At 47.4% G+C, this 116,887-nt stretch overlaps 1 protein-coding gene and 1 long non-coding RNA gene across 3 annotated transcripts; one reads left to right on the top strand and one right to left on the bottom strand.

Annotated features, from left to right (window-relative positions):
• Window positions 1,067-116,555, top strand: LOC110255813. Of its 2 annotated transcripts, XR_002336673.1 has the most exons (4): window positions 1,067-1,263; window positions 14,501-14,723; window positions 39,794-39,922; window positions 116,420-116,555. It is a non-coding gene; the product is annotated as an uncharacterized LOC110255813 (long non-coding RNA). The 2 variants fall into 2 exon arrangements; XR_002336674.1 differs by lacking the exon at window positions 14,501-14,723.
• SIAH3 (siah E3 ubiquitin protein ligase family member 3) lies at window positions 48,180-109,876 on the bottom strand. Its single transcript, XM_021065603.1, is given in 3 exon segments — window positions 48,180-49,002; window positions 49,005-49,074; window positions 108,706-109,876. Coding segments are annotated over 3 exon segments (804 nt in total). The 5' UTR covers window positions 108,841-109,876; the 3' UTR covers window positions 48,180-48,403.

Raw genomic sequence — 116,887 nt, 5'->3', positions numbered from 1 at the left:
TGAGTCCTACACCACAGCCACAGCAACACTGGATCTGAGCTGCATCTGTGACTTACGCTGCCAGTTGCAGCAGCGCTAGATCCTCAACCACTATAACCCACTCAGCGAGACCAGGGATCAAACCCACATTGTCATGGACACGGCGTCAGGTTCTTAACCCAAAAAACCCCACTGAACCCCAGCGGGAACTCTAGGATTAGGAAGATTCTTTTTTTTTTTTTTTTTTTTGGTCTTTTAGGGCCACACCTGCAGTATATGGAGGTTCCCAGGCCAGGGGTCTAATTGGAGCTGCAGCTGCAGCTGCCGGCCTACACCACAGCCTACACTACACACAGGATCCAAGCTGCGTCTGTGACCTACACACAGCTCGTGGCAATTCTGGATCCTTAACCCACTGAGCAAGGTCAGGGGTTGAACCCATGTCCTCATGGATCGTAGTCGGGTTCGTTAACCACGGAGCCACGATGGGAACTCCAGGATTGGGAAGATTCTTAATCACACTCCAGTTTAAAGTGTCCGAGAGGTCCTGCAGTGAAGAAACCTGTTTATCTTTGGTGAACCCAGAATTACCCAATACTGTCCGATCTTGAAATCTCTTTTTCTGTGGCCCTGCTGAGCACCCAGTCTGGGGAGAGGGGCTCTGTACTCTCCCGACCCTAGGCTCAGCTCCCTGCCCCCAGGCGCCCTCTGCTTATGGTCCATACTTCCCAGCTGGACGTAAGAGCTGGGGTAGACACGCTCTCTGGAGGGAGGCATAGAGGCTCAAGATTTGGTGTCCGGGCTTCGAGTCCCAGTTCAGAGTCGGCATTCTTTAGGAGCAAGTGGTGGAAAGGTACCCAGAGCTTACGATTGGACCTTGGGGTCTTAGAAAAATGCTGATGTCTGGGCTCCATTCTCAGATGTTCTGGTTTAATTGATGTTGGGGACGACTAGACATTGGGAGGGTTAAAAGGCCTCAGGTGGTACCAATATGCAGCACAATTGAGGCATCACATGACACGGTGAGTTAAGCCAACTGATTCTCAATAATGCTCCCCCCACTAGCTGTGGGTATGAGCAAGTAGACACAGGTGAGGGGAACCAGCAGTGACAGACACGCGCTTGAGACGGGAATGGCTTCAGCCTCATCCATCGTTCACACTGGCTTGATTTCTGGGCTTTGAGCAAATTCCAGAAGGTGAGCCACAGGCAGCAGCCCACGCTTGCAGAGCTCTTTGCTCATCACTTTGCACTTGATGTGACTTCCGCCTCGACACCTGTAAGGTAGGCGTTATCCTTCCTTCTACAGCTCTGGAAACAAACGTATTCAGTGATTTGCCTTTAAATTAGCCAGTGAGGAAGAGCCAAACTGGACGTCAACACAGACCTAATGATGCTGGATCTGAAACTGCTATTTGAGCACATTGCCAAGTACACCTGGTCTTCAAAAGTGAAGTTTAAAAACGGTGTTGGTGCCTGTTTTCCAGATTTAGGAACTTGAGCCTTATCCAAAATAGCATCAGAAATTCCAAATGTGGGAGAACAATTGAAAGTATTTTCTCTCTTTGGGGGTGACAGCACATCTAATCTGTACATAAGAGCGGGAGGTGACTGATGGGCACTGGGAGGCTGAGTAATTCTCCTACTGCCACCAAACTCTGATAAATAGGAAGTTGTTGCTAATGGGTCTCGGGCTCTTTGCATTTTTTTCCTCCTGAATTTGGTAAATGCGTCATGCCGAGCATCATGAAGTACCTTAAGTCAATGTACTAACCCCAGGGGGGGAAGATTTTTCATGTGTTTTTTTGTTTGTTTTCATTTTATGACTGCACCATCGACATATGGAAGTTCCCAGGCTAGGGGTCGAATCGGAGCTACAGTTGCTGGGCTATGCCACAGCCACAGCAATGCCAGATCCAGGCTGCATCTGCGACCTATACCACAACTCAGGGCAATGCCTCATCTTTAAGCCACTGAGAGAGGCCAGGGGTCAAACCTGCCTCCTCATGGACACTGTTCGGTTCTTAGCATGCTAAGCCACCACGGGAACTCCTCATTTTTGGTTTTTGACGAAACCAAATTGATTTCTGCAATTCTAGACAACTGGAAGACAAAAGGCACTCTCTTGCCAGGTTTGGGTTACAAATATTTAACTTGGATTCAGCTACCTAACAGCAGTTGGATGCTTTCTTGCAAGCTGAGGGAGCTCGGAGGACTTAATACTATTTAACACTGTCAACTTTCTCTGTCATGCAGAATCTAAATGGGTGAAAAATTAGCAAGACGAACCATAAAATGTCATTTTTATGGAGTAGGGGAGATTTACTGAAAAACAGTATTTCATTGTGTAATGCAGTCTGTCAAAGATTAGCAAACAGTGGCAGTCAGCCTCTTGGAGAATAGAATGAAATTTCATTCTTTGCGGAGGGCTTCCTTTAAGCATCTCTGCTCCTTTTTTCAGCTCTTTCTGTGTCTGCCCCCTGGTCCAAGCTAAAGCTCTTCTCTAAGGGCCAAGGCTGTTTTCTCTTTACAGGTCAGCTCTTGGCTTGCCTTTAGAGAGCTAAATATTTTATCCTGTCCTAGCCTCTCCCACGTGGCCCTTGGCTTGGCTGGCTGGCAGGCACTCTTGGTTGCTGGAGTCAACTGTAATCTTCCACTAAACGGCTGGGATCTTGGCCATAGGCTTCTGCAGTGCCTGTAAATTGAGGGTCAGGTCAAAGAGTAAAGTAGAACATTCCTGTTGTGGCTCAGCGGTAACGAACATAACTAGTAGCCATGAGGATGCGGTTGCAACCACTGGCCTCACACAGTGTAGGTTAAGGATCCGGCCTTGCCGTGAGCTGTGGTGTAGGTCACAGACACAGCTCGGAGTTGGCATTGCTGTGGCTGTGGTGTAGGCCGGCAGCTGTAGCTCCAATGCGACCCCTTGCTTGGGAACCTCCATATGTCGCAGGTATGGCCCTAAAAAGAAGAAAAAAATACAACTAATTTTTCCAAGAGGAAAATCATCTAAAAGACAGTCATCCTGAGTTTAGCAGAGTGTCAACAATAGGAACCAGAATCAAAACAATTCTGGAGAAAATCCGGTAGGCTTTTGTAGGCTCAGATTCTATTCTTGAACGCTTCCTTTTCGAAGGACTTTTCATAAAATGGAATGGCCTGCACCTGTCTGTCAGGAACACTTGCGGGAGGCCAGGGTCAGGCTGAGCTGCATGAGAAGCAGCTGGGAGCTGGGTGCGTTGGGTCCGAGTGTCTGATGGAGGGAGATGGAGGTCCTTATCAATAACCATCATTATATTGGCCTCGGAGCTGACTTTTTTGAGAGCTCGTCTGGAGGTTCTAGCAGGGGAGCACAGCTATTCCTATACCCTTGACCGAAGAACGGTCCTCCTCTAGTGGGGATGGTTGTTCTCTTCAAAGGAGCGTGCAGCTTTGGGACAGTCACACATGGAACATTGAGGGAGGGAGAATGTGGAACCTGCCTAGCCGGCAGATCAGCTGAATCAACCCTGGAGATTGAGGGGGGGACAGATGTCGCAGCCAGGTCACCCTCACATCCATGAGTTACATTTCTGATTCATCAGAAGTTCCCATTGTGGCACAGCGGAAACAAATCTGACTAGGAACCATGAGGTTGTGGGTTTGATCCCTGGCCTTGCTCAGTGGGTAAGGATCTGGCATTGCTGTGGCTGTGGTGTAGGCCGGTGGCAACAGCTCCAATTCGACCCCTAGCCTGGGAATCCATATGCCACAGGTGCAGCCCTAAAAAGACAAAAAAAAAAAAAAAAAAAAAAAATTCTGATTCATCAGATGAGAAATAGCTTCTCACAGGAGAAACCAGGTCAATTTTAGAATATTCTGGATGTACCAAGAGCAGCTGCTGGAAACTGACTTCTTTCCACTCATAATTTTGAGCCCCTGGGGTATTTGCTGCAGACAGAATATGTGTGTGTGGAGCTGCCCACTGCCCTTCTCATTTGCATGCAAGTCTTCTCCAGCTTGAGCTCTTATCGGTTTCTCTGGGTAAGCAATTCTTTCCAGATTCCTTACCCCCTTTGTTCACTCAAACAATGGCCTTTGTCACCAAGAATGAAGTTAGGAGCAGGTGACAGATTATTTTTAATGCTGTCAAGACAAGCAGCTGTTTCATTTATGACATTTTCTCTCTCTAAGCCTGCCTTTATTCTTTGTAGCTGGAATGATTCAGAGCCTGCATCAGAAATCCTTGCACTACAGGAACACTGAGTCCTAAACTCTTTTCAGAAATTGGTCAGTTGTCACTCAGGAACACTGCGAGGGATGGAATGGTACTTCCTGGTTGTTGGTTACTTTTCATGGACCTGTGGTTGCTTTCGTGGACCTGTGGTTGGGTTGTCCTTGAATTTTCTCTTTCCATCATTCATTCAGCCAATCACCAGGTCCCGTTGGTGTTATCTCCTAAATAGCCCCCACACCCTACTTCTCTCTGTTCCCATGGGAGTATCTCCAGCCCTGGCCGCCATGATGATTGCTCCAACTCCAAGTTTATCTTCCTATCGCCAGGTTCCTTTCAGCCCATTCTCCATGTGGCAACCAGACTGATTTTTTTCTTAGAGATGTGAATGTTACATGATTTCCTATTCAGAATTCATTGCCAGCTTTCCATGGCCTTTAGGGGACCATACAACTTTACTCTGGGTCTCTGGCTTAAGTGTGGATGCTACTTTAGATTCTTCTGAATGTTCTGAATTCAGTTAACACATCACTGTTTCTCAGGGTCCCCAGTGGGCTCCTTCAGAATTCAACATAACTGCACCAAGGGTCCGCCTCATCTCTTGAAGGTTATATCCAGAGAAAGAGGTTCCTTCTTCTGGGAAGAGCAGGCAGAGCTCCAGGGAAGATGACCTGGGAGTAGTGAGTGGGAGTGGAGGGCCCTGTGTTGCCAGGTGCTTGGAATGAATCTTCCTCGGTCATCACTGGACCACTGGGTGGCAAAGCCCAATAACCTCTCACCTTGCTCCTTGTCTTTAGGGAAGATTATCTGCTCTAAAGAGCAATCCACCGACAGCAGGGACTTCAGAGTATGGGTATCTGTTTGTATCTGTTTCAGCTCCCTCATTTACTGTGTGACTTTGGGCAAGCCACTTAATCTTTCTGTGCCATGGTTTCTTCTTCTAGAGAAAACAACAGCACCTACTATGTCAGTTAACTCTTGTTGCCCCATAAACCTATTCCAAACATAGCAGCTTTATTTTGTTAGGCTGGCATCAGCTGGTGTGGTTCTGGTTGCAGCTGGGCCCACTCCTGCATCTGTGGTTGGCTGGCAGGTTGCTAGGTGGCTCTGCTTCCACTGGTTGGCTGACTGTCAGTTAAGGCTCTTTGGCTCTCCTCCATGTAGTCTCTCATCCTCCAGCAAGTTTATTCCAAGCATCGTCTCACAGCAGAGGCCCGAGAGACAAAGCAGGAGTGTGCACGACCTCTTGAAATCTAGGCTTGGAACTGGTTCATCCTTATTTCTACTGACTATGTTCTATAGGAGAAAGCAAGCCACTAGGCCAGCCCAGATTCAAAGCCTGGAAAATGCCTTTCATTGCCTAATGGGAGGACGTACTGCAGACATGGATACAGGGAAGTATTTGATTGGGACCACCAGGGCCCTTCATCCACCATACTGCCTTAGAGGTTGTTGTGCAAATCAGGTGAGATAATACATGGAAAGTACTTAGAACAGAGACTAGTGCATTGTAAGTACCCGATACATTTTACCCATTATTATCAGAATAATCATTTTTTGGTGTATCTTTAAAAATATATATGGAAATTAGGAGTTCCCATCTTGGCACAGTGGAAATGAATCTGACTAGGAACCATGAGGTTGCGGGTTCAATCCCTGGCCTTGCTCAGTGGGTTAAGGATCTGGCATTGCCATGAGCTGTGGTGTAGGTTGCAGACGTGGCTCGGATCTGACGTTGCTGTGGCTCTGGTGTAGGCTTGCAGCAACAGCTCTGATTAGGCCCCTAGCCTGGGAACTTCCATATGCCACAGGAGCAGCCCTAAAAAGACAAAAAAAAGACAAAAAAGAAAAAAAGAAAAGGAAAGAAAGAAATTAGTGCAATTCATAGAAAACCACATCAAAAATTTTTGAGGATTTTCCAATTTATTTAGCTGAAATAACTTTTTTGTGGTCCTGGAAGTGCTCTCTAAAGTCAGCAGCTGACAAACTATTGACTTTGGAATGGATAAGCAATAGATCCTGCTGCATAGCACTGGGGACTATGTCTGGTCACTTGTGATGGAGCCTGAGAATGTGAGAAAAAAGAATGTGTACATGTATGTGTGACTGGGTCACCTTGCTGTGCAACAGAAAATTGGCAGAACACAGTAAACCAGCTATCATGGACAAAATAAAAATCATTATAAAAAAAGATAAAAGATAAGGTCAGCATCTGAGCTCCTCTCTATGTTCTTAAACACACATTTATTGTGATGACTGAATTAATGTATGCAAAAATGATAAATTCAAAATATAACAAACTAGTGAATATAATAAAAAAAGAAGCAGGCTTACGGATATAGAGAACAAACCAGGGGCTACCAGTGGTAGGGGGGCAATACAGGGTAGGGGGGTTAGAGGTGCAAACTATTGGGGGTGAGATAGGCTACAAGGATGTATTATTGTGCAACATGCGAATATCGCCAACATTTTGTAATAATTGTAAATGGAGAGTCACCTTTAATAACTGTATAAAAACTTTGAAAATTTACTGCAAAAGTAACTCAGTATCTGGAATGTAATAAACAGTAGGTAATGGTATCTATGATTATTATATTATGGCAGCAGGGTCAATGATTTGGAAAAGAATCTGCCTTTTATATGTCCCACTCCATCGCTAAAACAAATGCAGACTGGCTTAGCCATGATGCTAAGAAATATCATAGGTGGTCCGTGCCTGAAGCAGAAGCAGAACAAAGTGGAAATTTCCCCACATACACATAGGGAGAGAGAAAATTTAATAATCGCCCACATCTCCAATATACGGCTTCCATAGATCTATGGACCTGTCTTCATTTATTCATTGTTTGGGTAGAATTTTCAAAAGCACATCCCAGATGTCACATAAATGTTTTAGAATGTATCCCTGATAGACATTTTATTGTGTAACCACCATATTATTATTACACTTTTCCAAATTAACCATAATTCATGAGTACCATCTAATCCCCAGTCCATAATAAAAATTTCTCCCATTGTCCAATCCAAACCATATCCATACATTGTGTTTGTTTTGTAAGAAACATGTTTGTCTTATAGCAGAAGAATTTTGTGCAGTTCTTGGAGCATGCAGAACTGGCTAGTGTTATTTGGGGTCCAGCCTGCCAGGGACATGGAGCAGGCCTGAGGGACCCCGGGTAGATGTACTGAGGTGGTTTTCTAAAGTTTTTTGTGCATCTCCCAGCAAACGTCAACATTGCCGTTTGGTGTGTTTAAAGCCACCTTGATTTAGAACCACTCAGAAATGTTCTCTCTAAAGCTACGATGCAGTGAGCCCATAATTCCCCGTGGCTGGCTTTCTTAATCTCACGGTCATCTGAAAGATTTGAGACCCACGCTATCATCTTGAGACCCAAGGGTTGGGGAAGAATGGAAGCAAAGAAGCTGTTTATGCTGAGGAAAGTAGCCCCAAGTTAAAGACAATTTAATATCAGATTGTCACACAGGAAACCGTATTTCTTTAAAACAATTTTTTTCTTTTCAATGGTATCATTTTGAGAGCATTGGCTCAGGTCGACAGGACTTGGGGAAAGAAGAGAGCGTGTCAAAAGCCCTGTGTTTTCTTTGCTTGTCTGAAGTAGGAAGTCTTAAAAAAACAAACAAGCCAACCCTCTAGTTTTCTCTGTGTGGTGTGATTAATGGGGAAAGATCTTAATCTTTTGGACAAAGTAGATTTATGTATTTACACATTCATTCAATAAACAGGCTAGAAACTAGAAAGCTGGGCTAGACTAGGCTTTCTCCCTTATTTCCTCCATGTAATAAATCACTAAAAAGGCCATTTTTTTCTTCCTCCATATTTCTTGAACTTGTCCCCTTCTTTCTTTTTCTTCCTTTTTTTTTTAGGGCCACACCTGAGCCATAGGAAAGATCCCGGGCTAGGGGGCGAATCAGAGCTCCAGCTTCCAGTCTACACCACAGCCACAGCAATGTCAGATCCGAGCTGCATCTTTGACCTACACCACAGCTCACAGCAACGTCAGATCCTTAACCCACTGAGCAGAGCCGGGGACCAAACCCAAGTCCTCAAGGATACTAGTCAGATTCATTACTGCCAAGCCACAGTGGGAACTCCTTGTCCCCTTCTCTTTATCCGTGTGACCACTGACCCAGTTCTGGTCCTCACCATCCTTTGTCTAATCTGTTGTGGTCACATCCTAAGTAAACCCAATTTCTGCACTGCAGCTGGAGTGAGCCGTTTAAACTACAATTCCGACTATGTTATAACCCTCCTTCAAAGCTTTGAAATGGGTCCTTATTTCTTTTAGTGGGCCTTCCCACTGGTATGCTGGGTGGGATTACAGGTGTGCAGAAATGTTGGCTGCAAGGGTGGAAAATCGTCTGTTTTAGGAAGCCTTCCTGGAAATTCAAGATTAGACCAATGGGCCCTTTTTGTGTCTCCCCTCAGAGGCCTGGCCAGGAGTATTCTTTTACCAGATTCCTTATCATACTACCAAGAAGTCGTTTGGTTTTGTATCTGCCCCTTCTGGCAGCCTGAGATTTCCTTCAATTCAAAGTTAATCATCTAGAAGTGTTCCCGTCGTGGTGCAGCAGAAACAAATCCGACTAGGAACCATGAGGTTGTGGGTTCGATCCATGGCCTTGCTCAGTGGGTTAAGGATCCAGCAATGCCATGAGCTGTGGTGTAGGTTGCAGAAGCGGCTCGGATCCCGCGTTGCTGTGGTTGCGGCTGTGGCCGGTGGCAACAGCTCCGATGAGACCCCTAGCCTGGGAACCTCCATGTACCTCAGGTTTGGCCCTAAAAAGACAAAAAAAAAAAAAGTTAATAGTCTAGAAATCCTTACTGCCTGATACGGTGCCTGGCCCACAGCAGGTGTACACATAAAATATGCACATATATATACACACATTTATTGACATGTATAAGTGTGTATATGCATATTTTCAAGAAAAATGAAAAGCACCTTGAGAATATCCAAAACAAAGAGGAGGAACTGATCAAAATCCACGTTGTGAATGAGAAAGGCATGCCGAGGCCGTTCTGCTAATGCCTTTATGCTAATGGACTTGCGTTTATTCAGTTGCTCAATAATTTATCAAATATTTTCTAAACGCCTAACTCTGGTACAGCTTAGTTATGGGTACCGGAGTTTCACTGAGGAGCAGGGCAGACGTGGAGTTTATAGTGCAGCAGGAGAAACAAACAAAAATAGGTCGGAGTTCCCGTTGTGGCGCAGTGGTTAAGGAATCCGACTAGGAGCCATGAGGTTGCAGGTTCGATCCCTGGCCTTGCTCAGTGGGTTAAGGATCCGGCGTTGCTGTGAGCTGTGGTGTGGGTCGCAGATGCGGCTCGGATCCCAAGTTGCTGTGGCTCTGGCGTAGGCTGGCAGCTACAGCTCCAATTAGACCCCTAGCCTGGGAACCTTCCATATGCTGCGGGAGCGGCCCAAGAAATGGCAAAAAGACAAAAAAAAAAAAAAAAAAAAAAGGTCATCATGTAAACGAGATGATCTTAGGTAATGCTGAATGCTATGAAGATAGGAACACGACATGAGCTGCTGGCCTGGAAGGTGTGTGTGGTCTGACTCAGCATTGCCAGGAAAGGCCTCTCCGCTGAGACTTCTTAAATAAGACCTGCGATCTGAGGCTCTTTGTTCTATTCCCCTGTAATTAGGCAGGATGTGCGCTGATGTGTTGAGAAGGTGTAGGGGAGGGGAAGCCTTCTATTGTACTGTAGTGTCAGCCTTTGGGGCCGTGACCTTCCCAGGTGCCTCTCAGTTTCCCCCTCTTTAGGTGGACACGATGGCTAGAGGGTGAGGGACTTGCGTATTTCTTTCCCCAAGGTGGGCTGGGCTCTGATTCTGAAGCCTCATTAAGAGCAAAGCAGAGGTCCTGTCGTGGCTCAGCGGTAACGAACCCACCTAGTATCCATGAGGACGCAGGTTCCATACCTGGTCTCGCTCAGTGGGTTAAGGATCCAGCATTGCCACGAGCTTCTGCATAGGTTGCTGATGTGGCACGGATCTGGTATTGCTGTGCCTGTGGCTGTGGTGTACGCCAGCAGCTGCTGTTCTGATCAGCCCCTAGCCTGGGAACTTCTAGCCTGCTAACTTCTGTATGCAGAGGTTTCAACCCTTTAAAAAAAAAAAAGAAAAAAAGAGCATGGGAGTTCCCATTGTGGCTCACCATAATGAACCCAACTAGTATCCATGAGGATATGGGTTCCATCCCTGGCTCCCCTGAATGGGTTAAGGATTCAGCGTTGCTGTGAGCTATGGTGTAGGTCACAGATGCGGCTCGGATCTGGCATTGCTGTGGCTGTGGTGTAGGCCAGCAGCTTCAGCCCTGATTAGACCCCTAGCCTGGCAACCTCCATATGCCACACATGTAAGCCCTAAAAAGCAAAAATAAAATAAAAAAGCGAAGAGCTCCGACATATTTCAAGACAGCGATCTTTCCCTCCCCCTTGCTGGAAGCAGGAGGGGCGTTTTCTCTGATCCTCATGAGAATCTGCTGGAATTCCTGAAACTCCTGAAACTCACAAGAGTGTGAGGGGGTCCCCCAGGGCCGAGTCCCTCTCAGGGGTGTCCACGTGGAACTTCCAGCCGTTCATCAATCACAGGTCAGGTTTTCCTACCTCAGCACTCGTTCTCATGGAAGTTTCTGCTCCAGTAAGTTGTGATTCTCTGTTACCCTCTTTCTGTCTCTCCAATTCTGGGGGCAGTGTTCACCCTGTAACTTCAATTCTCTGACAGATCCAAGAAGCGCTGTTGATTTTCAGGCTGTAGAGAGTTTTTCTCGTGAGGGCGGATGGGAATGGCAGCTTCCAAGGTCCTCACGTGCTGACTGGAAACTGGAAGTGAACGGCCCCTTTGAGATGTCTGAGCTGAGATCTGAATGAAGAGGGGTGAGGAATGGGTGGGGGGCAGGGGGGAGCCAGTTCCAGGCAGGGGAATGGCACATGCAAAGGTCCTGAGGTAGGTCCAGCCTGGTGTGGAGGCCAGTGTGGCTGAGCAGAGCATCACAGCAGAAGGTGGCAGGGGCTAGATCATGGGATCTGCAAGGTCATGTGGGAAGACCGGAAGGTCTCCTTTATTTTATTTTTCTTTCTTTTTTTTTTTTTTTTTTTTTTTTTTTACTATTTCTTGGCGCTCTCGGCATATGGAGATTCCAGCTAGGGTTGATCGAGCTGCAGCCACCAGCCTACGCCACAGCTCACGCAACGCGATCTTTCCCACTGAGCGGCAGACCGAACCGCACCTCATGTTCCTGGTCAGATTCGTTAACCCTGCGCACGACGGAACTCCTATTTTTCTTTTTTTTTTTTTTTTTTCTTGGTCTCTTTAGGGCCGCACCTGAGGCATATGGAAGTTCCCAGGCTAGGGATCTATTCAGAGCTGCAGCTGCCAGCCTATACCACAGCCACAGCAATGCCAGATCTGAGCCATGTCTGTGACCTACACCACAGCTCATGGCAATGCCAGATCTATTGAGCAAGGCCAGGGATTGAACCCGCATCCTCATGGATACTAGTTGGGTTGGTTACCACTGAGCCACGACGGGAGCTCCTAGGTCTTACATCTTAAATGGAAGCTTATTTATCTTGGAGATAGGAGCAAAAAAAGATGAAATGGCACACTCCTGATTACTTCTACACATTACACACACTCCAGACAAAGAACATTTAGAGTAGAAATTGCCCACCTCATTTGCTTTTTGCGGGTGTCTCCTCACGCCGGCACGTGGCCCAAAGAAACAGAACGCAAGAGGACACGCGGCTGATGGGAATCACTCATCCCAGGAAAGGAGCTCGCACAAAGCTTGAGTCAAACCTGATTTTGGAGGAAGGCAGAGTGCATTCATTCCCAGGCTGTGCCTTTTCAGGAAGGGTGACTGGGACTGAGTTCTGGGAGGAGGAGCGCGCCCCCTCCTGCCTCCTCCAGGAAGTTGGTGAGGTGACTCCACCCAGATGGGATTCTTTAAGCAATGACATCATGGCCTCAGAATAATCTCTGTGGTGTGGACCAGGGGAATGGAGGGGGATGAAGGGGCCACACAGGAGTCACAGGGCCTGCCCCTCCCCCTTCTCCCTGCCTTTTACCGCTCAGGCCGCCTAGACAGAGACCTTTGGTCTCGGAAGTCACATCATGGACTCTGTTGAAATTGTCTTTGTGATAATTTGATTGTCTTGCTGGCAGAGGATGTTTTCCTAGCCCGGACTAGATACTCGTAAGAAAGTTAAGTGCATTTTAAAATCTGGGTTTAGACAAAGAAATAGACCAGCAATTGCCAGGAAAATCGATCCTCGTGAAGGCAAAATGCAGATCTTTCAGATGAGAGGACAGTTTCACACCCAAAGAGCAGTTTTCTGTTTCTTTCGGAATCATTTGAATAATGGCCGGGTGATGCATCTCGCTTCTCTGTTGTTGATATCCTGCAGACTGATTGAGCTTTAAATGTTCTGAGTGACAAGTCTTGTATCACCTACCTATAGAAATCATTTTGCAGTCTAATTTTAGTTCTTGTGCTCCTGAACTTGTCCAAGGGTTTCTATTCTCATGTGAATTCCATTTTTCTTTGGTCTTTTGTTGTCTTTTTAGGGCCGCACCCTTGGCATATGGAGAGGTTCCCAGGCTAGGGGTAGAATCAGAGCTGGAGCTGCCAGCCTATGCCACAGCCATAGCCGGGATCCGAGCCTCATCTGAGACCTACACCACAGCCCACGGCAACGCCAGATCCCCCAACCCACTGAGCAAGGCCAGGGTTCAAACCCGCATCCCCATGTATCCTAGTCAGGTTCTTAACCACTGAGCCATGATGGGAACTCCCCATCATTTCTTTATCCCATCAGTCCCCTTTGTTAAACCTTTCTTGGATATTTGAGGAAATGGAGACTTTCTCTCTTAAGCACACCCTGGTGCCAGAGATTTTACTCCTTATGATCCACACTCCCGATCTGGGCGGGGGGTGGTCTCAAGAACGTTGGCATAAGATTTCCCATCATGGCTCAGCAGTTAGTGAACCCGACAAGAATCCATGAGGATGCGGGTTCGATCCCTGGCTTCGATCAGTGGGTTAAGGATCCAGCGTGGTCGTGAGCTGTGTGTAGGTCACGGATGTGGTTTGGATCTCATGTGGCTGTGGCTGGTGGCTTGAAGCTCCAATTGGACCCCCCTAGCCCGGGAACCTCCATGTGCCGCAAGTACGGCCCTAAAAAGACAAAAATACCAAAAAGAAAAAAAAGAATGTTGGCATATTTACTCCTCATCTTCCTGGCATAGGCACGTGGGGTTGGTGGGAAAACATGCCGTGTGGATACCTGGGACACAGCTCTCCAAGAGCGTGTCTGCTATCTGAAGCCTCGGGGGAGCATCCTTCCTGCCCTCTTCCTGCTTCTGGTGGCTCCAGGTGCCTCTCGGCTTGTGGCTGCCTCACTCCTCCACCTCTATCTTTACCTGCTGTTCTCCTCTGTGTCTGTCTCCTCTCTAATTCTTGTAAGGACTTATTGGATGGAGGGCCATCTGGGTAGTCCAGGATGCTCTCATCCTAAGATCCTAGCTTAATTATTTATGTATACATATTTACACATACGCTTAAATATGTATATATGTGTGTATGCACATATGCACACACGTAAATACATATACATATATGTGTGTGTGTCTGTGCTTTTGCCTGCACCCACAGCTTATGGCAGTTCCTGAACCAGGGATTCACCACAGCTGTAGCAATGCAAGATCCTTAACCCACTGTGCTGGGCCAGGGATCGAACACATGCCTTGGCAGCGACCTGAGCCACTGTACACACAATGCCAGATCCTTAACCCACTGCACTACAGCAGAAACTCCCTAGCTTAATTATACTTACAAAGGCTCCTTTTCCAAATGAGGGCAGTGTCCCAGTTTCTAGGAGTCAGAACATGGATAGACATTTTGGGAGCTACCATTCCACCCCCTACATGGTCCTCTCTCTCTCTCTCTCTCTCTGTCTCTCTCTCTCTCTCCACTTGCTACCTTGGCCTGAAATCACCACCATTTAGAAATAGAACTGAAATTTAAGCTCTATATCTCTAGGGGGCTCCTATCTAAAATATCTCTGAGAAGGGCCACCTGAACTTTTAGTGCCCATGGGCACAGGATAGAGAGCAGCATCCTGGGGGAAGGGGACAATTTTCGTAAAGCAATAAAAGGCAGGAATGGTTTGATCTTGGGCTCCCAGCAGACCAAAACCATGAAAGGGCCCCCAGAGGGAAAAGTCAAAATTTGGTCATTCCTAATTTGGCATCTTATGTTGGGCTCACCTCCCAGGACACCTTAGGGAAACTGACTGCCTTCCTGTTCTCATCTCTTTGGTCCTGGATCATCATCCCAGAGTAAGGATAGCGCCTCCAGTGGAACTGAGTTAGGCTTTTGAGCATGAACAGGAGGTCGATAGCCATTTGTCCCAGCCTGAAACAAAGATCCACGAGCCGAGGGTCACATGCCTAACCAGTGGAGAAATGCACCTAACCAGTGGAGAAATGCACCCAAGGTGAGTCTTTCCCTTACCATCTTTGTTTGTTCTAATGAACTCAGTGGACTTTAGGAATATATTTCACATATAGAAACCTTTCTGTTAGAACTGAAGTTGATTTCGACAACCAGTTGACATCACAAAATCCCAAATTTGTGGAGCTCCCAGTGGTGCACTTGTTTGCTTCCCAGGAGGGACGACTTTGACCTATTTTAACTTACCGATGGCTTACATGCTCTATCGTAATGAATACATGAATGAACAGGTGAATAAATCATTTACATCAACCTTCCCTATAAGGAGTTCCTGTCTGCCCAGTGTAAGAATCAAGGCTCGCAAATAGAGCCCTGGGTAATGGAAGTCTCCTTTTAAGTCTCTTCTCATTTCTATTACTATATGGGAACCTCAGGTCTACTAATAGAACCCTCTGCGCCGTTTGCTCCAAGAGACTGCGTGAAGCAGCGTGGGTTGGCACTTTGTGTTCTGGAGCCAGACTGGGTTTAAATTGTGGTTATGCCATTCGATGTGCTACGGGATTTGGGGCTAATTGCTCGACTTCTCTAGGACTCATTTTTCTCATCTGCAAAGGCTGGGGGGCCTGTAAATAGTTGTTTCTTAAAAGGCTATTGGGAAGATGAAACAAAGCAAACTTAAAGAGCTTGAGTATTTTTTTTTTTTATTTAAGTACAGTTGATTTACAATGTTGGGCCAATTGCTGCTGTACAGACGAGTGACCCAGTCATATATCTATATATACATTCTTTTCCTTGTATCGTTTTCCATCATGTTCTATCCCAAGAGATCGGACATAGTTCTCCATGCTATACAGCAGGACCTCATTGCTTATCCATTCTAAATGGAATAGTTTGCATCTGCTCACCCTGAACTCCCCATCCATCCCCTGCCCTCCCCTCTCCCCTTTGGCAACCACAAGAGAGAGCTTGAGTCTTTAGGAAATTTTCATTGCTGTGACTGCTCTCAAGAGCAACGCTATTGGAGTTCCTGTTGTGGCTCAGTGGTTAACAAATCCGACTAGGAACCATGAGGTTGTGGGTTCGATCCCTGGCCTTGCTCAGTGGGTTAAGGATCTAGTGTTGCCATGAGCTGTGGTGTGGGTCGCAGATGCGGCTCGGATCCCGTGTTGCTGTGGCTCTGGCGTAGGCCAGTGGCTACAGCTCCGATTAGACCCCTAGCCTGGGAACCTCCATATGCCATGGGAGCAGCTCAAGAAAAGGCAAAAAGAAAAAAAAAAAAAAAAAAAGAAAAAAGAGCAACACTATTCACCCGGGAGCTGGTCAAAAATGGATGGGATGGAAGGACAGGAGGTATGGGCTGGGATCAAGAGAAGGAGATAATAGGTCTTTATTAAGGATCCAGTTCTGCCAACCTGGCTTCTCCCTCGAGCATTTACTCCATACCCCTCCAGGCTCTGACCCTGTCTTGCCTGTGATCAGCGCTCCTAGGAAACCAGCTTGACGTGAGCAGGTATTACAATGAAATTTGTCATAGAAAGACTCCTGCCAGGCTCCCCAAGCACATGGCGTGATCCGTTGGTAATTATGTGTGTTGTTTGGAGGGTGAGGCATTAAGAAATTGAAACTTTAGAGAAGTGAGGGTGAGCGTGGAGATAAACCATGACTGTAATGATTTCCAAATGCAAATGGAACGACTTTCTCTTGATCCCCAACGTTGGCAAGAAGGGAACATGGATCTTTGATCCTTTGCCAGTGTCTAGAGAAATTATGAGGTCTCCAGGATGGGATAATAGATCCTCCTCAAGACTTCTGGCTTCAGGAAATCGTTTCATCTCCATTCTCAGTGGCTTTGAGGCAGCTGTGACTAAAAGGTCCCAAGTGCTATTGAAAACAGCTCATCAGTTCAGAACAAAGCCGATTATGTAAATTGTGCATTAAGATGCAGCTCCAATTTAATTTTACTCTGTAAATAAATATCCCATTAACATCCATCTGTTGAAAGTCAGGTAAGACATTCTCCAAGACTACATGGCTAGGACCTCAGCGAATGCTCCATAAATACTGACAGGGAAGGGATTACGACATCCAGATTCACTATGTAGGATTTTATTATTATCTTTTTCTTTAAATGGCAAATCAGCTATAAAATCAATTCAAAGCAAGAAGAAGCTCTGATTGGCCAAGAGAGACACTGCATCTATTTCTGATCCTACTCTTTTGAGGGTACACGAAAGCTTTCTCTGATTGCTGTGACAGAGATCAATAATAATTACGGCTCACCAATTCTCTCCAAAAATAAAAACATTTCAGCTGATGGAGAAGTGAGCACTAAATTAGCACCAGCTCTTTCTGCTGCAGGGCACTTTTCCCAGCCAGAAACGCCCGATGTGAGCATTGTCTTTGCAGAATAGGCGCAGCTTCCTCCCAGAGTCAGGGTGGAGGAAAATCCCATCTGGACTCTGGAACCGGAACCGGAACCAGCAGTGGGATTGCGGGGAGTGAGAGAGCCTGCCTCTGGAAAGCTGCCCCATAAGTATTCTTGGCCCTCGGCTCCAGGAAAAGCTTTGTTACATTCATGGTTGCCTATTAGCATCAGGGGCTCCCGGGGGCATAATGCTTGGTTATTACCTGCCAAGATTTTGGTGGGAATGAACTGCCAATCGGCTGCCGCAAGGACAGGTAAGAACCTGTTGTGTTTCTGGCTGTGCTGCTGCTCGTGGTGATGGTGTGTGAAAGAGGTGGGGCTTGGGATTAGCCCGGGGCCAGAGAGACTGCATAGATGACCTGCTGTGGGGTACACATTCTAACCCACAGGCACTGTTTGCCAAACTGTTGGTCACTTTTATAGGAAAAGTGATATTACAGCTGCCTAGGACCATCCTTGAAGGGTATAAATCAGTGGCCCTTCAACCAAGACTGCTAGGTCCAAGTCCACCAGCATAAGTAGTGCTTTTGTGTATATTGAAAAAAAAAAAAAAAAAAAAAGAGACCCCTCTGAGCAGAAAAATTTCAAAAATTACAAAAAGGTTCCCAGCTGAAGAATCCCTGAGTTAAGGCCCATGGATTTGGAATGTCCATCTTCCCCATACTCACCTCTCTAAACTATGCCCCTTCCCCGAATATGAGGCTTGAGCATCTGCCCCATTTTTGTACTACAGGGATGGAACTGAAGCTGGTTTCTCCCCTTTTCTTCTTCCCATCTTGAAAGTAGACATGATGCTGGAGCTAAAGCAACCATCTTACAATCATGAGGCAATGTGCTAACCTGTTTAGGAAGGTGAAAGGAAAGATGGGTGGAGCCTGGGTCCTTAATGCCATTATTGAATTGTTACACTTGTCCTAGACTGGCTATCCCTGAACTTCTTAATATGTGAAAAAGAAATTTACTATTTTGAACCACTGTTAATTAAATATTCTGTTATAGCCAAAGCACCTGTAATGGAAGCAGAGAATGGGGAGATGGCAGATAAGTGAATGGTAGAGAAATCTGGATTTCTGATTAGCAAACTCATCTTTGGAAATACCACCCATGCCTCCTTTATAACAGGACTTCATTATCCCCCTTTCTTAGTGTTCACTGAAGACCGGATGTCTAAGCCCTTGGTATAGAGCCCTTTTCAGAACTTCTTCACTTTGTCCCAGGATTATTTTTCCTTGCACTATCACCATGGTCCTGATTGAATCAAGGATGCAGGCTGATTGAGGCATTATGGCAATTGTCAGCCCTAGAAGTAAAATATCAGGGAGTTCCCATTGTGGCTCAGCGAAAACAAATCTGACTAGCATCCATGAGGATGCAGATTCCACCCTTGGCCTCACTCAGTGGGTTAAAGGATCTGGTGTTGCCATGAGCTGTGGTGTAGGTCGCAGACATGGCTCAGATTTGGCATTGCTGTGGCTGTGGTGTAGACTGGCGGCTATAGCTCCTGATTTGACCCCTATCCTGGGAACCTCCATAGGCTGTGAACATGGCCCTAAAAAGAGAGGAAAAAAAGGTAAAATATCATAACTGGTCCCATGGGCAGGAATGAATAAAAACATGTCAGCATGCATGGGTGCTACATGGCCAGGCTAAAAACCCCAGGGTCAGTGATCCCTAAAAGCCAAGTTCTTTATAAGACCCATATAGCCTCGTCTGGCACTGGTGGGTCTAAAATGTCACTGGACAGAAAAAACATTTCATGTCAAGGCTCCCCTTCAAAAAGAAATAAACAGGTGTGTGTGTGGCGGGGGGGGGGGAAGGTCATTCCTGCATGTCCAGGGGTGAGTATAGGCAAGATCATGACATAGGAAACATCTGTGTCCTTTTCCTGCTATATGTCCTGCCCCACCTCCCCCCAGACTGGCTCCTTGAGTCTTCATCCTTCTTGTATCAGTTAGAATAGACTGGGTCATGCTGTGGTAAGGAATAAACCCAATTCAAGTGGCTTAGACTGATAAGAGATTTCTTTCTTGCTTATGTTGCCTGTCCTTTGGGGGTAGCTGGAGGGCTCTCTCCATATCATTGTCATTCCCACTCCAGGACCCTGGTCATCAGGAGTAACCTTACCTGGCACATTCCCAGTCACTGTAGAAGAGGAGAGAAAAGCTCTAAGGCAGTACTCTCCAATAGAACTGTGAGTGAGTACATATGCAAGTTTAAACTTTTTAGTAGCTGTATTAAAAAGGCAAAATGAGGGCAATTAAGATGAAGTTAGTTTTATGAGTTTAAATGAATTTTATTTAGCCTGATGTTGTAATTCCCACATGCGTATTTTATGCTGATAGCATATCTCAGTTTGGACCAGCCGCATTTCAAGTGCTCAGTCATTACACACGTTTGGTGGCTACCATATTGGGCAGCACAGCTCCAGGGTCTCCCTTCAACAATTACACTCTTGGTCTAGAAGTTACTAAAACATACCTTTTCTGCTTACAACTCATTGGGTAAAACTTGTCACATGGCTCCATCAAACCACAAGGAGCCAGCTAGGGCAAGCCTTCCCTACACCTTAACACAGAGAAGTGGGAATATAGGACATAAGCAGCTATGACCAGAAAGCCCTCCTCAACCACCACTGCCCTTTGCTGGGACATCCCACTGGGTGATGCCTTCTCTGGTATGAAAGTCTTCCAGGCCAGCAGTCTGTTTTGGCTGGACTTCACTTCTTGCTTAGCAAAGGATTGAAGGCAGATATGCCAAATCTTGTAGCCAAAGGCTAGAGTCTCAGGAAGCAAGAGAAGGTACTCATGGAGCAGAAGCATCTTATTCATGCTTTACATTTGCCAATGCCTTTAGCTTTTTTTCTGAGTGCCTTGCTGCTGGGACCCTGGAGCTCCCCTCCCAAACATGTATGATACCGCAGCTAGGAGACCAGGAGCAAGTTGATAGTTTTCTATACTCTGTAGAATATAAGGTGATATATGGATACCATTTTTTTAAAATACTAGAACCTCTTGAGATCTGGACCACAACTTATTATTGAATCTCTGCTACTCCATGGCTTATTATGGATGCTTAGTACATGTCTGAAAGAATGAATTTTACGTTAGCTTTCACAAAACCATTTCCTGAGCTGTTTGTATTTTTAATGGCACTATAACTGAGAGTCAGAATTGGCCCATGTGTCAGCTGTGCAGGAGTTACTGAAGAGCATTCAGGTAGTCCCTGACATGCCTCTTGGTGAGAGCCTTAAGTAGTCAGTTGGACCAAGTAGTAAGACATGTACTTTGTAAAATGTCCATAATATGTAGAAGTATATTGTTTTAAATGTAGATTTTATTGTTACTCAGGTATGGTGAGGCCAGCAGCTCAGACAAAATTGCCATTGAGAAGGTAGCTTGTTACTCACAGATCCCAAGAAGAGGGGGCATGCTGTGCCATGCAGGGCCACATGGGAAAGCACCAGGCAGGTCAGGAGCAGAAGGAGTGAGGGGGCCATGAGGGCAAGAGACTTAATTAGGATCTTTACATGAAATGCAAGGCAAGGTGAGCAGTTTAGGTTGGCTAGTTGGGATCATTTCTTTGGATTCTGGGGTGGAGGTTGTCTGGTACCTAATTGGTCCTGAGGGATTAGGTTCACTGTGTGGGGGCCCAACAGTGGAGATGATTGGAGTGTGGACTCTGGGTTGCTTTGTTTGCATTTACAAGGCACACTTATAGGCAAGTCCTTTACTGTCTCTAGGAACGGGCTAGCCCTGGGAAGGGCAGTTTCTCTAGAGTCATCAGGATCCCATGTGTCAGAGCATCAGAAATACAGAAAATAAAAAGGCATGATTAATACCTAGATAAATGACTCTGCAGAGTTGAAAGTTGCCATTTCAGTCTCTCAGGGCCTAATAGAAAACTGGAGCTTCAATGCCCTTTACTTGTAAGTGTTCAAAAGTGGTTTTTATCCCTTGTCTGGGGATTGAAGGGTGAGAATGCAAGTCCAGAAGCAAGAGACCTGAGTTGTATTTTTACATCTGAGCTACTGAAGCAGATTCCCTGGCGTACCCAAGAGGACCCTGGAGAAGAAGTGTCTGAATCTTTGGATTAAAAGCAACAGAACTGTGTACCTCTGAGAAGGGTTAATGTTACTGGATATAAATCTTAGCTCAAAAAAAAAAATTTCAGCTCAATCTATCTGACTTAAAAAAAAAAAAGTAAAGAGTTTGCCCCACTCTCCAGGGATAAAATAAGGGTTAACTAATTTTCTTCCTTCTTCTCTGTAACCCATAGAGAAGACTCACTTTTAAGTGAGAGACCAAAACTGGAGGAGTTGAGTGGGACTGAGGTTGAAGGCATGATTATCTGCCTAAACTTCCCTGCACAGGTCCAGTTGCCAGGTCCACATTCTGATGCTGTGTGATGGGTCCCTAGCACCTTGGACAGCAGCTGGAAAGCCCACAAGGGATGCTTGACCTTCTCTAGGAACTTGTGTTTCTGAGCACACTGAGCTCTGGGAGTTCCTTCAAGTGTCTTAGATGCTTTGGTGACTCAGACAGTCAGACTGAACATTACCTGAAAAATGTTGATGCACCACCATTTGGCTGTCCCTTAAACTTCCTTCCCTACAACTCTTAAGCCCACAGTCCTTTAACAAAATGGAGCATCGAGTCCAATCTGAAGTTAAAAATTAAGCCTCCATCTCAAAAGATTTGGATGTTTCAGTGTGTCCTAATATCCATAGGGACCCATGCACACTAACAGCCAGGAGAACTTTAATATGATGGTGTCCGGAGCCAAGAATAGTAGCTCCTTATGGCCAATAGCCTACAGAGAACACTGGCATTGTGAATCGTAGAACCCCCCTGGCCTGATGCACATGGACTCTTGATGGCCACACAGTGCTTACAGCGAAGCCTGATGAGGCATTGCCATCTGAATGACTGTAGCAGCATACTAGAAAATTCTTTGGGACTGAAAAAAATGTTAAAGTTGTGTTTAAAAATCTGTATTTTCACTTAAAATATTTAATGGTCTTTTATATGCTTCCTCAGATTTACTTGTCTCAGGAAAAAAAAATCTTCACTGATGACTGGGAAATATTTTTAAGCGAAAATACAGATTTTAAACATATTTTTTTCAGTCCCTAAGAATTTGCTAGTTAAAGAGTCTACCTGGAAGAAACACAATTCATGGGGCAAAACTGGCTTCATGGCCCGCCCCCCCCCAAAACCACAGGAGACCAGCAAGTGCAGTTGCTATATGTGCTGAAAGGTGGGAGAAAAAGCAGCAGTTGGCAAACAGCATTAATGCCCTCCACCTGGCTCAGTCTGAACCAACATGATGACTTCAGAAAGCCCCTAGTACCTCAGCAGAATCTGCTGAGATCTTGATAGCACAGTGAACAGGGATCGGTGCCAAGCTTTACTGAGTCTGACTTAAATGCATTAGATTAGAAAGCAGTCAATGTAGCTGCTTTGTAGTTGTTTTCTTGACTTCAGTGACTGCTCCATCCATTTTTCTCTGCTTCCCTGCATCCCTCCTCCCCCGTCTACCTGTCAGGTTCCAAAATTGTACCAGGAATGCTGTTCAGTCAGCCCGAGGCAAGGTTCCAGGGCGGATTTCATTCACAGTGATTTAAAGGGTTGAGCAAAACCAGGATTACAAAGAGTGAGGAACAGGGTGTATTTGTAAACATCTTGCGCATCATCCACTGATTAAGTGCTCACCAGAGGGAGCTCTGTGGGACTCCTTCCCTACCCCTTGTGCGATAGGGGTAGACTTAATTTCATCTGCACTATTTTTGGTGTGTGTAAGATAAGAGCTCTTCAGCACATAGAAACTTGCCATCAAGTTTGATTCTGGGTTGACCTAGAGCAGAGGAGTGAGACCTGTCACTACTTCTCACTTTGACTGATGGTGGGGAAAGGCAGGTTGCAAACCTGGTTGACTGGGGTGTCTCCACAAGGAAAAAGAGGAAAGGGAGTTGATTTTGGAGTCATTCAGACCTGGGTTCAAATTTTAGGGGGGCCACTTATTAGTCTGTGATCTTGGGCAGATCTGTTTCTTCATCTGTTGTAAAATAAAAAACCCTCAGTGTCAATTGATCTCTTTAACAGACATAGATAAGGAAAGTACTAGGCTGCCATGACCTTGTCTTTGATTCTGACATGTTAGGAACTGTGGGGTTATTACAGCAACATACCCTTAGGGTTCTGCTTAGGTCCAATCCTGGAGCCCAGGAGGCATAGGTTTACACGAACTTGTCACCCCACCCCTTCAAGAACCATAATTTAAATATTTCAACCCGTGGTTCGTATTTAGGGGGCCAAGAAATAGACCTTTCAAGGAAAGATATGTGAAAATAGTCTGGGGTAGGGTGGAGTGGGGGCTGATATTGTCAGGTTATTGAGTGTAAGCCGCCTGATTTTTGAAATTATAACACCCAAATGCATCAAATGTAGGAAAAGTCCAACCAAAGTGGTTGCTTTCATTCCTTCATTATTGATGCAGTGCTGGGTAAATAAACTCCATTGCATTTTTTCAGAAAATGGATTGAAACCATATTTCTTGTTTTCTGTTTCATTAGAGTAAAAAGTATAAAAATATGGGGTTGAAATAGAACTCATGAGTTCTGAGGAAATGAGTAAATCACTAGAAGCACAGACTAATATCAAAGCAGAGGTCCTGTTGACTGCCCCATCCCCAAATCTAATTGTGGGGAACCTGGTGGCTTTCCTGCTCCTTCTGATCTGTGGCAGTGATGATTAGGCAGGGTTATTAGAACCTGTGACCACCTGACTAAAGATAACTCAGTGAATCAAACTCCCTGGAGATATGGTCCAGGACTCTAAGCTTTAATAAGTTCCCCAAACACTGATGTTTTATGAAATCATTCCTCAACTTCTTCATCAGCAAAGAGAAGCATCTCACCTTTGAAAGCCAGAGGTGGAGTGTTCTAGAGCTTGTCCAGAGGCAGAAATCTTCCTGAAATTCAAGCAGGTGTCTACTTCTCCCAATTTTATACTCAGACCTCCAAAAAGCATCCAGACTAAGAGGTCATTTGCCAGGGATTTTCTGCCATTATTTTACATTAGTTCATTGACTTTTTGGGTGACTTTTCATAGACTTCTCCTTAAATTTTCATAGGCTTAAATGTAGATGACTCTCTCAACTATAGATGACCCTCTAATTACAGATGACTCCCTTGGCTGTGTCTTGGCACTTCTTTGTGTTTCCTCTAATGCCCAACACATAATCTGTGACCTATGGAGCCTTGAGAATTCATTGATTTGGGTGCAACGCAAGTGTCAGTTCAGCTGAGGTTAAAGCTGCCTTGAAGGAAATATCCATGTCTGATTCTTCCTGCCCCATCCCTCATGTGTCTGGAGTGGGTGCCAGGAAAATACGTGCTAACTGGTGGATTGATCTTAGACTTACTATCTTATTTTGACCAACATCTTCATATCTTTAGGAAAAGCTGCTCCCAATGGCAGTCACCTGTGAACATTCAGCCATTACTTTAGAGATGGCTGCCTCCTAGGTGGTTCCTCTGAGTTAATGCTACCACCTCGTGACTACCTATTGGGCATCTCTTGGATGTCCAGTGGACAGTAAACTCAGTTCATCCCAAACAGAGCTCCTCATCTTCTCCTCTCCATTCTGCTCCATTCCCATTCTTCCCATCGTGAGTAACGAAAACCCCATGCTTCCAGATGCTCAGGTCCAAAACTTTGGAGTCCTCTTTTATGCCACTCTTCTTCTTGTATCCCATCTCCCTTTGCAGTAAATTCTGTTCACTCAACAAAGCACATCCAGCATCTGACTATATCTCGGCACCTCCACGGATACTGCTCTGGTCCTGGCCACCATCATCTCTCTCCTGCATTTCTGTAGTGGCCTCACAAGTGGTCTCCTTGGTTCTGCCCTCGTCCCCCTCCAGTCCCTTCTCAATACAGCAGCCAGGGTAATTCTCTGAAAACTTAAGTTAGATTCTGTGACTCTGATGCTAAAAGCCTACAAATCCTTCTTTTCCCACTCCTCCTAGAATAAAAGCCAAAACCCATAATGGGGCTCTTCTCTGCCTCTGTGACCTCATTTTCAACTACTTCTGGCTCAGTCAGCCTCCTTGCTGTTGGACAGACATGCCAGGCACCGCTCCCCACCCTCACCCCCCACCCCAGGAGATGGTATGCTTTTTTCTTAATATGCTCATGAATAACCCCCCTGCTTCCTTCACCTTCTTGCTCAGATACCATTTTCCCAGTGATGCCCCAACACTCAATTTAACACTTGACCATCCCATCAGCACTGGTGTGTAATCTTAATTTTCCCATTGCATCTACTGCATTTTAGCTTAATGTACACATTGTTTAGTGCGCTTATGGGTCTTATCTTTTCCCAGCCAGAATGAAAGCTGGGCAGAGGTTTTTGTTCATTTTGGTCACTGAAGTTTTCCTAGTGCATAGATTATCTAATAAATTGGGAAGGCGGAAGGAAGGAAGAAGGGTGGGAGGAAGGGATAGAGGGAAGGAAGGAAGAAAAGAAAGGATGAAAGAAAGAAGGATTAGGAAGGAAGGCAAGAAGGAAGGAGGGAGGGAGGGAAGGAAGGAGGGAGGGAGGGAAGGAAGGAAAGAAGAAGGGAAGGAAGGAAGGAGGGGCGGAAGGAAGGAAGGCAAGAAAGAAGGATTAGGAAGGAAGAAAGGGAGGGAGGCTTCCGTTTTGTTAGAAGCTCTAAATATTAGATGGAGGTTGTTAAGCCGAAATCAATATAAGTCCACGTTGCATGGGGAAAGAGCACCAAATTACTTGTTGAGGAGGTATTTCTCACATGCCGATTGTTTCTGCTTGAGTTCTGCATGCGTGGTCTGCAGCGCCTGCTCAGATCGATTAAATGGCTTCCTGCCTAATCAACTCCCCATCAGTTACATGCCCCCTTCTCACCCGCCTGCCATATTGAACGGGGAATGGCTCCCTCTGGCTCCTTGTCAGGCTTTCAGGGCCATGGGTTTTGTGATATGAAATTCCAAGGGGGGGCGGAAGGTGACCGTACGCTCTAGAGGATCTCCTTCTTGGTGATCAAATGTCCCCACTGAGTGTCCCCTGGAAGCCAAGGCCTGTCTGGGGGATTGGATTATGTGAACCCCATGTGGACGCTTTTATCCCATCCCACCTGATCTAGGAGCCTCTGCCTGCGGTGAGGAGGTGGATCCAAAAAAGACGTGGATGGGTGGGAAGCTGTTACTGCGCATTGGCAATATCCTCGGTGTTAAGATCCAACAGCAGCACTGAGTGTTAGTGGGGGAAAGTCTGTGGCCATTGCCAGGCCCGTGATTTCCTGTAATACGGTCCTTATAGCTCTCCCACAGGTGGCATTAAAGGTGAGCTCATGCCATGGATACCTTCCAGCCATCAGTGACTCACTCTTTCAAGTGGGCTCCAAGTAGATCCATGTTGTCTTGGTTGATATTCTCATGGATTGAGTTCTCGAGTCTTCTGTGTGGTTCCAGAAGGCAGGGGCCACATGTGAAGGTGGTTCCTCTGGGTGAAAGTGATCCTGATGGTTTTACAACATGGTCACAAGTCCTTTGACACATCCCCCCATTGAGAGGTGGGGGTCTATGTCCCCTCCCTTGAATCTGGGCAGGCTCTGTGACTATAGTGTGAAGTGATGCCATGTGACTTCCAGGCTTAAGTCATTAAACGTGGAAACAGTCTGCAGCCCTGAGCCGCTGTGTAGTCTGGCTATCCTGAGACTGCCATGCTGGAGAGGCCACATGGAGATGCTCCAAAGGACGGTCCCAGCTGAACATCCTTAAGCCTTCCTGACCCAGGCACCAGATGTGAAGCCGAGAACCCCTCTTGGCGGTGGGTCCTCCAGACATCAGGGTGCCAAGAACCTTCTCCATTGTGCCCTTTCTGAATCCTGTTCTACAGAATCCTTGAGTATAATCACATGGATGTTTTATGCCACTAAGTTTCGGGGGAGTTTCACAGCAATACCTGCATAACAGAAACAACAGTATATGGGGAAAACAGCAGCTTTGGAGTCAGGAATAGTTAAGTTCAAATGCCAACTCCACGAGCTCTGTGACCTTGGACAGGGTCTAATGCAGCTTTAAAACGGGGAAACTATCACCTGTATTTCAGGTGGTTGTGAGGGTTAAATGAGGTAACATGTGTACAAGGCCAATCATGTATTAGCTTAAAAAAACTGAGTTTCCCTTTTCTTCCCTTCCCTTCCCTTCCCTTGGGGGAGTTGGAAGTGCAAGTTTATCCAGTGCATATTGTGGTCCCAGGTGGGTCATAATAAATGTGTTGAAGAAATGTCTACAGGCAGAAAGCAGAACCTGTACATGGCTTTATTGTGGGATAGGGGTATAATGAGGAGTAGTTCTAGCTCTAAGAATTAAAACTGATTTTTCAAAGTCAGATTCTGGCACTTGACTGCTGGGGATCCAATCCTGGTTCTGTTCCCTATTGGCTGTGTGACCTTAGCCAAGTTACTTAACCTCTCTGTGCCTGCATGTCTTACAAAAGGGGAGAAAAACAATCGCACCTACTTAAGAGGTTTGCTGTGACGCATACATACTATGCAAAAAGCACCCGTAACAGTGCCTAACTCATGGTAACACTGAAATGCTGCTCCTCAAAGTGTGGTCTGTGGACCAGGCACATCCGTGACAGCCATGAACTTATTAGAAATGCAGGAACCTCGAGCCCCAACCCAAACTGATCAGATCGGAGTCTGCTTTTTAACAAGGACCCGAGCTGATTCACATGCCTATTAAAACTCGAGAAGGGCGCTTTGGTAAGCTTTAGCTCTTATGATGGTATGGAGGAGAGTGGTCGTGCGTAGGGGAAACGTCTTCCTAAAAGTTGTGGACAGTGCCAGCTTGCAGGTTTCACTGGAATAAGACGACCTTGGGGATTAGGCCAAATGAAGGACGATGCCCAGGGCCTCCACACACCTGTCCAGCAGCATCTTCTCCCCTGCCCCACCCCCGCTATATGCCATCCTTCAGCCTGTCCTCTTGTCTTGCTTTCAGGCTAAGGCACACCTGCTGGGGGGGCTCCTGGCTTATTCCTGAGCCTGCTCCCTCTCTTCAGTTCAAGTGTGGCTCGTTGTCTAGTGCTCGTTCCAGGTAAAGGGAAATGGTGTCATCTGCTATATCCTCTGCCGTGAAATTTACTTTGCATTTGTCAGAGGAACCCTCTGTCACACTGTAAGTGCACCTGTAATTTTATCTCCAATCGACAACCCATGAAAATGTATTCTTTTGTGTAAAGCCTTAGACAGCTTCACAGTTAACACCCCTGCCACCCTTAGAAAAATAATGATCGTGGCCTATTGTGGACTGGGTTTTTTAGTAACACACACCTCCCTAACTACCTTGCATCGCTGTGGAGACAATTATTCGCACGGTTTTTTGGAATGAAGATAATCAGTCCCTGTAAAATTACCGCAAGCGGACATGTCATTAAAACATCATTAATGCTTTTTCTGAGTGTGTTGAATTGGATGCTTTTGAAAGCATATCATTCCATTATATTTCCGTTAATATCGTCCACTATTTTAATAGCCCTGGAATGTTTTAATACCTTTGTGTAGTGAATGTGAGAAGCAGCAATGTCGAGTGATTGAATGAGAGTAAATATCCTCTTTTGGGGGCAGTGTTTTGCACGGCTCTCGCTCACTCCTACGCTTCACTAACTCTACAGAACTCAGTGATTAAAGCAGCCTTACAGACAATGCTGGGAAAATAGGAAATCAGTGGATTTTGCATAGGGGTCCTTGGGCCCCTGTCTCATTTGACAGATAACTGTCCCCCAGGGCTGGGAATGTAGTTTCTTCAATGGCGTGGTGGTGGTTGGGGTCTTTCCCAGGAAGAGCAGGGGGGCTCCAGCCATCGAACAGCTCTCTGGACCTCGTGACCAAGTTCAGAACAGGGTGGGGACAGGGGCACCATCCACTGCAGCCCCTTCCTGCCCCATGGACTTCCCCTGCCCTCTTGCGCTCATAGCCATAGCCTCTCAAGACACTGCAGACTCCAGACCTGAAGGACATGAAGTGGGTTGGAACAAAAAGGGGAGAAAAAACAACAGCCTCCCAGAGGCACCTGTGCGCATGCTGCCTCCTCTCCCGCTGTGGTTTAACGCTTCAGTTGGGGGCAAAGAAAGCTACATGTCTTTATGTCCCCAAAAGGAGTCATTCAAATTTGCAAAGCCTCCAGCCCAGCCTGCAAGCGTCAGGTTTTCTGGACCAAACGATCACCCCCAGCACCAATGTTATTGTTTTAATATAATGAAAAATGCAGTGACATCAGGGGCTTACAATAGCCTCCATCACTCATCCTTTCAAACCCTGCAAGTGTATTTAGTAAAAGAATAGAGTAATCAGGGAGCACAAGGCAGGCTGCTCTTTTATTCAGGTTATTATGGAATCAGCAATGTTTACTTTCTTATTATAGTTTTCCAATTAGCGGGAAAGCAACGGCAATAGCCCGGCTCGGGGTCTCCTGGGAGATGCCTGAAATTTTACCATGCAACTTAAAGGCATAGAAGGAGTTATCAGGGCTGCGGACTGGTGCTAATCTTCCCTTTTCACCGAGGGATTAGGTGGAGGGTTGTGGATTTGCGGTTTTAATCAGAGAAGCTGCTGGAACTTTCATCATAGCCTCTGAATTACGCCCATGGCTCCTTCCCCGTTGATGGAACAGGTCTCTGGCTCCTTTTGTGCGCAGATCTAGGATTATAAGGGCTTTCTGGAATTGGCAGCCGTGTGGTCAGCTGTTCCCCCGCTCTGAGTCCCATGAACCTTTCTTCCATGCAGGCTCTGGACCCCTGGTCCCTTCATGAGTGTGGCTGAGGGCGAGGTACTTAGCCAGGCCCCTCCCCTGCTTCGGCAGCCCTGGCGACGCCCACCGCCTGTGCCCAGCGCCTTCCCTGGAAGGATGTGTCTACTCATCTGTAAATAGACCCTTGCCTCTTTAGAAACAAACAAACGAAAACAGTATGTGAGATACCTGGTAATAAGAATATTTTCATTTTAGAAAATGGTGACAGGGAGTTCCCACTGTGGCTCAGCAGTAACCCGACTAAGTATCCATGAGGATGTGTGTTGGATTCCTGGCCTCTCTCGGTCCTTGCCTTGAGCTATGGTGTAGGTGGCAGATGTGCCTTGGCACTGGCCTGGCTGTGGCTGTGGCTGTGGCAGCAGCTACAGCTTCAATTATACCCCTAGCCTGAGAAGGCCCTTATGCTGCAGGTGTGTCCCTAAAAAGTCAAAAAAAGAAAAAGAAAAAATGTTGACAATACAGAATATAACGTAAACCACCATATAGCCCACTCCCCCTGCAAGGCACTCATTTTTAGCTCTTTAGTGATGGTTTTCATATACACGTATTCAGTTACTTTCCTCACTGGAGATGGGGCCATGAGCTTTTGCTCATGCCATTGACAATTTTTCTACAGGGTTGTTTTACAGCAGCTGTCCAATTTTCCCCACACCACTTGCAAAAGAGACTCTTTTCTCCATTGCATGTTCTTGCCTCCTTTGTCAGAGTTTAGTTGACGGTAGGTGTGTGGTTTTATTTCTGGGCTCCAAGAGCATCTGTCTTTGAGGTCATGCTTTGCCAATAAAGTACCAAGCCTTATGCTCAGCACACAGTAAATAGTGAGTCAATGCCTGTGTGGCAGAGGCAGTAATGACCCTCCAAAATCTGTTCTCTCCTTTTTGTTTTTGTCTTTTTAGGACCGCACCCATGGCACATGGCAGTGCCCGGGCTAGGGGCTGAATGGGAGCTGGAGCTGCCAGCCTACACCACAGCCATAGCAACCCCAGATCTGAGCCACGTCTGTAACCTAAACCACAGCTCACAGGCAATGCTGGATCCTTAACCCACTGAGCGAGGTCAGGGATGGAACCCGAGTCCTCATGGATGCAAGTCAGATTCATTTCCTCTGAGCTACATCGGGAGCTCCCTGTCTCTCCCTCTCGCATTCACCATGGCTGCCATCTCCCCTGCGCCCCACCCGCTTTGAGTGTTAACAGTGGGTGCTCCTTCTCCCTCTCCTTTCCCTCTGGTGCCCTCCTCCCACACGGGGCAGAGAAGTAGGACAACTTGATGCCACATTCTTGCTTTCCCTCTAATCTAGGCTCTCAAGATGTTCCTGCCTTGCCATATATGCTGGTCCACCCGTCTTGGCTCTGACTTATACAAGAAGGATGAGGCTTGTGTGCAAGCAGAGTCAACATTGACTTTGGATCAAAGCTGGGCTGGAGGTGCAGAGCACACACCATGTCCACGTGCTCTGTGCAGAGGAGGATACAGAGGAAAAGGAGGCAGTCCTGGCTCAGGGACACCCATTAGGGGAGCGGCATGTAATCACGGAACGGTGGTTGGAGGAAGGATGAACCAGGTCCTTGAATGGGTCTAAGTAAAGTGTTCAGGGGAGTGAGGGACCTGGGGGCTGGCAGGTTTCACTGAGGGGTCACTCTTGCACGGATGCTTGCAGGAGGGATAGGCAGTTCAGATCGAGGGAACAGAATAAGCCGAGGACCAGAGGACTAAACACACCCCAGTGTCTGAAGCATAGACTGAGTGGAGGGACACAGCCTGAAAAGTGGTATCGACCCCCGGGCGAGAGCTTTGCACGCCATGCTCAAGAGTTAGACTTGCCTCTTAAGACAGTGGGGAGGTTTTTTTTTTGTCTTTTTTTTTTTTTTTGTCTTTTGTTGTTGTTGTTGCTATTTCTTGGGCCGCTCCCGCGGCATATGGAGGTTCCCAGGCTAGGGGTTGAATCAGAGCTGTAGCCACCGGCCTACGCCAGAGCCACAGCAACGCGGGATCCGAGCCGCGTCTGCAGCCTACACCACAGCTCACGGCAACGCCGGATCGTTAACCCACTGAGCAAGGGCAGGGACCGAACCCGCAACCTCATGGTTCCTAGTCGGATTCGTTAACCACTGCGCCACGACGGGAACTCCCAGTGGGGAGGTTTTGAAGGAGGACAGTGACACAGTCTGACGTGCTACGTAAGAGTCACCTTTCTTTTCTCCATTCTTTTCCTTCTTCCTTCCCCGGCCACAGGTGTGGCATGTGGAGGTTCGAATCGGAGCTACAGCTGCTGGCCTACACCATAGTCATGGCAATGCAGGATCCAAGCCACATCTGTAACCTACACCACAACTCATGGCAACACTGGATCCTTAACCCACTGAGCAAGGCCAGGGATCAAACCTGCATCCTCATGGATATTAGTCAGATTCGTTTCCAATAGCCACAATGGGAACTCCAGGTTCACCTTTCTGATCAAAGGAGGACTGGAGAGGCAAGAAGTTGGCGTGCAGTGGGGTAGGGGATGGATGCAAATTTTAGTAGCTAAGTAAGCAATTGCAACAGAGCAGTGGGCCTGGAAAGGAAAGATTAGATAAGTGTTTATCAATCCTGCTTGAAATGAAGCCTGTGAGTAATCTAACCTACTCCCATAATTACAGAAATTATACCACACTAAGTGTAGCATAAAGCAGAAACACCGGGAAGACATTTATACTCAAATAACATGCATCTCAATATGAAGTAGTCAGATATTTTCATCCGTACTAAAATCACTGTGAAGTGCCAACAGCAAATACAGCATCCTGTAAAGGGGAGCTCTTTCCATGGCGATTTGCACACCTTGAGTGCTACTGCCCTTCGTGATATGATTTTCTGAGATGCAGGACAGTTCTTGGAGGGAACCAATGTAAGGAAGAACCGAGGGGTACCAAGGGGGACCGAAAAAGCCAGAGGAGAATAAGGAAGGTGTTAAGATGCTTCTGGGTTTCTAGTCTAGGAAACCGAGAAGAGAGCGCTGCCTTGCCAGAGGTGGGGGAACCCAAGGATGGAAGGTTCCATGGGGATGTGCCTGTAGGTAGAGGAAGCCCATCTGCCTTGACTTTGGGTAAAGCTGAGTTTGAGACGCAGAGTGGCCCTCTCTGTGCGGGGCTCGGAAATTGCCCGGAAATCCATGAGCGCCCACGACACCAGTTTGGCAGAGAGTTTGAGTAAAAGAAGAGGCCCCTGAATGTGGCAAGAAAGTGGTCATTTGTGATGCGAGGGATGAAGCTAGAACACAGGTAAAGGAAGGCATTCGAGGTTAAGGGAGTCAAAGCAGCAGGTTTTAAGGGTCCACCTAAGCAAGGAGTGGGAAACTCAGATACCGTGTGTGTGTGTGTGTGTGTGTGTGTGTGTGTGTGTGTGTGTGTGTGTGTGTGTTATGGGGTGGATGGGGACAGGAGGTAGGGATAGAGAAGGTAAATTACAATTCATACAATGTGAGTTTATTAAGAACTTGGAGGAGTTCTCGTCGTGGTGCAGCGGTTAACTAATCTGACTAGGAACCATGAGGTTGCGGGTTCCAGCCCTGCCCTTGCTCAGTGGGTTAATGATCTGGCATTGCCGTGAGCTGTGGTGTAGGTTGCAGACGCGGCTCAGATCCAGCATTGCTGTGGCTCTGGCGTAGGCCGGTGGCTGCAGCTCCGATTCAACCCCTAGCCTGGGACCTCCATATGCCGCGGGAGCAGCCCAAGAAATACCAAAAAAAACAAAAAAGACAAAAAAAAAAAAAAAAAAAAAAAAAAAAAAAACACTTGGAGAATTATACCCAAGACATTTTATAGAATTTGTTGAACTAATATCAATGTCAAGGGTTTTTGTTTGTTTGTTTGTTTTTTCCTTAAGAGATTTAAAATACCTCTGGAGTTCCCGTCGTGGCGCAGTGGTTAACGAATGCGACTAGGAACCATGAGTTGTGGGTTCGATCCCTGGCCTTGCTCAGTGGGTTAAGGATCCAGCATTGCTGTGAGCTATGGTGTAGGTTGCAGACATGGCTCGGATCCCACGTTGTTGTGACTCTGGCATAGGCCGGTGGCTACAGCTCCTATTCGACCCCTAGCCTGGGAATCTCCATATGCCATGGTAGCAGCCCTAGAAAAGGCAAAAAGACGAAAAAAATTTTAAAAAAAGATTTAAAAGACGTCTGCTCCAGTGTTCCTGGTACACAACATTACTGCTTTATTACTGTCAGTTGAATCTAGGTGACCAGTCTTCTAGTAAAACAGAGGTAACCCAATTAAAGCACACACTGGCAATTTAATTATTGCTTTCTAATGACCAGGCCGAAGGATCTCCTGGAATTGGTGGAAGATTCTATTGGGCTAAGTCTCCTTGAGGAGGCAGTGAGCAGATCAGAGAGGTTTTTCCTTGTGGATAAGGACAAAGAAAAATGTGATATATATATATTTTTAAAAGGCCACCTGCCTGGTCCCAGGACAGAAACCCATGTAGGTTTTCCTCATGAGATGAGAATACATAGAGGCTGATCAGTGAGTTGATTCGAAGGCAGCACAGCCCCTCAGTCCCTCCCAGAAATTTTCATCTAATTCCATTTTACACCTGCTGGGCTTCTCACCTGGCTTTTCTCCTATTCACCCAATTGTTTACTACAACTGAATCAAGCTGACGGTTTGATGATAAACTCCGGGCGAGGCGAGTTTGCAAATCTGGTGTCTTTTCCCCCTAAAACGGTTTTCATTGATTCCGAGAGTTGTTGAAACAGCAATGGGTTTACAATCCCCAGCCGGGGACCAAGAGGCTCATTGGAGCAGGTGGGTGAGAACTCGCTCTCTCTTTGTACAGAGATGGCCTAGACGTCTTCACAGCCTCCTCTCCGGCCCCAGCTCAGGAAGCATAAATGGGTTGGGGGATGGGGCGTGGATCGAAAGGAAGTATTTTGTGCATTTCAAAGCTACCGAACAAAATAGATCCTTCAGAGTGGTTTTTGCTTTGCTGCGGCCACCTCGTCCTGGGCACAGAAGCTCCTCCTCTTCCTTAACCTGTGTCTGGAGCCTTTTTGCGTTTCCCCGTCACTAGCAGAAAATAGGATTTCTCACCTACAGATGGGGAAGAGAGAGGAGGCTAGCCAGAACATTAGGTAGAAATTACTTGTCAAGTTTGATCAATTCAGAGGAAATCCAAATCCCCTTTGAAAAGGCACAGTTGCCATTTCAAAGATCAGCAGGGGTGTCCTTATAGAGCCATTGTTTGGCTAAATTGTCTGCATATGCCACGTGTTTGCTAAATGAATGATACATTTGCATCTAAATGGTGCATAAATAATTTGATTCTGCTCCAGACTGGGTCATAAACAAGCCCCCTCCCTACTGTTGGACGTGTGAGGGAGGGGGGCAAGCGTGGACGCCTCCCTTATGGCTTGGAGCGTGCTGTTATTCGACAAGGCACAGGGGAAGGAGGACACGAATCTATTAAGGAGAAACCAGTCTCCGTTATGCGCTGAGATTGGAGCGAACTGGCAGAGAAATCGCTCACAATGTTTGGCCTCCGGCTCTCTGGGCAAAAATTTAAAAAAAAAAAAAGAAAAGAAATCAGGAATCAGCATTGCTGCCACTGTAGCAAATCTGCTTTGTGTGTTGGGGGACAGTGTGAGGCGTTAATTACCATCTGCGAGCTGCTTCTGGTGAGAGCGTTAAGTACCTGTGCCTCCCATTCAGCCCCTGAGTATTTATAGCGCACAGGTGAATGCGGGCCCCTGATCTCTGCTCCAGCTGATGCTCTGAGGTCTTTAGCTACCAGGTGGACACAGCCAGGTATTCAGATCACACAGATCTGTCCCGCCACGTCCAAGCTGATGAGTTCCAGTTTTTCATTTGGAAGGCAAGGAACTTAACGATGGCATTGCCAGTTGCCAGTTTCCATTCTGCCGTTATGTCGTGCCTGTTATGTCAAAACTGTGACTTTTTATGGCCTGCTTTCAGGAGATTTGTGACGTTCCATTCTTTTAAAGGTTCCAAAGGGATCGTATACCTTGATTTAAGAAAGCTCAATATATTAAACCCAGCTGCACATGAAAAAAATATAGGAGGATGGTTATTCACTTTGCAAAAGGATTCGCAATGGGATTCTTTAAGTTGTAAATATTATATGTGGCACTTAGCTCGTGATTTAGGTCATTGTTTCCGGAGTAGGTCTATTGGCAACATGCAGTCTATTTAAAAGATTTTGGTGCTTCTAACTTCAGGTTATTCACCCCTTGCTTCCCAGCCTGCACCAGCCTAGGGACAATCCAGACCTCAGGGGATAATCTCAGTGGCAGCTGCTTCTAATCCCTGGTTTTGTTCCTTGAGCCCTAAGCCTCATTCTTTACTATGACAGGTAGTGCAAGCTGGCTTGTGTAGTGCAGATTTCAATCCCTTTTAGTCTGCTTTCCGGAGCTAGAGAGTCTGAAATTTAAGACCTATTCTGCCCAGTTTCCCTGGCATTTAAGACTCATATGATTTAGGGATTTGATCTTCTGGCAAGCACAGTGGCAGAGATATTTGGCTCTTGTAAGGGAGGAAAAATACTTTCGCTCTAGCCTTCTGAGTTCTTGGCTGAGATCCCTGTGATAAAACACAGATTGACGAGAGAAAAACAAACTGGTAATTAACATGTACATCTCATGTATACAAGGGAGACACCCAGGAAAAACAAGTAACTCAAAGAGGTGGCTTAGAATTCAGGCTTAAATACCATCTTAATAAGGATGGGGGAGGGGGATGTAGGCCTCTTAGCAGGGGGAGGGGGAATGTTGATTTTTAGGAAAGATGAATGAGCCCTTAGAAGAAACATGGGAGGGCTGATAATTTGTGATGAAGTCTCTTTGAATGGGTGCCGACTTCTGGTCTCCTCTTTCTGTGATGGGTCCATCTTCCCTAGTTGATGAATCTCCCAGGGAGGGGATTTATGACAACCAAGCTCCTTCGGAGGAGCTGTCTCTGGGCAGGTAAGGGGAGTTCAGAGAAAGACTTTCCTTGTATTTGGTGTTTTCCGAGGGCCTAGGGCTCAAAATATTCAGTGCACCAACTCGGCCTATTTGGGGGTGGCATGTCCTGAACTCCTTCAGTCCCATTGTGGGGGGGCCTTTGCTCCTCTGAGGCAGATGTGCAGAGTTTCTGATGCTAGTATCTGGTCCCCTAGCATGAAGGTGTTGAGAAGTGGAAGTCAACAGAGCAGTATTTCTGCTGGAAGAATTCTGTGTTGTAGATGGGTATCTTCTCTGGCTGTACGACTGTACGACTCTCTGACCAACCTGTGAACTGCCGCATATATTTTCTGCTTAAATGAGCCAGTTGATTTGTCGTCCATAACTAAAAATCTTGACTGATATACTCTGCCTTTCCCATGTGTCCTGGGTCATTTACGCTCAGGGCTGGGGTGTACAGCTGTGCAGGTAGTGCACTGCACAACTCCCAAGGGCATGGTTCATGTTGACTGAACACCTTTTCCTTATGAACTGTTATGGTTCTTGTCAGTATCTAAGCTCTGCTGCTCCCACTGCTTTAGTGTGGGCCTCGCTCTGCAGCTTGGACTATAGCCACCCAAGTGCGAAGGGGGGATTTTCTAAAGAGATGACAACTCTTTCAGCACACACGACCTTCTTCAAAGGATTAAAACTCTTTCAGGCTATTGGTTCTTCTGTCCAGACATTTAGAACAAAAATTTCCAGGGGCTGGGTGTATTAATCATGTGTTATATTTCTCTATTTTATGATGTTTTGACTTCTTGGGGCCTTGAAGACCTGGGAGAGGGACAGCCCTTTCTACGTTTAGAGAGATAATTTCTTGAGAGAGCAAACAACTTGCCTGAGAGTGTGCCTTTGACATGCCCACTAAGCAATTCTGCCTCCACACCCCTACCCTCTGCTTTCGCCACTTGTCCTAAATCACCGGAGGACCAAATAAGAGGCCACTGAGATGATTCAGGTACCCAACCCTAAACCTGCTCAGTGCCTCACCCCTTCCCTCTCAGATAAAACACATTAAGTGCTTTTGCTCAGGGTGACTTCCCCTCACTCCTGCCTCCTGATCAACCCTGGGCTTCCTTGTGTGGTTGTGTGTGGCATGGTGGACCTCCTCCCATTGGGAATGATAAGTAATAAACTTCTCTTTCAAAGGCAGTTGTACCTGTGTCCATCACTTTATCATAGCTGATTAAAATAAATCCTGGGCATCTTAAAACACTGGGAAAGAAGCATTTGAGCAGCACTACAAAGTAGCATATTCTAAAGTCATTACTGCTTATGACGACCAGGATTTCCCAAGATGCAGCCCTTGTATTTTGACTGTCTTCTGTCTCAGGGAAGAATTATTTGAAGAATTCCCCGTCAGTACACGCCCCCTCATTGTGATAAGCCTGGTGTTATGGATAGGTCACTGACCATCAGACTTAAAGTCCTCTTCATTGGTTATTTCAGAGAACCTAGGAGCTATCACAGGTAAGGCCTCTCTGTGGCCTACTAGAATTTGTAGCTCTTCTAGAATTTTGGCAGAGAATACATAGATGAAAATTCTAACGGGACTCTAATTTCATTCTTATATCTGGAAGAAAACTCAAAACACCTGTATGGTTTATAGTTACTCGACCAAACCCTTTGGAATTTCGGAGTGATAGGGGGCCATAGGAATTGCCTAGTCTAGATATTTCCTCTGTTGCTCTCCTTATTATTCAGTGCTTCTTCATCCAACCCTCTTCCCATTGAATGAAGCCCTTCTGCCATTTCCAACATCTGATCAGCCCGCTGCGTCCGTGTGAAAGTTCATTGCTGTGTGTTTGAGTGCAGGCGTGACAAACTATAGCCCGTTGGACACATCCAGTCTGTTGCCTGCTTTTGTCAATAAAGTTTTATTGGGACACAGTCACATTTATTCATGTGGTGTCTAAGGCTGCTTTCACACCACAGCACAATTAAGTAGCTGCAGTAGAGGGCATATGGGCTATAAAGATGAATTTATTATCTGGCCCTTTACGGAAAGAGTGGGCCAACCTTTGTCTGAGCAGCTAGAATAGGCTGGGGTCTTGGACGTTATTTACAAGTTCCTTGGGAACAACCGCAAGTTCTTCCTCTATGAAGCTTTTATTTTATTTTATTTTGCTGTTTAGGGCCATACCTGTGGCTTGTAGAAGTTCCCAGATTAGGGGTTGAAACATTGGAGCTGCAGCTGCTGGCCTACACTGCAGCCACAGCCATGCCGCCAGATCCAAGCCACATCTGTGAGCTACACTATAGCTCAAGCAATGCTGGATCCTTAACCCCCTGAGCGAGGCGGGGCTCAAACCCGAATCCTCATGGATACTAGTTGGGTTCCTAACCCGCTAAGCCACAATGGGAACTCCCTGAAGCACTCTTTTTAATAGCACATGAAGACCTGGGACTCTTTCAACATTGCCATGGCTTTGCTCTGCCAAGTGCCCCTGAGACTCTGAGATCTAAAGCCATCCTGGCCTGGTTAGAAGTGGAAGCTAATCCGGCCTGCTGGTGCCACCCCGAGAACAGTCATCACGGATGTGGCAGTGGGGCCGAGGGAAACAACCTCATCAGCCCTGTGGCCAGAAGGAAGTGGCCCCACACTTGGGCCCCCAGATTAGGGGCAGAATTAGCAAGGGGGGCTTGCTGCATAGAGTAACCTGCACCCCCAATAACTCAAATGGCCTCTTTCCTCCTAGGTTGCAGATTTAGCAAATAAAAAATGTTCATTCTGCTAAACAGGCCTGTTCTCTACCATCTCCCTTTAGAGCCCATTTCCCAACTAAGCTTTGACCTCAGGTCTGGGTGCCTCACTAGACCGGTCCCGTGATGATGGTTTTCCTGATTCTCCTTTTTTATAGAACACCTTTCCTGGGTTGGTGAAGGAGCAGATCTGAATGTTGAAAGGATGGACCCAGACTTTCAGAAGACCTGCCTCGAGTTTTGCCAGCTGGCTCAAAGTCATTGTCTGCAGGGAGCAGGACCCTAAGGTAGGTGGTAGGCTTGCCCTTTGAATGATCTGGAAGCATTTTGATGTATGGGGGGCTTGATTTCCTGTTTGCTTGTGCTTTGTTTTTTAAATCTGTGATTGCCAGAATTATGTGTCAAGTCGGATAGAAAGATCAAGAAGTGTGTGTCTCGGTGTATTAACCAAAATTGATTTGGAACCTAGGAAGAGGCAGAAAAAGGCAAGATTCATTTACTCCCTGGATGGGTGGTAATCCATGCCCCCAACTTGGATCCTTAATAGATGCTTTCCCATCGGCCCCCTCAGAGAGGAGGGGCGGGCGTGTACAGAGTGTATCTATCTCTAGGCTAACAAGAAACTAGTTCAGTGATTTCCTCTCTCGCCCCATAGGCAGGGCTTACATGAGGCTTAGCTCTGAGCCGCAGCTGAAAGTGGCCTGATAATTCACATCCCCCATGGAGGGCCCTGAAATGCTGACCCCTGTTCAGGCATCCTGGGGAGATTTGCAGGATAAATAAATGCCTTCCTGGGGATTTGCGAGGTAACTCCCCACCAGGGCTGGGGACAGAGATTTCAATATGAATTATCATCCCAGCCTGGGGGGATTTATAAGATGAGCCCCTCCTGTGCTCATGGGGAAGATTAATACAGTCTGCGCCAGGCTGCCTGGATGGTCACTGTGTGACACTCGGCACTGGGGACCCTCCCATGCTGGCTTCCGTGGGGCCAGCCCTGGTCATGACTCCAGCATCCTGCCTGCCCAGCCTTCACTTGGGTCTCTGTCCCGGCCACTGCCGCCCTCCACCTCCGCCCCCAGATGACAGGAGACTAGAGTTCCCTCTACAGCTTGGTTGCTGGAAGCCCTACCTAGTTCCCCCCGGGCTCCTTCTTGGAATCCACGTACCCCTTTCCTGCTTCTCCATTGGAAGATAACTGCGTCACTTCCGGTCACTCCCTTTCCCGCCTTCCTCCTCTGGCAGAAGGACCAGCTCACTTCTTCAGGTGACTTTATCTGCCCCTCTGTTTTCTGTGGCCCCTGTTACCACCAGTGTGCTCAGCTCTGGGTTTGAGAAGCTAATCATCAGCCCCATCCTGCCAGCAGACTCCTTGGCGGGAGAATGTGAAAAATCTGAATCCTAAGAGTTCCCCTTGTGACTCAGCTGGTTAAAAACCAGACATTGTGTGTCCGTGAGGATGCAGGTTTGATCCCTGGCCTCACTCAGTGGGTTAAGGATCCAGCATTGCTGCCTGCTGTGGCATAGGTCACAGAGGCAGCTCAGATCCCACCGGGCTGTGGCTGTGGCATAGCCAGCAGCTGCAGCTCTGATTTAACCCCTGCCTGGGAACCTCCATGTGCCGAATTTCAGGTGGGTAAGTTTCCCCTTTCTTTCAGTGCCGTCTCTCTCTAGCACTCAGTGACCTTACCGTGTATCTTTGGGGGTATTTTGAGGGCAAGGGCAAATATCCGGGATGCCAGGAGGTACAGAACTGTCCCAAGAGAGGCCTGAAGAGTAACCTGGCTCATGAATATTCATGCAGGTCCCATGGTCAGTTTTGATCACTCAGATCAATTCAAGGCGCTCTCTATAAGCCTTTGTGAGAGCAGGAAACAGGTTCTGGGAATAAGGACACAGGAAGAAGATAGAGGTTAAGATGAATTGACAGGCAATAGGATTAAAATTCTTGCTCAATCCTGATCTTGCGAGTAACTAACCGTGGCCTGAAATTAAAGAATTAAACCATGAAGGCTCTCTTGACAAGTGATCTGATAGGCCCAGAAGTAAATTTCAGGGTCACCGTTGTCAGGCATTGGGAGGGGAGAGCTGAGATAAGGGGCGCTGGGAAGAAGGGGTGGGCAGTGGAGGCCTGGATCTTTGCAACCCACCAAGGGAGGCTTTGGTTCCTCTTTTCAGAGTAGTATCTGATACTGGAATAACACTGGGGGCAATAAGCCGGCAGGGCTTTTATTCACCTGCAGTAGTACCTTCTTCCTTATGTCCAATTATGACTTTAAATATGGAGGCAAAAATGAAAAGGGGTGGAAGATAATGAAACAGAAGTCAAATGTGGCAGCAGGTGAATTTCTGATAGATGGCACTTTCCCGTATAGCATTTCATTCCTATTCCCCTGTGTTGCACAGTGACCTGTGAAGAAGAAAAAAACCACCACCACCATCAAAAAACAACTCCAGTGGGTTCAAGGAAACAATATCAAATGCAGTTTAATGACATTTTTCATGGGAGACAGGGTAGAGAAAAAGTAGCATTCTAAGTCAGCGTCTGCTTGTCTTTAACATCATAAGAAAGCCTAGAAAATTATATATACATCCATTCAGGTCAAGCAAAATGATTCTCGATTTCCTTTCTCCTTCTCTCATCTCAACACCCTAAACAAAGGTTAAAAGGGGGAGGGGGTGTTTATAGTCTAGTACTCAAGGTCAACTCGTTCCATACAATATTGGGAAAGACAAACTCGAACCCATGTAGGTCACCCACATGTCATGTGATTGGTGGAAAAATAAATGCTTATGTACAATAGATTTCTTGGATCTCTTTTCAGTGAAGTTTTTCTTGGCTGGCCATTTTCCAAGTTAACCCAGTGGCGAGCTTGCCAATTCTTAAAGGAGATGCTCAGAACAAAGAATCGGAAGGTTTAACCATCTATGAGCAGACCCTACTCTTGCTACTGTTTGTAGCCGAACTGGACTCTAAGAACAATTCTTTGATGTCTGGGCCACAGTCCTTCCCTTTCCACCAGAAAAGGCATCCAAGTGGAAGCTCCAACAAGCCTCATGTCTTTCCCTTGCATGGAAGCCACTGGGATCAGAATAACTGATTCACTATTGACCTTGGAGTTCCACCTGCCTCAAGGCACTCAGCCTGGAGTTTCCCATGACTTCTATCCTAGTGCGAACCACACCCTTAGTTGGGGAAAAGGATTGGTCTGGGTAGGCTAAGGATTGTGAGCTGAGTCCTTGTTGGTTTGCAGTGAAGTAGCCAGATTAGTGCTGGGCTCTGCTCTTCCTGTGACATCCCCTGACCCCTTTTGTTTTCTGTCCCTCAGCTTTGCGCTATGTGAGGGTCCAGTTCTTGTGGCCATACATCATATGCAACGTTTGTAACCACTGCCCACTTTGTCCTTCTCCGATGCTTGGATATTCCAATCTCTAATTTCAAAGTAAATCCAGCCTCTAATTTCAATCTCTCATCCAATCCAATCTCTAATTTCAAAGTAAAAAAATTTCTTTTTAGGTTCAGCTTAGGTCTCTATGTAGAGGGAAGAAAGATGACCTATAAGAACAAGCCATGGGAGATGATGATTTTGTAGCTTTTGGTCTTTGGGGATTGGGATTGCCAGTAGGCTGGTTTTGTGGAGCTATAATTTTTCCGTGAAATTCATAAGATAGAACTTCCCACACTAACAGTAACAGGGAAGGGTCTGGAATAGGGCAGGGAATGCCCTCGAAGCTGCTTAGAAGCCCCAGACTTGCTTCTCTAAAACAGTTTGCATTTTCCCAATATTTTACTGTTTCTCTGGCTTGGCTATCACCTCTGTCCCTGTCACTGTGGCCACCAGGATCCTATTTCTTCTTCCAAAGTTCCCTCTCCCCTATGCTGTGCGAATTAGAATTTTCCAGGCAATGGTGTGCTGGTAAATGTTTAACAACTAGTTCTCGAAGTGGGAAGAACTTTCTTATAGCATTGCCAATTCCTGTGGTGTAAACACTGCCACCACGGCCCACTTCAAGCTTAACAGTCTCAAGCTTTGATGTCGCCAAACATGGTGTTGGTAGCACATCATTATATGGTATTTTCGCCACACACATATGACAGAGGTAAATAAACCCAAGAGCATAGAAAATAAGTGGAGTGAAATAATTAGGAAGTGATGAATTTTGAGTATTTATCACCTTGCTTTTAATATAACTTATTTAAGTGTAAATTTGTATAATTTAATTTTTAATAGTGACTGTGCTTAACAGTCAGTTTGTAAAATGCCTAAAACATTTAACAACCATCATACAAACCAGTTCTAGCATACTACCCAGTCTTGGGAAAAGAGGAAGCAGAGGGAGAATTGAAAGGGTACCTTTACTACTAAATTTAGTACTAAAAGGCTATGCCGTTCAGACTTTATGGCTGGTCCTTCTGAGCCCTGAGTCCATAAATTCCTAGAAATAACATAGGTGGTGTTTCTCCGAAGTCTGGACTTTGGAGCAGGGCATGCTGAATTCCAGACACAACTTTACCATTTGCTCGCTATGCAACCTTAAACAGTGTCTAACCCCTCTTAGCTTAAGTTCTCATGGGTGAAATAATAGTACCTGTTCATAAAATTGTTATGGGGATTAAATGACCTAATATGCTCAAAGTCCTTACCCTTCCCCCCCACCAGGTCAGATAGTAAACTCTCAATAAGTGGTGGCTGTGATTAGTATTATTGTTATTAACCTGGTCCATTTCTAAAATGTCCACAGTAGCCACCAGTAGTTGTGAGATCTATCCCAAGTGCAAGTTCATTCAGAGAAGGAGAACTGAAGGCAGCCTTTCTTTGCATGGCCTCACCTCCATTTCTGCCCAGACCATTCCTGCAGGCTTAGCCTTAAAGGCAGGAATGTCCTCCCCCCACCCCCCCCAACCCCTGCCACACACACACTTCCTGCCTGAAGTTCAAATGTTAGTAACTCACTTGCTGCTGTTAAGGGCTGCTCTCTCTTTAGGTCTACTTTTTTTTTTTTTTTTTTTTTTTGGTCTTTTTGGGGCCACACCCGCAGCATATGGAGGTTCCCAGGCTAAGGGGCTAATCGGAGCTGTAGCCTCCAACCTACACCACAGCCACAGCAACGCAGGATCCAAGCCATGCCTGCAACCTACACCACAGCTCATGGCAGTGCCAGATCCTTAACCCATTGAATGAAGCCAGGGATCGAACCCAAAACTCCATGGTTCCTAGTCAGATTTGTTTCTGCTGCGCCAAAACAGGAACTTCTACTTTTTAAATGCAACTGTAATTGGCTGTCCGAACCCATGGGTTCCAACTGCACTACGCTACCTTACGTAAGGGAATTGAGCATCTGTGGATTTGGGTATCTGCTGTCGGAGGTGGAGGTGGGGCGGGGATAACTCTGACCCAGTCTCCTGCAGATACTGAGGCTGACTGTGCTCCTTAGAGAGTGAGCATGAAATCAGCATCCGGGTGTGCAAGAGGCAGTCAGATCCCTGGATTCCGCACTGAGCAGATCCTGGGAATCTAAAAACAAGGACCCGCAGTGAGTGACAGGGTACAGAAAGGGGCCTGAGGCCACTGAAGGCCCCACTGCTTGGTTTCCCCTCCACCCAAGGCCTGCCTCCAGGTTGACCAGTTCTTCAAGCTGAGATGCCTCTAAAGGCAAAGCCACTTCAGACCCTCTCTTCCTAAGGCTCCCCCAGGTGCCCCGAACCAAGTTCCAGTGGGTCCTCAGGCCACGGTCTGTTGATAAGGCAGGAATACGCTGACTCCTTTGGGTCTGCCTTCCTATGACAGGAACATTTGCAGGCGGTGGGCCAGGCTCAAGTCGTGGTCCCAGCCACTTGGTGTATGACCTTGGGAAGGTCATTTCACATCTCCGAATTTCTATTTTTTTCGTATATTGAGGATGCTGATAAGGATTCACCCGAGACTCAAATGGGGGAGCCCTTTGTGGCTCTAAAGGTCAACACAGCACTTTATGGGTACCACATTCTAACCCCTATTCATGTAGTTTGCTCCTTTTGCTTCAATTCTTGCCACGAGGCTATAGAGAGGAGAGCCTTCCGGGGAGCACCCTGGATGGATGGAAATAACACATTTGTGCTCTTTATTCTAAACATTTTGAGACTACCAGTCCCCAGTTGAGATCACTTATTCAAAATACAGTCTTGTGTGCACTAATAATAACCTGAAGTCCTTCTCCGTTTGGCTCACGAAAGTTGGCACAACAAGAAGGCCAAGGTGGTGATACTGGAAGGAGCCCTAAGGTCCTATGGGCAGTAATTATGTTCTTTTCTTTTTTTTTTTTTTTGTCTTTTGTCTTTTTTTTAGGACTTCACCAATGGCATATGGAGGTTCCCAGGCTAGGGGTCAAATCGGAGCTGTAGCTTGCCAGCCTATACCACAGCCATAGCAACTCAGAATCCGAGCCATGTCTGCGACCTACACCACAGCTCATGGCAATGCCAGCTCCTTTACCCACTGAGTGAGGCCAGGGATCAGAACTGCATCCTCATGGATGCTAGTCAGATTCGTTTCCACTGAGCCACGATGGGAACTCCAATTATGTTCTTATTGTGGTTTTGTTTGGTTGTTTATCTGGGGCACCTGTCAGGCCACATAGATGTTTTCGAGGCGCTTGAGTATCGGGAACCAGGGACTGAATTTGGCTTCTGGAGGTATCAGACTTAGAGCCAAGGTCTTAGGTCCTGGGAAAGGGTCTGGGGATAAAGGAGCCAGTGAGCCAGTTTCTCCCTATACGGGCCAACCAACCTCGGTCAGTTCCTGGGCTGTCAGTTTGGTTCTGGGTGGGGCTGGGGGGAGCTTGTCCCTGTCGGATGTTTTGACAGTGCAAAGAGAGGTAAAATGTTACTATTCTCTCCTTGGGACCGTGAACCTGACATTTGCTTCAATTGATGACAAGATGTTTATTGGCCCCCTGAGGGCTCTCACAGAACAAAACCTTGGCTCCAGGGTTTCAGCCATCACCGTGTAACCGGAGGGGGCATTTCAGCCATCACCGTGTAACCGGAGGGGGCTGTAATGAAATCTTTCGTCATCCGGGACTGCCCTACTGGAGCTGGAGCTGGGGACCAGGGGCGGGCAGCGCAGGTGGCAGCAGGATTACCCAGTTGTTGGGGGAAGGGCGTTGCGTTTCAGGATCAATGATTTTTGGCAGAGGAAAGATCGCTGATGGCCAGCGAGGGCAAGCTGCCTGAAACTATTCACTGGGAGGCCTGCCAGGATCCAGCTGAGATGGCCGAGGTGAGGGAACAAGGCTGAGAGCAACGAGGGTTGGCGAAAGGCCCACGAGTGAGTGTTGTGTGCGGCTGGGGGGGCCGTGCTTGTGCTGCGACTGGGGAGTGGCCAAGGGCAAAAGGAAAAGGATGAAAAAGGAGGGGGAAGAGAGCCTACTGGGAGGGCTCACAGGTGTAGCGCTTCCATCAGAAGAGCCAGTGTGACTGAACATGCTTACTTTCTTCCAAAAGACGAGACTTCCACGAGGAGAGGCTGGCACGTTGTTGTGACAGGCGAGGGAGAGAAGGCCGTCTGCGTGTCGGCCATGTGGAGTTTCATGGCCTTTGGTGTCGTTCTGCAACAGCGTGCAGAATGCATGCCTGATGTGCTGGCATCTGCGCTGAAGACGGCCTCAGAACCTTTTAGAAGGAAAAGAGACAGGACCCTCCCAGGTGTGTGAGAGACGGGGCCAGCCCTCTAGGTCAGAGAACCTGGGTGCACCCTCCGCGATCTTGTATCTGATGCTGCATCATGGTTCTAGTTTATCACCTGTCAAAGCACAGAGGGCTCTTTGCCTGACCCACAAGTGCTCCACCCTAGGGAGAGGCTTGATGGACTTTATAACTTGCTAATGAAACTCTCTCAGGAGAGAATTCCCTCCCAGAGGTGGGAAATGGAGGTATCCTTTGCTTTGGGCGCTGCTTCTCATCCCCTGCATCCTGCCCGTCCTTTTCCGGGACTTGCTTAATGAAAGGCAAAGAAGTTTTCAAGAAAGCACCAAACCCTAGAGGACTTTGATTTCAGAGGCAGGAAAAGATGGCCCAGCCTGAGAGCAAGGGCATGGCAGCCACCTGAAAGAGGGTTCAACTTCTGCCCAGTCCCTGGGCCCTAGGATCAACCCAGGGCATCAACCCAGGGATCAACCCAGGATCAGCCCAGGAACATCAAGTGATGGCTTCTCCAGCCCGGTGCCCTGGCTTTCAGAGGAGACACCATCTCCTTGTTTCCAGGCAGCGAGGCCCCAGAGGTTCCTGGGAAGGTGGCCCAGTCGTGTCTGAAATACATCTCTTTGAGTTGGCCAGGTCCCCTTCTCTAATCTGCTGTCTGCACACATTTCCAAGTTAGCTGACTCTGAAATAGATTAAAGAGAGAAGGAAGAAATGACTGGATCCTAAGCCGGGTGACTTTTGCTCATTTTAGAAGCAGAGCAGAAGGGCACTGGGGATGGCAAGAAATCACCATTCTGATTAAATCTGGTTAAAAACGTCCTATAAAACTAAACCAACAAATCAGGACCAACATCACACCAGGATCTTGAATCACAGGATGTTTACATAATATAATGCCCATGGCAGACAAATACCTAATACCAGAAAGTACCTGAGACAAAAAAAAAAAAAAAAAAAAAAAAAAAGGAAGGAAGGAGGGAGAAGAATAGAGAGGAGGAGCCTGGAGTCCTCTGTTTGGAGACCCGAGGGTGTAGGCGGCGGTCCCCGATCTCCCGTGGCTGCGCATGAGCGTCCGGCAGCCTCTGCTTCATGTCTCAGCTTCCGAGGAGCAGACATCCGTTGCCGCTGTGATGGCAATTCCGATGGCAAGGCTGCCGTTGTCGGAGAAGAGCTGGGCCAGCGAGGTGTTGAGGACCAGGCAGTCCCCGTCGGTGATCACTGAGTCCACACACTCCAGGACAGACCGCGGGGTGGCCTCCCATTTGAGACGCCGATGGTTTCTGTTGAGTTCCAGGCGATAGGTGAAGCAGTCGGCCTGGGTGGGAGTCCCGATCAGCATCATGGTGGCAAAGAACTGGGGGTGCCCTGCGTGCCTCTCCTGTTTCCGAAGCACCAGCAGAAAGTGATGGCCGAGGCAGGAGTGCATGATGATCCAGTCGGCGGGCGCCGGCAGGTGCATGTCCGTGGCCAGAAAGACGATCTCGGCTCCCTGAAGGATGTCCACCCTGTGTATCTGCCGCAGGTGGGGCACCACCACCTCCAGGTGGCCTTCCCACTGGCAGGAGAACAAGGGGCACATGCAGGGCGTCACCTGGGCGCCATGCAGCCCTGCCTCCTGGTGGTGGAGGTGGTGGGGATGGGCGTGGTGGCGGACGTGATGGTGGGGGCGGTGGTGGCGGTGGTGGGGGGGAGGTGGTGAGGGGGGAAGCTGCCTGGCTCTGGGGCGCTCTGAGTGACGGCCCGGCGGCTGGACACATACTGTAGGAGACAGAGAAGGATGTTAGTGGCCTGGAGATCAGTCTCTCAGCCTGGCTGAAACTCCCCTTGCTATCAGAGTATGGAAAGCAGGCTCCCCAAGACAGGCGCAGAAAGCTTTATTTGTCAAAAAATGAGAACTGCCAGATGGTTTTCCAAAATGGCAGCACCGTTTACCATTCCCATCAGCCAGATAAGAGGGTTCTGGTTTCTCCACGTCCTTGCCAACACTTGCTATTATCGGTTTTGACAAATATTTGTATGAGACAGAATTCATTGTTTTGAATGTTTTGCTAAACCTAGATGCTGAAACATTGGAAGTCGTCTCCATGTCGTTTCATTTCAGGACAATCTAAATTTATTCAATTGAAAATAGAAGCTTGGGAGTTCCTGCTGTGGCTCAGTGGGTTAAGAACCTGACTGCACTGGCTTAGGTTGCAGCTGCTGTTCAGATTCAACCCCTGGCCTCGGAACGTCTATCTACCATGGAAGTTAAAAATTTATGCCGCCATAAAATTCAAAAAAGGGCAGCTCTTCAAAAGATTTCTCCCGTAGGAAGAGATTATCCAAACATACGAGTATATTAAAAACAAACAAACAAACAAACAAAAACCTTAAAAAGAATAAGGGATATGGTGAATGCCTTGGGTGGTTGAGATTTTGAAAACTCAGTCTAAGAAAACTCAATATTTACACCTTTCTGATTCTTTAATAGGATACTCAAACAAATAGGCATTTTTCATCTTTGAATAACTCCTCTTTCTGATGGTCATTAGTCATAAAGAACAAAAAATCAATTTATTTGTTTTTTGCTTTAATGATGCTATTGATATTTTTGTGCAGGTACTGGAGGTCAATGGATTTTCCCTCTATTTTAGCATTACTATTGCATTTAGAACAAGTTTTGATAGATACCCATTTGTCCTTCCTGTGCTGTCAGGGGTTGAAGGATCTGGGGTGCCCTTTTCCTGGCTCCTAAGACAACTATGGGACACAGAGCTGATTGTGTGCAGCTGGACCACAGTCCCCAGGGAGGGAGCCTCACCTGTGACTCATGGGACTTTGCCCCATCAGACACACTCCTTCCTGCTGGCGGCTCCCTGTTCCAGAATAACCTGCCAGGGGCTCAGCACCAGGCAGCTTCCAACCTGGACACCCTTGACCTTTTGGTCCTCATGATAACATGCCCACAAATGCCCTCAAGGCTCTAGGAGCTGTGGCGACACCTTCCGATCAAGTATCAATAAACGTTTATTGCGCACTGCCATGACCCGAACCCGGTCGGGGCTAGAGGTCAGGCTCTGAGCAACCTAAACACAGCATTTCTCAGTGTAGTTGGTATAGACATTAGCACGAGTCTAATTACTTATGATTTATGGCAAGATCCTCCCTGTGGCACGAGGACTATGATTCCTATTTTTCGATTGAAGAAACAGGCTTCAGGAGTAATATGCTCAAGGCTACAAAGCGAGGGAGTTAAAGGCTGGGATTCATCTTCACACCTCCCGACTCTGAACCCAGCAGCCCCCGGCCCCTAACCATCCCAGCTCCCTCTTCCATCCCTGAGTTCTCTTTTTCTTTATTTAGCCTGTAGGATCTTCACTTAGGATTCAGGCTGTGCAGGGGAGGTGACCGCTTTGCAGGGTGCTCCAGGAGTGAGGCACTCACATGCCCGCTCTTCTGGGCTGCCCTCAGGCAGAGAGTGTGCCTTCTCCCCTCGCTCTCGGAGCCCCCTCTGGACCGTGGTGCCTCTGGGCACTTGCCTTCCTGGCTTGGTTCCTTCCCAGTGTCTAGAGGATCAGGGTGATGGGTGGTGGTCTGTCTTTCACTGACCATTGTTGTGGCCAGAGTCTGCATCTCCTGGGGCCCCTCCTGGCTGAGCGGAGGCCTGGTCAGCTTCCCTTTCTTCAGGGTGCTCAGGGACATCCCCCACACCAGAGGCAAGTGGGGGCCCCGCTAGCTCGGCTCTGCAGTTGTTGGCTTCCACTCTCCCCGATGCTGGGGAACCAGCCGACCTGGAGGGGGAGCTACTCCCTCCCCATAGCTCCTACATGGCGGCTACTGGCTGGTCACCCATCCTGCACACCCACTGAGCTCACCTGTCCCCAGGAACGGGCTGTGTTCCCGAATCCTGCTAGTGATGAGTCAGACTCAACCACAAACACGGGGAAGGGAATTAATCAGTATGTGTTAGGCACTGTGGAAAATAGGTATTTTGGGTGTTATTATTTCATTTAATTTTTCACCAAAAAGATCAATTTTCTTATTTAAAGAAGAGCTAAATCTGGCTTCGTTCCTACCTGCTTGCTGGTGGCTGAAACCATTTAATCAGTGGGTGAAGGAGGGGACAGGTTCCTCCCATCCCTTGGGATTGTAGGAGAAGCCCAGGCTCACACACTCCATCAGCCAGGTATGAGGGCCTCTCCCAGGTCCTTTCAACAGTCTTAGGCCCGGCAGAAGCTCAGCATTCTGTTTCGATCAAGAGGACTGGTGTAGGCTTCTCATGGAAAGCCCCAAACGCCGTCCCCTCTCCCAGTCTCTGAGAAGCCCCTTCTCTTTCTTAGCTCATAACAGTCATGAGAGGAACATGTTTTGTGTGTCTTATAGATGAAGAAACTGACACAGAGAGGTTGAGTCACTTGCCCGGGGTCACACAGCATTAAAAGGGTACAATTGGGAATGAAGCCAGATCAGTTAAACGTGATACAGATCATAGCCTGGGAAGATCACAGACTAAATGTCAGCCGGCTTCGGTCTGTTCCGTTGTTCACTTGTCTTGCAGCCTTGATTAAGCAGTTTCTCCATTAGCAAAATATTTATGTCGAAGGGTTATGAGGAGATCAAATGAAACAATGCCTGTCAAAGAGCTTTAATAACCACATCGAGTGTTCCATCAATATGGCATGTCCATTTAGACATGGTTTGGGACAAAGCGTGGCGGTGGCTTTCTCTTCACTCCATGGCTGTCTGTCTCTGTCCTGGTCAGCTGACCCTCACACCTGGGTGGCACCCTGGGCTGAGCCCAGGCCCCCATAAGGCCTTGGAGACCTGAATCAAGCACTTGGCCTGGGGCTGCTTCACCAACATGGATACATGAGGACAGAACGTCCTGAAATTCCTATCTCGAAATGGTCCTGAGGCTAGTTATTCTCTGCACGCCCTTCTCCAGATCCACAGTCCATACTCTCCGTCCTGTTCTGTGCAGCTAGTGTCAGAGATGGGAATGAAAGGAGGGAGGGGCGGGCAAGAAACACCTTGACCCTCCTCTTTCTTCCCGCCCTCCAATCGCCTGCCAGGGCCTCCCATTGGCCAAACCCAATCAGAGATGCACCAGAAGGAAGCCCAGAAGGAGCATTCAAAAGGGTTGGCTCCCTTGGAGATGGTGCTTCTCCAGTGAGGCTCATGCGTGCAGAGAGAATGTCTACCTGTGTACAAACATCTCAGTTCCCTCCTTGCTGTTGTTCGCTGATCCTACTAGGTTGGGCTTCTGGGCTGAGTTTTGATGAGGCTGATGGGCGGAGGCCAAGAGGGTTAATATATGTCTGCGATCATTCAGCCATTGGACAAAAATATACACACCCCCTGACATGTGCACTGCCTCGGCCCGGGCTGAGAATACTTCTCATCTCCATAGCTCATTGTGAATACGTGTAACACAGCACAATGCAGAAATGTGGGCTGCAGTAGGGGCTCTGAGCACACAAAGTGGGGGGCCATAGGTACCTATTGTCAGTGCGAAGTGACATCTACCCTGGGTGAAGCAGGAAGGGCGAATGCTTTAGCAAAATAGGCAAAAGGTGTGCCACGGGAGTGGACAACAAGAGCTGGATCCAAAAGAAAGTGAGATGTTTAAGAAATGAGAAGTTCCATGGGAATTCCCACTGTGGCTCAGCGGCAATGCACCCCTACTAGTATCTATGAAGACTCAGGTTCAGTCTCTGGGTCTCGCTCAGTGGGTTAAGGATCTGGTGTTGCTGTGAGCTGTTGTGTAGGTTGCAGATGCAGCTCAGATCTGGCTTTGCTCTGGCTGTGGTGTAGGCTGGCAGGTGCGGCTCCCATTGGACCCCTAGCCTGGGAAACTCCATATGCTGAGGGTGTAGCCCTAAAAAGACAGACAGGAAGGAAAGAAGCAAGGAAGGAAGGAAGGAAGATTGTTCCCAGTGGCTGTGGCTAGAGGATCTGGCAGAGATGGCGAGGAGCTGGGCTGGAGAGCAGTCAGACTATATTGCCAAAGTCTTGGCGTGGAGATGACCCCTGGCACTCGGGAGCAATCGGTTGGAGGACCCAAGAGACACAGCTTCATGCTTCAGGGTGTTCCCAGGGGCAGTGCAGTGCCCCAAAGCCCACCAGCCAAGCCGCTTCCCGCTGGCTCTCAGGATGGGTCTTGGCCCTTGTCCAACCACTGGCCCCCAGCCACAATCATTCCACCCACACTGTCCCCTTGCTTTCTGTTGGCCTTGTCTTTCACTGCCCTGTCCGTTTTTTAATTGCTGCGGGCTAACAAAGCAGCCGGCAGTGTAATCTAAAATGACTGAAGTGAATGACTATGCAAATAAAGCAGACATTATACACTCAGGAGACCCCTGCGCTAGCTGTGCCCCCAAGAAGGCACTAAGAATAAACGCAGCCTTAATTCCTCCTTTCTTCCTGCTCCATCTTCTGCTGCAAAATATGTTTCATTTAAACAATCTTGGAGTGAGAGAGGTCACAGGGGCTGCTGGCAGGGAGAAGGGATTCTTTAAATTGGCAAAATGCTAATCGTTTTGGAAAATGAATTCTGATCTTCCCATCTGATACAGTGGATGTGTGAGTAATTACTTTCCTTCACTAAACTGTTAATGCAACATTAGTGATTACACTAATTAAAACTAATGAACTCTTGCAGACTGATAAACCCCTCCGTCAGTCAGTGGCTGCCTTTCCTTTGGCTGTATTTAACTTCCCATTTGGAAGAGAGATCTTGAATTAACCTTTCGAATAATTCGCAAAATTGGGTTTAGAAATGTTAGGCTTTATGGACTGGGTATAATTCTCTCCCCAAGCACTAGTGAGACCATTTCCACTGAGGGGGTAATTGAATTTAAAAACCCGTCTTCCTTAATTTCATCCACCACACTCCCATGGTTAATAATGGTGAACCCTCCAAATCCTGGCATCTAAAGAGAAAACCAGCCCCTGGCAAGTCATGTGACCCTTTCTCCATCATTTGCGCCCTCTGGTCCCCGGCGCTCTTGGAGGACCGCTCTGTCCTTCCGCTCAATCCCAGCAATGGCGCCATGCTAGTGTATGCATTTCAGCTGAAAGTGGGTTTTGCTCCCAATTTGAGATGACAGGTTTGTGCTTTGTGTTTGCTTATGCCCTTATTTGTGAGAGTTCATGAAGTGTTTTTGGTGTTTGGTTTTGGTTTTGCTTTTTTAGGATCATACCTGCCACACATGGAAGTTCCCAGGCTAGGGTCCAATGGGAGCTGCACCTGCCAGCCACAGCTGCAGCCACAGCAATGCCAGATCCGAGTCGCATCTGTGACAGCTCACAGCAACGCTGGGTCCTTAGCCCACTGAGCAAGGCCAGGGATCATATCTGCGTCCTCATGGATACTTGCCGGGTTCGTTACTACTGAGCCATAACGGGAACTCCATTTCATGAAGTTTTCAGTACTGTTTCAGAGCAGGTATCAGCATATTGGGATAAAGTCAAGGCTGGAAGCTAGTTGGGAAGCAGGTGCTCAAAGAAGGGAGAGTAACTGAACCTGCTCCTAGGTCCCACCCTGAAGCGCTTAAAAATCCCTTCTGTTTCTGGAGAGGACAGTCAAGGCTGAAGGTTTAGGGCTGTCTATTCTGTTTTCCTGGGACATCCTGGCTCTCCACCCCATTCCTCAAAACCTAGCCTGACTGCTCATGTGCACACAAAGCCCACGAGGACTCTGGAAAACGTCCACACAACAGTTAAGAAATAAGTGAACAGAGATAGAAAACAGGGCTTTTATTGCCTGGGTTAGTGCATCTTCTTCAGAAAGTGTCATCTGCTCCTTTTCCCCCAGACTTAAATTTACTTAGCCCCTAGATAAATAAGATCTTCATGTGGGCAGCATGATAATGTCTGTACTTTTCTCAAAAACGCTTTAGTAGAGAGAATGAGACAGAAGTGCGCGCATTTTTAACCTGTGCTGTAGGGGCTGTCGAGTCCCTAATCAGGAATTCACACTTGGAAGCGATCACTCACCATTTTATCCGAAAGGCCAGCAGAGCTGACGACTACAATTGCCTCCATTCGTATCCATAGTTCTGATCCACAGCAGATGCTGCTAATTAACGTTTGCACAGAGGTCTTCGTTGGCAAAATTAGCGGTTTGTTAATCGGCAGGATAGATGCTGGGACCCTTCTTGATGAAATTCGTGGTTCTCAAGCTATTTATTGTGATGGTTTAAACATTTTCAGAGATACTCTCCACGTTAGGGATGAGCCTGGGAGCCTGTTCCCTAACTCTTCCCGAGTCTGGCCACTGAGTCCAGGACTTAGCTGTGGTCCGATGCCGTCTCTGGGAATGTCAGTATCTCGCTCTTGATAGGTCACTGCAAACACACTTTCTTTGCTGTGATCAAGTTTATGGACCCTGAGCCCTGAGATACAGGTTAGTAAACATAGAGGAACCTCGAGTCCTGAGCTACCTATGCCGTTAACTAATTAGGTCACAGGGCAGTGAGTTTGGACAGTGGAAAGAAGAAAAGAAAATTGGAGTGGACCAAATTTAAGAAAAAAAAAAAAGCCTTTGGGTAAAAAACAAGGAAAGGGGTCCATACAGATGTTTACACAGGCACTGGTTCTGTGAACGCAAGTCTCCTGACTGAGCTGGTCATCTTAAAAAATTCTGACTCTGGCTGTGTGTGAGGCTGAAAGAAATAGGTAGGCGACATTGCAAAACAAAAACCATGACTGTTCCCAAGCATGTGGGGCCTTTCTTTCCTAGATCCTGACCTATGGGGGCCCAGCATGGGTCAGTCACTGTCCCAACTGATGTCATCTCTTTGAGACCATCAGCCTCTGTAAGACGAGGCTGCTTGCCTCCCTCCCTGACATGCAAAGCCCAGCAGTGGTTAAGATCTGGCCATGCAAGTCACTACTTATTTCGACTCATTTTGCAACTCACTAGCGCGTGGCTTTCTCTCCTCAGCTAGGTTGGACGTCCAGAGGGCAGGGACTGTGTTTAGTTTGTCCGGTGCCTAGTCCTGTGATGGGCAAAACCAGCACTTGGCAGTGTCTGCCATCATTCATTGAAGGAATGAATGATTTGTAAATGGAATCCTGCTCTGGATCACATCCACAGAAAGGCAGTTTGTTTTCAGGGCTCTGTCCTCTGCCTTTCCTTCATGCAGAAATATGTGTGTGTGGTGGTGTGTGTGTGTGTGTGTGTGAGAGTGTGAGTGTGTGCTCTCACACGCCCACGAGTCCACGGCTGTGGGCTCATCAAGTAGGTTTGGTGGCTCCTTACCCAGAACTTGACAGTGATGGGACCTTGGGATCCAACCAGGAGCAGGGCCCTGATACCTGCCCTGCTGCCCTTATGGGAAGTGAAAGAGCAGCTTTGAAGAAGAAACTTACGCCAGTGAGATGCTTCTCTTGCCTTTCCTTTGTACAGAGATTGCGTGAAGCCTCAGCCATTCCCTTTATCAACAGCAGGTTGTTTCTTACTCTTTGTTTGAGAAGGACAGTCTGCTGGATCAACCCAGGAAAGTGATCCACCTCCTGGATTGATCTGGATCCACTTTCCCCTCCGGCACTTCAGCAGGACCAGTTTCCTAAGCAAAGCCTGGCTACCCCCGAACTTGCAACTCCTGTTAACAACCACCAGGAAGGAACTTCAACACAACCAGGGATTCCTGTTCCCCTCCCTCCTCGCCCTGCTTTATGCTTCCCCTAGGATGACTTGCTAATGGGTTGTGTCCATCCAGAGCCCTGAGATGGCCTTTCTAGACCCCACTCCAGATAACTAGGATCCTGGAATTCCCTACCCAATGGCTCTGAGTCAGCTTCCAGGAGGTTGTGCTATCTGTGCTATTTCTGGGATCCATTATCCAGAAGGTGGCCCCTTAGATGTGAGGTGAGGCCCACAGTGAGTCTTTGGAGTGCCGGTGTGGGGCTGTGGTGTCCCCTTGCCTTTGCCTGAGACTCAGTGCTGTTCAGGATTAAGCATCATTTGGAAGAAAGTGAGGCAGGTTGCTGACTGGGAGCCATGGCCATCCTGATCATTACGAAGGAATAATTATTAAAGTAGGAGGGTAGGACATATTTTAAGAGTCTTCCCTTGATCTTTACTTTTAAGTGTTTATTTATTTATTTTTGTCTTTTTTTTTTTTTTAGGGTTGCTCCTGCAACATATGGAGGTTCCTAGGCTAGGGCTCCAATCAGGAGCTGTAGCCGCCAGCCTGGGTCACAGCCACAGCAACACCAGATCTGAGCTGTGTCTTCGACCTATACCTCAGCTCATGGCAACATCAGATCCTTAACCCACTGAGCGAGGCCAGGGATCGAACCTGCGTCCTCATGGATCCTAGTCAGATTCGTTTCTGCTGAGCCGCAACGGGAACTCCACTTTTACGTGGTTAGACATACAGCGTGTGGGCCTCCGTCCGACTTCCACCTCAAGCCCCTCAAAGGGTCAGGGCGGTCTGCAGTCAAACCATCAGTCAGAGGGATCCTGCCCCATCTCCACTTTCTCTTTGACTTGGCCTTTCATCTGCGAGGTTTTGAGCATGCTGATGAGTCTTATGAATCCGGTAGATGAAAAACCTTTTCTTAAATGCAAGCTTTTGAGTAGTCAGAATTTTATATCTGCAATTGGCAAGTGAAACCTAGGACCTGTGTGAGCAGTTTAAAGGTTAAAATTTAATTACAAGCATCTCCTCAGGATGACTTCAGGACCATGGCGTGTGACTGGAGGGCTGTGTGCCTAGCAGGCTGGGAGCACAGTCTCAGCCACTCTGGACAATCTCGGATTGCGGATGACAGCTTTGCTCATGCGCCCGGTGTTGCTCTGCTAGGATCTGGGCCGGTAACCTTGGGGAGGGGGTGGGTTGCTTAAAATAGTCACACATGTAAATGCTCACTTCACAAGCACGTGTGTTGGAAGACTACGAGTGTGTGTCCTAGGTGATCTGAGGCATTCTGAGGGCCAGGCAGGCTGCCCCAAGGCCATGTGGCATCCTTGTTCATCTGATTCTTTAAAGACATGCCCAGGAACCCCACAAATTCAGCTGTCTGCAGCTGGACCCTCCGCTCTCCCCATCCCCCACCCCAGGGCACCCTTTGGCCTGGGTAAGTTGTATTCCTCCTCCTGGTGCCCTGTACTGGGCAGCTCTGTCTGTCCCATGTTCCTTTATGTCCCACAACATGCTTACTCAATGTCCCATCTTGCGGCTGGACTATGATGTGAGCCCAGGTGGGTGAGTATTGCACCTGTTTCTCCCCTGCTGTGTCCCTGGCCCTGGCAGTGTTTAGAACGCGGTAGGTGCCCAAGACGTATTTGTGGAGATGATGAATGAGGGACCCCCCCCCCCCCCGAGCTGTCCCCCCTAATACAATGCAACTACTTCTTGCCCTCTGGCTGCCACCTCTCCAGGGCAAGTCACCCTTACGGCCTTGCTGGGCTGCTGTGCCAGCCTTCTAAGTAGGTATAGTGGGTTGAAAGATGCTCCCCAAAAGAGACGTCTACATCCAAACCCACAGACTGTGAATGTGACTTTGAGAAAAGGATCTTTGCAGATCTAAGTATATTAAGGATTTCAAGGTGAGATCCCCCTGGATTATCCGCATGGGTCTTCATTAGGAGCGTGTCCACCCCACCCCTGCAACTTGATTTTCGCCTTCAGGCCTCCAGAAAATTTGGTTATTTTGAGCTGCCAAGGATTTGGTCATTTGTAAGGCAGCCCTAAGTAATGAATATACAACTTTTCCTGTACCTATTCTTGGCCTCACACAGACCGTGACTTCTCTCATGAACTTTTTTTTTTTTTTTTTTGTCTTTATAGGGCCACTCCTGTGGCATATGGAGGTTCCCAGGCTAGGGGTCGAATCAGAGCTGTAGCCGCTGGCCTACGCCAGAGTCACAGCAACGCAGGATCTGAGCCGCATCTGCAACCTACACCACAGCTCATGGCAACACCAGATCCTTAACCCACAACCTCATGGTTCCTAATCAAATTCATTAACCACTGAGCCATGACAGAGCTGCTCTCATGAACTTTTTTAATGGTTTTCCATCAATACCAGAATGAAGCACAAACTATCAAAGCTATCAAGAACCACCGTACTCTGGCCCTCTGGCTAAGCTCCCTGCCCCTTCTTTTCACCCCTGCATCCCCATTGTTGCCTTGCTCTAAGCACATCGCATCTTGCTCTCCTTTGAACCTGCTGGCTACATACCTGCCACAGGGCCTTTGCACGGTCTATGCCCTTTACTTCGAACAATACCAGATACCCATGTGCCTCACTCTCACACTTCCTTCACATCTCAGCACCACAACTACCTCCACTCTGAGGCTTTCCTCACTCATCTATTACAAAACCCTCTCAGTCCCCAGACTCTGCTTTATTTCACTTCCCAGTATTTATCAGTACTATGCAATTTATAACATGCAGTATATATAGTGTAGGTCATGTATTTATCTGTGTATGGTCTGCCCTCCCTACTGCAATGTAAGTTTCTTGGGACAAGGAATTTGCTTGTGTTCACCTTTGTATCTCTAGAACATCGTCTGGGACCTAAGAGAGCTCAATAGTTTTGTTTTTTGAGTGAACGGATAAATTACCTGGGGTCTTAAACTTTCCCATCTTAGAGGACCTGGGTGAAGTCCACTTGCCACTGGTATGTTGATGTGACTGGGACTCTCCCCATCCCCGCTCCCTCCACCCCCTGCCCCCAGGTCCCCCCCTCAGAGGTTTGTCCAACTCTGACCTGGCGGTTTCTCAAGGCTTGCGGCTGCTGAGACCAGGAACTTCCGGTGTCCTTGGGAACCAGAGCCGGACTGGGGAGCAGTGTACACCCATGTGTGTCCCTGACCCTGGGTGTATCTTTGACCCACTTATTTGCAGATGCAGAGTAAAATGCAGCTGAAGTAAGCCTGGGCTCCCTCTGACCAGCCTTTGACCCTGGACCAGTGCTTGGGGTCCAGCCCAGCTGACTGTGTAAATTTTAGACCTGGCCTCTGGACTTTTAAGCCTGTTGCATCCTGGCTCCCAGTCTGTCTCCAGCTCTCCAGAGCTGGTGAATGCATGCTCTTCCAGCTCTCCACGTCTGTGCTCCTCTAAACCTTCTCGGCCCAAGGTGGCAAGGCTGTAAAAGCAGCAGGTGGTCCCTCTCTGCCTGCCCAGGACCTCTGTCAGAATCCTGGCTTCCTCCCTGAGGCCGGGCCTCCATCTGGATGACTGGGATGGGGTCAGGCCTCAAGGTCAGGATACGCCGCGTCTACACCCAGGCGTGGAGTGGCCTGGAGTTCCTGCTAATGTGATTGTCCATATGCCCTTGCTAATACCAGAGCCGCACAGATCCAGGGCAGAGAACCAGGTCATTTCACACACAGACCCATCTTGCAACAGCAGGCTTAATTCCCAGTGATCGTCGTTAGCACATTCGGCCTTCCTGGATGCCTGTCCCTAAAATAGGAAGTGTGTCATTTGACCAAGGGTGGATGGAAAGACAGTTGCTGCGAAGGAGAAAGAAAACATTTCTGAAGTCAGACCCACTGGGGTATGAATCCTGGCTTTGCTCTGAAACGCTGTGAGACTGTGGGCTCATTCTTCAATGACCTCCTCTATGAAATGGGAATTGTAATATCCCATAGGGGTGAGTGGAGTTCCCGCTGCGGTGCAACAGGATGGGCAGCATCCTGGGCGTGCTGGACACAGGTTCAATCCCCAGCCCGGCACAGTGGCTTAAGGATTCCGCATTGCTGTAGCTGTGGCTTGGGTCCCAACTGCGGCTTGGATCTGATCCCTGGCCTGGGAACTCCATATGCCACGGGGTGGCCGAAAAAGAAAAGACAAAAAAAGGATCGAATGAAATACAAAGTACGTTGTATATGCCCAGCCCAGAGTCAGAAGGTATTATTATTATTGTCATTATCACCGTCATCACTGTTATTGTTGTTATTGAATAGCCAGCCGATCGAGATGTAGGCTAAGGAAACCACCCTCCATCATTTCTAGACTCAGAACTGAATTGGAATCAGAAAAACACCAAAGCCCCTCCAAATGTCCCTTAAACTCTCATGATAGCTCTCATCCAAGACCAGTGTTTGTTTCCTAGCAAAAGGCCTTTTACGAAATACTTTTGTCTCCTCATTGGCAATAAATGCTAGCAGTGTACAGTGTATTTTGATACATGCAAAGCGCCCAGCTGAGTGCTTGGGAAGTAGAGGTGCTTAATAACTGATCACCATCAAGTGCATTATCAGCATTGTCATGATCACCATCCACAAGTATTTGGTCAGCACGAACTTGCAGGAAAGTTCAGGCCATAGTGTGAGCAGGGCTGTCATTGGCCCTCCCACCTCCTCAGGCCTCTCAGCCACAGTGGCCCATCCTGGACAGCATTGCAGAGACCGTGCTTTCCCTTACGACTGGCTTGCCCTGCTTGGAACCCACATCTTACCTTCTACATCTTTAAAATGCATTTCCTGAGAAGAGTTTGCCCTGTCTTTTTTTTTTTTTTTTTTTTTTTTTTTTTTTTTGCTTTTTAGGGCTGCACCTGCAGCACGTGGAAGTTCCCAGGCTAAGCGTCTGGTCAGAGCTGCAGCTACTGCCCTACACCACAGCTCACGGCAACGCCAGATCCTTAACCCATGAGCGAGGCCAGGGATTGAACCTGCCTCCTCATGGATGCTAGTTGGATTCGTTTCTGCTGTGCTACAACAGGAACTCCAGCCCTGTCGTCTGTCTGCTTCCCCAGAGCCTCATATCTACACTGCCCACCACTGACTTGGCAAATGGCTATTAATATATGGTTGACAGATGAAAATTTGGGAAAGGCAATAATATTCTTGTTGCTCTGACCCATCATGATAAATAACATCTAAACATCTGTCAGGTAGAAGAGTTTCTGAAAAACCAAAGGCATGGCCACACTGGAATGGCTTAAATGAGTCAGATCAAGAATACCAAGTGTTGGTCTCCTGGGCATCTATCCAGAGAAAATCTAATTTGAAAAGACACACGCACTCCAGTGTTCATAGTAGCACTATTTACAATAGCCAAGACATGGAAGCAACCTAAATGTCCATCGACAGATGAATGGATAAAGAAGATGTGATACATACATACACAATGGGATATGAGCCATAAAAAGAAAGAAATAATGCCATTTGCAGCAACATGAATGGATCTAGAATTTATCATACCAAAGAAGTAAGCCAGACAAAGATAATTACCATATGATATCGCTTATATTTGGGATCTAAAATATGATACAAATGACATTATTTACAAAACAGAAATGGACTCACAGATACAGAAAACAAACTTATGGTTGCCAAAGGGAAAGCGGAAGGAGGAATAAATTAGGCATGTGAGATTAGCAGAAAAAAATTTTTTAAGGTTTTGTATGGTTCCAAATATACTACCTTCTGGAAAAGGAAAAATAGCTGGGGTTTGGGGGATCTTCTAATAAATTCCTTTTTTTTTTTTGATTAAGCAAAAAAATGACCAAATACATTTGGCATATGAATAAATAAATAAAAGAATACTGAGTGTTGGCAGGAATGTGGAGCAGTTGAAACCTCAGATGCTGCTAATGGGAGTATAAATTGGTGCAGTCACTTGGGGACATGTTTTTGGCAGTATCTGCTAAAGCTAAATATAGGCCAGCCCCTTTGACTCAGCGGTTCCACTCCTGGGCCTTCTCCTGTTGGGAAGCACTTCTCCGTTGGGCTCTTGCATTTCTGTACACTTTGCAAGCCAGGCACTCAATGTCCTTTGTTGCCGGCTATATTTTCTTCTCTTTTTTTCTTTTTAGGGCCGAACCTGCAGCATATGGAAGTTCCTGGGCTAGGGTTCCAATTGGAGCTGCATCTGTGACCCATGCCACAGCTTGCCTCAGCTCCAGATCCTTAACCCACTGAGCGAGGCCAAGGACTGAACCTGCATCCTCATGATACCAGTCAGGTACTTCCAACTATGTTTTCAAGGATGCTTGTATACTGAACAGCCTTGAGATATAGATAGTATCTCCCTCTGGAGCAAAAGGCAATTTGCTTATAGCCTTGGGACATAGGGATTGTATCTCCCTCCAGGGCTAAGGGCAGGCATGCTTACTGTCCGTTATAAAAAATGTGGGTTCCCCAAGCATCTATAAAACACTCTACTGTGTGTGCACCCTACTGTGTGTGCAGGTATCATTTGGCCTTTTCTGCGTTAATTACCTCATAGAGAGTTGGTCTCAAGGAACTGGTGCAAAAATGCAAATACTCTGGCTGCTGCTATTGCTGTGAGTGAGAAACTGCCCTTATCTCTGATCCAGGATTGTCCTGTCTTTTGCCAGCATCCGTGAAATGGGCAGGCTACTCTGTGAGCCTACAAGTTGAGGAAAATCTCAGACCCTTTATAGTGACATTCAACACCTTATAGAAGGGATCATTATATGATCAAAGAACATTGACATGGATATTTATAGAAGGATTAATTCATCATAGCCAGAAATCTAAAACCTGCCTAAATGTCCTTTCGGTGGATGCACTGTGTTATGGTCCCCTAAGAATGCTACCCAGCTATCACAAGTCAGTGAAAGACCACTACAGTATGGATGCATTTCAAAAACAGGTTGACTAAAGAGAAGCCAGACATAGAAGAGGACATACATAATGATTCTGTGTGAAGTTCAAAACCAGGCAAAACTGACCTATGGTGACAGAAGCATGAACACTAGTTACCTTTGTGTGGGGGACATTGGGAAGGGGCATGAGGGGGCCTCTGGGGAGGGGGCTGGAAATATTTTCACTCTTAATCTAGGTGGTGGTTAGATGGATGCGTGTATATGAAAAAAATCCATCGAAAGATATACTAAAGATTTGTGTATCTCACTGCATGCTCTGCATGAAAAAACAACAAAGAAGAAAGAGAGCACAGAAATGGGTCAGAAATGGGTCTGGATGGTTGCTATGTCCAGGTCACGTTAAAGGGCCTGTTGTACGGAATTTAAGGCGAATCCGGAAAACGTTTTCTTCCATGTTCTCCTGTGTTCATCTGACCCGCTGTTGATCTGGTTGCCTGTGATGCTAATGACCAGGGGGGTGGAGGGTGGGGATGGGAGTCGGCAAGGACAGGCCCCGGGGATCCAGGGAGAGTGAGTCCCTTGGGCTTTGAAGGTGGGGTCATGGCTGACCTTTCCCCACCCCGGAACCGGAAACGGAAGTAAAGACCCAAGGTCGGCACAGCAGGCCCTATTGGTCCTCGGAGCAGAGGGCTCCTCCCATAGGCTGGGTTAGAGGCCGGAACTAGTACCGTAGCCTGAGCAAGGATTAGAGGAGACTAACCCCTGGCTGTGGGCCAAGGCCTGGCTGAGTAACTGTCGTCTCCTCTCTCTGCACGAAGGCGCTCCTCCCCACCGCCAGGGAAAGCTCTGCCGGCTCCAAGTAAATCCCCCTAAGCGAGGTGGGCAGGTGTGTTATTGACTCTAAAGCTCTCCTGGTAGCTGGGTACATATTTAATAAAAATCTTAGGCTTAAGGGGGAAAACCTGGGAAGGCAGAGAAGAGAATCGCTGCCCCCTGGGCGTGGGGGGTTAGCAGTCGGGCCAGTCCCTAATAACGTGTTCATCCAGCGTTCATCTTTGAGTTATTACGGTCGCTCCGCGTCTCTCAGGAACACGTTTATTAGTGTCCGCTAAGATAATTAGTCCCACGCACTTCAAGGCAGTTGAGATTGTCCCCGTAAGTGTGTCTCTTTGCAGAATTCACCATGGCCACGTTTCAACATTGGTCCTGGTTTGTTCCCATTTCTCCCATTGGAGCAGGCTCACTTTCCACAAGGGTCCTGAATTCTCCAACCAGCCCGAGGGGAGAAGGCTCGGTTCTGAGGTCCGCAGTCTCTGGCTCAGCCCTCTGCAGGCCAGGATTGCTGCAGCCTGCCAGCACTGCAGCTGGGTCCCCTCTGAGGTCAGCTCCCCTCGCCCCCACCCCCGGGAGGGGGATGGATGGGCTGGCTTCCCAGCTCTCCACTGGTCCCTGTGCTCTCCGGGGATGTTGTGAAGCGAAGGCGTGGCCCCGCACGTGTAGGAATCTCCCAGAGCATCTCTTGCAGTTTCATAAGCAGCAAAACTCCCCTTTCACGACTGCTCTGAGTGGGCTGGACCTGTCATCTGCAAACACGGCGGTGTGCACCGCGGCTCACCTGGGCGTCTGGTGAACACTCAGACTCTGATTCAGCAGGTGTGCCCCGGGGCTGGGATCCTGCGTTCCTAACCAACTCCCGGATGCCAATGCTGCCGCATCACCGACCACACTTGGAGGAGTGAGGGGTGTGACCCCATCTTCCTCCTGCGCGTCCCTTCGGAATCCAATAGACAGGTTCTCAGTAATCTCAGACATTCCTCTTCACCCTGTGATCCGTTAACAAACTGGGAGGGTACTTTCATAACAGCGGTAATTGGACTGTCTTATTCTGCTTGGTTTGACAGTCATACTGGGTCCCCAGTGCCCAGGCAGAGCCTGGCAACACAGATTCACTTCACGGAGGGGCGGGGAGGCACGGGAGAGCATAGCTCTGAGGGAATTTTTAAGCACAGAGTGGGAAGTTGGTTTATCTTCTTTCTTTTCACAGTATTTAAATTCATTTTTTAGGAGTGAGCTTAGCTTTAATTAATAAATTCTTCATTTTTTATGGCTGCCTGTAATTTTCTACTATTTAGTTTAATTGGGTTTTCATGCTCAGAATTTAGAAGTAGCTCTCTCCTCTGAATTTTTTTTCCCTTATGGCCACATATGGAAGTTCCTTGGAGCCAGGGACTGAATCCAAGCCGCAGCTGTGACCTACACTGCAGCTGAGGCAATGTCGGGGCCTTTAAACCACTGCATGGGGATTGAACCTGAGACTCCACAGTGACCCAGACACTGCAATTGGATTCTTTTTTTTTTTTTTTTTTTTGTCTTTTGTTTTTTCGGGCTGCACCCTCGGCATATGGAAGTTCCCAGGCTAGGCGTCTAATTGGAGCTACAGCTGCCAGCCTACACCACAGCCACAGCAATGTGGGATCCCGAGCTGCGTCTGCGACCTACACCACAGCTCATAAGCGATCCTTAACCCACTGAACAAGGCCAGGGATTGAACCTGCAACCTCATGGTTCCTAGTTGGATTTGTTTCTGTTGCGCCACGACAGTATCTCCTGCAGTTGGATTCTTAATCCACTTTGACACAGTGGGAATGCCCCCCCTCTGAGTTTCAAGTAGTAATACAAAAACAAACATCACCCTTTTCAGCAGCATCCATCAATTTCTTTGCCATTCTGCTGTCACATAGTGAATTCATTCATTCATTCGCTCATTCGTTCATTCAACTAAACTACATTGAGCAATCACTATGTTCTGTGGGGGGTACGCAGTGTGGTTCTTGGCCTTCTGGAGCCAACTTGCCTCGCAGGCAAAGCACAGGCTCGCAGGGATCAGGCAGGGCTTTGCAGGAGAATGAGCAGGGCGGTACCCTGTGCAGGATCCTGCAGAGAGAAGCTGAGGGCAACTGCCTTGTCCTTTCTGCTTTCTCCTTGCTTACTGTCAAGCCCAAGGAGTGGAGGGAAGGTGAGAGAGAAAAGAAGGTGTCTTGGGTGGGAGATGAGAAAGGAGCTAGAGTCCACTCTGCAATCTAAGGATCTGATCTGGATAGAAATTACTTGCAAAGGAAGGCGGATTTGGAAGGACTTTATCCTCCTCCCCATCGCGTCTCTCATTCCACCGCCGCCTGCAAGTCTTCAACGCGTCTAATATTGGAGAATATTTCAGAAGGGAGAGAAGTTGATAATGGCACGGAGGACTTCCTCCATAAGATACAGAAATGACCTTAATTCTAGCCCTGCTTATGTGCCAGCCTCATGACAAGTGAACGGAAGTCTTTTCAGTTTCTCCCATTACTGGAACTCGCCATGTCTGCAGCATTTGATCTTGGCTGAGCATTTATTTAACAGTCATTTCTTGGCTAATCATCACACGTCTTTTTGGACAGGCCTGGGGGTGAAACTCAAATGTTTTTGTCTCGGCTAAGAAAGTGAGCTGTAGGGTGGAACAGCCCCTCTGCCACCTCCAGGGTGTGTGATGAGGAGGGGGCCGGGGCACCTGGCAGTGAAGGTCCCTGAAGAATGAGATGTGCTCCCACTTCTTCCACTCCTTACCAAACCCAAAGCTGTTCTTTTCCCATTTCCAGGTCTTCATTCATTTCCGTGATTATAAAATGAGAATGATGGTGCCCCCCCCCCCCCCACTGGAGGATATGAAGGAGGTGTTAGAATGTGTTTTAAATGGTGAAATCCATTTGGAAGAAAGTATTGTATGGATGCAGATCCTGGGAGGGTGTGCCCCCAGCAGAATTGTCCTGGCTGACACCTGCTGAGGGGCCTCTGCTAAGCACATTACACGCATCATCTCCCTTAATCCTCCTCTGGGCTTCAGGAGGTGAGGACCGGTTATCACTAGCAATTTGCATCCAGGGAAACTAGAGCACAGAAAGGAGAAAGGTCTTTCCCAAGACCTGGGGGTTGGGTCGGGGTGGTGTTGGCGGGAGACTGGCTTCCTGAGCCCCTCAGGACTTCCTGCCGCCTCTCAAAGCTCAATCATCCACCTGTGGATTATCTGCAGCTCATATTTCATTTCATCCCAAGCTGACTTTTTCTTGCCATCCACTTGAGCTCATTAGTTGGCAAGGGAGCTCAGGGACTTAGAACTAATCCTAATATTAAGTAAAGAGCAAAGCATAATTAGGAAGATAAATCTGCTGGGGAAAAAATGTATGTAGCATATTCCAAAGTCAAGCATGGGTGCTTTTTCCCATCTTCTAGATGATCTACACCTCTGCTCTCTTTTTCTAGCCCAGATAATGATAGGGTGATGGTGGTTTTTTAAAAAAAAACTTTTTTTTTTTTTTCTGATTACAAGGGAATGTGTTCTGGTCAGAGAAATTTCAGAAAATTCTGCATAATATAAAGAAGAAAATCAAAAACTCCGGAGGTCACTCTCCTGTCAGTACCACTATTAATGTTTCGGTGGGTACTTTTTTCAGTGCTTTTGACTCATAAATACCTAAATATTATGTATTGTCTTGAAGCTCTTTTTGTTTTTGTTTTTTTTTTTCCCATTTAATAGCTTATGGAACAATACATGTCAAAAAATTTGGTTAACACCATTATTATTATTTTTTTTTTTGGCTCCACTGACCTCAGAGAATTCACGGAGAACTCATATAGAGGTGGCATAGTTTCATTCAGATTTGGCTAAGAGAGACCCCAGGGCCGCATGCATCCACTCATTTATTAGTTCATTTGTTCAGCAGACTTGCTAGTTATTGGGCATAAAAAGAAAATTAAAAGTGAGTTCAGATCATCAAAGAGTTCACTGTCTTGTCTCAGAGTCTCTGCATCAATTTCTTTTGTGACCTAATCTCACTGCCCTCCGTTGCCCCCTCCTCCCTGGTCCACAGGGTCCAAGATGTAGCTCTGTCACTGGAAGCAGCCAGCCTTGTTCACTGACCCCCCCCCCCACCTCTTGCAATCCCTTCATTTTTTTGCCTCTGGGTTTAACAGTAGCATAAAATTAATTTATAGCTCTTGCCAGGAAGAGGACAAATTTTCATCTCAGCCCATCATGCGAAAAGCTCTAGTACAAATGAATAATTGTTGACCCGTGCTACCTATTAGCGATCCTGCTGGGGTCACCTCGTTTGTTGTTTTAACACAAGGAATTAAGGGCCCTGGCAAGGGTTTCCACGGGGACTGAATTGGTAATGAGGTAGAACCTTGTCTTTGTGGGTGACCTCTCCCGGTGCCATGTTCACGGGCGGAGGGAGGGGACCTGGCTTCCACAACTATCCCAGCAGAAGGGCCAGCTCTGCCTGTGTCCACTTTTGATTATAGGCTAATGTCCATTCCCCCTCCCCCCAGAGTACTTGTCAACCAGCATGTGCCTGTGGAGCAACTAGAATACCATGTGATGTGTTGAAGGGGACACGGGCATTGATGTTGCGATTTGGGCAGTGGGGGTGCCCCCGCACGGGCCGTATGTGAAGCCATATGTTTCCATGACATGAGAGTGCGTGGCTGATGCAGGCTTTGCTCCCTTGAGCATCAAACAGCTTGAGTTGGAGGAAAAGGCTTGTGCAGGGAGTGACCCTTGAAATGGGCCAGAAATAGTGGCTGAAAGCTGGGTGGTGAAGGGATGGGAGGAGAGCACTCCCGGAGGCCAGGAACAGCCTGAGTGTGCTCTGGGTTGGAAAGGTGCAACTGCATTACCAAGAGCTTTGAAAGCAAGATGTGGTTTGGGGGGGGGGGAATCAAGGGGTGGCACGGGGATTCACTTTGGATTGGTTCCCGATCCTGGAGCTATGACCTTGATACATAGGTTGTAGTGAATATGCCATGCCTTTAATAGTAATGTCTAAAAAGTAGAGTGGAAATAAACCTGTGCGTAAAGCTTTTCAGGCAGCTGGAGATCAACAGAGCTTTAATAACATGTTCATTACATTATTTATCATTTGCCATCTTTTCAGTCAAGAACGATTGCCTTGAGCCATCACTTTAGCATCTTCAGAAGTGTTTTGATTCCCAGTGTCTCATGTAATCCTGAATTTTGGGACGGGTGAGCGCGCTTGTCACCAAGTTGATGGCCTTTGCTGATACCCCCTACATTCCAGCATTGGTCTAGGTCAGCACAAAAAAACACTCAGCGGCAGAGAGGCTGAGTTGGGTGGAGAGCCTCCCTTCCACGGGGAAGATGCAGCCAGCACGTAGCAGAAGGGGAGAGTGGCCTTCATGGAGGTTGGGACATGATGTCAAGAATCAACCAGAAAATTGCTGACAAAGAGTTAGGCATTTCCATTGTGGCAAGAACCCAATAGGATCCATGAAGATGAGGGTTCGTTCCCTGGCCTCGCTCAGTGGGTTGAGGATCTGGCGTTGCCGAGAGCTGTGGTGTAGGTCACAGACGTGGCTTGGATCTGGCGTTGCTGTGGCTGTGGCGAAGGCTGGCAGCTGCAGCTTCCTTTCAACCCCTAGCCCAGGAACTTCCCTACGCCGCAGTGGGGTGTGGCCTTGGGGAAAAAAAAGGAGAAAGCTGTGGTTCCCGTCTTACACCCTCCCAAGATGCAACACCAGGCTCAGGTGTCTCCACAGAGGAATTCCACCAAATCTTTCTCAAATAGATAATCCTTATCTGATTTAAATTGTTAAGCAGACCAAAAGGAAATTGATTTTTAGCAAACCATCAAAATACTAATAATGAAATCTCATGATGATAACCCCCAAAACAAGCTTAGACTAATCACACTTATGAGTATTGAAGCACGATTCGAAATAAAATGGTACAAATAGAACATGGCAGTGGCATGGGGGAAGAATAACACCCCTTGGCTAAGAAGGATTCATATCAGGAATGCAAGGAGGATTCAGTATTTACAAAGCTATTAATATGATTTCCTCCATAAATAGATAAAAAGAATTACATAATTATCTTCCTTGATGTTGAGAAGATAGGTGATAAAGCGGAAAAGCGAGGGAAACGATTTGTAAATATGTATCCGATAAGGGGTTTGTACCCAGAATATATAAAGACCTCGTACAACTCAATCACAGAAAGACAGATAACCCGCATAAGGAATGGGTTAAGGATGTGAATAGGCATTTCTCCAAAGAAGAGGTATAGATGCTAAGTACATGCGAGGATGTTTGATGGCATCAGATTTTAGGGTGTTTGATTCAAAGCCATGGGGAGGTACCCCTTTGCACCCACCAGGACGGCTGAAATCAAAAAGGTAGATAACAAGTGTTGGTGAGGAGATGGAGAGGTTGGCGCCCTCATACACTGTGGATGGAAGTGTAAGGTGGTGCATTTGCTTTTGGGAGATACTCCGGCAGTTCCGCAGAATGTTAAACATAGAATTACCACATGACCTAAGGTACATACCTAAGAGAAATGAAAACATTTTTTTGTTTTGTTTTGTTTTTGTCTTTTTAAGGCCACATGTACAGCATATGGAAGTTCCCAGGCTAGGGGTCCAATTGGTGCTGCAGTTACCGGCCTACCCCACCGTCACAGCAACGCCAGATCCAAGCCAAGCCATGTCTGCGACCTACACCACAGCTCATGGCAACACTGGATCCTTAACCCATTGAGTGATGCCAGGGATCGAAGCCACATCCTCATGGATGCTAGTCAGATTCGCTTCCGCTGAGCCACGACCGGAGCTCCTGAGAGCTGATGTCAAGCATCGCCCAGAACATCACGTCACAGCCCCTTCAAAACTGGGACATGACTCTGGGCAAAAGTGGGCAGTCTTCAACGTGGCTAAGATTTTTTCCATGCTTGATGGGATGGGTACCCCAAATATAGATTAACTTTGGTTATAGAGAAAAGAATGTTGCATGTATCGCCTGATGAAACAGAACGATGACTGTAAGATCTGTACCTGCTTCTCATCTGAAACAGCTTCATTGAGGAAGAAGCTGCTGAAAGCAGAATGCCCTCCACTTACACCTTCAGTGGCTCCTTCCACACGGTGAATACGTGGGCTTCCAACCCTGTTGCAACAATATTGATGGTCCCTTCTGGGTCCGGACACATAAAAGGAGTCGATGAGGGTCAGTGAGTCCAGCAGTGGACGTAAATCCTGCGGCTGCCCTGCAGAACCTTCGACCCGCCACTGGCTCCTGCCTTAAATAACTGGCTGAGCTGTTGGGAATCAGGGTGGAGGGAACTGAGGATGTTGGGGCCTCTGTAGACTGGAGACCTTTACGTGGACTCTACAATTTCTGTTCCATATTTAAGACTACTCTGGAAATTTAGAGACCGTGGTTTGGAAATCATTGCGAGACCTAGACCTGTTTTTGTGCGCCTGCAGATCTGTGACATGAGAATTGCTGGATGTTGTAACAAATACCCCGGATAAATCATATGTGCCCCCTGGAGACGGAGAGCTGTGTCGCGTGGGGAAATTGCCAGGCATGACTCCTGAGCAGGCAGATGAGCTGCTTTATGACTGCAAGGGAAGTTTCAGCCAACAGCATGAGTAATGTAGACCATTTTCCTCTAGCCTGGCTGAGACTTAAAGTCAGGGAACCAGTGGCTGAAAAGCTCCCAAAGTGCTTACCCAAGAGGGTCCCACCTTCATACCAACCTTGTAAAATGTCTAAAATATATTATTTTTTTAAATGGCAAGAGAAGACTGTATATACATAATGCTATTTAATGCTCTCCCTATAAAAATACAATCAACATATTGCTTTAAAAATTTACTGGAAGCACACGGCTGGAATAGTAATTGGGGTTATCTCTGGGTGGGATTGATAATAGGTACTTTTTTCTTAGTGGTTTTCTATCGTTTATAAGCATCCTTACAGAGCATGTGCTGGTTTGGTCATTCGAAAAATACATGTGATGTTTAAAATAATGTGGGGGATCAGGGAGAAAGAGAGAAAGGGAGAGAGAAAGGATGAAACAAAGCAAAAGAAGAGGAGGAAAACATTTCCACTTGGAACTCCTTGAGCGGAGTAGGGATAGAATGCGCATCTTCATGGATACTAGTCAGATTTATTATCGCTTAGCCACAATGGGAACTCCTTGGGCTAGTTCTGACCCACAGCATCCAAAGTTCCTAAACCAGTGAAAAGTCCTGGGCCAACAAGTTGAATGCACAATTCAGCAAAGGTAGCTGAGAAATCATCAGCTTAGATCACAATGGCCCACAGTCAAGTTCTGGACCCTCCCAGGAAACTGAGCTCTGCATCCATCCCAGGAGATGCCAGGGTCCTCCAATTACTCAACCCACTGTCCACCTTCCAGTGAAGGTGAGAGACAGGCAGGTCCAGCCCTATCCCGTGTGCATCAGGGATGCTCTGCAGTGGCCAGGTGGCTGAATGGATGGAAGCACTTCTGCTTTGCACCAGAGTCAACTCCCACACCGGACCCGGGTGAGGAATGGTTTGCACCAGGAGCTCACATATATCTTGGCTCTTGCGTGTGTTGTCAGGCTGATCTAGTGCCGCCGCAAACCACTCTTGATACTTAAAATCCAGGAGGCATTTTTCAAACTCTGCAACCAGTGGCTGGTGTTTGGTGGCTTAGACACAGGGTACTGATGTGCCCTGGAATCGGAGCAAATCACCCTCAGGAAATAGAATAATGCTGCAGCAGGGACCAATGTAGGGCTGGAATTTTAGCCCAGCGTTTGCCTGGAGCTAGTCAATTTCTCCCGTTTGGACTTGGAGTCAGAGGCACCTCGTTAAAGAAACAATATGCTGCTCTGCTCGTGTGACTGGTGGGAGTCTAGAATTGATACCCTACCAAAATGATTACTTTAGAACCGACTCTGCTGCTAAAATTTGCCTGTGCGTTCTCACTACTGATTCAGTTACAGGCAGCTCTGGAGCTATGAAGCGAACGTGGGCCCTCTGCTTCATTGTCTTTCATTAGAATGAGGGTCTACATGCATAGCATGTGAAAGGGCCTGCGCCAGACTTTCCAGGATTCAGGTACAGAGTCACAAAGAAAGAAAAGGCACAGCTCGCATGCCCATGTCTTTCTGGTTGGCGTTCATGGGAATATGGTTGAGAAACTCCTCTGTTATGCCCCAGAACAGTAAACTAGGGAAGTTAAGAGCATGAGTTTTGGAGAACTGGGTTTGAGTCCTGCGTCAGCAGTTCATTTACTGTGCAACCTGGGGAAAGCTCATCAACATCTCTGAGCTTCCTATGTAAAATGAGGACAATAAGAGATGTTCTGTCATAGAGTGATTTTAAGAATTAAGCGATGGGAGTTCCCGTTGTGGCACAGTGGTTAATGAATCCGACTAGAACCATGAGGTTGCGGGTTCCATCCCTGGCCTTGCTCAGTGGGTTAAGGATCTGGGGTTGCCGTGACCTGTGGTGTAGGTTGCAGACGCGGCTCAGATCCTAGTTGCTGTGGCTCTGGTGTAGGCTGGTGGCTATAGCTCTGATTAGACCCCTAGCCTGGGAATCTCCATATGCTGCAGAAGTGGCCTAGAGAAGGCAAAAAGGAAAAAAAAAAAAAAAAAAAGAATTAAAAGAGACAGAATTCCAAGATGGTCTAGTGCTAGTGGTTAAGACTCGTCGTTTTCACCACTGTTGCTTGGGTTCGATCCCTGTTCTGGAAACTGAGATCCCATATCAAGCATGCCACAGGTCGAATTTTTTTAAGAAGAATTAAAAGAGAGATTCGGTACCTTAGCACATTGTCTGGGACAGAGGAGCGGCTAATCAGTGTTGGTGGTGGTGAGGAGGAGGAGGAGGAGGGTGGTGGTTGTCAGAACTCACTGATGCAGCACCAGTTGGAGGGGTGAAGGGGACAGTGGTTAGTGCTTTGGCCATGAGGGAGGCAATGGACATTTCCAGAGAGAATGAGTATTTTCAGCCTAACTAGAACGTGAAAACTCTGCACTTAGGCTTTGTTATAAGACAAATAGATGTTCTAGAAAAGCACTTTTAATGCCCTCTAAATGACACCTCTTATGGGTAACTCTTTTTCTTTTACAGCCACAGACCTGTGGCATGTGAAGTTTCCAGGCTAGGGGTCAAATCAATGCTGCAGCTGTGGCCTATGCCACAGCCACAGTAACACTGGATCTGAGGCAATGCTTATGGCAACGCCAGAATCTTAACCCACTGAGCAAAGCCAGGGATAGAACCTGCATCCTCATGGAGAGTATGTCAGGTTCTTAACCCACTAGGCCACAATGGGAATGTTCATTTTAATTTCAGGAAACCACAAAGGGTCTGGCACACTTCCAATCTTGAAGTGCAGACAGCAGAGAAGCACTTTTGTTGTCACCTGCTCTAGTGTCTCCTTCCAAGGGTTCCCAGGGTCATCCTGTCTTGGCGTTCACTGCTCTCAGTTGAACTTCTGCTGCTCATGTCCATCACCCCCTACGACCTGGGGCTTAGAGGTCATTTTGGGGAATGAGTCTTCCCAAAGGAAGATGATTTGGTCTCTGGAATTTTTAACCTGGTCCTGTTGTGAGGAGGACTCTGCACTGGAATCCTGTGGGAACCTCCATCTGAATTTTCAGATCCCTCAGCTGTTGACTAGGGAGAGCTAGACCACCTGGGGAGGGAAGACTACCTGGGGGGGGGTTAATCACCTGGGGGGGCTAGATCACCTGGGGGGGGTAGATCACCTGGATGGGGCTAGATCACCTGGGGGGGCTAGAGCACCTGGGGAGGGCTAGGTTACCTGTATATAGGTGGCAAGGGCATGCCAGAGAACAGGGGCCAGGCTCTCCCTGAGCACTCATTTTAGCCCAAAGCCACTCATCCAATAGGAAAAACAAGTGAGTCACCTTCAAGCAGACCAGGGACTTCCGACAAGAAGCTGCCAGTGGACCCCAAGCTGTTTGGTGCAGAAATGTAGCCCGACATTACCAGTATGGAGCCAGGCTTGGGAAGGTGTCCCAAGCTTGCCAGTTTTCACAGGGCGTTCCCTTATGCGATCTCCTTTTGTCCTCACCCAAACCCCAGGAGAGAGGAGGGATGGGCCCTGTGAGCCCACTTTACGGACTGGGAGACAGAGTCAGAGAGGTGACACAGATGGCCGAAGGCCTCACAGCTAGGACATGGCGGGTTGATGGCCAGGATGTGGTCCTAATCCGAGTTTATCCCTTTTTTTTTTTTGGTTCCCACCTAAAAGAGGTGAAAAACAGTGCCTGCTAAAGAGTTTCCCCCAAGGATTGTGTTAACAGCATCCCATCAATCCTCGCAGTCATTCTGGAGCAGCAAGTGGCTACTATTATAATGATGTAATGATCATTATCATGACATAGAAGCCCTGGGTGCAGCTTCCTTAATGCCAGGCTTTTCTGTGACACATATGGGGCGCATGCATATACATAGACCTCCCCACACCCTGGAGCGGCCTGGCAACGCAGCTTGCTCTGGGTGCTGAGAGCAAGGCCTGAGTTCCCAGTGCTAGGAAGCAGGAATTCCCTACATTTTTCTGATGATCTAGGGGCATGAAAGCCTTTGCAGATGACAAGCCCAGGGAGTCTATAATTTAGAGGAAGCTTTGGGCATCTTCACGGATCAAGTGCAGGGAGCAAATACAGGTGCTGAGTCCCTGGCTGGAAACATGAGGCCCCTGACTAGTCTCGGGAACAGAAGACAGCCTGCGTACCAAGGCCCATCCAAGGCTTCTGGGCTCCTGGGGGGCCTGCTGGGACGTGAGAGGGTGTCCAGCCCTTGCTGTTGGCACCATCCACACTCAGAAGCAGTTTGGTCAGACCCAGCAGGAGGGTAGTGAGTTGGCCCCAGGATCAACTCCTAGTGCTGGCCTCAGCTTGCGTGCTCTCTCTCTCTCTCACTCTCTTTTTTTTTTTTTTTTTTTTTTTTTTTTTTTTTTGGCTACACCCAGGGCTGGTGGAAGTTCTGCGGCCAGGGATTGAACCCACGCCGCAGCAGCAACCTGAGCCGCTCCACGGCCTCAGCTCTTTACTCCGTGATTGTCTCATGCAGCTGAGAAGCGGGGAGGGTGAGGCAGGAAGGAGGCAGTTTTGGCTTCCACGACATAAGGAACACGAGGAAAATCCTCGCATTTGGTGCTGGGGAACCCAGATGCTATGGTCTGGATGTGTGTGTCCCCCTCGAATTCACTGAAGCCCAAAGTGATGGTGTTAGGGGGCCTTTGGAGGCACTTAAGTCCTAAGGATAGAACCCGCAGGAAGGGGAGTAGTGCTTTTACAAAAGGGGCTCCAGAGACCCCCTCGTTGCCCCTTTCTGTCACATGAGGACCCGTGACCCAGAGCACCTGATCTCAGGCATCCAGCCTCCAGGACAGTGAGCAAGACAGTCCTGTTGTTTAGCTGATGCCGGGTCTGTGGTTCTTTGTTTTAACAGCCTGGATGGACTCAGATACCAGAGATGGTTGTTCCTGGAGTCCTGCGTCAGAGGCCCTTTGGCCGCTTTGGGCTGATCAGCCTTTCTGGCTAGGCTTACAGAGCCATTCATTCTCCTCTCCACTGTCGTAGTTCAGGCGGTTGTAGCAGAGTATTACAGACTGCAGAGCTTTGGCAGCCATTTATTTCTCACACTTCTAGAGGCTGGAAAGTCCAAGATCCAGCTGTCGGCAGCTCCAATGTCTGGGGAGGGCCCCCTTCCTGGTTTTGCAGACGGCCGTCTTCTTGTGGTGCCCTTGCATGGCTGGGGGAGCTCTGGGGTCTTCCTCTTCTTAGAAGGACACTAATCCCATCACGTGAGCTCCACCCTCATACCCTCATCCAAACCTAATCACCCCCAAAGGCTCTACCTTCTGATAGCATCCCATTGGAGGCCAAGGCTTCAATATCTGATTTCTGGGGGGACACAAACCCGAAGTCCATAACACTCATCCATTCATTCAAGAAGTTTCTGGAGCATAATCCCCAAGGTGCTAACAGTTCAGTGGGAGAAACTGACAAGGAACCAGCAATGACATCACATGGAAAAAGGTTGTGGCTCAGGGGTAATGAACCCGACTAGCATCCATGAGGATGTGGGTTCGATCCCTGGCCTCACTCAGTGGGTTAAAGGAGCCGGTGTTGCCATGCTGTGGTGTTGGTTGCAGATGAAGCTTGGATCTCATGTTGCTGTGGCTGTGGTGTAGGCCAGCAGCTGCAGCTCCCCTAGCCTGGGAACTTCCATATACCATGGGTGTGGCCCTAAAAGGAAAAAAAAAAAAAAAGAAAGAAAGAAAGAGAAAGAAAGAAAAGGAGGAAAGAAAAAGGTGTGGTCGCTGGGGGACAGGGGATATTTAAGAGGAAAACCAGTGCCATCTGAGGATCTCTGTTTTCTGGGAGGCTCGTCCCTGCCTCCTGCCCCCTGTTATGTTTGCACAGAACATTCTGTCTTCCTGGGAAGTCCTCTCCTCCTCAAACTCTCCCTCCAGGCTCTGCTGCTCCTTCTCTGAGTTCTGCTCTGTACTTTGTACATAGATGCAGATATCATTGTGGGTTGAATTATGTTCCCCCAAAATATGTTGACGTCCTCACCCCTAGGACCTGTGAACGTGACCTTGTTTGGAAATAGGGTCTTTGCCAATGAACAGGTTAAAATGTGGTTGCTTGGAGGGGTTCTGATCCAATATTATCAGTGTCTTTTTCAAAAGGGAATTTTGGACCCAGAGACAGTCATATACAGAGGAAAGAGGAAGTGGAGACACAGGGAGAGTGCCTTCTACAAGCCAAGGAACTCCTGAGGCTGCCAGAATGAAGTGTGGATTTTGGGTTTCCAGCTTCCAGATCTGTGAGCCAATCAGTATCTTAGGTTTTGGTCCCCTAAGTTGTGGTTCTTTGTTATAGCAGCTGTAGGAAACTAAGACAGACACTAAGAGCCCAGTCACAGCCTGTTCCATTGATGTGGTCTCTTGTCTCCCTGAGGACCCTATCAGCTCTATGAGGACCCGGACCACATTGCCAGGACCTAGTATGGGGCCTGACACATAGTAGGCAGTCAAAAAATGTCGGTGCCATAAGAATAATCAGACTTCAAAGTGGAAAACTGCTAGATAGAATTTTAACAGTTGTCCTCATTAACCATACAAAGATGCAAATTACAAGCAAGTGTTATATACATGGATCTTAATTACTTCATCACCTAGATAGGCCCCCACAGGACATACCTTTTCTTGATTATTGGGTTGATCATCAATGAAATAGGGCAGAAAGGCGGTGAAGAGGGTATCTGCAGCTCAGTGAGCTGAGTAGGAAGGGAGAACAGGTACCTGGAGGTGGTTGTTCACGAGCCAAATTGATTTCTGGGTCTTATCTTTCAGCACCACCCTCCAGGAAGCAGGGCTGAGGGGCTGGGGAAGAGCCAGGAGTGATTTATGAGGCCATCAGCAGCGGTCACAGGGAATGCATCATATTCCTGTGTTCCCAGCTCAGACTACATGCTTTTGCCCTTGGGGTGTGTGTCCCCTGAGGTAAGGGACATGGGGGTGGGGGGGACCCAGGGATCTCAGAGGATTCTGGCTCCTGGAGCTCCAGCCCACACTCCTCAGAGGTATCCCTGAGACATGCTCAGCCAGTCCCAGTGCACTTTCTAAAGATACTGGGGTCTCAGCTCAGACCTGTCTAATAGGCTGCTCCCATAATTTGGGAACAATGAGCAGAAAAACTGCAGTCTTTCTTGAAGGCAATTTGGGGACCTGATCTTCAACTCTAATGTGAATTTCTTAGAGGTGTCTATATTTCCCCGATAATCACGCATGATTTTTTTCAAAGTATTGGCAGGCCTCAGAGATGTTGCAGGTTCAGTTCCAGACCCTGCAATAAGGCAAGTCACATGAATTTTTTTGTCTCCCAGTGCCTATAAAAGTTATGTTTACACCATGCTGTAGTCTATTAAGTGTGAAATAGCATTGCATCTAAAAAAAGAAAAGTATATACCTTAATTAAAAAAATAATTTATTGCTAAAAAAAATGCTAACCATCATCTGACAACACAGGGTGGCCACAAAACCTTCAAATCTTCCATTTGTAAACAATGTGATATCCATGAAGCACAATAAAATGCCTCTACAGTAGGCAGCATATTGGATCATGTGAAAACACTCTGAGCTAAAAGGATTTATCTTGTAACTACATAAACTACACTTCAATTTCAATCTTTTCTGATCTAAGCTTCAACTCTGGGAGTTCCCTGGTGGTTCAGTGGGTTAAGGTCCAACACTGTCACTGCTGTGGCTCAGGTCGCTGCTGTGGTGTGGGTTTGATCCCTGGCCTGTGAACTTCTGCATGCCATGGGCAAAGCCAATTTTTTTTTTTTAAATAAGCTTCAGCTCTTACTTATTACTCAAGAGTGATCGATGCCCTGAAAATGTTTTCATTACCAAGTGTGTGTGTGTATATATATACATAGATTGGGGGGAAGGCAAAAATAATTTTGATCAACATTAATAAGGATTGCCTCTGGGCTATGAGATTATGGGTGATTTAACTTTTTCATATTTTGTTATTTCCAAGTTTTGAAAACGAACGTGTACTTTTTTTATACCATCAGAAAACTGTTCTTTTTAAGTCAATATTCTCAGTACAGATGAGACACCCAGTACAGATGACAGCTCTCTTGTGTGAGAGCTGGGTGTGCCTAGGCCTGAGAGCTGGAAACTCCTCCTCATTCTGGTTTGAAAGCTGCCATGTGCTCCAACACCACCGCCTGCCCTAGGACCTCCAGCCCAGCCTTAAATATTACCTCCCCGAGCTTCTATTCGTTTCCTTTATAAAAGAGGAAAGGCGGGCCGGAAGTCACGTGATCCTCGAGGACATCCACACCGGGCCGGAAGTCACGTGATCCTCGAAGACTTCCACACCGGGCCGGAAGTCACGTGATCCTCGAGGACTTCCACACTGGGATTACCCTAGAGAGAGGCCAGCCCAGGGGACTCTTTAATCCTCCCCTCAGGACCAACAGCTCCTCCTAGGGTTTAACTGGTCCCTTTTGTAAAGATTCAAGCTGTCAGGTCTTATTTGAATCTCAGTAGAAGGCGGGCACCGCATTCTGTAATAGTCTTGGGTTACTTGCATCGTAACAGAATTACAGCTCCTATTTGCATGCTGCTTCTGCTCAGTTGATTTGCCTGGGGAGCTTTCACTGCCCAGCCCACCCCCGGCTTCCTGACTTAATCATTCTGGGGTAGGGCCCGTTTCTAGAGTCCCGTGAAAGCTCCCCAGGCGATTCTGATATGCAGCCTGTGCTGAGAGCTGCTGCTTCGAAGAAGAGTTTCGAAAGCACTTGTCTGCTCTTCCAGCTGATCCTCGGGACCACAACAGGCAAGGCGAGTCTGCCCCAGTTTCCGAGGCGGGTCTTTTTATAGCCACTGCTTTAGAAACCTCAAATCTCACTCTACCTCTGGAGTTTTTCCAATTTTCTTTTCTTTCGTGAAACCTATGGTGGATGTGCCTTGCAGCTTTAACGTTCTCCAATTATCTGAACATAAACTCCCAGCCCCAAGAGCTTGGTCTAATCGCTGGTTCCCCAAGCACTGAAAACGTTTTGGCTTCAGCCTTTCACTCTCCAAAGACACTAGGAAGCTGCTTCTTCTCTCCACCCACATTATCCGACCCTCCCTTTAAGACAGGGGTCCGAAGATGCAAACGCCTTCAGGGCAAGTAGGACCCCTGGAAAGAGGGTTTAACCCAATAGGCGCACAGCAGAGGGGGTGATGCGAGTTTGTACCAGGAGTGTGTCCATCCCACCCGTGACCTTGGGCTTGCTGCTCTGAGCCTCATTTTTTTCCCTCCATAGTATCATCAGGATGTCGTTTTGATGGCCTGCAGAGTAGACCCTACAGAGTTCAAAGCCACGCTTTCTTCCGTTTGATCTCCACACTAACTTAAGGCAATTTTTACAGACCAGTTTTACAAACCAGGCAAATTTGACTTAAAGAGGTTTAAGTGATTTGTTCAAAATCACACAAATAGAAGCCGGCAGAACTTGGTTTTGAAGTCAATTCCTATTAGTTCCAAGCCCTTGATTCGTCTCACGGTGCCGTATTCAGTTCCCTAAGAGTGTCAATAATGTTCTCCGCCTTGTAGGTTCAGTAGCAGGATCGAGTGGGACAAGTACCTGCTTGTTATTGTTGTCACTAAAGCGCTGCTATTAACAAAATAGTATCAGTAACCGAGCCCCCCCCCCCACCACCGCTCATTGTCTTTCCCAGATTCTTCCTTCTCTCCAATCTCTGTAAACTCAAAGGGCCTGGGACCTGACCTCATCTAATTAAAGCAGAATCTCTGGGGGTGAGACCCAGGTTTCAGCACTGTTTCTTCTTTTAAATTTTCCTAGCTGAGTCTAGCCCGCAGGTTGGGTTGGGAGCCAGTGTGAGAAAAGAGACCACTCGGAGTTCCCGTCGTGGCGCAGTGGTTGACAAATCCGACTAGGAACCATGAGGTTGTGGGTTCGATCCCTGGTCTCGCTCAGTGGGTTAAGGATCCAGTATTGCCATGAGCTGTGGTGTAGGTCGCAGACATGGCTCGGATCCCGCGTTGCTGTGGCTCTGGTGTAGGCGGGTGGCTACAGCTCCGATTGGACCCCTAGCCTGGGAACCTCCATGTGCCGCGGGAGCGGCTCAAGAAAAGGCAAAAAGACAAAAGAAAAGAGACCACTTGCTAACATCTCACCGGAACCCTGGACCACATCACAAAGAGCCTGGCACATAAGGCAAGTGGCGTGATGCATTTATGAATACAGTGCCCCTGGATTGGAAAACCCAGCTTTACCTCCTGCCCTACCAGTTTATTAGAGAAAGGGACTTCTTCCCTCTGAGCCTCAGATTCCTCTTAAAAAAAAAAAAAAAAAAAAAAAAAAAAAAAAAAGAAATGGAAAACAGGCTGTTCTCTTCTGTCTGCCGGGCTGGGCTGAGAAGCAGATGCGAGAGCCAGGTGTGCTGACGTGCTCACACCTGTGAGTCCCGGCACGTGGTACACGGACACAGCTCTGGCACAGCATCATGGGAGCTTACGAAATATTTAGTGATTTTTCACCAGATCTTACCTACCCATCTTTTCTTCCCTCTTAAATACGAAGCCGGGGGAAATAAATAAGAAATATAATTGCACCTCACACTTCACGACTCCCCAGGCATCTCGCGTTAATAGGTCTCTTCAGCTGTCCTCTAAGTGCTAATAATTCCTGGGCGTTTTGACGGTAGCACTTTCTCCCAGAGATGAATTGACCCCAGCTAAGAGCTCAGCTCCTTCCCAAATCTCATTACAATCAGGCTTGATGGCAGACAGGCTTCAGAATGGAACAAAATTAGAGCTTTTAAATCATTATCCCGACTCTGGGAGCATCACGTTCATACATGGGGAGGAAGAAGATGGAGAAAAGGCAGGGAAGGGATGGCAGCCTCCACGCCAGAGCTTCCCACCCTGCTGCTCATCATGAAACCCAGGAAGGGCAACCCACTTCACCTAAGCCAGGAGCCCGCCCCCAGCCAGGTCAGGGATGTGCCCAGTGTAGTGTCAGGGCGGAGGGTGGGGCATTACGTCTGAAGTGACCTTTTCACATCATTGAAAATTAGTGCAGTTCTCCCAGCTCACTGTCCTGCCAAAGGTCAGGGTAGGAGAAAAGAAAAAAGTCAGTGACTTTGACGAATCATCTCAGTGAACAAAAGTGACTTAGGAGTCAACCCTTTCTGTTGCTGTGACAAACCTCTCTTTCCTGAGCTTCTGAGCCATCTCATCACCTGTTCATTCATTCCACAAATGCCAGTGCACACCTGTCCTAGGTAAAGTACCAGGTAGGCCCTGCAGGGCATTCAGAGATGAAAGCCTGGTCACGTTTCTGCTTCCTCCTCATCTCCCAGAAAGACTCTGTTTCCTACCACCCAGCCCCCTTGCAGGTATGTGTCCTCCTCATTTATATTCTGGATTTTTTTTTTTGGTCAGGGGGGTCTTTTTAGGGCCACACCTGAGGCATATAGAAGTTCCCAGACTAGAGGTGGAATCGGAGCTGCAGCTGCCAGCCTACACCACAGCCACAGCAATGCAGGATCCTTAACCCACTGAGAAGGGCCAAGGATCAACCCAAGTCCTCAGGGATACCAGCTGGGTTCGTTTCTCCTGAGCCACCACAGGAACTCCTATTTGGATATTTTGACATCCCTTGAGGGTCTCCCACCAGCACTCTCTTCCCTGAGTTTAAGATACCTCTTCCCCGTCACTTTGTCATCATTATCCTGCTTTTTCCATCAGATGGTCCTTCCCGCTCCCACTCCTTGCTAAGTAGACTCATCCTCTCTAAGACCCAGCTTTCCTCCAGGGGCTCCCCCACCACACACGCAGACAAAGTCCAGGACTCTCAGCACTCAGAGGTCCCTGCCTTCCTCCCTCTGGCCCCCAACACCCCAGCCCTAAAGCTTTGTTTCTCTGTTTCTCCATCACCTCTGCCCAGCAGATGTTCTCCCCTGAGCCTTGCAGGGCTGTTCCTTGAAACATTCATTCACTTTATGCAGATTGGAGCTCTTGTGCCTCTTGTTTAGAGAAGGCTTTCCTGGATGACCCAGTCCACAGAAGCTTGTCATTTGCTGTAAAGCATTTAACATTGCCTATATATCTGTTTATTTACTTGAGGCTTTTTGTTGTTGTTGTTTTGTTTTTTGCTTCTTTTTAGGGACGTACCCATGGCATAGGGAAGTTTCCAGGCTAGGGGTCAAATTGGAACTGCACCAGCCTATGCCACAGCCACAGCAATGCGGGATCCCAGCCTTGTCTGCGACCTACACAGCAGCTCACGGCAATGCTGGATCCTTAACTCACTGAGAAAGTCAAGGATTGAACCTGCATCCTCTTGGAAACTAGTTGGGTTCATTACTGCTGAGCCACAATTGGAACTCCTATTTGCTTGAGTTTTATTTTTCTTCCTCCCTGGACTTGATTGAGATTAACCCCGTGAGATCAGGGACCTAAACAGGTCTTATGATTATATGAATGAATGTCTTATTCATTCATATAATCCCCAGTGCCTGGGACAGTGCTTTGGCACATAATACATGTTAAATAAATATTTAAGTGATGGACAGATGAATCAGTGGCCTTCTCCGCAGGCTCTCCTCTCCAAGCTAGGTTACCACAGGAACTCTGTGCTTTTTCTTATCACTCTCTTCATAGCTGTGTGGGAGTCTTTATTATGCATTAATGGATTGTAGCAAAATCACAGCTCCTAATGGTTGACATCCTTAAATACATTTCTTCAAATCGAGTGTGGATTTGTCCACTAGAAGGTTGTAATCCCACAGGAGAGGAAGGGCATGCTCAGAAAGACCTAAACTGGGAGTTGGAAGTGCCATAAAGGGAAGAGGTGAGGTGACATGGGGCTGCAGGCCATGGGCTGTGAAGGCTGCCTAGCTCCTACAGTCCTGGGGCACCAGGCACCCCCAGATTGATACCCAGGCCAACCATGACTTCAGGATCCCTGTAGGACACCCTGTTTCTGGGAGACCTATGTATAGACCGGATGAACTCAGGGCACTAGATTAGTCCATAGAGTAACCAAGAGTCTTAAGTCCTACTCATTACTAGGCTCTCTCTTTTTCATGGCTAATGGTACTTTGTGGCAGCTTAGTGACCATTTCCAGCTCTGAGCCAATCATGGATCTCTGTTTTCCTGCTCTTCTTGGCAGTTCTGGGTGGCTGTGTGACCCAGCTCTGGTCAATGAAACTGAAGGACCACTTGGAGTTGGGGATTCTGAGAAAGCTTTGGCCTTCCCTTTGGGGCATAGTGTCACCCTTTGTCCTTCTGTTTATTTTGAATGCTGTCAAGATGGCTGGCGCCACAGCAAGCATGTTGCAACTGTGAGATGAAACCATGGCAAAAAGGGCAAGAAATCACAGAGAGGCCAATACTGACACCTTGAGAACCTGAACTAATGCTAGAAATGATCTACCCTTCAACTTTGTTTTGTGAGAAAAATGGACCTATATTTGTTCAAGCTACTGATGCTAAATACTGTTATTTGCAATTTATTCTCCACGGATAGGGAATTATGCAGGCATGTCCAGTCCAGGCCTGGAACTGGTTCAGAAGGCCACAGAGTTCTCAGAGAGACTGGGAAAATCCTAGACAGCAAAGAATGAAACCAAGCCCTGGCAGACTCAGAAGTCCCATAGGCTTTAGGAGATACGTAAGCTCCTGGCTACATCTTGCTCTGGTTCAGAAGCATCGCCAGGGTAGTCTTATGGTCTGACTATATGAAACCAAAGTGACAGTCCTCTTCCAGTTCATTGCCACCTCTATCAATAAACCTTCTCATTTGATCAATCTTTCCAACCAAGATTAGTCCCCCCTTCCTTCCACAATCCTTAGTAGCTCCTCTGCTCAAGGCTGGCTTCACGGGCATCAAAACTGCACATACACAGGGCCTCACACTAGAATGGTCCAGTGCTTGATGTAATGCACTATTCTCACTACCATGAAATTCTTCATTTTTAAATCCAGGGCCCTAGGTTTTCACTTCACACCATGCCTCCCACATGATGTGATTAGTCCTGCCTCTCCGTGCAGATTTGACTTTGGGTCATGTCTTGGCTTCTCTGAACCACAGTTTCCTCATCTGGAAAATGACAATAATCTTAACAGCTTTGCCTTGTTGTTGGGGGGCAGTAAATGAGGCATAAACACAGCAGCCCCATCTCGCCTGGCCTGCAGGGGGCGCCCCATTCAGGTTCCTTCTCCCACCCTTCTCTTGAGTATTTGCCCCCCCCCCCGAGATGCACTGCGGGTAATTACACCCACATCCATCTGCATGGCTGCAGTTCACACTCCTGATACTGTTTGGTGGGTTGACTGCCGGTTAAGCTCTTTGAAGGCTGAGATCCTCTTTATTGCCTCCCATGGTACCTGGGGTGGTCCCTTGTTTTTGGCGGCACCAGGTAAAGGTTTGATGACGCATGGATGCTGCTCTTGAAACTTCTAGAACTCTAGGAGACGCCCACTTTCCTTCTGAAGTTGAATTTAGAGGCCAGCATAAGTTAGCAGTATAACAAAGATGCGTAGTCGATAGTCTGTGAGGCTCAAAAACTGCTATCCCGGTTCACCTAATATAAGACAGAATCTCCTCTCTCCTTCCTCTGAGCCTCCAGGTGGAATTAGCTTAGAGCTGAGACATTACCTTAAGGAATCAAAGGCAGCCAGGACCAGGCCTCTTTGGGCGGCCCAAGTTGAAGTCCATTGAGAGAGCTCTAAAGATCTTTTTCAATAAGCCAGTTTCCACAGCAGGCTCCGGTTTCCCTTAGGATGGAATTCGGGTCACACTGCAAGGCCTGATGGCCAAGGGGAAGTCTGCTTGCTGTGCAGAAAAGTCACCACCTAGACCCAGGTGTGGTGTCAGAGAAATCAGTGAAAACCAGTTGATGGACTAGGTGGAGGAAAGTTTTGGACAGAACGAATTCCTTTTGTTGCATTTAGAAAAACTGTAGCTTAAATAAATCCATACCCTTCAAAGTTTCAAGTATTTATGCACCAGCTTACATAGCTAATGCGCTGGCAGTTAACGTAGCTGTCATGATCTATTACAGAACCACCAGTGGTGAAGCACTCGCTCCTTCCACCTCTCCCGTGCTGTCGTGAAGTAGGGAGTTGATCTTACCCACTGTAGTTACCCGCTGTGCGTAAACTGAGGTTTCAGAGGATAAGTAGCTTGCTGGAGGGCATGGAGCTGGCCAGCCCCGGCCGACTGACTCCCAGAACCACTTGGGTACAAAGCCCATTAATTTCAAGTGTGCAGTTTGGTGCATTTTAACATGCATATGACCCAGTTACAGCCCCTCAGATCAAGATGTGGAGCACTTTCAGCATTCTGGAAACTTCTCTCAGCACCTCCCCCCCGCCCCCGTAATTCCTCTTCTGACATAAATCAATTTGAGGCAAAACAATCTTGCCTGTTTCCTTTCCTGCATTTTGGCCTCTAAAAAGACGAAGAGGGTTTCAAAATCTGAGTCTGTTTCTGTTTTCTAAGTTCTTTTGTGTCATTTTTGTTAGATTCCACATGTTAGTGATCTCATATGATATTTGTCTTTCTCTGACGTCACTTGGGATGATAATTACAAGGTCGAGGTTACCAAAGAAGAAATATGGGGCAGGAGGGATACATTAGGGGGTTGGGATTGACACACACACACGACTATATATGACAAGATAAGTAATAAGATCCTACTGCATAGCACAGGGAAATCTACTCAAAACTCTGTAATAACCTATATGGGGAAAAAAAATCTGAAGAGGAGCAGATAGATAGATAGGTAGCTGATTTACCTTACTGTACACCTGAAACCAACACAACTTTTTTTTTTTTAAGGGCCACACCTGCGGCATATGGAAGATCCCAGGCTAGGGGTCAAATTGGAGGTACAGCCTCCGGCCTACACCACAGCCACAGCAACGCGGGATCTGAGCCACATCTGCAATCTATACCACAGCTCATGGCAATGCCGATCCTTAACCCACTGAGCGAGGCCAGGGAGCGAACCCACATCCTGATGGATACTAGTCAGTCTCCTTACCACTGAGCCACCACGGGAACTTCCCCAACACACCATTCTAAGTCAACTATACGCCAATAAAATTTATTAAAAAAAAAAAAGACTAAGAGGCGCTTCTCTGTTTCAGCCTCACTAATAATCCCTGTATGTATCCCATGTGTTCAATGAGATATAAAATCTCTATCTAGAGTAAAATGTACCTTGTATTTCCAGAGGCTTCTGTGTCCGAGTCTTGAGACCCACACCCCACGGTGCTCCCCTCTTGGTGGTGAGCACCCCCCTCCAGTCTGGCTGAGGTGCAGGCTGCCCTTAATATTAGGGAGACCCCAGGCAAGGGTCAAATAGGGGCCCAGAGACCATTTGTCTAGATGTTAGAGTTACAACCGAGACTGTAAGATAAAGTACATTTTTCCCCATCTTGAGTAAACATCTTCCTAACACAAGAAAAGACCGGACTTGAATTTAGGGTGCTCCCTGGGATTCTAGAACCTGGTGGTAGGGAGTTGGCTATGGCTCCAGGCTGGGCCGCGGCCTGCTTACCGTCCCATTTCCGGTCCCCCCCACCCCGTGCTCCCCCCCAGGTATCCCTGATGCCTGATGCCTGTGTCCACCGTCTCCACACAGAGGAAGCCTCGACCAGCCACCTGTCCTAGGGCCATGCAGGCTGGTGGCGTGGGGCACCCTCAGAGGGACAGATCTGCCAAAGACAAGAGTCCTCACCCCACTGCTTGGGGCCCAGTCTGAGGAAGGGCAGGTGGGGCCCGCAGGACTCTCGGCTTAAGATGCCCTTTTGTGTTTGTTTGTTTGTTTGTTTGTTTTGGTCTTTTTAAGGCCACGGCACATAGAAGTTCCCAGGCTCTGTGGCACACGAAGGTTCCCAGGGTAGAGGTGGAATCAGAGCTGTAGCTGCCGGCCTATGCCATAGCCACAGCAACACCAGATCTGAGCCACATGTGTGACCTACACCAGAGCTCACGGCAACACCAGATCCTTAACCCACTGAGCAAGGCCAGGAATCGAACCTGCATCCTCATGGATGCTAGTCAGATTCGTTTCTGCTGAGCCATGACAGGAACTCCTTAAAATGCCCTTTTGTCTGGTCCATGGGTGGTGATTGAGATCATTTGTCTCAATCAGGAGACAATTCCTGTCATTGTCAAAGTCACTGTGAAGGGCTGGGTTTGTAGCTGCCAGCCTACACCACAGCTCACAGCAACGCCAGATCCAACCTGCATCTGTGACCTACACCATAGCTCACAGCAATGCCAGATCCTTAACCCACTGAGCAAGGCCAGGGATCGAACCTGCAACCTCATGCTTCCTAGTCGGATTCGTTAACCACTGAACCACTATGGGAACCCCATCTGAGCAGTCTGGATGGGTGAGAAAGTACCAACCAAAGAAGCTGGCAAGGCTGTTCTGGGGAGAGAGGCTGGTGTGGAGCCTGTTTTAGCTAGAGAGGCTAAGAACAGTCAATGCAGTGAGTTTAGGGCCCTCCAGCATGGGAGCCTTGAGCGGTGACACGGAAGGGGTGGTGTGTGTGTCAGGAGCAGCCACCGTATGCTCTAGCAGGCACAGGGACCTTACCTCCAGGCCCTGGGGGAGCATGGAAGGCTTAAAGCAGAAGCGAGCCATGGATGAATCAACATTCGTAGCCCTGATACAGAGGTAAAGACATCGCGTAGAAGATAATCCAGGCAGGTGCTAATGAAAGTCTGCTTATTTATCGATCGAATCAATATCTATTGAGCCCTATGACATGGCAGGCACTGTTCTGGGGGGGCGGGTACTGGAGTGGAAAAGGCAGAAAAAGGGTTTACATTCTAATGAGAAGACAAGGATACCATAGATACAGAAATAAAATACGTTGGGAGTTCCCTGGTGGCCTCGTGGTTAAGGATGAACTGTGGTCACTGCTATGGCGCAGGTTCGATCCCTGGCCCAGGAACTTCCGCATGCTGTGGGCAGAGCCAAAAGAAAAGAAAGAAATGCTTCAAATTATTTCAGACAGAAGTGCGTGCTATGGAGAGTGAATCGTGGGCTAGAGATGTTGGGAGGGGGTGAGGAATGCATTCAGGGCTCTGAAGCTTGGCAAGGGTTCCACCCTCACCGGGGCTCTCAGGCTCCCGTCCATGGGACACAGAAAACCACCCTGGGTCTTTTCTGGTACTGAACACTGCTCTCTGTGACTCACTACCCTGCAGGGTGTTTATAGCTCAGCAAGAAATTAGAAAACCTTAGGCAGGTTGCCTCGAGTCCTTTGTCGAACGAACAATGAGGGCTAAGCATGCAAATGAAAGGATGACAAAGGCAGTCATTCATCCAAATGACACTCTCCCCTCACAGGGGATCTAGAGAGAGCCAAGCACTTTGCCAGATAGTTTCTTATTTGATCCCATCATAAGCCACTGAGGTTGGCAGGATAAATTGTGCAATCCATCCTCCGTTTGCAGGAAGGGGCAGATTGAGGAAGGAGAGGTGACCTGCTGAAGGTCAAGGTGAACTGTCAGGGGCGGGTCTGACTCCAAGTCTGGCGCATTGGCTTCCCCCTCTTCTCCGGGTCTCCCCCCCCCCCCCCCCCCCCCCCCGCCGCCTGGCATCGTGATGACTCCCCTCCTCCCTTTCTGCCCCCAAGACCTGCTCAGGGCTTCTAGAAAGAGCTCAGCCAGCCTTTTAATAATCAATCAAGAGTTTTCCTGAGGCGTCTGCAGACTTTTGGCTTCGTCTCCTCAGAAGCTGTTCTCACAAAATGCTTTCTGATTTTTCGCCCAATCAGTAGTGATGTTAAAAAAAAAAAAAAGAAACAACAACAATAAAGTCCTTCTATTCCCCTTTTCCGTACCATTCCCTTGTTCTGAAATAGGCAAAGCCAATTTCATTCCTGAGATTCAAATCGGAAACTGCCTTCTGTTCTCATCACTTTGGGTTGTAACGGTCAATACATTCTAAACAATTAATCCCCGAATGCCAATTTCTTCCCAGAATTATCCCAGACTCAAACAACTGGTTTCCTTCGCAGCAAGGCTGAGGCAATTATGCCTGGCTTTTGTAGCTAAACATGCTGTGCCTGGCACTTTGCAATGTTTTCATCGTCATTGAGTCAGCCGAGTTTATTTCCTTCAGGGGAAAGGAAAGGCGGTCCATTGTGAAGGCCTGGCGATCAGAGACCTGTTCACCAGCCTCCGTGGGGCCCCCTGGGGGCTCCCTCTGCTTGCTGAGAAGAGGGACCAGGGCCCCCAGGCCCCAAGCCCTGTGTTTGCATCTGGGACCCTCTGAGAGGTAGTTAGAAAACCCAGGGGTTGGAGTTCCCATCGTGACTCAGTGGTAACAAACCCGACTAGGATCCATGAGGACGTGGTTCGATCCCTGGCCTTGCTCACGGGGTTCAGGGTCCTGCATTGCTATGAGCTATGGTGTAGGTCACAGACACGGCTCGGATCCCTAGTTGCGGTGTAGACTGGCAGCTGCAGCTCCAATTTGACCCCTAACTTGGGAACTCCCATATGCTGTCGGTGAGGCCCTAAAAAGCAAAAAAAGAAAGAAAAGAAAACTGATCTACCTCAAAGGGTCTCAGGTTCCAGGATTCTGCCCCTTGGAGGCTCAGGACCCGTGGCTGGTAGACAGTGTCCTTGACCTTGTGGGGGCCGTTCCCTCGGGTTCTCTGCTCCTTTTCCAGGAGACACAACACCTCCCTTCCAAAGCTGGGCCACCTGGAATCAGCCTGGGGAGTCAGCCTCCTAGGGCCTGTGGGATGCCCCTTTCTCCTGTCCAGCAGGGAAGTCAGAGCTCTCTGGGTGGCAGACCCTAGGACCAGTAGGCATCTCAACCCACCCAGGGTGGAAAAGGCCCTCCCACCTTCTTGTACATTTCCTCAACTTAGGTCTTGGGGAGAATGGCCTAAGAGGAGACACTGGATCCGCTCTGGGGCCAGGCTCCCGAGTTCATGATCCTGGCTCCCCTGCTCACTGCTGTGTGGCTGTGGGCACATTGCTTACCCTCTCTGTGCCTCATTCCTCATCTGTAAAGTAGCAATAATTATTGCCCTACTTCACAGAGTTATTCTGAGGATTGAGTTAATATTAGCAATTGGGACTGTGTGCCGAGCTCACAGTAAATGGTTTAAGTGTACATTTAAAAACAGAAAGGAACTTTCCTTTAACATCTTAAGGAGCTTTTAAATGTTCTTTTGTCCCCGTAGAGAGAATAAAAAGACAGTCTAAACGACAAAGCCCTCTGGTTCATTTGAATATACCAGCAAACCAACTCCAAACCCACGTGTTTTTTAGTTTTGTTTTGTTTTCTTCTTTTTTGGCCACCCTGTGGTATGTGGAGTTCTCCAGCCAGGGATCGAGTCCGAGCCACAGCTGTGACTCAGCTGAGGCAACACCAGATCCTTAACCCACTGTGCTGGGCCAGGAATCGAACTGCTGCAGAGACACCGTCGATCCCACTGTGCCACCGCAGGAACTCCCAAGCCTGAGTTTTTTCAAAAGCACCTGTGACACCATCCTGGGAGTGATTCCTAGGCTCTCCAAAAGCGGAACTAAAACATTTCTCAACAGCCTGTATGTAGACAGCTGACCTTCAGATGATCAGCTACCCAGTTTAAGTTAGAGCAGCTATAACAGAATGGATGGAAGCCAGACCCACCAGATCCCTCTTTCGCCTGGCTCTGCACCACCGTTAGGACCTATGCATTACGGGCATCCGCCTTGCATCCATAATGACAACAACAACAGTGACAGTAATAATAGCCAGCACCTGAGGAGCGTTTACTCAGTGACAAGCACTTTGCTGTATTAACTCATTTAACCTTTATCACAACGCTAGAGTGCAAGGGCTACGGTTATTATTCCCATTTTACAGATGGGGAAAACCGAGGCATAAAAAAGCTAAGTTTTGGAGTTCCCGTTGTGGCGCAGTGGTTAATGAATCTGACTAGGAACCATGAGGTTGCGGGTTCGATCCCTGGCCTTGCTCAGTGGGTTAAGGATCTGGGGTTGCCGTGAGCTGTGGTGTAGGTCGCAGATGCAGCTCGCATCCCGAATTGCTGTTGCTCTGGAGTAGGCTGGTGGCTACAGCTCCGATTGACCCCTAGCCTGGGAACCTCCATATGCAGCGGGAGTGGCCTGGAAAAGGCAAAAAAAAAAAAAAAAAAAGTTAAGTTTCGGGAGTTCCTACTGTGGCTCAACGGAAATGAATCTGACGGGTCTCCATGAGGATGCAGTTCTATCCCTGGCCTCAAGCACGAGGTCTTGGATCCGGTGTTGCCATGAGCTGTGGTGTCGGTTGCAGACATGGCTCAGATCCCGAGTTGCTGTGACTGTGGGTAGACCGGCAGCTACAGCTCCAATGTGTCCCCTAGCCTGGGAACATCCATATGCTGTGGGTGCGTCCTTAAAAAGCAAAAAAAAAAAAAAAAAAAAGCAAAGTTGAAAGTCCAAGGTCACATGGCTTATAGCGGTAGAGGCAGTAAAGCTTGAGCCCAGGCAGTGTGTAAGACGCCAGCATCACACTACACTTGCTTGTATCATTGAGCTCAGACCCCATCCAGGCTCAGAAACCCAACACCATCCTCAGGCAGGAGGGACCTGTGGGGGTCAAGTCTCACTACTCGGTCTCACTCTGACTCTGTAACCCAACTGTCTTCATCATACCGAGTTTCCGGTATAGCGCAGGCTCTGGGACACAGACTCTCGCTCTTTCCCTGCTTTCGAGCCTCTGTCTTGCTCACTCACTCAGTTCTCCCGCCTCCTGCCCTTCAGGCTGCCTTACAGCCCTGTGCCTTTTGTTTAGTGTTTAGACCCACAGTCACTAAGCACCTACTATGAGCTGGTCATTTATACTAAGCCTGGGAAAACTGAGCCCTTGGGGGCTCACAGTGTGACAGGGACACAGGTGTGCAAATGGTTGGGCAGTAAGGGCTGTGAGGAATATCAATTCAGGGATCAGTGAGGCGCACGAGGTGGGATTGATTCTCCCAGGGGAGAGGGGTGATCAGGAAAGGCTTCACGGAGGAGGCGGCACAGGCTGCTTCCAGCTGCTGCATGTTCCTGATGCCAACCAGCTGCCTGGTATTTTGCTCGTTGTCTCTTTGCCTGTTGGACACACCCACAAGACCTCAGAGAGCAAAAATTGCATTTGTGGAGTTCTTTTCGTGACTCAGCGGTTGACAAACCCAACTAGTATCCATGAGGACGTGGGTTCAATACCTGGCCTCGCTCAGTGGGTTAAGGATCCAGCATTGCCATGAGCTGTGGTGTAGGTCGCAGACGTCTTGGATCTAGCGTTGCTATGGCTGTGACGTAGGCCAGCAGCTGTAGCTCCAATTAGACCCCTAGCCTGGGATCCTCCATATGCTGCGGGTGCAGCCCTAAAAAGACAAAAAAAAAAAAAATTGCATTTGTCATCTTTATTTTTTTAATTGGTTAGTAGAAAATATGCAGACATCTGCTGTCCCAGCTCCGGCTCCAGGAAAAAGGGAACGGCAGGTTCCGGCGCCCCCTGGACCACCCAGGCGTCCTGATGCTGCAGAGCTTCCCCTATGTCTGGAGCTGCACCCCTGGTCGTCCCAACTTCACATGGACAAAGCATCCTCCCAGCGTTCCCCGTTCTATTCCCAGATACCTTGGGAGAGCTAAGGTATAGAGAGAACCCATCTTATTAATTCCACACCCAGATAACAAAAACAAGACTCAGAGAATGTAAAAGACACATCCGGTGACGGAATAAACGTCATTCACCATCTTGGAAATGTCTCCCTTTCCTACACGACAAGGCTTTCTTCCTCGTCTTCTCTTTGTAATTTCAAACTCTTTCTCATTCCCAAAGAGTCCCCTCTTACCCACTAATCAAATAACACCAGAAGGGTTTCCTAGAGACTTTCTTATTTCACATGGGAAAAACAGAAAAGCGGAAGGAAGGAAAGACAGGAAGGCACAAAGCAATCACCGTGCAGGAGGCCCCTGCCATGTGCTGGGTGCTCATCGAGGTGCTTTGGCGTGTACTTGTCACATTAACCCTCCACCAGCTTCGCACTGTTTGTCTTATTATAGACAAGGAGAATGAAGCTCAGAGGGGTTGAGTCACTTGCCAAAGGTCACACAGCCATGAATATTGGAACTAAATTTGAAGCCGCATCTGAGTCCAAAGGCCATGATCCCTCCAGGACATGGAGAGATGTCTAAAGATACATCTGTAGAATTTTCACCTTTCTACTAAAGTTCTGCCCCTGTGGCAAGTGCGTTAATCTTGTACCATTAACTACTTGCATCCTCCATTTTTACCTCCATTTTATTCACCTGCTCACACCACCATTTGGCGTAAATTATCTCAAATCCCTTTGAGAAGAGGCTGCGTGCGGAGGAGGTCGGTGGTCCAGAGCCGTCTCAGCCCACCACGGTCACATTGGAGGAAGGCACAAAGCAAGTGTCACCCCCCCTCCTGACAGATGGAGGGGCCAAGGTGAAGTGACTTGCTCAAGACCCCACAGGAAAGGGGCCAGACAGTAGATACAAAGCTCAGCCTCCGGGGTCTGAGGAAACCACGGTGGAGCGTTTGCCGGAGCAGGGGTAAGTGCCTGGAGCCCGCCTTTCCATTCTCTTTCTCCTGGGTTCCTGGAGAGCTTGTACGCCTGGCACTGGCTTCCACTGAGAAGCTGAGAAGGGTCCAACTGGCATTTATTTAATTATCATAAACAGATGTATCACTTCAGCTTCTGTGAGGCAGCTCCTTTTTTCCCCTCATATTTTTTATTTATTTTGATTCAACTGTAGTTGATTTACAATATCGTGTTAGTTTCAGGTATACAACAAAGGGATTCAGATATACACACACACACACACACACACACACATTCTTTTCAGATTCTTGTACATTACAGGTTATCATAAGACAGTGACTATAGTTCCCCGTGCTCTACAGTGAATTCTTGTTTATCTATTTGACAGATAGTGGTATGTATCTCTTAATGGCCATACCTCTAGTTCACCCCCCCCTCGCCCCTGCCTTTGGTAACCATAATTTGTTTTCCAGGTCTGTGAGTCTGTTTCTATTTTGTAAATAAGTTCATCTGTATTTTTTTTTTTTAGATTCCACATGTAAGGCATATGATAATACTTGTCCTCTGACTTCATTCAGTGTGTTAATCTCTATGTTGCTGCCAATGTCATTATTTTTCTTTTTTATGGCTGAGTATTATTCCATTGTGTATATATAACACATCTTCTTAATCCGTGTGTCTGTGGATGGACACTTAGGTTGCTTCCATGTCTTGGCTATTGTAAGAAGTGCTGCTATGAGGGTGCGGGTGCATGTAGCTTCACAAATGAGAGGTTTTGCCTTTTCCAGATATATGCCCAGGAGTAGGATTGCTGTATCATGTGATAGTTCTATGTTTAGGTTTTTAAAGAACCTCCATTCAGTTCTCCTTAGTGGCTGTACCAATTTGCATTCCCCCCAACAGTGGAGAAGGGTTCTCTTTTCTCCACACCCGCTCCAGCATTTATTGTTTGTAGATTTTTTTGGTGATGGCCATTCTGACTGGTGTTGAGGTGTTATCTCATTGTAGTTTTGATTTGCATTTCTGTCATAATCAGCGATGTGGACCATACTTTCATGTGCCTATTGGCCGTCTGTTGTCTTCTTTGGAGAAATGTCTCCTCAGGTCTTGTGCCTATTTTCGGATTGGGTTGTGTGTTTTTTTGTATTGATCTGTATGAGCTGTTGGCATAGTTTGGAAATTAACCCCTTGTTGGTTGCAATGTTTCCAAATATTTTCTCCTATTCTGTAGATTGTCTTTTCGCTGTGTTTATGATTTCCTTTGTTGTGCAAAAGCTTGTAAGTCTGATTCATCCCTTTAGTTCGTTCTTGCTGTTATTTCTTTTGCCTTGGAGACTGACCTAAGAAAATATGGCTACAGTTTACTGCAGAGAAAATTGTGCAGGAGTTCCTTCTGTGGCACAGTGGGTTAAGAATCTGACTGCAGTGGCTAGGCTCCCTGTGCAAGTGGGTTCTAAAGTCAGTATCGACTCTGCCCATGTGGCTCCAGGTTGTACACGGGGAGCAAAGTTCACAAACATCATCCAACTTCCCTCCCAGAAGCTCCCCGCTCACCCTGATGCCTTTCTCAGTCAGTTCTTCCCATGGCAGTTTTGGAAAGGGGAAATATTTGAAGAGCTTTAGAGAAAAGGTTGACCAAAAATCAAGGTAGATGCTGAGTTAAAGTAGGTAGAAAGTGGTCATTAAAATGTCACTCCTCTTTGATTTGGTGTTTTAAAAATTCCATAGTAAAATGTGGCTGCTAATGGGAAAGAAATTTCAAAGGCTGTGGAGCGCTAGCTCTCAGAGAACAGGTGTGACAGGGTAAGTGCCACATTCTCCTGAAGGACAGTTCTGCTTTTATATAAACAGATTTCTGTCTTCTTCTGCTTTTTGGGGGGGAGGGGCAGGGAGGGCCGCACTGGTGGCATATAGAAGTTCCCAGGCTAGGGCTCAAACTAGAGCTATAGCTGCCAGTCTACACCACAGCTCACAGCAACACTGGATCCTTAATCCACTGAGCAAGGCCAGGGATAGAACCCTCATCCTTATGGATACTAGTCGGTTCATTACCACTGAGCCACGACAGGAACTCCTCTCTTTTCTTCTTTTCTCAGAGAAAGAAAAAGCAGCCTGTTTAATGTTCTCCCAATGCCCAGAGAGTATTTGCATCTCAGAAGCAAGTGAGGTATTGATGAGTCCATCACAGGTCCCAGATTTGGGGGTTAGTGCTCCTTACAGATGCTCCATCTTCCTGTCAAACCATGGAACCCATTTCAAAAAGATGGTCAAGAAGCACAACCGTCCTTCTCTGCAGGATACTTTTGGGCATTTAGGTAACATTGCTGCCAAGATGTCCCTCAAGTATTTTAGGCAAATCATCATTTTTTTGTCGCACCTGACCTGGAAGACTAAGTTCTTTGTGGAAGCTTCCAGATTAGCAATTCTGTGGCCAAAAGGGAGAGACAGATTAGCATAGAGGTTAAAAGCACCAGCTAACCTCTGCCACTCATTGAATGAGTCATTGTACAAGTTACTGAATTGCTCTGAGCCTCAGCTTCCTCCTGTGTAATTCGGGGATAAGCTGAAGGCATCATTCTGAAAATTTTTGAAAAAGGCTATTCAGGTCACTTAGTATAGCACTTGGCACTTAGTAAGTACTCAATAAACCTTGAGTACTTACTAAGGTTTATTGAGTACTTACTAAGTGTGCTAATTCAAAAACATATACACATATACAGTTTTACCTTGGGGTCCCCCAAAGTAGAGCCTAAGACAGGACTTGAATGCAGTGGTTTCTTTGGGAATGACTCCAGGAAGCAGGAGGAAGGGACAAAATCACTGTCATTGGCCACTGGGCTCCATCCCTCTGGGCAAGCCTAAAGCACATCTTCTGGGATGGTCCACCAAGAGCTGGGGCATGTGTGTGTGTTTTATGTATGTACACACAGGGTGAATGAGACAGGATCCCAGCTCAATATTCTTCATGACGTATACTCAATATTAGTCCTATGGCCAGTTGTTTGTTGTGAAAAGAGAACACTTGAGGGATGACAAGCCAAGAAGTACTTAAAATTTAAGCACAAGATTTTAATTTTAGAAGCTCTGCCACAAAGAGCTGTGTACCATTGAGCAAGCTCTTTCACTTTCCTCTGTTTTGATAGAATGATAATAATATGCCACTTCCTAGGGAGAATTAAATGCACAGCATTTAACACAGTTCCTGAACATAGCATGCGTCCAATAAATGGTAGCTATTCTGTGATTGTTCTTATTATTGTTATTGTTGTGTGCATAACTGAGACAGTAGGAAACTACTGTCGGTGGGTTCCAGGCTATGTAGTCGGCTTAGGCTAAGTCACAACATAGCCCTAATTTATGGAAAGGGGACCTGAGGTTCTAAGTAGCGACTTGCCTGGGACGTCCCAGCACACCCATCCTTGGCAACGTTGTCAGCATTAGATCTGAGGGACCTTGGCGCCTGGCTACAAAGCTGGGCAGATGGCTAGACTTCCTGGCCCGTCTTTCGTGAAATCTGGTATTGATTTGGCTTTGGTTCCATCTCTGTGGAGCCTTCTAATGCCAAGCTACCCCGTCTTCCCCTCCCAACGTGTCTGCAATGGCCTTTCCCCTCCACAAAGGACCCTCTGTAGTTTCATCCTGGGGTGGCAGGGATGGAGGGCGAGGCTCTGCCCCTTCATAGGCCACTCTTTCTTGGTGGGAGTTCCTGGTGCCACCTAGAGACAGTCCTACAGCACACAGCTTCCTCCTAATCACTGCTTTCTGATTAAAAATACATTAAAGGATCGAGAAATTATTAAGAGATACGGCATCTTGCAAGTAAAACTGACATTTCCAGTTAAACTATTATTCTAAATTATCCACAAGGACCCTCTTCTTCTGCTAAAAACAGGCTGGTTTCAGATCTGTTCTCTGACGGTGCTTTCATCCTGGGCCCCAAGGTCAAGAGGAAAATGTAGCCTTTTGTCGCAGAACTTATCCACCCTGCTCTTTGAAAGTCTAGGGTTATGGCTTCATGACTTGGGTGATTTCACGCAGAGCCTCATCCTGGTGCCTTGCTACGTACTTGTGCCAGCACTAGAGACGTGAAGAACATTGTCTTTTTAAGGCTCCACTCTTGCTGGATGCGTGATAGCCTGGCAAGGTCCTCCAGGTCTTGAAGCCCTTGATAGATGTACACACAGGGTCCTGGCTCACTGTTTTTCATGAAGTATACTCAATACTAGCCCTATGGCCAGTTGTTTTGTTGGGATGCCCAGCATGTGTGGGTCATATTAGAGAGGCAGTGTCCTCGTCCAACATCCCAGCCCCCAGCTGTGCCACCAACAGAGCAGTGGACCCTGTCCCTCATCAGCTGTGACCTTGGGCATCGTCCCTTGGTGCCTCATCTGTCAGACCAGGACCAGAACTGGAGCATAGCTCTGGTGCTCTTAGCCTGAGTCTCCCATGCTTCAAAATCTCCATCAGAGAAGTTTAATTACCCATGCAAGTTGGGTAAAAAAAAAAAATCTTGGTCACATCTTGTGCATCAGATAACATCTCTAAGGGACTCCACTTACTAGCAACGGTAGCTGCCATTTATGGAGTATGTATTAGGTGCTGGGTGCTGTGCTAAGGACTTTATTTGATATGAAGTATGATATTTCACCTTCACAACAATCATTTCATAGTTGAGGAAAGTCAGGCTCAGGGAGGTCAAAGAGACTACATGAGGAAAGTGGCAGCATTGGAGTCAAACCCAGATCAGTCTGACCCCAAAGCCACAGGTTGGGTGCAGGAGGTTGTTTTTTTTTTTTTTTTTTTTTTTGCTTTTTTGGGCCATTCCGGTAGTATTTGGAGGTTCCCAGTCTAGGATTTGAATTGGAGCTGTAGCTGCTGGCCACAGCAATACAGGATCTGAGCCGCATCTGCGACCTACACCACAGCTCACAGCAACGCTGGATCCTTAACCCACTGAACAAGGCCAGGGATCAACCTGCATCCTCATGGGTGCTAGTCAGATTCGTTAACTGCTGAGCCACAATGGGAACTCCGGGAGGGGGTCTTGTTCATCTCCATCTTTCCCCCACAATGCTGGGGACCAGGCTTGCCCATCCCCTGGGCTTTGCATCCTGTGATCTTGTTCCGCTCGTCAGAGACCAGTGGGGTCCAAACAGGTTAGCATCCCAGAATTGCCACTGATTGTGTGTGTGTGTGTGTGTGTGTGTGTAGAAAACCAGGGTGGTAAAAAGAGAACTCAGACAATGGCCTAGCTTGGTGCTTTTAAAAATTGTCTGATGACAGGCATTCCCACTATGGCATATTGGGATGTGTGGTGTCTCTGCAGCGCCAGGATGCAGGTTCAGTCTCTTACCCAGCACAGTGGTTTAAAGGATCCAGAGTTGCCACAGCTGGGCATAGATCCCAACTGCAGCTCAGATCTGATATCTGGCTGGGGAACTCCATATGCCATGGAGAGGCCAAAAAAAATAAAATAAAATTGTCTGATGACAGTGGGATCCAGGGATTCTTTCTTGGCTGAGAAAGGTCAGAGGGTTTCTCGTGCCGCCCCACTCCAATTCCAGGGGCTGCAGCCCCCACTAAGCCTCAACCCCCTTCATCCCTGCCTGCTCAGAAGGAAGCTACTTCCTCCTCCAGGCAGAATGAACCCAAGGGCAGAGAGAACATGTCCAGGCTCCTGGGGAACATACAGCTTTGCCCACCTACCTCTACCCAACCCATGGCATCTCTCTGTGGTGTCCCCCAGCCTAAGACCCACAATCCCCAAGTCAGGTGCCTCTCACAGAGCCACTTAGCCCGCGTGCTACCTCCACTGCTAATAAAAAGAAGGCATGCATAAGTCATGAGGGGGCCATTTCGGTGGGAAGAGATGGTTCCTGGCTCTGCGTTGGGCACCAGCCCCTGTTCCAATGTGGGCATGCCTGCCCCCCGACCACCCATCCTCTCTCCCACTGGACTCATGGACTCAACCCAGGCTGGGCTCAGAACCCACGCCAGGTTCAGGTCTTTCTTTGAAGCTCCACATTCAGGACAAATCTGACTCTTCCATAAGACAAGACATTGTTCTGTTCAAGATGCTCTTCAAGGCCAAGGGCTATGCACGAATACCGAGGAACAGCAAGCACTGGGGCTTGCAGGGAGGGAGGGAAGGCAGAGGAGGACAGGACGTGGGGTTGTGGGGAGCAGACTCCAGCTTGGAGGAGCCGCTTTTAGCTTGGATCGTAATAACCTGTGTTGACAATAACTGCTGCTATTTACCTACGCTCTCCGGCTCGGCAGACAGTTTCCTTCCTGAGCTCATTTACTCCTCGCCGCTGCATGGAAGGTGGGTCTTCATTTCTCCTTTTTATAGGTGAGCGAATGGAGCCTCTGAGAGGCTCAGTCATTTGTCCAAAGTCACACTTCTGCCAATGACACAGCCTGGATTTGAGTTCAGCCTTGTTTTTCCCCAAAGCCCGTGTTTTTTTTTTTTTTTTTCCCCTGCACCCACTGCTTCCCCCTGTTTTGGTCTGATGGATTTATAAAATACATATACCAAGGGCAAACTATAATGTGTTGGGCTTTTTGACCATGTAGCTATCATTTGCTTTTTAAAATAGGATGTGCATGCATCCCTGTTAATTATATTAGTTTTAAACGAATTTGAAAAAGAAAAGGAAAGGAGATTTATGGAGGGGGAGGGGAGGAGGAGAGAGGCTCCGTTGCTAAGGCAATGGGGGTCTGGCAGAGGGGGATGGTAGGGTGTGCGGTGCAGGGGGTCACACGCTGGCCCAGGGCTGACGGGAGGCAGGAGGGGGATCCCTGCAAGTGTCTGCTCCCACAGCATGCAGCCAGCAAGGGCTCTTTAGTTGGGGCTAATTGGAAGGCAGCCTAGGACAGGGCAGGGGTTATAAGTCTCCTTAGCAGCCTAACTTCTGGTTCCAATTCTGACGCTAAATCAGTTGACACAGCAAAAATCACGCAGTGGATTGAAAAGATCTAGTCCCATTCTAACACCTGGAACCAGTGAATATTACCTTAAATGGCAAAAGAGTGACTGGTCTGTGGCCACAGGTGAATGATATCAAGGAACTTGCGATGAGATGCTTCTCTTGGTTTAGCCAGGTAGGCCTGAAATGCAATCACCTGTATCCTTTTAAGACATGCACGCAGAGGTGAGAAGGAGGTCATGTGACCACAGAGACAGCGATTGGAGGGATGTGGCCACAAGCCCAGGAAATCAGGGACTCCTCAGAAGCCAGATGGGATGAGGACCAGGCTTCCCTGGAGCCTTGGAGGGAGCCCTGCCCCACTGACACCTTGGACTTCCAGCTTTCTGATTTCTCTGGGAAATAGTTTCTCTGTGGTTAAGCTGTCCTGTTTGCAGTAATTTGTTATAGCAGCCATAGGAAACCAATACAAGTCACTCCCCTCTCCAGCCTCAGTTTCCTCAACCGTAAATAAGAAGGTTCAGCCTCTCTGATGTTCTCTGCAGCATTCTCTGAGCCACGGACCCCACAGGAGAATGTGGCTCCATTCTCCAGGTTGACCCCTCCCATGTGACACTTAGTGTCTACACAAGCCAACTCTCCTCTCTGCGGAACAGAGCTGATTGAGTTTTTGCTAAGCGTAAAATACTATCCCAGACAGTTTTTTTTTTCTTCCTGTTAATTGCTAGAAAAATGTTCTGCCTTACTCCAGGGAAGCCATCCAAATAACTCTGACCTCTCTGCGGATTTCAAAGAAAGCTCGCGGTCCCTGTTTTCTCATTTCTTCCAAACAGTCCCTGAAGCTTGAGGAACCGTGGTAAAGGGAGTTCCACAAAATTTGCTCTGGAGCTGTCGAATGAATGCAGAGGTGATGGGCTCACCTCATCTTCACGCCAGCCATGGCCCTCTCTGTGTCTCCATCACCAGCCCTCCGCTATCCAAACGACTGCTCAGAGCTCCGGCCTCCAGTTATGTGACTCGGGAGCCTCATTTGCAATCACCATTAACCAGAAAAGCCGCATGACTGCTCTGTGCCCGCAGAGCCGAGGTCATACAATATTCACTGGAACCAAAGGGCTGGAGAAGGTGGCAAGGGAAAGCCTTTAGACTAAAGCTGGCAGGGGCAGGACCACCAGCTTCCGCCCCTCCCTTCGCCTTTCCCTGGCCCTGTCCAAGGTGCTGATTGAGCTGTGCAGAGGCTCCAGCCTGAGCAGCAAAGGGAGCTGGTGAAATGTCCAGAGAACCAGGGACGGGATCCTCAGAGGTGGCTGTGTCAGGGAGAGCTGGGTGACCACACCTGCGCTATTCAACAGTCTTGTTGGAAGCTTTTAACTGCCTTAAGGTAGGTATGCAGGCTGAGCACTCCAAGGCTGGCTCTAAATCTCTAGAAACGATGCTCAGGTCTTAAGCCTTCCTTCAGCTGCCTGCCTCGCTGTGTCAGGCAGAGATGGTGAAAGCCCTGTGGTGGGTACGGGAGTTCCCAAAACTAGCCCATGACCTGTAGAGGTGATGCTTGCCTTTGCCACCCGGCTCTCCACAGTTCCCTCCTTTGATGATTCCCGCCCCCCTCCAGGAAGCCCATCCCCCACCCCCACCATCACTCAACACACATTCATCCTCTCAAGTTGGTCTTAGAATGAAAGGCATATGGGATGGGCTGCGAGTTTGGGGTTAGTAGATGCAAACGATTGCATTTAGAATGAATAAGCAATGAGGCCCTACTGTATCGTGCAGGGAACTATATCCAATCCCTTATGACTGAGCATGATGGAAGATAATATAAGAAAATGATATATATGTCTGATCACTTTGCTGTACACCCTAAATTGACAGAACATGGTAAAACAACTATAATAAAAAAAGAAAGAAAGGCATATGCATGTTTCAAGTAATGGTACTAAAATGCCCCAGTTTTAGATTTGGTATCTGTCAGGCACTTAAATTAAAGCCATCTTTGTCCTATATGCTCCTCCCACTGTGTGTGTGTGAGTGGCTGGCCGTGTCTGTGTCTGTCTGTAAACTCAAGGTTAAGGACTTACAGCAGAGAAGAGCTAGGTCTAGACCAGTGCATAGAGGATATGAACAGCCTCCCAGGGGAGGTGGGGAGGTTCTGCCCTTGGCTCTATATGCCAGGGAGCTGGGGAGGGCACTGGGGGTCCCAGCAATGATGTTGGACCTGGTCAGGCCCTTTCAGAGGTTTGCCAGAAAGCCTTTGCTAGACTTCTTTTAGCAACTGGTTCTCTGGAGCTCAAGCCCATGGTTAAGGGGAGGAGGTGGCCCAGCCAGCTTCTGCTCAGTGCCTGTCTGCTTGGGAAACTCCGGGCATTGAACCCAGAGGGGCCCCGGCTGCCACTACAGACCCTTCCTTGGAGAAGGTGGGTTGCAGAGACTGGCCAGACACCTCTGGTGACAGGGCAGAGGAAGGGAGGGCTGCCCCAGGCAGGGCATTGTACAAGCCGATAGTGTCACCGGGAGCGGAGCCAGGAGAGACAGGCTTTCTTGGTTTGGAAACAAGCAAAGGACACGAGGGAGAAAGCAGTGCTGAATCAGGGCCAGGAGCCCGAGCCCTCCCTGGTGCTAGCCTGAAGCCCATGACCTTCGTGAATGAGGAAGTAGAGGCAGCCAGCCAAGTCACCAGCTCCTGGGTGGTCACTTTTCTTGGGGTGGAGAGGAGACGTGGGGAGGGAGAGGGGGCTAATCCCTCCAAGGAGCCATCCTTACAGGCAGAGACAGACGGACATGGGGCAACACAGAATGCCATTTGCACTCCCCAGAGAGGGCTCTGCTGCGGATTCTTCTTGAAGCAGAATGCTGTTCTGTTGGAGGCGAAGTGACTGAATATCCTTTTAATTAGGGTGGGCTCAAGGACTGTGACAGCTTTAACTGGGGTGTCTGCCTTCCCTTCCATTTGGAAGGACAGGCATCAGCTTGCTTGAAAGAATCCCACGTTATGGAGTAATCACCATAATAAGATTGAGAATGAAGGTGACCCATAGAAGCCCATGGTAGGTAGACAATTTCCTCTGCTCAGTAAGTGCATTTTGATGATAGCTCCGCCCTTGCCTCAGGTCCAAAGGCATGGCTAGCCGTCTCAGGAAAGCCCAGGACAGGACAGAGTGCAACAAATGCTTCCACAAAGAAAAACACAGGCTTCCCAGCCTTCTTTGTAGCTCCATGCAACCTAGACAATTGAAAGCAACGTTGCAGTCTCTCTGTCCTTGGTCACCATTTCATGTGCCAGGCCTGTCACACAAAGTGCGGGAAAGCACCAAGATCAATAGCTCTTCTGGGTTAACGTTGCCACTGCTTTCTTTCTTTTTTTCTTTCTTTCCTTGAAAAAAAGAATTTTTCTCCCTGTGTGGATCACAGCTCATTACATCCAAGGCGTATTTTCGTGGTCTGTCTATGGAAAAGGGATGCTTAGAAGGAGCACTTTTCTTCGAGGTTTTCTCCACTTTTTTAATATAAGTGACAGGGAAGAAATTCTATAGAATTGTTTCTTTCAAAAAGCTCTGCAAAGGGCTGCCAGCCCTCAGGTTTGAGAGGCAGATAAAACTTAGCTGATGGGTCACCCTGGAGCCTGGATAAGCCCTCCGAAGAGGCAACCTGTGCTGCCAAGGTCTGTCTCTGCCTGGCAGAGCCTCTGTAAATCCTGTGTGTCCTGCTGCACCTCCGGTAACATTAGCAGCCCTGGATTTGATGTGGTTACCTGCGCTGACTCTCATCTGAGCAAAATCTTTAAGTGGCTTTCTTTTATGGCAAAGGAAAAGCCAAATGAGAATGTACATGAAAAACTGAGCTATGGGAAATAGCCTCTCCGAGCGTATGTCACCTATTTCATATTATTGCTTATATGGCTTCTCAGTTGGCTGAAGGCTTTAAGTGATAACTTTTGCAGGTCCTAATGGAACCCTATGAATTATGTGCAATAACATCATATTTTTTGGAGGAGGGTGTTATAAAGCCCATCTACCTTGAGTGTCTCTTTTCAGTCTCACAGAGTCACGGAGGAGGCAGGAGAGAGATTCATAGGTCCTTTTTGAAGGGGAGGAGGGGAAAGCTTGGAGAGGTTGAGTCATTCAAGGTCACAGCTGATCAGGGCTGACCCAAGGACTCCAACTTGACTCCTGGGTCCAGGCAGCAGGGCCACATGTCAGTATCTAGGCTGACATCACTGAAACATACACACCGATGCTCTTCCCTCCACCCCGCACCAAAATGTTAGCATCCATCTCCCTGTCATCAGCCACAGCCAATGAACCATACAAATTCAAACTTTGGAAATGCAAAGTCTCATAAACAGTTTGTAAAGGTCTTAAAATGCAAAACAGGAGTAAACAAAATTTCTTGCCACAGGAAACTAACTAATGTAAAGTGACAGAATAATAGGAGTTTGAATGCAGTCTCAAAAGTGGCCATGAAATGGAATTCAGAATCATATTTTAATATGTACATCATACACTCGCTTTGCTAAGGATGACTGGGGTGAATTCGCATTTATGAAACTCAGCCATGAAGAGAAAAGGAAACAAGGGAATGAGGAGAAGCCGGGGTTGGGGGGGAGGGAGGGTAGGTTGAGGGAGATGATGTCAGTCCCAGCTTGGGTACCACAGAAAACCAGTTCCTAGAGCACCATAGCAGTCCTAGGGTCATCCATCACCCCTCCACTCAGGACTGGCCTTGGCATATAGCCCCAGGGGCTCCGGGCACCTGTCCCTCCTGGGGACTTCTAGAATTGGGGGTGGCTGGGAGGCATCCATCAGCACCAGCCTGCAGGGCTCCAGTGAAAGAGAGTTTAAGTAAAGTGATGAGCAACAAGCAACACTTCCTGCCAGCAGCAGTGGTCAGAAAGACACATCTATTCTTGCAGAGACTGTTCTGCTGCTCGGCTGCAGCGTGCCCTCCCCCCGTCACTCAGCCTTGGGTATAATGAGGACAGGAAAGCAACTCTCAAGGACTCCATCGTTTATTTTGGGACAGAGCTGTGTCGGCTCGGCTCAGACTTCGACGCTGGGGGAATTCAGCCGCGTCCTCCCACTGCCCCCTCCCGCCCTGCCTCCCCCTTCTTCCCCGCCTCCACTAGCCCGTGGCTCTTCATTCATTCCCCCCACCCCCCAGTCTTGGCCGTGATGTCCCGCGATCCCATATTGTTGCTGTTCTCTTAAAGCGCATTGACCCGAAGGCACAAATGCCGGGCAGCGGCGCCAGAAGCGCAGCCCGGCGGCCACAGCAACCAGGCACCGCAGCGCCGGCGGTGAATCAGGCAGCGGCGGCTCCGAGCCGGTTTCATTATGCTGCTTTCCTGTCCTCAGTGCCCCCGGCGGCACATCCAGCTTCCAGCAAGAAAAGAAGACAAACTCTTCCTGACATCCCCGCCCGCCCCCATCACGCCGAGTCTGAGCACGAGGATAAACGCTTTGCCCAGGAGCCCACTCCTGACCCCCAGACCCCAGGCTCCGGATTCCTGTGCCCCCCACCCCCACCCCCACCCTAGCTACTTAATCCTGGTGTTTGCCTGCTTTTCCAACAGCTGGGACAGACTGCAATTTGGCGAACTTTTCAGATCCTGTCTCCTAAACACTCGCCCACAAATATTTGGGAGAGGGAAGGGGACGCCCCCTACTCCCTCCACCACCCCCACCCCACTCCAAGGCTGCCGCCTTGGGGAAAAGACACAGACTCACTCCATTTGCTCTCGCCCGTCAAGGAGGCCACACACTGTCACCAAGAGCATCCAGCCACCAGGAGAGGGAGAACGAGCCGAGGCAGCGGCGCCCGGGACCCAGCCGACCAGCCTTTGCCCCGGAGCTCCACGCGCTCGCGGGAGGATGGCTCACTGACGAACCCAGAGGAAGGACTTGAACCCGAGCCGCGGGAACGTCAAAGGACGGATAGAGAGCAACTCACCTTTAGGTTGTGCGTGGGGTTTACGACGCAGACAAGTTGCCCGGCGGCGGCGAACACCCGCTTAGCCTTGTAATGCTGAAAGCGGAGGTGAATGAGATCTAACACAGCCCCAAAGCACTGGGTGAAGAAAAGCATCCCAACTTTTTGGGGGGTTGTTGGCACAGCAAGGCAGCGGAGGAAGCTGTTAAGTCCTTGGGCTCTGCAAGGAGCGCAGCCTCTGAGACACTACGCTCCAGCCCGGCTTAGCGTGCCTTCATATTCATCATCAAAATAAGACGGTTAGAATCTTGCAGCAGTGAGGCGGCCAATCAAAAGGACAGAAATGTTATCCTTGAGGTGCAGAGACAGCCAATAACAAATGCCTCCCCTACCGAAACTCCCTGATGAATTGAGCCTGGCGGAGAATGTATTATTGAACATTACCATAGATCAGCACATTGCATTTATCTTGTGATTACAGCCAACCATACATAATGCTGGGGAGATAGGCTGACAAAATTGATTGCTTAATGTGTCTCCATTTATTAATTGACTTAATTTAACATGAGAGCCTTTCTTAATGTGCTGGCAAAAACGTAAAGCATTTAAACCGCCAAATAGTAAAACACCCTGCTCCAAAGTAGGCAGATGGATAACGCAGATCGTGGCTCGATTCACCAGAGCTGCTTGGGAGAAAATCAAATATTACAAGACTCCTCCGATTCCAGATAAGGACTTGGCAGGGGGCGGAAACGTGCATCTTTCAATCTTGTGCTCTGGCTCTCTGTCTGCAATTTGGATTTCAGCCCCTTGATAGATCTTACTCTTCACTCTTTATCAAAGAAAAAGAATTCCTGACAAATAAATGCATTTGGAGTTGGGGGGGGGATATGTGTGTATATCCAAAAGACTGTAATTACTGAAGCCTGAAAATATTAAAGCATAAAAGTGTACAGAGTATGCTTCTAAAAATAATGAAATCCCTGATGCATGAATGCGCACACAGAAAAACCTACACAGAGAGGAGAGTGGCTTGTAAATCGGTAAAATAATTACAGATGCGGAGGGCTTTTGCTTGTCATTCATTTGCATATTGGTGGGCAGCAAATTGCTAATTAACCACTAGATTGTTGGAGACATAAAAATAGAGATTAAGAGCACACCCACCACATCATTTGCTTGTCTCTGTGAATGCCAGCAGTACATTTCTGTGCTGGAGCAGGCAGAGGGCATTCTCGTTCTCAGACTGCGCTCCCTCTCTCTCTAGAACCAGGCTGGTGGGGGCGCTAAGCCTACCCACTTGTTCTGGAAGGAGGTCTCCTGTGCAGTGCATAAGGATTCAACTAGTATGGGGTGGGGGGATATGAGCTCTGATGGCTTTTTCTTTTTAAGTCCTTGGGACCAAAGCAGGGGAGTTGCCTGTGTTGTGTTTCCCATTCTCTTCAGCTCTTTCTCTGTTGGGAAGTCAGCGCAGACCCTGGGAGCCTGGGTGAGCATCAGCCTTGGCTGTGAATCACACCCAGAGTGGGAGCCCATTGCTTTTTCCTGAATGGCTCTCGCCCTGCTCTGGCTGCAGTGTTTGGGTCGTAGTGTCAGCAAAAGCATCCACACACCTGGGATACCTACATCTGTGACCCAGTCAGTCAACTAAACCAATTGCTGATTAAAATATAGGAGAGAGAAAAAGAAAGAAAAAGAAAAAAAAAAAAAAAGCCGCATGTTTCCTGAAACCAGAGCAAAGCCCAGGTGTTAGTTTTTCACTCCAGTTTAAAACCAAACCAGGGTTTCAAGAAAGGAATAAACCAAGCACCAATAAAAATGGAAACTTTGTACTTTCTTAAATAATGGCACTGGCCCCAAATTAGAAGATGACAGAATCTGAGCTGATTAGAACTTCATCAGTGTGATACTTTTAGAGACTATGTGTCCCTGGACCCCTTCATTATATGTTCATAAATAAGAGTTGCTGGCCTACAGTATCAGAATTCTCTTTCTAAAATTTTCATTTTCCAGAACAAGCTTCCAGTTCAGCAGGAAAAGCTCCAGTGTTCTTTTATTGCTTTCCTTTAAGAAAAATTAAAATGAGCGTGTATTCCCATAGATTGATTCCTTAAAGACACAGCTCCTAATTCAGAAGGTCCAACCAAACTTCCTGTTTCTACCTCCTTTGTTAGTGTGGAACCCTTGTGTTCTCTGATTCTTGCTGCGGGTAACCTTAGACAGATTTCTTAAAAACCTCACTGAGCTCAATTTTCACACCTGTAACATGGGGACAGTAGAACTTTATTTCTCTCTCAAGGTCACTGTGAAGACTAAGATGATGCATCTGGAAGAACCAGCCCAGTGCCTGATTCAAAGCAGGCTCACAGTGCTTGAGTCCACTGAATATTTTGGGTGGAAGAGTGATGACTTTCAGAATGCTTTTCCCTCCTGCTCCATGAAATGTTTTTTCCCCCATGGATGTTCACCCGACCATCTAGGGCCCCAAAAGCAGAGGGTATGATAAGAGAGGACTTGGTTCCTGCTATATCCTTAAAGGTAGGTGTTCCTGGCATCAGTCACCTGGACACCGGGCCCCGCAGTGAGCGCTGAAGGGCTGAGGAGTGCATATTGATATCAGTGGTGAGAACAGTGCCACGGACCTGCTCTTGTGACTGCTTTCCCCTAATGCCAGCCTTGACCTCTTGTTCTAACTCTCTACCCCCAAACTGGTTTGCAGCACTTTCTTTTAGAATCCTGAGCTTACCCATTGTTTCTCAAAATCAGTCCTCAAAACAATCATCCATTGGGAAATGTCTGAAGCTAATGCAGATGCTCATGGCTGATGTCCCCAAAACAGGGTAGCACAAACGAGCCTTTGGGTAGAGATTTAGACCTGTGTTCACCTCTTGCCACTAACTTGGCCCCTCTGCATTAGTCACACCAGTCCCCTCATGCTGCACCATGATGCCCGAGGCCTCCCCTTTGTCACAACCAGATTTACATTTTTCTGGACTAGACGGTCTCTGAGATTGGTAATTAGACGAATTTGGATTCAAAGCATACCTTGCTACTTACTGTTACGTGGGGCAGATTATGCAATCTCTCTGATGCTTAGTTTTGTTTGTCTGTCAAAATGAAGTTCAAACTCCCTTGAAAGACAGTTTAATGATGAAAGGAGATAGGTAAGGAACAACCAGCTCAATGTCTGGTTTTCACAGTAACTTTAATGAGAAGCTATCATCATCATCATAGTCTTCTCATAAAAACTATTATTATCTTCTCAACCCAAAGTGCAAGTGAGGACAGGGAACAACCAAAATTATGATATACTGTGGGAAGCCACTTTGGAAAACTGCTTGGAAGCATCTAGTAAAGCCAAACATACGGCTACTCTATAACCTGGAATGCCCACTCTGTATGCCCCACAGACATGTGAGCATACACGCATCAGAAAACTTGTACTAGGATTTTCATTGCAACATATTCATGGTATAGTTGCACAGCAGCCATAGTCACAGTAGGTAAAAACTGAAAACAACATAAGTATCTATCAATAACAAAATGGATAAGTTGCCTTGTTCTTTCTTTCTTTTGTTAAATACTACAGAAAAGTGAAAAAGAATGAACCCTCAGATACAGTCTTTTGATTTTTTTTTTTTTGGTCTTTTCTAGGGCCACACCCATGGCATATGGAGGTTCCAAGGCTAGGGGTCTAATCGGAGCTGTAGCCACCAGCCTACGCCAGAGCCACAGCAACTTGGGATCAGAGCCACGTCTGTGACCTACACCATAGCTCACAGCAATGCCAGATCCTTAACCCACTGAGCAAGCCCAGAGACCGAACCCAAAACCTCATGGTTCCTAGTTGGATTCGTTAACCACTGAGCCATGATGGGAACGCCCCCACAGATACAGTTTTGAGGTAGAGAAGTCAAACACAGAAGAATACATGTTGTGTGATTCCATTTATATGAAGTTCAAGAACATGGGCTAAGTTATCTAAGGTGTGGAAGATCGGGAGAATAGAAACCTTGGCAAGGGGTTATGGCTGAAAGAGTTGTGAGCTAGGTTTTAGGAGGCTTGAAGGATTATGTTTCTTGATCTGTGTTCTGGTTTCATGAATGTCGTGGGTTGCGTTGTTTCCCTAAAAACAGATCTGCTGAAGCCCTAACCCCTGGTGCCTCAGAATGTGATCTTATTTGGAAGTAGGCTCATACAGAGGTCATCAAGTTAGAATGAAGCCATTTACTGTGAGCTCTAATCCAATATGATGAGTGGAGAATTTTAACATAGAGATATAAACATGGGGAGAATGCCCCTTGAATGTGAAGGCAGAGATTGGGGCAATACATCTGCAGGTTCAGAAACACCAAAGATGACCAGCAAACCACGAGAAGCTAGGGAGACAGGTTCTCCCTCACAGCTTCCAGAAGGAACCAACCCTGCTGACCCTTTGATCTCAGATGCCTCCAGAACCCTCAGACAATAGATGTCTGCTCTTTAAGCCACCCAGTTTGTGGTACTTTGTTATGGCAGCCATAGAAAACAATACAGTGGATATATCCATGGAAATTCTCAAGGCTGTGAATTTCTGATCAGTGCACTTTTCTTTATGTAAGATATATGCCACAAACTACTAAAATAACATGTGGATGAGCTCATTATTGAATTTTGAAACCGTGAAGTATTCATAAAGATTTTAAAAGTCTACAGAAGCAATCACAAAGAAATTTGTATTCCTAATAAAGGAGTTTATATTCCTAATAAAGAACTAGTGTATATGCCTTTTAAAGAGCTAAAATCACATAGAACAAAATAGACAAAGGATATAAACAGAGTGCCCAGAAGAAATTTTAAAATGGATGATAATGCTCAATAGAACTAGTTATCAAAGTAACGCATTAAAACAAGATAGCATCTTTTACGTCAAATTGACACTTTATTTTTAAAGGGTACTATCCAGGGCTGATGAATCTTCATTGAGACTGACAATCTCCTCTGCTGATAATAAGACTAATAACAACAAACATTTAAGTGCTTGGTGGATGCAGTCAAGTACATACTTGTAGACTATGCTAAATACCTGGTCTATGTAGTCATGTACATCTACTGTCAAATATCTTATTTTCCTCTTCATAACAAGCCCGTCAGTTATTTTTTGTTTGTTTCCAGACAAGGAAGCAGTGGCTCAGGAAAATTAACTTGTTCAGAGTCACTCAGCTAGTAAACGGTAAAGGTAGGATTTGACCCCAGATTTCTCCAATGCCAGGTACTGAGATTTGGGCTGCCTCGGAGATTTACTGTATCCTTGTTAAACCCTTCTCTTGAAAACACTTTAACAACATGCATTCACTGTCTTAAAAGGTTCACAAATTTTGACCTACCAACTCAATATCTAGAAATTTGTTCTTAGGATATAAACAGAAATGTCAACAAAGATTTAAGTATGAGGATATTCATTGCTGTATCACTTATACTCCTGGAAAAAAATAGAACCCCATATTACCACATTAGAAGTAGATGTAAAAAATTTTAGGTACATCTATGCGCAATGTGGAAATAAATTATAGTTATAAAAATATGTTTCCAGAAAAAATATAGAAAGACACACACATAAAGCTATTCATTGTGGTGCTATATCTAACAGAAAAAGTTTAGAGACTTCCATATTATCCCTCCATAGGGGACTGGTTTAATAAACTATATACATTTATATGATGGCAAACATTAAGCATAAAAAGAAATGACAGTTATCTCCAAATATTGCTAAGCAGTGAATTCAGGTTATATTGATAGATTAAAAAAAAGGAAAAGAAATGTGAAGAATCAATGTGCATAACATGCAAATATTTATCTTAGAATGGGGGATATATATTTAGTTATTTGCATTTTAAAAATGGAAGAATAAATTAAAAACTAAAAACAAATTACAGGGGAAAGAGTGGAAGGGCAGATATAAAGCTAGACTTCTCTGAATATAGTATCTTCTTCAACAGTTGGACTTCAAAATCTTGAAACTATTTTATAGAATTATAAAAACAAAAATAAAAAAGGGAAATCCTCCAAAGGTCAAAAGCAAAATAAAACAAGTTGAGCAGTTTTCACGTTGGTGGCATAAGTGCACAGAAAGGACAACTTTCAGTGACTTTGGAACCTAGTAAAATGACTATAGATCCTTAGGAAAATATTCTCAAAAGACAGAAGTTCAAAAAATTTAACTGCTTTCAGCAAATATGTTGCTGGTGGTAGTGTTTGTAGTTGTTTAAGAATGTATCACCACCCTTCAAAAAGTGGAGCCTAGTCTCTCTACCCTTGAACATGGGCCAGTTGTGCTGACTCGCTTCTGATGAAAAGTGTGGAAAAGATGATGTGTGATTTCTGAAGCTTGATTGTCATTGCCATTTCCCCATCGTTCTCTAGGATCACTTACTCTGGGGCCAGACTTCATGCTGTGAGGACATTCTCCCAGCCCTCCAGAGAGGCCCATGTAGGAAAGGAACTAGTGTCTCCTGCTGACAGCCAGCACCAACTTGCCAACCATGCAGATGAGACACCAGGGAAGCGGATCCCTCAGCCTCGGTTGAGCCTTCAGATAACTATAGCCCTGGCCAAAGGCTCTATGGCAACTTTATGAGAAACTCCCTACCAGGACTACTTGGCTGAGCTTTTCTCAAGTTCTGACCCACAGAAACTGGAACAAAATTGATGTTTAGTGTTGCTTTAAATCACTACATTTTAGGATAATTTGTCATGCAGAAATAGATAACGAGTACAGAATTTAAACCAGGAGAAAGGTGCTGCCCAAAAATTTATGAGTGGTTTTGGAATTGGGCAGTAGACAGGAGCTGAGAGCATTCATGAAAGCCTAAAGCACCTTGAGAGGAGTATAAATAGAAGCTCAAAGTCAAGAAGAGATTATTGTGGAAGAGTTTGTGAATGTAGTTTTGTCTGAGTGGGCTCCAACAAGAATCATAGGAGATCCATAAAGTTTCGAAGAAAAATAAATTGGCAGAAGTACAGCATGCTTGGATTGAAATGGGAAGGATTCATGTAAAATGATGAGGCCTTTGGACACTGAAACTTCTACTGGCAAGATACGAGCTGAGAAAACTCTTCAGCAGAAAACATGGGCTACCTTCCTGCAAAAGAAAGGACGACCTAGGGGTGGACCCAAGAGCTCAGAGGCTGGAGTTGAGAGCTACAGAGACTCATCTTTCTTTTTCTTTTCTTTCTTTCTTTCTTTCTTTCTTTCTTTCTTTCTTTCTTTCTTTCTTTCTTTCTTTCTTTCTTTCTTTCTTTCTTCCTTTCTTCCTTTCTTTCTTTCTTTCTTTCTTTCTTTCTTTCTTTCTCTCTTTCTTTCTCTCTTTCTTTCTCTCCTTCTTTCTCTTTCTCTCTTTCTTTCTTTCTGGTTTTAGAAACATATCGCTTTTTTGTGATGGGGATTACCAGATATTACAACAGAATTTGGGTCTGTTACAACAGAATTTGGATCTGTTACAACAGAAATTTGGGTCTGATACAACAGAATGTTCTGGGTCTGGATTATAGAGACTCATTTTCAAACTTGGAATCCTAGACAAGGAACTTTCAACATTTGCCCTGATGGATTTTACTGTCTTTTGCTTTTGTGTGTTTCCTATTTTCCTTTGTTTTGAATGATGGGGGGGTTGTCTAGAGTAGTTACCCTATATTTATCCTACCATTGGATGCTGTGCGTGTGTATGTGTAGGTGGCAATTAACTTTTCTTTTTAGATCATAGGTCTTCAGATTATGAGGAACTGTACTCAGGAGCTGTACTATAGGACACCCAAGGCATCTCCTCCACACTTGTACCTGATTTAATAACAAGATACTGGACTTCAAGTTGATGCTATAAAAGAATAAGACTTTTGCGGAGTCTTCAGAAGGGGTGAGTGCATTTTACATTTATATTGTAAGTTTTGAAAGTTATATAAGTTATATTATAAGTTGCAGCTAGACAGTGGAAAGAAATATGTCCACAAATTCTTTGATGTTCCACTTTCAGTAGGTAGAGACTAATTCTTCTCTTTCGGAATATGAGCCATACACGGTGATTAATGTGTGCATGGCTCACACAGCCATACACAGTGTGAGCCATACTGTGTATCACAGACACAGTAGAATGTGATAGACATGGCAATGTGTGATCTTTAAGGCCGGATTACCAAAGGCATTGCATTCTGAAACACCTTGCCTTCT

The sequence above is a fragment of the Sus scrofa genome, chromosome 11, assembly GCF_000003025.6.
Source record: "Sus scrofa isolate TJ Tabasco breed Duroc chromosome 11, Sscrofa11.1, whole genome shotgun sequence".
Taxonomy (NCBI): domain Eukaryota; kingdom Metazoa; phylum Chordata; class Mammalia; order Artiodactyla; family Suidae; genus Sus; species Sus scrofa.
The sequence above is the reverse complement of the archived record's forward strand: the minus strand, read 5'-3'. Positions and strand labels throughout refer to the sequence as shown.